Source organism: Pelophylax lessonae (genome assembly GCF_965119305.1).
Source record: "Pelophylax lessonae genome assembly, chromosome: 11".
Lineage (NCBI taxonomy): Eukaryota > Metazoa > Chordata > Amphibia > Anura > Ranidae > Pelophylax > Pelophylax lessonae.
The window spans coordinates 161,293,007-161,437,185 of NC_138778.1; the positions used below are offsets into that span (position 1 = coordinate 161,293,007).

Genomic DNA, 144,179 nt, shown 5'->3' on the forward strand with positions numbered 1-144,179 from the left:
TTTCCACAGATTCTCGATTGGATTCAGGTCTGGACTTTGACTTGGTCATTCTAACACCTGGATATGTTTATTTGTGAACCATTCCATTGTAGATTTTGCTTTATGTTTTGGATCATTGTCTTGTTGGAAGACAAATCTCCGTCCCAGTCTCAGGTCTTTTGCAGACTCCATCAGGTTTTCTTCCAGAATGGTCCTGTATTTGGCTCCATCCATCTTCCCATCAATTTTAACCATCTTCCCTGTCCCTGCTGAAGAAAAGCAGGCCCAAACCATGATGCTGCCACCACCATGTTTGACAATGGGGATGGTGTGTTCAGGGTGATGAGCTGTGTTGCTTTTTGTAATGTTCTGGTATCTCTGGTACCCTTATTCCACTTTCCAATTCAGTGTATGCGTCCCACCATTCTCTTCTGGTAGGTGCACATACACCTTTAAGACCGATGCTGTCATCACTGAGCGCCGCAGAGCGGCTATTTCAACCGCCGGCGTTCTCACTCACATGTTAGTTCAACCGTCATGGTTGGATCGTCCCTGCCTGAAGTCAGCATACCAGATGTTACTCGCTCCTGTATCTCGCTACCTGAACTTGTTCCATATCTGATCCTGTGTCTCGCCACCCGATCACTCCCGGCATGCTGCTTTCACCCTTCACTCTTCAACCTGCCTTGAAGCTCATATGCTTACAAGCGTACCTCGCTGTCGGAACCTCGCTACTGATCCCTGTATCCCGCTACCGGATCACTCGCTCATACCGAACCTCTCTACTACTGCTTGCTATTAGTGATAAGTACCCCGCAGGGGAATCCTCCATAACCTTCCTACTAAGCTTACACTATCTAGCTCTGCATATTAAGGACTGTTACTATCATCTGCACTATTATTTAGATTGCTAGCTCTTGAGCCTTCTAACATCTATCCTTGCACTGGGTTAGTCTCTCCTGTATGTCATCTGCTATCCTACCACCTACTACCATACATGATTGCTAACCTATCTGCATCCTACCTGTTACCATCTATACTCTCATGAACATTTCTCTCAAGTGCTGTTCACCTATTGTCACTGTTGATACCTGTCTCTTCAGCTCATCACCACTATACTGCTATATACATCTATCACTCCAGGAACATCTTATTGAGTGTGTATATTTGTATGCTGAATCAGACAGACCACAGTGATGAGTCTTGGGAGTTGGAATTGGTATTTCAACGTATCTCTACATGACTGCTGAGTGGAGTTTTTCTGCAGCTGCAAATCCATCTTGTTTCAGAAAACGCAGGAGCTTTACACTTTTACGCCAAACATAAAGTTTTGCATTGTTGCCAAAAAGTTTGATTTTGGTTTCATCTGACCAGAGCACCTTCTTCCACATGTTTGGTGCGTCTCCCAGGTGGCTTGTGGCAAAATTTAAACAACACTTATTATGGATATCTTTAAGAAATGGCTTTCTTCTTGCCACTCTTCCATAAAGGCCAGATTTGTGCAGTATACGACTGATTGTTGTCCTATGGACAGAGTCTCCCACCTCAGCTGTAGATCTCTGTAGCTCATCCAGAGTGATCATGGGCCTCTGGGCTGCATCTCTGATCAGTCTTCTCCTTGTATGAGCTGAAAGTTTAGAGGGACAGGCAGGTCTTCGTAGATTTGCAGTGGTCTGATACTCCTTCCATTTCAATATTATTGCTTGCACAGTGCTCCTTGGGATGTTTAAAGCTTGGGAAATCTTTTTGTATCCAAATCCAGCTTTAAACTTCTCCACAACAGTATCTCGGACCTGTTTGGTGTGTTCCTTGTTCTTCATGATGCTCTCTGCGCTTTAAACGGACCTCTGAGACTATCACAGTGCAGGTGCATTTATACGGAGACTTGATTACACACAAGTGGATTCTATTTATCATCATTAGTCATTTAGGTCAACATTGGATCATTCAGAGATCCTCACTGAACTTCTGGAGAGAGTTTGCTGCACTGAAAGTAAAGGGGCTGAATAATTTTGCACGCCCAATTTTTCAGTTCTTTATTTGTTAACCGGTTGCCGACTGCCCACAGTATATTTACTGCTGCAGTCAGCCCCGGCCAGGCAGAGTGACGTAGATCTACGTCACTCGCCTGTCATCCGCTTTAGAGCCAATAGCGGGCGAGCGCGCGCCCGCTGAGGCGCGCGCCCGCCTCGTCTCGTTCACGGAGGAGTGCGGGAGTGCGACCGGCGGACCCGATGTCCGCCGGTCACACTACGATCGTCGGTAGAACGGGAGAATGGCAGAGCGGCTTATGTAAACAAGCCACCTGTCATTCTCCCTGTGTAAAAATGCAGATCAGACGGTTCTACTAAGTAGAACCGTTGATCTCTGTTTTTACACTAGGAGACCTGTCCCATCACAGTTAGAAGCACGCCCCTAGGACACACTTAACCCCTCCCTGTCCAATAAAGTTAACCCCTTCCCTGCCAGTGTCATTCTTGCAGTAACAGTGCATATATATAGCACTGATTACTGCAGTAATGTCACTGGTACCCCCAAAAGTGTCAAAAATGTCAGTCAAGGGTCAGATCTGTCCGCCGCAATGTCGCAGTACCGCAAAAAAAATAGCAGATCGCCGCCATTACTCGTTAAAAAAAAAAACACCAAAAATGACAAAAATCTTTCCCTTTGTTAGTAAACGCGATAACTTTTGCGCAAACCAATCAAAATACGCTTTTTGCGATTTTTTTTACCAAACATATGTAGCATAAAACAAATTGGCCGAAAATGTTAAAAAATTTTGATTTTTACTTTTTTTTGGGGGGGAATTTCATATAAAAAAAAGTGAAAAATATTGTTATTTTTGCAAAATTTACGCTCTTTTTTTGTTTATAGCGCATGATCAAAAAATCGCACAGGTGATCAAATACCACCAAAAGAAAGCTCTGTTTGTGGGAAAAAAGGACGTGAAATTCGTTTAGGTACAGCGTGGCATGACTGCGCAATTGTCCATTAAAGTCACGCAGTAAAAAATCGCAAAAAAAACCCTGGTCAGGAAGGGGGTAAAATCTTCCGGGGCTTAAGTGGTTAACAAAGTTTGAAATATCCAATAAATTTTGTTCCACTTCATGATTGTGTCCCACTTGTTGTGGATTCTTCACAAAAAATTACAGTTTTATATCTTTATGTTTGAAGCCTGAAATGTGGCAAAAGGTCGCAAAGTTCAAGGGGGCTGAATACTTTCACAAGGCACTGTATATGGTGGACCTGTCCTAAAGTCCGTAGGTTATGGATTAGGGTATACACTTTGGTCAATACGGTTCTCCATGCAAACATACGGAGAGACCCACCGGAGGCACTTTTACATAAACTTATCGCAGACGCTACCCGTCGGGAGGGCACTCTAATCACTCATATTTTTATGACGACGAAGCAAACTATAGCATGGCCATGGAAGACAACACTTCTTAGATTTAAAGAGGTTAAGAACCGGGTTCATGGTACGCCTATTAATGAAATATTGATGGCGATCCTTAAGGACATGTATGACAAGTTCCAACAGACTTGGCAGCCCTGGATAGACCATTTCCCGCCTTCTCAAAGGACCTCCTGGTTTTTAGAACTGTAAGAGTTCCATGTGGTAAAGCTCAAAAACCCCTGGAGTACCTGTTTTTTTCCCTTCCCTCTCTAGCTTTTTCTCTCTCCTCCTCTATTTTCCTTGCCGACTGCCCTTCCATGCTTCCCACCCTCATCGTTGAGCTCCTGTAGGCTCCTGATGAACAGTATAAGCCATGGCCATCTATATTATTTTCCCACTTCTTTTTTTGGGCCAGGCCTCCCAATTATATTTTGCATTTGTGCCTCAACATCAGTGGTTCAGACATCAGTGGTTCAGACATCAGTGGTTCAGACTGCATGATATTGCCTGGATGTTCTTTTGCCATTTTCCATGAACAAATGACCCATATGTCTTAGACCAGGGATCCTCAAACTACGGCCCTCCAGCTGTTGTGGAACTACACATTCCATGAGGCATTGTAAAACTCTGACATTCACAGACACGACGAGGCATGATGGGAATTGTAATTCCTTAACAACTGGGGGGGTCATAGTTTGAACATCCCCTGTCTTAGACGCTCAACTTATTCTCACAAATTGATGTCTCGTATGTCCTGTCTTATCCATGTTCTCTTACAGTATTAGATTGTTGCCACTCTCATTTTGCTTTTGAGGATCAATACCTGTACAACGTGTACTGATGTTTTATGTGTACACTTCGATTCTGTACTGCCTTATTTCTCATGTTATACTGAAAAACTTTAATAAAATCTCAGTAAAAAATGACAAGGTTGTCACCTCCAACATAACCACAAGTCCAGGCCACTCATACAGTACTACCTAGGGCTAATATTTAAATGTCCCATATTAGAGAGATGTTAAACTTTTCACAAAAATAAAAAGGTGAATATTCTCCAACTTGCTTGGTCATCATTGTAGTTTTATCCTGTTTTTATTTGTATGCATTATTTATGGAGCCATGACATGAGTTTAGTCATTGCTCATAGTCATTATGAATTTTTATGCAGATTTTTATACATCGCATCTTAATTTATTTCATAGAGAAAGTGTTTCTGGCATTTTCTATTTTTTGCAACTTTTTTTTATTTTAATAATTTTGTACCGCTAGACTAGAGGTTATCATTAGGTGAATTTAAAGTGGATGTATTATAAACCCCATTCATGAAATTTGACCTGGGCACATATATCTGTAGTGTTTACTCATCTGTTTCCAAAGCCCTAAGTCCTGTGTCTTTTTGCTGCTTAATTCCATTGTTATCAGCATGATAACAATCCTTTGTTATCAGCAAGGTATGTAGGGAGATTTGTTTCATGTCTGTGTATCATCTGAGGCTGTTCACTTTACTAGGTATAGGAGAGGGTTTACATCCACTTTAACATGTCCAGATTGTTATGTTTAATTTGCTATATTCTTCCTTGAGTATCTTATAAAGTTACATTGTACATGTACAACATTGTATTGTACAATGTATCTTTAGGCTAGGTTCATGCTGCTGCAATCAGACTTTGAGCCAACTTTCAGAGCCGGTTCACACTGAGGCGACACGACTTCGGGGGCGACCTGTGAAGTCGCGTGCACCGCTGTGAACCGCGACTTCTACGCGACTTGCAGGGACTTCACATAATGGAAGTCTATGCAAGTCGCTCCGAGGTCGATCCAAAGTAGTACAGGACCCTTTTTCTAAGTCGGAGCGACTTTTGTCGCTCCAATTAGAACGGGTCCTGTACTACTAAATGGACCGCGACCGACCGCGACTTGTCAGGCTGACAAGTCGCCTGACAAGTCGCGGCAGTGTGAATGGGCTCTCAGTGTGATATGTAGAGCAGCTTGGATGAAACTTGGATGTGTTTTGTATATTCTCTGGGGCCGAAATTGGGCTGGAATTACACCAAAGTAGTTCAGGAACCTTTTCCAAAATTCTGCGTTGCATTAATGTAAATGGGCACCATTGAAAACAATGTGATTTCCATTACCATGAAATTCTGGAATCTGAAATCAAACTAGTGTAAACTGAGTAGAGAACTATCAGTTACGAGACTGCACTGACCAGTGAGCGGACCTTCACCCTAAATTAACTATAATTTTTCCATGTCTCCTCCACCCTTTCTCCACTTTTTGGAGCCAAACAAAAGGGGTCTAAAGTTCCTCTTTAACACCCTTAAGTGTGCTTTATATGCTCATTAGCCATTACACAAGTGATTCATAGTTTAGTGCCATGTACTTGGGACCAGAGGCAATTATGTGTGGCCCAAGTCATAAGGGGAAAGCAAAAAAATTGGAGCTTTATGAAAAAAAACATAAGATGATTGGGTGGCATTTTTCCAAAATTCCCTGAACATGCTTGCTGAGTGGCCACAGGCTCCCAAGGGGGCTCCTCTGGGCCAGTATGGATCTGTTTGTGGGTCTTGGTGTTTTATTTGGAAGAACATTTATGCTATATTAGTCTGTCTCTACCCTCCTGAAGAAGCTAGAGGGTGAAACATGTCAAGAAAAGCTACTCCCCTTTTCAACAAGCAAGCTGATGTGATTGAATTTATGATCTACTTATTGAACTTGAGATAATAGAGAAATTGCCCTATAGAGATAGAATTATATATCTTTGTAGTGCTACCCCCGTAGGAGGCGCTTAAATATTACCTGGATAGTCCTTACTTCTTCATTGGTAGCTAGGTAAATCAAGTGATTTTCTTTCCTGCAACGAAAGGAAATTGCTCTATCTATGGCTGGCTTAAAATACATTTCTTAAATCTGTTGCTGATTTTTCAGCTCAATTCCAGTCCTGGGGACAACCTTTTTACCAGACAGAAAGAACCTCTCCTAATAAAACCTCAGATGGCACTCTTCCCAAAGCACATGTTCCTGTGAAAGTGTCGGTATGTCTAAGTGAGGGCTGAAGTGACCACCGGCTGTAACTGTGAGCAATCAGAATGAGGAATGTCACCAGCACACCAGGGGCCCCCAAAAAATGGGTCCAAAGCTTCATTCAGCGATCATATCGTACCAGCAAACAGCAACGTTTCGGAGCCTAGCAGGACCCCTTCATCAGGCATGTGACGTCATCCTGCGAGGGGTCCTGCGAGGCTCCGAAATGTTGCTGTTTGCTGTAATGATGTGATCACTGAATAAAGCTTTGGACCCATTTTTTATAGACCCATAGTGTGCTGGTGACATTCCTCGTTCAGATGGCAGTAAAACCCTGGAGGGGTACTAGTCCTTCCCTACACTATCCAAATCTAAAAAAAAGTTTTGGCGCCTGATACACATTAATGATTGTTTTTAATTTGTTGCATCTTATATTTTATATTGCAAGTTAGGGACAGATTTTTAGCTATTATTTATTGTATAATAAATTAGAACTTCGGCACCTGTCAACCTCTTTGTGTATTAACTTGTAGCAAATGGGGTTGCTTGACATCAGTGATTGCTGAGGGTGCAGCAGATGCTTGCTTAGCAATCATTGATGTCTCCTGGTCTACTTACTTTCATGGCCAGGGATTCCATCTTATATTAGACTTCCATCATACACTTCTCAGAGTCTAAGAAGCCTCTCGCGTCCACCAGTGCTGGGACTTTTTCTACTCCCAATGGCCACAGTCAGGCCCCCCCTAAATTCTAAAGGATAGTAAACTGGCACTTTGTTTAGAAAGTTTGAAGACCCTGTGGTTTAGAGCAAAGAAAGAGGGACGGTGAATGGCAGTACACAAGCAGTATGTAAGGAAGGACAGATTCATGTCATTGTAAGAAATCCAGTACGGGCTTATGTGCATGCACAAAATTTAGTGTGTACGTGCATGAGCCTATACTGCAGTAATGGTGCCAAGTGGCGCCATGTGGTTTCCAGCTTGCTTTGATTTACCTGAGCCTGATCTGGTTATTTTCCCTTATTGTGAATGACCTGGCTTGCCTTCCAACCTCTCCCTGGACTTTTGAGTCTTCGTTGTGACCTTGGCCTGTCTTCTGGACTTTGTTTACTGCCTTCTGCCTGATACATTTGCTGGCTGTTGTTTCCTGGACTCTGTCGGTACTTCTTGATTTGGTACTACACTGCTCAGCTGTTCCTGACTTCAGATTGTGCCCCGAATCTGCCTCTGTCTCCTGATAGAATACCCTGCTGCCTGATCATGTCAGCTCTGAGCAAGGGCCTCAACCTATCTCATGTACCACAGTGTTCCTGTGCTTGGTTTCTACTTGTGATCCTAAGTTCTTGGCTCTATGCATGTGGCATCAGCACAGATCCAGTGCAGTCTGCATGTCCAGTAATCTCTCAAACTCTGTCAGGAGTGTTTGGCAGGAGATGCAAGAGGAGACCCCTCTTCTACTTGATCTATACCAGGTATGTGATGCAGTTCCAGAGTTCAGGAAAATAATACCAAGTAAGCAAGATTTTCTAACTTGTTTAACCACTTTACCACCGGAGGATTTTGCTGTCTTCCGTCCAGGCCACTTTTTGCGATTCGGCGCTGTGCGAATTCAACTGACAATTGCGCGGTCGTGCGACGCCGTACCCAAACGAAATTTACGTCCTTTTTTTCCCACAAACAGAGCTTTCTTTTGGTGGTATTTGATCACCTGTGCGATTTTTACTTTTTGAGCTATAAACAAAAAAAGAGCGTTTATTTTGAAAAAATAACAATATTTTTAACATTTTTTTATATGAAATTCCCCCCAAAAAAAATGTAAAAACCAATTTTTTTAAAAATTTTTGGCCAATTTGTTTTCTGCTACCTATGTTTGGTAAAAAAAATCACAATTAGCGTATTTTGATTGGTTTGCGCAAAAGTTATTGCGTTTACTAACAAAGGGAAAGATTTCTGTCATTTTTGGTGTTTTTTTTTTTAACGCGTAATTGCGGCAATCTGCGATTTTTTTGTGGGACTGCGACATTGCGGCGGACAGATCGGACCCTTGACTGACATTTTTGACACTTTTGGGGGTACCAGTGACATTACTGCAGTAATCAGTGCTATATATATGCACTGTTACTGTAAAAATGACACCGGCAGGGAAGGGGTTAATTTTATTGGAGAGGGAGGGGTTAATGTATGCCTGGTGCTTACTGACGTGTAGGGGGGGAGGGGCCTGAGTGAGTCATGGACAGATCGGATGTCCAGCTATGCTGAACAGTCCGATCTGTCACTCCCTGTCACTATGGAGATCCGCCCGCTGTGTTTACACACAGCGGGCGGATCTCCACACTAGATCCCCGGCGATCGGGGCAGAGCAGCGGCGATCGCCGCTGCTCCTCCCCTGGCCCGACTCCCGCTGTGAATGAAAACAGCGGGAGCGAGCCTCCGGCGGCGCGCAAGCGCCGCCCAGAAGGGGGAGTGTCTGACGACGTTAATACTACGTTGTCAGACGATAACGAACCACTTTGCCGCAGTACTATTACCGTACTCGGTCGGCAAGTGGTTAATTATTTTCTTTTTTTGGAAACACATGTCCAGGGTTTAAATGCTTTACCACACAGGCCAATGGTTTTCAACTTACAAAGTATATGTGGCTTCAACTAGGACTCCTGAAACTACCAAATGGCTGAAAATATCATTCAGTGTCTTTAACACACTTGTTCAGATGTTCAGAGATCGTGGACATGCTTCAAGTATGGTTGTAAAAATGAGCAATGCTGCAGGAGATAGTGATTTAACAACTTTACCACCGGAGGATTGGTACACTGTTACTGTAATCATAGGCGTGCGCAGCCTATTGCATTAGGGTGTGCACCCCAAAGCTCAAACACACATGCGTGTGTATATATATATATATATATACACACACACACACACACACACACATAAACACTTGTCAAAAGTATTGGGACACTAAAAGGTTTTTGCACTTAAGTTAAATTGTATGGCAAATATCTGTAGAGGGGTTCCACCATCACTGCTAAGTTTTGAAAAAGATGTATGCCTTATTTTCCTTTTGATGTGTATTACAGGTGAAATTACATGTGAGGCACTGATATGGACTGATAGGCAGCACTAATAGGCGCTTGTTCTCAGCACTGACTGGCACTGATGAGGCTGCACTGATGGGTACTGATAGGTGGCACTGATAGGCAGCACTTATTGGCAGCACTGATGGGCACTAATAGGCATCACTGATAGGCGGCATTGGTGGGCACTGATTGGTGGCACTGATAGGCACTGTTAGATGTGTCTGATGGGCACTGATGAGGCGGCACTGGTGGGCACTGATAGGTGGCACTGATGAGGCGGCACTGCTGGGCACTGATAGGCACTATTAGGTGACACTGATGGGCACTGATGAAGTGGCACTGGTGGGCACTGATAGGTGGCACTGGTGGGCACTGATAGGTGGCACTACTGGGCACTGATAGGTGGCACTACTGGACACCACTTATGGACACTAACAGGGGAGAGGGGGAGTTTCACATTCAGCAGACAGTGAGACTTGCAAGAGCTGCTCAGTGTGTGTGCAGTGGCGTACCTAGAGAATTTGGCACCCGGGGCGGATCCTATATCTGGCACCCCCCCCCAACTTTAAAATGTAAGCACCCACAAAAATTTGTAATGTTTTCAGGAATATTTATTGCACAAAATTCACAGCCCCCCCCCCCCCCCAAATCACAGTGCCCCTTGCAGTCTGCCCCCTGTCTCTCTAATCACAGTTCCCCCTTTTGCACTCTCTGCCTCCCCTGCACAGTCCTACCTTCAGCATAAATAGATAGCTAATATTATTAGCAATGTGTTTACAGGAGATGGTCAGAGACTACAGACATGATAAAGGAGATGGTCAGAGACTGCAAACGTGATACAGGAGATGGTTAGAGACTACAGACATGATAAAGGAGATGGTCAGAGACTGCAGACAGGATACAGTAGATGGTCAGAGACTGCAGACATGATACAGTAGATGGTCAGAGACTGCAGACGTGATACAGGAGATGGTCAGAGACTACAGACATGATACAGGAGATGGTCAGAGACTGCAAACATGATACATGAGATGGTCAGAGACTGTAGACATGGTACAGGAGATGGTCAGAGACTGCAGATGTGATACAGGAGATGGTCAGAGACTGTAGACATGATACAGGAGATGGTCAGAGACTGTAGACATGGTACAGGAGATGGTCAGAGACTGCAGACGTGATACAGGAGATGGTCAGAGACTGAGGACATGATAGAAGATAGAAGAGCACTAGGGGGGCCGGAGAGCACAGGGCAAGCAGAGAGCACTGGAGGAGCTGAAGGGCACGGTGGGGGGGGGGGGGGGCTGGAGAGAATAAAGAGGGGATTTGGAAAGCATTGTAGGGGGGTTGGAAGGCGCGGGGGGGGAGCACTGGGGGGGGGGGCGAGCCCGGAAAACAAGGAGGGTGGAGAGCACTGGGAGGGACAGCGAGCACTTGGGGGGCGGGCAGGGAAAACCAGGGGGGTGGAGAGCACTTGGGGGGCGGCAGGGAAAACCAGGGGGGTGGAGAGCACTTGGGGGGCGGCAGGGAAAACCAGGGGGGTGGAGAGCACTGGGTGGGGGACAGGGAGCACTTAGGGGGCGGGCAAGGAAAACCAGGGGGGTGGAGAGCACTGGGGGGGACAGGGAGCACTTGGGGGGAGGGAGATGAAAAGCACTGTGGGGGGCTGAAGAGCATGGGGGGTGCTAAAGAACAGGGGGGTCTAGTGCCTTTGGGGGGGCTAAGAGCAGAGGGGGGGATTACGAGCACCGGGGGGCTAGCAAAAGAAGTTGTATAGGAGGGGGATGGGGCAGCTGCATATAGATGAATTGATCTTTCCCTATTCTTCCTGCAGGAGGGAGAGGAGGAGAATCAGTTATTCAGCAGCTGCAGAAAGAATAGGGAAAGATGAATCCCTCTATATGCAGCTTCCCCATCCCTCTACTACCCAGCACACACACTTGAGCAATGGGAACGCACTCACCTTCTTCCCGCCGAGGCTCCGCCCCCTTCTTCCCGCCGAGGCTCCGCCCCTCCCCGCGAGGCTCCGCCCCCTTCTTCCCATCCCGGCTCCGCCCCCCGCTAGCAGCACAGACTGAAGGAGCTGCCACTGCAGCTGCCTTCACCCTGCGATGTGGGATCTCAGAGAACGCCGGCTGACACCCCACATTGGTACCCCACTGTGTGTATGACACTGTCATGTAATGTAGCTGCTTTCAGGGAGAAAGCCCAGCTGTAAAAAAAAGCGGTGATGTCGGGGGTGGGCGGGATCAAGCAGCTGTCAAACACCAGCCAATGATTGGGCTGCTTAAGAAAGGGGCGGAGCCACATAAATGAAGCGGCCGCCCAGACCCCATCCTATTGGCTGGTGTTTGATAGCTGTTCGGTCCCGCCCACCCCCGACATCACCCCTGAGTTTTGACAGCTCGTCTTTCTCCCTGCAAGCATTAACATTACCTAACAGTGTCACACACACACTGAGCGGCTCTGACAAGCCTCACTATCTGCTGGAGCCAACAGCACAGCCGCCTCTCCACCAAGTATCTCACTACCCTCAGTGGCAGAGATGGAGAAGCCGGCCCAACACTAACAGACACAGGGTGATTAGGGTGTGCCCAGGCACACCCGGCACACCCCGTGCACACGCCTATGACTGTAATAATGACACTGGCAGGGAAGGCGTTAACTTTATTAGTGATCAAGGGGTTAAATGTATGCCTCATGCTTACTGAAGTGTGTGGGGGGAGGGGATTGTGTGACACAGACATAGATCGCAGGTTCAGCTATGCTGAATCCTGTAATCTGTCACTGTCTGTCACATAGGAGATCCGCCCGCTTTGTTTACACAAGTGGGCGGATTTCCTCACTCGATCCCCGATGATTGGGGAGGTGTGGCGGTGATCACCGCCTCTCCTCCCCTGGCCTGACTCCCGCTGTGTCTGATTACAGCGGGAGCGAGCCTCCGGCGGCGTGCGTGCGCCGCCAAGAGGGAGCGTTGTCCAGCGACGTAGGTCTACTTCACTGGACAATAACGAGCCACTTTGCCGCAGTATCAGCTCAGTGAGTGGTCGGCAAATGGTTAAGAAATAGAAAGGACAGAGGCCACTGAGAGGCATAGTGGGAATCCGCCAACGCAAATGTTATAACAGCTTGGGAATCGGTGGGGGACCCCTTGCAGGGCCGATGTTTCTTTGAGGTTTCTGTATCAGTACCTTACCCATGGGCCTTCCTTTAGCCTGAATTATGGTGGTCCCCTTAGTTGAACATTGGCATGTTTTTTATTTTGAAATTGATTCAGCCATCTCCCCCCTTTTTTGCCCTCATTTTGTCATGAAATTAAATGTGATTCTCAGGAGACGTAACTTGATGAGTGTTAGGTGATCAAATGGGCTGTAATTATCTGAATTCAGCAGATCTACTATGAAGGCTCCTTTTTGCATCTATATATAGGCAAAGCTTACACATCTGAAACTTTATGGATCCTGGGTTTTTTGACCTTGTGTGGCATGATATGTCTGGGATAATGTCTCCGGCTGACGTCATTGTAGGGTAGCATTTCTATGTTAGAACCTTTGCTCCTGAAGAAGCGAAATACGTGAAACACGTTGATCCTTATGTGAAATAGGGGTGGGGCCCTCTACTATTGTTGACTTATAGTCTGTTATTCAATAGGCTTAGTATACTTTATGTGTACCACACTCTTCAACCTGGTCCACCACCCACAGTAATTTATGGTGTATAATGCTTCTATGTTTTTTTAACCTGACTGGTTTTAATCCCTTTTTCTGTGCTCTAATAAAGTTTTGTATTTTATTTTACTTGGTGTGGTTGTGTCTACAAAGTCCATGAACTGCAGTTCAACTTTCTTGACTGTACATGCAGAAGATAGTAAACAATTCAAGACATAGAGCATGAGGCTACTACAGACCACTGCTATTACACCACAAATCAGTCCCCCCACTTAAGACTGCTGGAGTCCAAGGACTGTGAACAAGTACCATAGGGCAGCATGTTGGACACCAGGGCCATAGACATTGGACTGTTGCTCATCCAGCTAAAAATTTCAGATCTTGAGATTATTATCAAGTATTTAGGGTTACCTTTCCTTATGGAACCATACCTCATTAAACAAAAATTGGAAAGGAAGCCATACCCCAACCTATTTGAGGAGAGGTACACATTTCACGTGGCTGGAATTGTCCCTGTGTTCACCTCATTATATAATAAAATAAAATCCTTGCTCATAGTTTTTTATAATTTAATGAATACAACAACAAGTTTGTGGTAAAAAATAACAAATTCACAAAACTTAAATGAAAGCAATGTAACTACAAAAATTAATAGCCTATATTGTATTAACAGGTAATGCAGAAATAAAGCAATCATTATTAATGTGTTAACCACGGCAGAACTTACAGGCTTAGCTAACAAGTTTCCTGCTCTGCAGTTTCCCTTATCTGGCTACAAACTTGAGCTAGCTATGGGAAATGCCAAGCTGTTTCAGAGCAGCATGATATAATTAGTCCATCATGTCAGGTTCAGTAGATTTCTTTACATATTTCAATGCCGGTAACATTTGAAGCAAAAAAGGTTGCTTTTTAGCTCAGATGATCTCAGTGTATGAGAAGCAGTTATGCTAACAAAGCATTAAAGTGAACCATGCTTTTGCCGATAAAGGACAAAGGAAAATTTTAGATAATCCCCTCCCTAGCATCATATACATATATCTTTCCCTGCTCTGTTCAGCCACTGGGAATGTCACTTCCAGATTTGGATGAACATGTGATTCACTCTCTCTTTCCCATGTGACAGTGCTGTATGCCTTGTGATTGGCCAAGGACTGTCACGTGGGGTTAGGAAAGTACATAGATCTGTGTAAGCTGCATCAAGTCAGTTTGGAGCTTACATACGGCTTTCTTCGCCTGGTTCTAGCAAATGGAATTGAACTTGAAACTTGAGTATGTACATTTGGGGATGGGGGGGGGGGGGTTAAATGACTGTTTTCATTTGCTCTGCATGGTCAAATGCATGGGTCACCTTAACTTTACACAAAGGAGGGTTAATGTTATGGTCATAGATATGCTTGAGGTCATTGTAGCCGTGCTTGGATCTTGATGAAGGGGACATACCCCGAAAGCTTGTCCTGAAAAATTGTATGTTAGTGCAAATAAAAAAAGTATCACGAACAGTACTCAATTGTCTCGGTCATAGATATGGCAAGTGTGAGGAAGACCATAGGGTAGGAGAACTAACAGTACAAGAGATATTGTATCCCTTTAGCCTGCTTCTAGGTTGATTCTCTTAAAGGAGATTCAGGTGAAGCCTTAAAGTGGAATTAGGTCTAAAACCAAAAATTAAATGTATTGCAGTTTAACGATCCTTAAATGTGGTGGTTGAATGAAGTTTTCCTATGTTGTGGCCTCCTTGACGGGCAGCGCATGGGAGAAAGAGCAAACGAGGATTTAACGACTTGCCGACCAGTCATGTTGACTGTACTGCGGCAAAGTGGCTCGATTCCGTCGAGTAGTACTACGTTGCTGGACTCCTCCCCTTCTGGGCGGCGCTCGCGCGCCGCCGGAGGCTCGTTCCTGCTGTGTTTAGTCACAGCGGGAGTCGGGCCAGGGGAGGAGCAGCGGCTATCGCCGCCGCTCTTCCCCGATCGTCGGGGAATCGAGTCTGGAGATCCGCCCGCTTGTGTAAACAAAGCGGGCGGATCTCCTAAGTGACAAACAGAGACAGATTGCAGGATTCAGCATAGCTGAACATGCGATCTATCCCTGTGTCACTTAGTCACCTCCCCCCACACACGTTAGTAAGCACCAGGCATACATTAACCCCTCCCTCTCCAATAAAGTTAACCCCTTCCCTGCCAGTGTCATTATTACAGTAACAGTGCATATATATAGCACTGATTACTGCAGTAATGTCACTGGTATCCCCAAAAGTGTAAAAAATGTCAGTCAAGGGTACGATCTGTCCGCCGCAATGCCGCAGTCCCACAAAAAAAAAAAACGCAGATCGCCGCCATTACTCGTTAAAAAAAACCCACCAAAAATGACAGAAATCTTTCCCTTAGTTAGTAAACGCAATAACTTTTGCGCAAACCAAATACGCTTATTGTGATTTTTTTTTTGCCAAACATAGGTAGCAGAAAACAAATTGACCAAGAATTAAAAAAAAAATTTGATTTTTACATTTTGGGGGGGGGGGGGGGGGAATTTCATATAAAAAAATGTGAAAAATATTGTTATTTTTTCAAAATTTACGCTCTTTTTTTGTTTATAGCGCAAAAAGTAAAAATCGCACAGGTGATCAAATACCACCAAAAGAAAGCTCGGTTTGTGGGACGTAAATTTCGTTTGGGTACGGCGTCGCACGACTGCGCAATTGTCAGTTAATATCGCACAGTGCCGAATCGCAAAAAGTGGCCCAGACGTAAGACAGCAAAATCCTCCGGTGGTAAAGTGGTTAAGGCTAAAGGGGCTCAGGACCAATTGGTGAGCTAGTGGACACACTTAGCCCGTGTTATTGGGAGAAATAGTGACATTAGGTAAGCACATTCCTGGGATTAAGGGTTTGGGAATTTGAGGACTTTGTTTAATTATGCTTACTATAGTTTCTTTTAATTTCCAAATTTAAAGCTATGGCATCTGGGGGATGGAGACTACTTCTTATATTCACCCTGGGGAATGGAGAGGTGATGATTGTCTACCTAGGAATAATTCTCACCTCTGGATAAAGGTTTTTGCTTGACAGCAATGCATTCTCCTTCTTTGGAAAGGCTATTTTTGAGGTTAAATGTATGTATGTTTTTGTGGATTTTTGTTCTTAATGAGGTATTGATGGTCATGTACAGCATATCCAGTATACTGGGAGCCATCTTGGGGGGGGACTGGGAATCCATCATTCTTTTCTGTCTTTTGTTCCCTTTATCTTTCTCCCTCTTACGGTATACCTTTGAGGGCTATGTCCTGTTTGCACACTGGTCTAGAACCAACCTAAAATGGAACTTTACAAATAACAAATTGATAACATAAATATGTTCTTTTGCAAGGGACATATATTCCACATTAATAATTATGCTAACAAAATTAGTGTGTGCTGTAAATTGCCTCCAGCATTTTTCTTTTTCTTCCTGCTGGAGGCTGACGTTTTTCTGAAGCTCAGAGCCCCTGAACAGCAGTCAATTTTTAGGCTGTCAGCAGATTGGCCTCTAGTGGCTCTGATTTTCTGCACAGTGCCAAAAAATAGAGCGAAACTGAACATGTGCAGAGCAGGGTGAGACAGTGTATTGCTGAATTTTAAACAGTAAAGGCACTTATTTTTAATGTTTTACATTGCTATAGCTGCAAAAAGGACCAGCATGAAGTGAATCTATTGGGACATAATTTTCTGACTAAATTAATAGCTGGATTAAGTATATATTGACTGAGTTACAATTATATTTTGACATAAGGATATAGCATGTATATTTATTCAAGTGTAATATTTTGTATAAAGATTGTGATAAAAAAAAAACCCTTTTCTATATACACATTGTAGAAATTCAATACCTCTGATTTACTCCTGATGAGGTTGTTGCAAGTTGAAACACGTTGAGATTAGAAGCACAAGAACCATCCCATCTTGTAGTGTTTGTAGACAGATGAACAGTCTACCAGATGTTATTTTGTGATAACTGATGTGACGTGAGCCTAGGGGGTACTGTTTCTATAGAACCTTTTTAACTATACTAACTATTCATTACATTTTCATGCTGATTATTTTTGTACAATAAAAAAAAATATTTCTTGATATGTGAGCTGTATCATTGGAAAATTCCTGTTCTAAAAATAAATACAAAATAGACCCCGTAATCTTCCCTCTCTCTAATTATTACACATTTAGTTTTATACTGTGCCTGTTACGTATAGGTGTAAGGATATAAAGTAACATGCTTTCAACAACTTTTTCACCTATTTATTCTAAAATAGCTGAATGTGACCAGAGTGGCCACGTATAAAACCACATCAAAAGTTCCTAACTAGCTTTTACCTATAAAATCAGAAATTTAAACTGAAGGTGCAGATACTGCTGATTACCTGTTAGGAATTCACTTTGCTCTACAACACTTTGATATCGTTTTACATGCAACAGATTTACGCTAAGTAGTAACATACACCTATCATATGGCTAAACTGAGTGATTTTCTGTCTTGTAAGTAACTGTTATCAGTTTTTTTAGCACCCAGGAAAATAGTTTTTCCTTTCATTTAAGAAATAACACATGGATTGTGCAGGCTTCTGGTACTCTGTGCTCACCACATATCATAATAAGGAAAGGCTATTTCAATGCACAGAACAGCTAATGGTTGGCTACAACTGAAGGAGTCATTTTCCTGAAGCCAGCGCCCTGAAATCGGTGACGCCAAGCCTTCTGCGTTCGTGTGACTTCTCCATTCTTTGCAGTTCCTGTTACGTACGGGTGTCCCCCTTTGGCTGGATCCATGCCAGAAGGACTTGTCGGACCTGGAAGAAAGTTAGAAATAATAAATTTGAGATAGAAGAAACGTATTTGTATATAATACTAGATTATACAATGGTAGTGACTATGACTACATGGCCCCATCTTGTGTACGTGGTACAGTTTTGTTCACCAATTCTCAGAAAGGATGTGACTGAATTGGGGAGAGTCCAGAAAAGGGCAGCAAAGCTAATAAAGGGGCTGGAGGACCTGAGTTTTAAAGCAGAGCTCCACCCAAAAGGGAAAGCTCCGCTTGTTAGCACTCCCCCCCCCCCCTTCACTGACACATTTGGTACTTTTGGGGGGGTTGACAGGTACCCGCTCCAACTTCTGGGTAAGATCGCTGCAGCGATCTCTGAGAAAGTTTGGCCCCTCTTCCTTCCCCCCGCTGCCTTCTTGGACACACATAGGTCTCAGAAGACGGTGGGACCATTCACAAAGTGCAGTGCGACTCGCACACGCGCACTAGGAAACTGGCTGTGAAGCCTGTTTCCCTTACTTAAAATGCCGGCACCTGCAACCAAAGCTGAATGATGAATCGGCTGGGGTGCCGACATAGCTGGATCCCTGGACAGGTAAGTGTCCTTATATTAAAAGTCAGCAGCTACAGTATTTGAAGCTGCTGATTTTTATCTATTTTTTACCCAGACTGGAGCTCCTCTTAAGGAATGACTACAAACATTAAACGTATTTTCCCTGGAGAAGAGATGCTTAGGAGGGGATATGATAGCGATATAGAGATCCTTGAATGGTGACTCTAACATTGGGAGGAAACTATTTAACCTAAGGTCTCTAAAGAAACCATACAATGAAATTGACCGAGAAGCTGTTCAGTCTTAAGCTGCGTAAGAGATTCTTTACTGTTAGAGCAGTAGGGATAAGGAACTCCCTCAACAGTGGGTGGTGTCATCGGAGAATGTAGATAAATTCCAAAAACTTTGGGACGTGTTTCTTAGAGAATACATTGTACAAGGATATGAAAAATGGTAGTGACGTAAACATACACACACATACGCATGTTCAACTGGATGGGTGGGGTGTCTTAATTCAACCTTACCAACTATGTATGTGTCCATAAATATTGAAGGGCTGAACTATCAGCGAGATCTGGACTAAACTAACAGTCAGAAAAAATAAAATATTGCAGATTACAAGTCCTTAAAGCAGAACCAAAGGCAACATTAAAAAACTTACGAGCAGGCAGGTTATTTATCACAAGAGATACATGCAATGTATCTTCTGCAATAATAAATCTACCTGCCCTCTCACCATCTCCTGTGGCACGTAAACTGTGCAGTTCAGTTTACAGGGTCGGCACAATCCCTGTGTGCGAGGTTGAATGAACTCCTCACATCATCCCATGCCAGCCAATCATGATGGCCAAAGATCGGCATATGGACGAAGCTGGAGAGAAAATGCTGGCGCTGGAGTGGGGCTCCTCGTGGACTTCGAACCGTTGGAGAGGAGGGGACTATAGTGCTTTTAGTTCCAATTTAACTGGTGACTACATGATCACAGGATTCATGACAGATCAGTGGATATTTTTTGCATATTAAACAGATATAACAAATAATTTTCAATGGTTTTTCAAGCAGACTAAAAGGGGGCAAATGGTAGAGGTTCATATACACTGCTTTAGAGTGGGACACCACCCAAAGCCTTTTTTTTTAAATCTTGGAAAGTGTTGGGCACACTTTAAAGTATGACTAAAGGAAAAACTTTTTTTTTAGTTTTGGATAGACTGCAGAGGGATTATAGTGCTTGTCAGTTGTATTCCTCTCTGTGCCCTCATTAAATAAATTTACCCTATTTGTCCATTGTCTATTTTACCATTTCTGAAAAGGGAAAGTAAAAGAAAATCTCACATTTTGGGTTGTCCCCAGAAAAATAATATAGGGGAAATCTTTCAATGGTGACCCTAGTTCTGGAGACTTTGGGGTCCCCATGTGGTTTCCCTTAATTTGCAGGGATTTCCTCTCACTTCCTGTTTGGCTATGAGGAAGTGAAGGGAAATATCTGCAAAAGGACACAAACGTCACAAACCAATCTGACAGGGGTTATAGCTCTCCCTTGCTCTATCCAAAATGGGAAAGTTTTGCCTATAGTTCCACTTTAAAGCTATTGGGTTTTAAAAGTACTCTGTGACTGGATTTTCTTCGCTTCCCGTTCTCCCGTTCTAGTGATGGTGGTAAGGAATGGAGGAATAGAGGAGAAGGCATCCTTTGGTTAGTTACAGGGAGAAGCTTTATGAGCCCTAATGGCAGATATGATTGAAACCAGGGGAGACTAGACTAGGAGGCAGTTTTTTCCCCAAGCCAGTACAAATAAAATAAGCTGGGTTGACCGCTGAGAGTGGAGATACTCTCCCATTCACACCCCAGTCAGAGAAGGACCTGCGTTCACTGATGGTCGTTGGGCATTATACAGCTATCTACAATCACGGACCCTGGCAAAGTAAAGTCTTCAGCATTGGTTCTGAGATGTTGGACAACTCAATGCAGACAGCTGCAATGGAAGTCAATGGGGGAAAATGCCAAACTGTGAAATTTGTTAAAGGTATTCTGACTGTACTCACCAGAGAGGATCAGTTAGGATATTTCTCCCATTAAAAGAGTAGATTGGGACATCATATTTGTGAGGAGCTAATCTGCTATCAAAAAAAGAGATCCAGTTCCGAAAAATGCGTTCACCCTGATAAAAAAGAAAACAAAACAGAAAAATAAAGTTTAAGATTGATTATTATTGTCAAGTTCAAATCTAGTATGTAAAAACAAAACAAAAAACACTTACCTTCAGATTCACTATAGGAAGACTTCTGTGTGTCCTTTTCACTATGGAGATCAGGGATTGGGTGGAGGAAGCAAGGATGGCTCTGAATGTCCCATAGAGGGACATCTCCTGCGCTTGGCGATGACACTGAAGGTCAGCACCACGAATTCCAATCATATCTCCAGACACAGGAACATTAAGTGCTACCAGGCGGAGCTGAAGTGTAAAATGTAAATAAGACATTATTTTAAAGGCAATATACAGCTTCCTACTTGCACCTTGTGTTTTTTACCTGCATACGATGTGTGTAGACTCATGGTGTCATTTGTTGGCCTGTACACATGGCCTATGGTATGGTAAATCTTTACATTTTGGTGTCAGAAGTTTACGTTAGTGTTCACATATAAGGTATGGCACTGCACAGGTTAATGCATGACCTATGTCTATAGCCTAAGAACTGACACTTCCTGTGAAGAAACCACATTTCTCACAATCCCTGGGTCTCTCAATCTAGCACCAGTGCAGGTGAGAGCTACACAGTAATTAGATATGACACAGACACAAATAGGCAGAGCAGTTACCTGAAATACCATTATGCTGGAAGCCATGTGTTTTCATCACACACACACACACACACATACAGTATATATATATATATATATATATATATATATATATATATATATATATATATATATATATATATATATATATATATATATATATATATATATATATATATATATATAATATCTTTGAACCTGTCAAAGGATTTGTAATTTTGTTTAGCCAGCTATGACATCCAAGCACCCCTGCCGGACAGCAGTATAGTTTATTCTCTACAGCTTGGTTGCCTCCCTGTACCCAGCCTGTTATTGGAGAATCAAAGAGAAAGACACACAACGTGCAGACAGGAGAGAGAACAAAGGTCCTCTTGCCTTATTTCAGTATATACAGTGCCTTGCGAAAGTATTCGGCCCCCTTGAACTTTGCAACCTTTTGCCACATTTCAGGCTTCAAACATAAAGATATAAAACTGTAATTTTTTGTAAAGAATCAACAACAAGTGGGACACAATCATGAAGTGGAACGAAATTTATTGGATATTTCAAACTTTTTTAACAAATAAAATACTGAAAAATTGGGCGTGCAAAATTATTCAGCCCCCTTAAGTTAATACTTTTGCTGCGAATATAGCTGTAAGTCGCTTGGGGTATGTCTATCAGTTTTGCACATCGAGAGACTGACATTTTTGCCCATTCCTCCTTGCAAAACAGCTCAAGCTCAGTGAGGTTGGATGGAGAGTGTTTGTGAACAGCAATTTTGAGTTCTTTCCACAGATTCTCGATTGGATTCAGGTCTGGGACTTTGACTTGGCCATTCTAACACCTGGATATGTTTATTTGTGAACCATTCCATTGTAGATTTTGCTTTATGTTTTGGATCATTGACTTGTTGGAAGACAAATCTCCGTCCCAGTCTCAGGCCTTTTGCAGACTCCATCAGGTTTTCTTCCAGAATGGTCCTGTATTTGGCTCCATCCATCTTCCCATCAATTTTAACCATCTTCCCTGTCCCTGCTGAAGAAAAGCAGGCCCAAACCATGATGCTGCCACCACCATGTTTGACAGTGGGGATGGTGTGTTCAGGGTGATGAGCTGTGTTGCTTTTACGCCAAACATAACGTTTTGCATTGTTGCCAAAAAGTTCGATTTTGGTTTCATCTGACTAGAGCACCTTCTTCCACATGTTTGGTGTGTCTCCCAGGTGGCTTGTGGCAAACTTTAAACAACACTTTTAATGGATATCTTTAAGAAATGGCTTTCTTCTTGCCACTCTTCCATAAAGGCCAGATTTGTGCAGTATACGACTGATTGTTGTCCTATGGACAGAGTCTCCCACCTCAGCTGTAGATCTCTGCAGTTCATCCAGAGTGATCATGGGCCTCTTGGCTGCATCTCTGATCAGTCTTCTCCTTGTATGAGCTGAAAGTTTAGAGGGACGGCCAGGTCTTCGTAGATTTGCAGTGGTCTGATACTCCTTCGATTTCAATATTATCGCTTGCACAGTGCTCCTTGGGATGTTTAAAGCTTGGGAAATCTTTTTGTATCCAAATCCGGCTTTAAACTTCTCCACAACAGTATCTCAGACCTGCCTGGTGTGTTCCTTGTTCTTCATGATGCTCTCTGCACTTTAAACGGACCTCTGAGACTATCACAGTGCAGGTGCATTTATATGGAGACTTGATTACACACAGGTGGATTCTATTTATCATCATTAGTCATTTAGGTCAACATTGGATCATTCAGAGATCCTCACTGAACTTCTGCAGAGAGTTTGCTGCACTGAAAGTAAAGAGGCTGAATAATTTTGCACGCCCAATTTTTCAGTTTTTTATTTGTTAAAAAAGTTTGAAATATCCAATAAATTTCGTTCCACTTCATGATTGTGTCCCACTTGTTGTTGATTCTTCACAAAAAATTACAGTTTTATATCTTTATGTATGAAGCCTGAAATGTGGCAAAAGGTCGCAAAGTTCAAGGGGGCCGAATACTTTAGCAAGGCACTGTAAACACATGCACAGGCAACAGAGCCTGATTGGTTACTTGTGCAGACTCTTGCTATAGCAGGGGGCTGCTGTAAAGAGTCACATATGTACACTAATTGCATTTAAAAAAATGCATAGAATAATTACCAATGAATACCAATGTTAAATGATGTTTTTAGAAAAAATCTGTCTGGATATCAACCTTATGATAAAAATAACTAAATAAATAAATACATAAATAAATAAATAAATAATGGAAAGGCTGCACAACACATAGCTCCATCTAGTGCCCGTAATGCTCTATTTTTCCTGAAATGTCTCAGTTAGGAAAATACTGCATTATGGCCACTAGACGGAACAAACAATCACTTCTATTAAGCAAAATATGATCAGAATTTGTGATGGCTGGGTAAATGCTTGTGATATTCATTCAGTTTTTTTTTAAATAAATAGAGCCTTATGTTTAAAATATACAATGAACCCAAAAAGAAGGTTCCAAATGTTCTAATTTATGATCATGTAAACCAATGGTTACTAGATGAATCATAATCAAGGTTTTCCACTATTTACAAGCAAGGCTTAAAAATGCAGTTTAAAGAGGTTGTAAACTCAATTTTTTTTTTTGTTTTCACCCTGAAAGAGAAACACATAATGAGCTTGTATGCATTGCATACTAGCTCATTATGCAATACTTACCTTAGAACGAGCCCCCGTCGTGCCGTCCGCTCACCGTGACCGTCGGCTCCCGCGCGCGTGCGCGGGAGTGACGTTACCGCGGCTCCAGACAATCAGATGGCCGCATTCCGCGATCCCGGAAGACGGGCGACATGTTCAGTCGCCCGTCTTCCGGGATCGCGGAATGCGGCCATCTGATTGTCTGGAGCCGCGGTGACGTCACTCCCGCGCACGCGCGCGGGAGCCGACGGTCACGGCACGGGACTCTGAAGGAACGGCACCAGCGGCCGTTCCTTCAGAGCGCATGCGCCAGTGACGTCACTGGCTGCATGTAAGGTAAATATCTCCTAAACGGTACATGTTTAGGAGATATTTACAGTACCTATAGGTAAGCCTTATCATAGGCTTATCTATAGGTACAAGTTACAGAGGAGGGTTTACTTCCTCTTTAATCTGCTTATATTTTCCTCCCCTTAGTCCTCTATCTCCCCTTATCAACATACTATTTACATTTAAAAAAATAATTTTTTCATTTTTATTACTTACCCTATTTTAGACCCAGTAACATCATCACTAGGTCACTAGGTGCAGATCATGGCTAGTTTGAGTAGCTGTCATAGCTTCTTGAAAACATTACAGCCCCCTGCCTCAGTACAGGCGGTCCCTCGGGTTACTAACACAATAGGGACTGTAGGTTTGTTCTTAAGTCGAATTTGTTTGTAAGTCAAAACAGTGCATTTTTAGGTGTAACTACAGCCTGCGCAGGGACGTGGGATGTTCCGGGCACTTCTGGGCGTGCAGTTGTGTTATCTGGGGCTCCTATGGCCATGCAGTACTGCAGTGTGGGATGTGTCCAGCGCTGCAAGATGGCTGCTCGGTGGTATCCGGGACCACTGTGGAGCACAATCGTCCGGCATTGACATTTGTTCTTAAGTAAGAATGGTTTATAATTTGGGTGTTCATAACTCCGGGACTGCCTGTATTCCTCTTAAGAGCCCTCAGCCCTGGCACATGCAATGGACTGGCTCCTGGGAGGGTCTATGCAGATATCAAAAAGTCTTGATGAGTTGGTGTTAATCTGGAGAAGTAAGAACTAAAAACAGCTTCCTTTTAATTCTAGCCCAATGAGTTACACAAACTTATGCTATCTTTTTTTTTTTAGCTGGCTGGACCTGGAGAGAGAAATCCCTGTGTAAAGCACTGGATATTTGAGCGAGGAAAGGTCAATATGTCTTGCTGGTGGTGCCAGCATTAAAGTAAACCTTTGCAAAAACTTTTAGGGAATTCTTAAGCTCTTGCTGCCCACATAACGTATATGTTGCGGCAACAAAGTTGGTGGGCATTATCACCCACACGGTGCACATACTACATGCATCTATGGAGGGCAAAGGTATCTATCATAGACAGCTCTCAGTCTATAGTCATGATCATGAGCCAGCAGGACAGACTCCACATCATGTGACCACTGTGACAGCCAATAAAGACCCATTTAAAGGGATGCCAGGGCTGGATAGGAAGGAGTTAATCTACAAAGGGTGGAACCTTATTACCATGCCTTTTAAGAAACTATTTACTATTTACTAAAGGCCCCGTACACACGATATGAAAATCGGAAGTAAAATTTCATCTGATGAACGATCTGTCAATTTTCAGATCGTTATTATGGTGATTTTGACAGAATGTATAATTTTCGTTTAATTTAGTGTAATTAGTACAGTTTTCGTCCTAAATAAATTGTAAGAGCAAGACTACGCATGCTCGGAAACTTAAGAATACATAAAAACAATTCAACACATGACATCACTTCTGAAGTTGAATTCTGTCGTACAAGAATTTTTGTATAATCTGCATCAAAAAACGGACGAAAATTTGTCTGATAATCTGATCGTGTGTACGAGGCTTTAGACTGGAGCAGCCAGAAACTGGATGGCAACCAATTAGCTTCCATCTTTTAGCCCCTGTTTACACCAGTGCAACTTGTCGCACCCTATTGTCGGCAATGGAACTGTTCAGATCGGTGCAATGACGATTGCAGTGCCTCACCGATTTGAAATAATTCCTCCACTAAGGGCTGTCCCAAGACATTGTGATGCCTGGGTCCAAGAATGAAATGCTAACCCCCCCCCCCCCCAAAAAAAAAAAAAAAATCACGCCCACCATAAAGCCATAAAGCCTCTACATTCATTATTTAATATACATATAAAATTAAAAATTGTTTTTTATATATACTGTTATCTTCTACCATAACTCACCACCAGACCAGTCTGCCAAACACCCACTGTCTGTCCTCAGTCCTCCTGTTACTACTGTGTCTGCTATGAGCACCACCCTAGAAGATCCAGCCTGCCCTGCGTGAGATGGAGTGCGCTGATGTTTGACATCATTGTGCACACCACAATCACGCGGGACCTTCCCAGGAGGAGACGCTCTACCTCCTCATACTCATCAGTTTGCACTAAAGGCGGCAGTATGAGATGGGGAAATGCCGCCTGTAACGCGCCGCAAACTGATGACACAAAAAACGACTGAAAAAAAAATCTTAGGCATCACTTTGCTGCCCCACTCAAAGTGCTGCCTGGGTCCAATGGACCCAGCAGGACCCATGGTAGGGCCAGCCCTACCTGCACTACTTTTGCCTTCTTGTACGACAGAATTCAACTTCAGAAGTGATGTCATGTGTTGAATTGTTTTTATGTATTCTTAAGTTTCCGAGCATGCGTAGTCTTGCTCTTACAATTTATTTAGGACCAAAACTGTACTAATGCTGTCTGTGCATGAAGTATGCATAGATGTCAGCCAAGTCGCACCTGAAGTCGCATTGACATGCGGCTTTGAAATTGTACGATTTCAAGTTAAGTCGCACGATTTCAAAGCCGCATTCAGTGTGAACCTAGACTCAATTTTAAACCTTAACTGAACAAGTTGAAGTTAGAAGCTGATTGGTTACTATGCACAGTTGCTACAAATGCTGTCTGCTCCAGTCTTGGTAAATCCCCCTTATGTGTATTGTAAAAAGCAAGCTTTTTCTTGATATAAGGCATAAGAAAAGTACAAATGCAGGTTGTCTTACCGAGGGGGTCCTTGGGGTGATGCTAGGTAACACTGGTACAATATCTAGTATTTCTTTATCATCTCCATCCTGACAACAAGAACAAGTTACAAAAAAATAGAAATATTTTAACAGATGCAATTAAACATACAAAATATCACATGACTTTATTAAAATTGCTAATGATAGGTTACAAAGATGGAGGGTAGGGAAGGTAAACACCTTTTTTTTCAGTTACAACGGTTATAGTATATTTTAATGGTTACTGTTAACAAAACTGTACTAAAAGTCTGAAGTCCTTTAGATATAGCCAAGCTAAATGTAGAACTGACTTGTATTTCAGTAACAGATGTATATACAGTGCATTGCGAAAGTACTCGTCCCCTTGAACTTTTCGACCTTTTGCCACATTTTAGGCTTTAAACATAAAGATATAAAACTGTCATTTTTTGTGAAGAACTAACAACAAGTGGGACACAATCATGAAGTGGAACGAAATTTATTGGATATTTCAAACTTTTTTAACAATTAAAAAACTGAAATATTGGGCGTGCAAAATTATTCAGCCCCCTTAAGTTAATACTTTGTAGCGCCACCTTTTGCTGCGAATACAGCTGTAAGTCGCTTGGGGTATGTCTCTATCAGTTTTGCACATCGAGAGACTGAAATTTTTGCCCATTTCTCCTTTCAAAACAGCTTGAGCTCAGTGAGGTTGGATGGAGAGCGTTTGTGAACAGCAATTTTCAGTTCTTTCCACAGATTCTCGATTGGATTCAGGTCTGCACTTTGACTTGGCCATTCTAACACCTGGATATGTTTATTTGTGAACCATTCCATTGTAGATTTTGCTTTATGTTTTGGATCATTGTCTTGTTGGAAGACAAATCTCCGTCCCAGTCTCAGGTCTTTTGCAGACTCCATCAGGTTTTCTTCCAGAATGGTCCTGTATTTGGCTCCATTCATCTTCCCATCAATTTTAACCATCTTCCCTGTCCCTGCTGAAGAAAAGCAGGCCCAAACCATGATGCTGCCACCACCATGTTTGACAGTGGGGATGGCGTGTTCAGGGTGATGAGCTGAGTTGCTTTTACGCCAAACATAACATTTTGCATTGTTGCCAAAAAATTTGATTTTGGTTTCATCTGACCAGAGCACCTTCTTCCACATGTTTGGTGTGTCTCCCAGGTGGCTTGTGGCAAACATTAAACGACAATTTTAATGGATATCTTTAAGAAATGGCTTTCTTCTTGCCACTCTTCCATAAAGGCCAGATTTGTGCAGTATACGACTGATTGTTGTCCTATGGACAGAGTCTCCCACCTCAGCTGTAGATCTCTGCAGTTCATCCAGAGTGATCATGGGCCTCTTGGCTGCATCTCTGATCAGTCTTCTCCTTGTATGAGCTGAAAGTTTCGAGGGACGGCCAGGTCTTCGTAGATTTGCAGTGGTCTGATACTCCTTCCATTTCAATATTATCGCTTGCACAGTGCTCCTTGGGATGTTTAAAGCTTGGGAAATCTTTTTGTATCCAAATCCGGCTTTAAACTTCTCCACAACAGTATCTCGGACCTGCCTGGTGTGTTCCTTGTTTTTCATAATGCTCTCTGCGCTTTAAACGGACCTTTGAGACTATCACAGTGCAGGTGCATTTATACGGAGACTTGATTACACACAGGTGGATTCTATTTATCATCATTAGTCATTTAGGTCAACATTGGATCATTCAGAGATCATCACTGAACTTCTGGAGAGAGTTTGCTGCACTGAAAGTAAAGGGGCTGAATAATTTTGCACGCCCATTTTTTCCGTTTTTTATTTGATAAAAAAGTTTGAAATATCCAATAAATTTCGTTCCACTTCATGATTGTGTCCCACTTGTTGTTGGTTCTTCACAAAAAATTACAGTTTTATATCTTTATGTTTGAGCCTGAAATGTGGCAAAAGGTCGAAAAGTTCAAGGGGGCCGAATACTTTCACAATGCACTGTATCTATGGGCTTAAAGGATAAAAAAATAAAATAATAAATGCACAGTTTTTTGCAGGTAAAAAAAATCTGCATCTACTATTTTTTTTTGAGGAGCCTGGAAAGCATTGCTCCAGCGATCAGCATATCGTGGATGCCATGAAGGAATCCTACAGACTGTCAGTGTGAGATGTCTAACCCGTACATGGTACGACTAGGCAGTTTAACATTGACAGGAAGAATCAATGAACTACCACAGCGTTCACCAGTGCCGTGGTAGTTCATCGAGGACTTCAAACCAACAACAACATAGGATGTCAGTACTGTGACAGGACAAGACGCTGTCACTGTGAAATTGGTAATTTGAAGGACACAGAATGTGCACATTGGCTCCCTGCAGGACTACAGAGTGTAGCTGTTGCAGCTTTCTCCAGGTTTTGGTATGCCTGAATGGGGCACTGTAGTTTGGAGATTCCACAGTGTCTTGGGTGGGATGGAATCTACAACCCTGTGTCCGGGTTTTGTGGAGGACCAGCAGGATGTGTGCTCAGATGCACACAGCCCTTATAATGAAGGTCTGAGAATAGCTCAGGGCTCCCAGTTGGAGACTTTTCCACCCAACAGATAGGAGGTCTGTGCATGGAGAGTCAGTAGAACTCCAATACTCTCCAGGAGTCAAAGAGGCTGTAGGTGACAGCCAGAGTATGTGTGTGTCTGCAAGAGGCAGTAAACGGCCTGAGGACTAAGGCAAGAGCAGAGCTGTGAACGCGAGAGTAAAGCAATCTGCACAGAAGCACCTATGGTCGGGGTGACCAGCATAAAGAACAGAAGTACTGCAACTAAAGCTGAGGGAAAGCTTAAGAGCCAGGTGGGCTAGTATTTTCTGTTTGTGCATTTACCGGAGATGTACCCCTGTGTGAGAAACCTTTATGTTTTAGACTTATTTGCTTTTAGTTAAAAATGGGCTACCAGGCCTTTAAAATATAGTTTGACTACCGTGAATCACTTGAAAATGCATCTATCACTAGAGCTAATCCCCCCCATGTTACAGTACTTATAGCTCATTAATTTACAGAACACTGTAAATAAATTGCACAGCTGTGTGGGCAGATCACCATATGGCTGCGCTCGTTTCAAAAAGTGACAGTTGGTACAGGGAACTTCTCCCCGTACTGCTGTCACACAGAGGCATCAGATCCCAGAGCGGCTGCAGGAATGTAAACATATTACATGTTGGGTCCTCTGATTCCTCCTGTATTAAATTGTAACTGTACTGTCTGTCCTCATGTTGTAAAGCACTGTGCAAATTGTTGGCGCTATATAGATTCTGTATAATAATAATGTTCCACCCTATAAATGGGTGTAACATGTTCCCGAAGGTGAACTTATCCTTTAAAGAGGTGACAGGTGCTCTTTACTTGTCTGCATGACTGATGGTGCTGGTACGGCTTTCCTATAAGTGTACATAAAGTATTGGTATGCCACTTCTTTAAGGATAAGTGTGGGTGCCTTTTTATAGTTGGCAGGTCTTTAGCATATTAGCATTTAGTTGACATAAAAGGTGACCTGCTGCTGAGTGGAGATGCTGCACACCCAATCTCAGGTCCTTAATGTGTGGGAAGGTATGTTCCTGACCTTCCTAGTAACTTTGAAGATGGGGTTGAGTCTTTAACCACTTGCCGACCGCCGCAAGTACATGTACTGTGGGGGTCAGCCCCTCACAGGCAAAGTGACATATCGGTACGTCACTAGCCTGTGAGGCTCTGGGGAGCGAGCACGCGCCGCCGGAGGCGCGCTCCCACTCCCGTGCGGTCAAGGACCCCCCCCACGCGTGTGAGCGGCGGACACGATGTCCGCCGCTCGCTCACGATCATCCGTGACAGCGGGAGAAAGGCAGGCGGCTAGTGTAAACAAGCCGCCTGTCATTCTCCCCTGTGTAGAAACAGTGATCATACGGTTCTACTATGTAGGACCGTTGATCATTGTTCCTACATCTCAAGCCACAGCCAATCACAGTTAGAATCACGCCTCTAGGGACACACACAGCCCCTCCCTCTCAAATAAAGTTAACCCCTTCACTACCAGTGTCATTTTACAGTAACAGTGCATATGTATAGCACTGATTACTGCAGTAATGTCACTGGTAACCCAAAAAGTGTCAAAAATGTCGATCTGTCTGCCCCAATGTCGCAGTACCGCAAAAAAAATCGCAGATCGCTGCCATTACGCGTTAAAAAAAAAACACCAAAAATGACAAAAATCTTTCCCTTTGATAGTAAACGCGATAACTTTTGCGCAAACCAATCAAAATACGCTTTTTGCGATTTTTTTTTACCAAACATATGTAGCATAAAACAAATTGGCCGAAAATGTTAAAAAATTTTGATTTTTACATTTTTTTGGGGGGAATTTCATATAAAAAATGTGAAAAATATTGTTATTTTTGCAAAATTTACGCTCTTTTTTTGTTTATAGCGCATGATCAAAAAATCGCACAGGGGATCAAATACCACCAAAAGAAAGCTCTGTTTGTGGGAAAAAAAGGACGTCAAATTCGTTTAGGTACAGCGTCGCACGACCGCGCAATTGTCCATTAAATTCACGGAGTGACGAATCGCAAAATACCCCCTGGTCAGGAAGGGGGTAAAATCTTCCGGGGCTTAAGTGGTTAAGTGTATTTCCACCTTTGCAGTCACATTTGGAGAAACCTTCACTAGTGTCCATTTATAATAAAAAAATAAAAAAAAACTTCATGTACATTTTTTTTTTCTGTGCAAATTTGGCAAAAAGGTAGTTTCCTTTAGGCTATTTTTTTTTCTTCTAAACAAATGTTCTTTTCCTGACGCCAGTGTAGCACTACTCCCTTGGGAGCTGCTGGTTACGGGTTCCCCTGGGTTACCATTAGCAACGACATGACAGTTCAAAATTTCCCAAGTGTTTTTGCTCAGTCAGGAAACAGTCCAGTAAGTTTGGTTTTTATGGTTTTATTTAGAACTTGGATAGGAGTGGGAATGAGTGGGATACTCCAACTTTATACACTATGCACAATAGGTTGGGACAACTTGCTGATTAACACTGAGTAAAGTTAGTTACGGCTAGGCCGCTGCTTCAGTTTGCCACAAGCTGTGACGCAGGACTGAATTAACTTTCTAAGGTAAACTGTATCCTGAGGTAAACTGTATCCTGAGGTAAACTGGACTGTACTGCAGAACAACTTCAGGGCCCTTCCTGGCAACCCCCTTTTGTTCCTAATCTTCAGGGTCAGCTAAACCGCACCCCCTTTACTGATACACTCCTTGCGTGAGCTAGCTCCTTCATCTCCTGACTTCTCTGGAGTGGTCCCCTCTCCTAGGCAGACCCTTAGGCAGATCTCCTGGTACTCACGATACTGTTTTTCCCAAAATGATTCTGCCAGCAGCTCCACTTGTCAGCTCTCTGGATCCTCTGCAGCTCAGCTCCACACCTGGTTCACTAGGCCAACCGCCTGAACCACCTTCCTCACACCTACAGAAGGAGAGCCAGCCGTCCACCTCCTCCTGGGACTTTGCTCCCGCCAAAAGACACCTTGTCACATGCTCCCCCGGATTTATAGCCAATCCCAGGATGCATTGCAACAATGCCCACCCACTGAGACAGCCATAAACCCTGGTGTGCTACTGGTTAGGTTTCCTTCACTGTCCAACAAGCTTCCTTATTGGATACCAGTGGGGACACTCCCTTAGACCCAGTAAATCACACCTGGAAACATGGGACAGGCTAAAATAACGGATCAGGCTCTCCTGATAAGCAGAAAAGAGCCACTAAATGCGTTTTCCTAGCACCGACCTAGGAGGGTGCTACACCAACATGGAAGCATAGATATGATATAGCTTTGTCCCTATATCCACCCACAGGACCTGTTTAACCACTTGCCGACCAGTCACGTTGACTGTACTGCGGCAAAGTGGCTCGTTCCCGTCCAGCGACGTAGACCTACGTCGCTGGACTCCTCCCCTTGTGGGCGGCGCGCGCACCCCCGGAGGCTCGCTCCCGCTGTTTTCAGTCACAGCGGGAGTCGGGCCAGGGGAGGAGCGGCGGTGATCACCGCCGCTCTTCCCCGATTATCGGGGAATCGATTCTGGAGATCCGCCCGCTTGTGTAAACAAAGCGGGCGGATCTCCTAAGTGACAGGCAAGGTCAGATTGCAGGGTTCAGCTTAGCTGAACCTGCGATCTGTCCCTGTGTCACTCAGTCACCTCCCCCCACACATGTCAGTAAGCACCAGGCATAAATTAACCCCTCCCTCTCCAATAAAATTAACCCCTTCCCTGCCAGTGTCATTTTTACAGTAATAGTGCATATGTATAGCACTGATTACTGTAGTAATGTCACTGGTACCCCCAAAAGTATCAAAAATGTCAGTCAAGGGTCCGATCTGTCCGTCGCAATGTTGCAGTCCCGCGAAAAAAAAAATCGCAGATCGCCGCCATTATTCGTTAAATAAAAAAACACCAAAAATTACAGAAATCATTCCCTTAGTTAGTAAACGCAATAACTTTTGCGCACACCAATCAAAATACTCTTATTGTGATTTTTTTACCAAACATAGGTAGCAGAAAACAAATTGGCCAAAAATTTTAAAAAATTTTGATTTTTACATTTTTTTGGGGGGAATTTCATATAAAAAAAATGTGAAAATATTGTTATTTTTTCAAAATTTACGCTCTTTTTTTGTTTATAGCACAAAAAGTAAAAATCACACAGGTGATCAAATACCACCAAAAGAAAGCTCTGTTTATCAGAAAAAAAGGACGTAAATTTCGTTTGGGTACGGCGTCGCACGACCGCGCAATTGTCAGTTAAAGTCGCACAGTGCCGAATCGCAAAAAGTGGCCTGGACGTAAGACAGCAAAATCCTCCGGTGGTAAAGTGGTTAAATGTATAAAAGTCTGACTGAGAGCAACCTCCCCCATTCTCCTTTGTCCTCAAGTTATACACCCACAAGACTGTGATGTTTCGATAAGTCTCTACCTGCTGACTGTGTCAGTATCCATCTGGGTTCAGCCTCTCCCAGGTGCAGTCCCACGTCTTGGGTTGCTAAATGCAACCACAAAGTGGGGAGCCCCTTCTGGTGGTCTTTTGGGGCTGAAGAGTTCTCTAACTAGAAACGACAGAACCTCATGTTGTGCACCTGAGATGGTGTTTGGCTGCTGGAGTCCATGATGCATGTGTCTCTCCTACAGGTACAGTCTCTCACAAAAATATTTTATTATAGCTTTTCATGTGACAACACTGAAGAAATTACACTTTGCTGCAATGTAAAGTAGTGAGTGTACAGCTTGTATAACAGTGTAATTTTCTGTCCCCTCAAAATAACTCAACACACAGCCATTAATGTCTAAACCGCAGGCAAAAAAAGTGAGTACACCCCTAAATGAAAGTCCAAATTGGGCCTAAAGTGTCAATATTTTGTGTGGCCACCATTTTTTTTCCAGCACTACCTTAACCCTCTTGGGCATGGAGTTCACCAGAGCTTCACAGGTTGCCACTGGAGTCCTCTTCCACTCCTCCATGACGACATCACAAAGCTGGTGGATGTTAGAGACCTTGCGCTTCTCTACCTTCCATTTAAAGGATGCCACACAGATGCTCAATAGGGTTTAGGTCTGGAGACATGCTTGGCCAGGCCATCACCTTTACCCTCAGCTTCTTTAGCAAGGCAGTGGTCGTCTTGGAGGCGTGTTTGGGGTGGTTATTATGTTGGAATTCTCCCCTGTGGCCCAGTCTCCAAAGGGAGGAGATCATGCTCTACTTCAGTATGTCACAATACATGTTGGTATTCATGGTTCTCCTAATGAACTGTAGCTCCCCAGTGCCGGCAGCACTCATGCAGCCCCAGACCATGACACTCCCACCACCATGCTTGACTGTAGGCAAGACACACTTGTCTTTGTACTCCTCACCTGGTTGCCGCCACACACGGTTAAAACCATCTGAACTAAATAAGTTTATCTTGGTCTCATCCGACCACAGGACATGGTTCCAGTAATCCATGCCCTTAAGCTGCTTGTCTTCAGCAAACTGTTTGTGGGTTAACTTGTGCATCATCTTTAGAAAAGGCTTCCTTCTGGGACGTCAACTATGCAGACTAATTTGATGCAGTGTGCGGCTATGGTCTGAGCACTGACAGGCTCCCAGTTTGGCACCATTCAGCGAGTGTGTGCAATTTTAAAGCGTGACATGTTAGGTATCTATTTATTCGACATAACATGTTTCACATTTTACAAAAAATGGGCTAACGTTCCTGTTTTGGTTTTTTAAATTCATAAAACCAAATAATTCTTTCAAAAAAAAAAACGAGTTTGAAATATTGCTGCGCAAATACCATTTGACTTAAAAAGTTGCAATGACCGCCATTTTATTCTAATAAAAAAAACATAATGTTAGGGGGCTCTGAGCAATTTTCTAGCAAAAAAAATGATTTTTACATGTAGGAGAGGAGTACCAGAATTGGCCCAGTATGGAAGTGGTTAAAGCAGAGTACCACCCAAAAGTGTAACTTCCGCTTTTTGTAGCTGCTGACTTTTATTAAATTTAAAAAGATTAGATTTTTATTAAATTTAAAAAGATTAGAACTCTGCTTTAAGGAGAAAAGTAAACCTTGCTAACATTTTATCCAATGCTTGTGAGCATGTTGTGTCTCACGCTGCAGCAACACATCATTACAATACGTGATTGTGCGTATTTTATTTTGCAAATCTTTGTACTCACCAATAGATCTTCTGGCACAGAAGGATCGTCCGCTGGAAAGGTGGGCTCAGACTCCTCCAGCTACAAGATAAGGGCAGTTAGTAAGGAAGAATTAATTACAAATCCCAAAGGTAATTAAGTGTACCGTAATCTAGCTGGCTGTCTGTGCCCTATTCATCTGCAAGATACCGTAAATGTATTCTCTTATAAATCTCCAAGGTATTGTAAGTAAGTATTACCGGTAGATGTATCATCTTTCAAGGCGCAGACTGTGCGGGAATGCTGTACTGGTATACCGTATGCACCGTAGCTTCAGCTACATACAGTATACCGCGCTGAGCCAATCACGGTGAGCGATGTATTCTATTATTGAATGCAAAGCCTGCTCGGATTGGCGGAGTCAGAGAGAGTAACATCATCCCGCCTCTCTGACTCCGCCAATCCAAGCAGGCTTTGCATTAAATAACAGAATACATCACTCACCGTGATTGGCTCAGTGCCGTATAATACGTAGCCGAAGCTACCGTACACTATGTCGCTACAGGATTCCCGCACAGCCAGTGCCTTGAGAAGATTATACATCTACCGGTAATACTTACTGACAATACCTTGGAGATTTATAAGAGAATACATTCACGGTGCTTACAGTACCTTGCAGATGAATAGGGCACAGACAGCCAGGGCTTTCATAGATTGCACTAACTTACTTAATTACCTTTGGGATTTTTATTCTCGGCGTATAAGACGATCCCCCCATTTTTGGGGGATTTTTTTGAAGTTCAAAAGTCGTCTTATAAGCCAGAAAATTTGTCAATCCGGACATACTAATTTCTTGAGGCCCTAAAATGCCTGGACATTACATATACCCCCCCCCCCCCCCAAATGACCCCTTTTCGGAAAGTAGATAGTTCTAGGTATTTAGTAAGAGGCATGGTGAGATTTTGAATTTGTAATTTTTTGTCACAAGTTTTTCTAAATTGAGGAAATTAAATAATTTGTTTTTGTTCACAACTTCCATTTTTACTGTCATCAGTATAGTACAGCATACTTTCATCTACCACAGTGACTCTGTACTACTCTGGGGGGTGATCAGAGATATTTTTTTTTATGGTCATTGCTTATACCATAGTAGTTAAAATGGAACTATAGGCAAAACTTTTATTTTTATTTTGGCTAGAGTAAGTTCTAACCTCTGTCAAAAATTTTTTTCACCATCTGTGTCCCATTGCAGAGATTTCACTTCCTGTCCCATAGCCAAACAGGAAGTGAGAGGAAATGCCCCCCCCCCCCCCAGGTCACCAGAACTAGTGTCCCCATTGGAAGATTTTCCATCTATTACTTTTCTGAGGACAACCCATAGTTTACCATTTTCATTAAAAGTAAAAGAAAATCGCAAACAGGACAAATAGAGACTGTGAATCTCCCAAATGGGGACACAGACAGCAATAAAAAACATGTTCTAATCCATCTCCACTCCATCCAAAACTAAACAAAAACTTTTACCTTTAGTTATATGGCTTTCCATTCATGACAGCTTGCTTACTGTTGACATGCAGTGATTGGCTACAGCTAATAACTTGGTACACTGTGCTGTGATTGGCCCAGGGTACTGTGTGATAGTTGTAGGCCAATCGCAGCATCACAACAGTAAGCAAGCTGTTCATGAATGAAAGCCATTCATGAGAGTTTGCTTACATAATATCATGTGATGGCTATGATTGGTCACCAAGCACTGTGATCCACTGTGTCCACTGGACAAAAAGGTCACAGATTCGCACCGCTGCGCTCCCCAAGGGGGCACGCTTGTGTGCATGTGCTGGGTGGCGTACCATTACATCGCCTAGCCTGTCTGTGCCGCCCTTCTGCAGTAAATGTACTGCGGTCGGACGGCAAGTGGTTAAAACAAACAGCTTTTGCAATCCTTAAATACAATAATGAATACATTTCCCTACTATCCTTGAAAAAGGAGATTCGCTAATATTTAGATAATTACCAGGCATCATTACAAATTATTGAGATGATTTGATGGTGAATAGAGTAGTTCTTAAGAGGTTTTAAAGAGGGCATCTATGTCAAACTGGAACAACTATCCCTAAATAGGGGTGGGTGCCTTCTGTGTGTGTGATAGCACTGGACTGATAGAAGTAAATGTTGGTTCTGATGGATCTACAGGAAATTGATTTTAAAAAGAAATCTGCACTAAATGTCTATGTATTCGCTATATTATGGCTGCTGCTGTTCATCACAAAGTGAAAAAATTATAAACTTAATTTGAAACCACAGCGGCTTTGCTGGCTACTTGCTTGTCCTAGAATGTTGGACTGTTTTTTGCACATTGAATGTATATGTTTGTTGCACCATATGCATTTTAATATTAGTTATTGAACAACTAGCACTTTGGTGGTTTTTAGGCACGTTGGGTGCATTGTTTAACTTTTGAGGTTTGACTATTGAGTTTGGGTTTGCGCTGTGGTTTCAAATTTAGTAAATTGATTTTTCCTTCCAAGAAGCAGATCCATAGTTAAAATATAGTATAGGTGGACTCTGTTCTGGTTCTAGGCTGCTACTTCTCTGATAGAGACAAAGAAAGCACCTGTCCCATGATCCAAAGAAAGCAGATTGTAAATTATTGGATGTGTACTGAGAAGTGCCAAGTATAAAAGTTCACTTGAAGAACTTTTTGAAACATTTAATGCTTAAAGCGGTAGTAAACTCATACAAAAAAAAAAAACCTGCACGATAAAGGCATAATGAGCTAGTATGCATCGCATAAGAGCCCCCTTCTACAGATTTCTACTGACGTTTTGATAACATCCAGTGTGCATGAGGCCTTCATCTCAGCTGGCTGTCTTTAGCGTCGTTAGGACAGAACACCTTTGTCTTTACCTCGATGGCATAAGACATAAACTGACCACGGTAGCATGGATCGGCTGCCATGCTACCGTGGTCAGTTTACTTGTAGGAGCGTCATAGGCAGGATCAACCAGGTAAATCGGAGCATCAGCAGCCAGAAAAACCATAGGAGACCTAAGAAATCACATTTAAATAACTTAAAGCGGAGTTCCACCCGAAATTTATACTTACCTCCATCTTCTCGCTCCCGGTCACCTGAAAAACAAATGGATAATCGCAATTTTTTTTTTTTTTCACTTACCTTTTAGAGAAAATATACTCACCTTACTTCCTTCTTCCTCCCCTCGGCGGCCACGGCGATTCGTCACTTCCTGGCTTTTGCAATGATTCCTGGGAGCTGAACGTCATCGCTCCCAGGAATCATTGCGCCTGCACCGACCCCGACGTCAGTTCCGGGCGCGCGCGTCATTCCCTTCTAAACAGCTTCTGGGCATGCCCAGAAGCTGTGGAGGGATGACGCGCGCGACCCGGAAGTGACGTCGGGGCCGGTGCAGTGCATCGTGGGACCGAAGAAGGAGGAAGAGGACCGAAGAGGACGCGGAAGAGGATCGCGCTGGCTTCAAGCTGCCCACACCCGAGATGGCAGCGCTGGAGAAGACAATTTCAAGGTAAGTATTTCTCCTGAAAGGTAAGTGCAACCCGGGACAGATCAGAGGCTAGCCATTGTGGAATGTGCTAGCCCTGACTGTCCCGGGGGTATTTTTATAAAAAAATGTATAACTAGGGTGGAACTCCGCTTTAATAAACATTGCAATGTTTTTTTTTAATTGAACCTTAACAAACACTTTCAGGTGACTTTGCTACCTATGTTAATATAAATGCTAAGATATGTTGCGGACACTAATTAGAAATGATGAAGTGGCTTGGATAAGCCATGATACATTACAGAACAAGTCCAGCTGAATGTGACTAATTACAACAAGATATATTATGACCTGGATAAATGAGAACCTTCACAAACATAAAGGGCAGAGCATTCTTGGGGGGGGGGGGGGGTGATTACTGCCTTTGATGCAGCTAGATACTGTAAGTCTGTATTCCAGAACTATGGTAAGCAGAGGTATCCTACATTACCTACCAAATGAAGCAAAAAGTTTTATAAAGTTTAATAAAAGCCAGAACACCGTAGGCCCAATATACTGTATTTTAAAGAAGTTTTAAAAATGTAAACAATTATTAAATTTTTTAAAAAGTTGCTTTTATTTTGCTTACCAAAAAGACATATGTGACATGCCCTTGCTGTAAAGACCAGCTTGTCTAGTATTTACTACATTAAAGTGGATGTAAACTCTCACATATACCTAGTGAAGTGAACAGGCTCAGATGATACACAGAGATGAAACAAATCTCCCTACATAAGTTTTATTGGTATATCTGCTGTCTTCAGCTTTCTACACTGTTTAGAAAGTAAACATTGTATTACAATTTTTTCTTCCTGTTCTAGCACTGGGTGTGGAGTCTTGGCATACACTGTGTGACCCCCCCCCCCCCTCCACATAGGCAGAGGAAAGAAGAAAAATGCAGAGCTGTGCTGTGAATAGACCAGCTTTCTGCTAATCTATCTCTATGCACCCATCCTGACACAAATTTCCAGTTATCATGCTGATAACAGAGAAACGGAGCAGCAGAAAGACACGGGACAAAGGGCTTTGGACAGCTGAAAAACACCTCCTAAAACCCACTAGTTCTGGGGGGTTTTTCCAGCCAGAAAATGCCCCTGCCAAAAACTGTTGATAACAGCCTGGACACATAGGATAACATGCTGGGGAGTTTACTGGCTACAGAAAAAAGCGTCTGGCGCCAAAAACAGCAGCTGTAAAAACATTGAGTGCATAGGCGTGCGCACAGGGTGTGCCAGGTGTGCCTGGGCACACCTTAACCACTTTACCACCGGAGGATTTTGCTGTCCTCCGTCCAGGCCACTTTTTGCGATTCGGCGCTGTGCGACTTTAACTGACAATTGCGCGGTCGTGCGACGCCGTACCCAAACGAAATTTACGTCCTTTTTTTCCCACAAACAGAGCTTTCTTTTGGTGGTATTTGATCACCTGTGCGATTTTTACTTTTTGCGCTATAAACAAAAAAAGAGCGTTTATTTTGAAAAAATAACAATATTTTTAACATTTTTTTATATGAAATTCCCCCCCAAAAAAATGTAAAAATCAAATATTTTTTAAATTTTTGGCCAATTTGTTTTCTGCTACCCATGTTTGGTAAAAAAAAAATCGCAATAAGCGTATTTTGATTGGTTTGCGCAAAAGTTATTGCGTTTACTAACTAAGGGAAAGATTTTTGTCATTTTTGGTGTTTTTTTTTAACGCGTAATGGCGGTGATCTGCGATTTTTTTTGCGGGACTGTGACATTGAGGCGGACAGATCGGACCCTTGACTGACATTTTTGACACTTTTGGGGGTACCAGTGACATTACTGCAGTAATCAGTGCTATATATATGCACTGTTACTGTAAAAATGACACTGGCAGTGAAGGGGTTAATTTTATTGGAGAGGGAGGGGTTAATGTATGCCTGGTGCTTACTGACGTGTGGGGGGGGGGTGACTTTGTGAGACAGGGACAGATCGGATGTCCAGCTATGCTGAACACTCCGATCTGTCAGTCCCTGTCACTTAGGAGATCCGCCCACTCTGTTTACACAGGCGGGCGGATCTCCTCACTCGATTCCCCGACGATCGGGGCAGAGCAGCGGCGATCGCCGCTGCTCCTCCCCTGGCCCGACTCCCGCTGTGAATGAAAACAGCGGGAGCGCGCCTCCGGCGGTGCGCGAGCGCCGCCTACAGGGGGAGGAGTCCAGCGACGTAGGTCTACGTCGCTGGACGGGATCGTGCCACTTTGCCGCAGTACGCTCAATGTGAGCGGTGGGCAAGTGGTTAATCACCCCTTGTGGTGCAGATTCCCCCTATTTAGAGCCCTGATATTTCACCAAAACTCCCTAACTGGGCTAACAAAAAAATAAAATTGTAAAAAAGAGTAAAAAATAACAATAAAACTACAAACACCGTTCTCTACCCTACTGACACCATCAGTATATACACAGGGATATGCGTTTGGGCTTTGGGGTGCACACCCTAATGCAATAGGCTGCGCACACCTATGATTGAGTGTGCATAAGTCCTTACAGTAAATCTGTCATGAGCGAAGTATGGGGCTGCCATTGCAGGTCTTCTTCTGAAAGTGCTAGATACTAAACTATGTTTGACATAAGTATGTTTCAGTCACAGTCCCGGAACAAGCAAGCTGTAAAGGAGTGTCGGAACTGCTTATACTTGTTCCAGGTCAGCAACTCTAAATAAAAGCCAGGAAACATTTCTCAAAGAAGAGAAATGGAAGGTTAGAAATCAGATGCAATTTTAGAACATAGAATTTTGAAAAAGAAAAAGACAAAATACGATTTGCAAATTAATTTCACCCTTCAGTGACTTGCGCCAGTTATGTATTATTACATGTTTAGCTTTATATGCTAAATATACTGTAAAAACCCACTTGTTTACTATATGCTATATAAACATGATTTTTGCGTAGACCTATTTATTGGATGGAAAAGAGAGCTGACATTTTCCATTTATTTATTTACAGAATGATTGAACCTACTATAATCTTACTCCATCCGACATCAGTCCTAAAGAAGGCAATGACGCCTTGCTTGACATAGACCAAGCTGCCCTCGACCACCTCGTCCCAGGCCTGATACATTTCATCTTTCGTCTCAAACACCCAACTCTGAACCTGTAACAAGAAAGGGCATCTGTGTCACAAACTTAAAAATAAAGGCAACCAATGCAGTGTTAAGAAAAAGGGTCAGTGGACCCATCTGTACTTTGGATATGGCAAAGGACTAGTCACCAGTATTGTTTTGTAGACTTCCTACAGCTGATCTTTTCCCCAATACTGACTTACTAAGCCTTGGTCTGTACTTTGGATCCCACAGGGGTGAGACAGTCATCTTGGTAGAAGCAGGGTTTTGCTTCCTAATGTCATAGATGCCCCCCTCCTTCCAAGTAAGTGATTTTTCCTAATTGGAATCAAAGAGTATAAGGGAAGGTGGAGGAAGCACAGATCTACAGAATGGATGAAGAAGAAGCAGAGTTGTTCCTTAGGTCCTTAGATGCAGGTCCTTAGGTACAGCTTTCTCTCCAGCAAGGAGTACTATATTGACATGATCAAATCTCACTCCTAATCTTATGAGATCAGACTAGAAGTCAGATGTACAGTGCGTTGCAGATATAGCCTGTTGTGATGATGGGTTGAGGGATGTAGGGTGCAATGCTGGCTTGCTTTTCCCTGTTCAATTTCTGATCCTAATGGGATCCCCTTTCCCGACAAAGAAAAAGTACTGCAGTCTAATGGGGGCTGATGCCACATAGGCACTTGATTTGAACAAAGCCAAAAAGCATTGCTGCATCAAAACAAAAGAGAAGTGTAAAGAAGACAGAAGGATTAATGACTCATAACCAAAAATTGAGCAGAGTAGTATACTACCTTCTGAGAATGATTCTTCTGAACTGAAGTAGAGCCTGGTGGACACAAAAAGAGTATTAATATGTGGGTATACACATACCCAGTGTAAAGACAGCAACATTACAAGCAAAGACACCTATCAACTGCAAAAAAATGCTCATTTCTGGAACCCCGGGAAAACTATTTGTGGGTATATACCTACTTCCACATCACCTGTCAAAGATAATTACATATTAAACTTTGTAGAACATTTAAAGCTGAACTCTGAGAATTGGACAAAATATACTCTTGCAGCGAAGTCCCTGTGCACTGCAAGGGTTAAATGCTTATTAGGTCTAAGAGGAGATGAAAATGCTTGATTACTTACCTTACACAATGCTTCAGCCAGCTCTGAAACTGTCCTCCTTTCCCTGGCACTCTGGGCTGAGGGAGGTACCTCAGTGTCATTACATATTGGCACGTACCTGGTCGGAGGCTGGAGTGCTGAGAGGGCTTCCTTTGTGGCAGAGTGCAGAGCACCCCTGAAGGTGATACAGGGGATGCAGTGCCCAAAGAAGCATGGGTTGCCAGCTGTTGTAGCCAGAAGAGCTAAAGGAGATGATCACCAGATAATGGCAGAAACAAGCAGGACAGGTGTCCCTCAGATGTCCCAGGCGTACTTGGCAGCAGGACGAGACAGGAAACAGGATCAGGAGCCAGGCCATGGGTCATGCACGGTTGATCAGTCAGGAGCAAAGGCAGGTAGCAGGAACAGGAACAAGCCAGGATCATACACCGGTAATCAGACAGCAAGGGAGTCAGTAGTACAAGCCAGGGGTCAGAGCCAGGGATGGAGATAAGACAGATCAGAGGCAAGCCGGGTTGATAACAGGGAATCCAAGATCAGAATCCACAGAAGCACAGGAACACAGGTGGGCTGACGATCCTCCAGCAATCTAGTGGGGAGAGCAGCAGTTCTTTATAGGCCAGTAGGCGGCAGAATCAAACAAGTCCTGCGTGCCACTGCACACATACGTGTGTCTATTTTCCGTGCGTGCACCAATGCGCACGGGAGTGCGCAGGATGCAGCCACGTCTAGTATTGCGAATATTGCATGTTCTCCTTCGGCTATTCTCCTGACATATACTGTCTGGGGCTATGAACACTATAATGTACGTGAAGGAGGCTGGAGTATAACCATGGCCCAGGTTGCCCTAAAGAGGACCCTGCCAGAGCGGGGAGTAAGGTAGGTTTTAAGCTGGCTTTACACTGTGCATGTTTTGGCAAATAATGAACCGGCCAAATTTGGTAAGTGAGTGGTCCTGTCACACCTCTCCCACCCAACATCTTTAAACTAAAAATCGAAGGAGCTGAGTGGAAAATTGGCAGCTGGCCTGCAGCCTTTCGACAGGGCTGGCTGTCAATGTATATTAGACACAGTTGGAGATTTATTCGTCTTTTTGGGTTCAGTCTTTAGGCTGAAAAAAATTTTTTTTGTATGGCCAGCTTTACTCCTGATTTTGGCATCTTTAGACTTAATGAACAGCCGGCCCAATAGACGGCCCCAATACAAGGGTAATTTTTGCCTAAATTCCCAGAAATCAGCTTTAACCATACTAAATTTTGCTAACTTGTAACCAGCTGCCTTTTGATGTTAGTATAAAGTTTTAGCTTTTCTGAGAATAATTCTGTTTCTGCATTCTCCTGGCTCCGAGGACACCCTGTGTGTTCTAACAAATGTACGCTTTAAAGACAGTTGTATATGCAGCTCAATAAAGAGCAGGTCTACAAGCACCACCAACTAGTAGTGGCCAGGACCATTCTGTCCACAATAAAGATGAACGCATACAAAGCCAATCTATGCTGCTGGAAATGTACATTTGTTTATGACTGTGTTTAGAATGCAATTTTCTTTGCTGAATAGTACTATTGTAGTACAATTGCTGTCTGGAAAAAAGCTATGGAGAAAAATTGCATCATACAATATAAAAAGATGAACCTAGAAAATCTGGAATGTCGGGGAACTCAACCCCAAATAGGGGAGTTAGCCCACATTATTCTTCTTGAATTTATGACTTTAAAGGCTGCGAGGTTGTAATAGACTGGGAGAGCACACAATATTTTAAATAACATCTTTATTCAAAATATCAAAAAAGATAAAAACAGTATATGTAAAAAAAGTTGTACAACCATAATTCAGGCTCATATGCTTAGATACATTCAGTGTAGATACAGTACTGATAGGTCCATTTGGACCTTGCCAGGACTGTGCCAGACAAGTCTGATCATTGGAGGAGAGTACACTGAGTTCCCAGCATAGCTAGAGAACTGATCACGTTGTGCTCCCCTGCTTAGTATGGTCAGCTTTTAATAGGGAAGCAGAAAGACTGGCAGGAACACCAGGAAGCAATTCCTTTCACACAAAGGAAGCAATACAAAGAGAACAGGATACTTTCTCATACAAGTACATGGTATAGCAGTCACATATCAGGAATATGAAGTGTTGGGGTAACAAACACTTTAATTGGTAGAGCATGGGGATTTTAAAGACAGAAATGTCTGCTCTATTGGGCTCCAGTGGCTATTTTGATGTAAGGAACATTTTTAGTAGGCATTGGCTTTTGCATCTAGTGAAATAAAAAAATGCAAAACTGGCTTTAGTGAGCCTTTACCTGTGTCTTTGTGTTCTCCTTCAGGAACCTGTTTTGAGGAAAAAGAGCAAAAGTTGGAATCCAAAGCTGCTACCTTTATGTACAGGTTATAAAATAAATGTCTATGCTAGGGTGTGAAAGGACAATTACTGTGCAGGCATAAATAGTCAACACAGTTCTTATTTGATCAAAGTCATTAAAGTTGAATCAGATTTTTTATTAACGGGATCGCATTAGGAAAGTGTTTCTGTTTCTGAGTTATGTGATGGTCTAATGTCTATGAAGCAATGTAGAACAACCCTGACGAAGGATCCTTGGGAGACAAATAATTGGGTAAATTAGAAAATCTTGCCCTATAACTACTGCTTCCCATATAAGTCAGGACTGAAACCAGGCACGTGCTCCTCTTCTCATCTGATCGGAAGGGTCCTATTCTTGCCCACAGAAAGCATGTTTGGAACTTCAGTTTAAGTCAGAAGCTAGGCCAAAAGACATTTCAAGACGTGAGTCTTGGAGTCTTGGAGTGAGCATACATAAAAATGAACATTTACATATGCTTATGTCTCCTATTTCTGTCTTAGTGAGCCATCATTCTGTAAATCCAGCTTCATATGTGATAAAAGCAGGATGTTTCTCCAGCTCAGAAAGACAATTTATTTTTTGTGATCATTTTGTTAAAATAGAATTTGTGATAAAAAGTACAGGGAGGGGAAAAAAGTATATGATCCCCTGCTAATTTTGTACATTTGCCCTCTGACAAGAAATGATCAGTCTATAATTTTAATGGGAGGTTTATTTTAACAGTGAGAGATAGAATAACAAATAAAAAAAAAAAAAAAGAAAATCCAGAAAAGCATTTAAAAAAGTTATAAATTGATTTGCATTTTAATGAGTGAAATACGTATTTGATCCCCTATCAATCAGCAAGATTTCTGGCCCTCATTCCCCCTTCTATACAGGTAATGAGATGAGATTAGGAGCACTCTCTTAAAGCTGTTGTATCCCCTGTGTAAACCCCCCCCCCCCCCAAAAAAAGCCTGCAGGACAATGGCATAATGTGCTAGTATGCATTGCATACTAGCACATTTTGAAATACTTACCTTACAACGAAGCCCCCACATGGTCGCCCAGACACCGCTGAGGGAGCTGACATGTTCCCTTGGCGACTCTTCCGGGTTTGGCGCTGTGAGAGGCCGGAGTCGCGATGACTTCATTCTCGCGCATGCGTGCGGGAGTTCACTTTCCGGCAAGGAGCTCTGAAGGTCCGGCAAGACACGCCGAGCCTTCAGAGCGTATGCGCCGCTGGTGTCAGCGGCTGCATGCAGGGTGAATATCTCCTAAACCGTGCAGGTTTAGGAGATATTAATTTTACCTACGGGTAAGCCTTATTATAGGCTTACCTGTATTTAAAAATTAAGAAGTGGAGTATACTGCCGCTTTAAAGGGAGTGCTCCTAATTTCAGCTTGTTGATGGTATAAAAGACACCTGTCCATAGAAGCAATCAATCAGATTCCAATCTCTCCACCATGGCCAAGACTAAAGAGCTGTCCAACGATGTCAGGGACAAGATTGTAGACCTATACAAGGATGGAATGGGCTACAAGACCATCGCCAAGCAGCTTGTTGAGAGGGTGACAACAGTTGGTGCAATTATTCACAAATGGAAGAAACACAAAACACCTGTCACTCTCAGTCAGTATGGGGCTCCATGAAAGATCTCACCTTGTGGAGTTTCAATGATCATGAGAACGGTGAGGAATCAGCCCATAACTACACGGGAGAATCTTGTCATTATTCTCAAGGCAGCTGGGACCATAGTCACCAAGAAAACAATTGGTAACACACTACGCCATAAGGACTGAAATCCTGCAGCACCCGCAAGGTCCCCCGCTCAGGAAAACACATGTACAAGTTTGCTAATGAACATCTGAATGATTCATAGGAGAACTGGGTGAAAGTGTTGTGGTCAGATTAGACCAAAATCAAGCTCTTCGGCATCAACTCAACTCGCCGTGTTTGGAGGAGGAGGAATGCTGCCTATGACCCCAAAAACACCACCTCCACCATCAAATATGGAGGTGGAAACATTACATTTTGCGGGTGTTTTTCTGCTAAGGGATAGGACAACTTCATCATATCAAAGGGATGATGGGGCCATGTACCGTCAAATCTTGGGTGAGGACCTCCTTCCCTCAGCAAGGGCATTGAAAATGGGTCGTGGATGGGTATTCCAGCATGACAATGACCCAAAACACACAGCCTAGGCAACAAAGGAATGGCTCAAGAAGAAGCGCATTAGGGTCATGGAGTGGCCTAGCCAGTCTCCAGACTTTAATCCCAAAATACAGTATGTAAGGGAGCTGAAGGTCTGAGTAACCAAATGTCAGCCTTGAAACCTTAATGATTTAGAGAGGATCCGCAAAGAGGAGTGGGACAAAATCCCTCCTGAGATGTGTGCAAACCTGGGGGCAAACTACAAGAAACGTCTGACTACTGTGATTGCCAACAAGGGTTTTGCCACCAAGTACGAAGTCATATTTTGCGAAGGTGTCAAATACTTATTTCACGCATTAAAATGCAAATCAATTTATAACTTTTTTGGAATGCGTTTTTCTGCATGTTTTTGTTGTTCTGTCTCTCACTGTTAAAATGTAAAGCCTATGATAACTTTTTCCAGCACGAAGCCTCATAAATAACCACATCCAGTTATGAAAGTGGTTATTTATTTTTGTTCATTCAAATAGATATTTCAGCAATGTCCTTTTCAAGCTGGTATTCATGCCATTTTAGCATTTTGCTAAAGTGTCTCCAATATGACAAATATTTGCTTTGTGATTTCTGCTTTGTTCAGTGCACAGTTCGATTTTTAATTTATTTTCACACACTCCTGACAAAGCTCCTTTAGGAGTGAAATATGTTGAGCTGGTTTTGACAATGCACCTTTTTGCTTTTTTTCTTTCCTTTTTTGGGGGGTACACATCGCTTTTGTAGGAGGGTGACCTAGCACTCCATTTGTTCCTCTAGTTAGTGGCTGAGCTAGTTCAAGATAGACTCACTTGCCTTTACCTCTTTTGGCTTTATACCCCTTTTTTTTGGGTGGGGGACTGTTGAAGGAGAGTAATCTGTGATTTTATTGACCATCCAAACAGTCTTTTAACCCCATTGTTTGCTTGCATTCCCCCTGCAGTATTGGAATATGTTATTGGGACTGGTTAAGCAGGGGTGGATTTGATGCGACTACCACCACAGTGAACAGGGAGCCCAAGCTGTGCAAGGCTGCAGAGGGGTCGCTATATTGATATTCATAGGATATAGCCAAGAGGTTCTTTCCTGTGGTGTCCAGTTTTTCTTATGTGGGAGAGATTTTTATTTGTCACAGTATAGAGACACCACATCTTTGATCTTGCCGAGTCTCTTCTTGTATAGTGACACATTTTTGGGTGGGAGAGATTCTCCCAGGTTTTTGAAGGTCCTTGGAGGTTTAAAGGTCCCTGTCTTAAAGTGGAGTTCCACCCTAATTTTAAACTTTAGTTATTCCAGCAGTGATAGGTATGGGTAATAAGAATTGGGCAATACAAATTTTTTTTTGGGTCCCTTACCTTATTTTTGAGTAAATTGGTAATACTTCCTCCTTCTGGGGGCGCGACCCCGGATGTCACTTCCGGCTTTGTATTGCGTCCTGGGAGATGTTTGTCATCAATCCCAGGAGGCAATGGGCATCGACGGCCGCTCCTCTCTATTGCCGATCGCAATCTACAGCGCATGCGTGAGATTGCCAGGTGCATTCTGGGTAGCCAGCTTGCACTGGAATCAGGAAGAAGGACACAGCAGCTTCCACAGCAGCTTCAGATGCCCACAATGGAGATGGCCGCGCTCTGCTAACTTTTTTAAAAGTAAGAATTTGTATACCATAAAATACTGTACTAGTTATAGATATGAAAATAGTGGTCATGTACATCGCTATGTATTATTATTAAAGGGGTATTGTTAATTAAAAAAGGTATTTTCGGCTGGAACTCCACTTCAAGAGTATTAAACACACACATACAACAGTCCAACCATTTATTAAAGTCCCAACAAACGTTTGCCCATTTGCCCTCCCTGTGGTATTGGTGTGGGTGTATGTGCATCCCCGTTTTTGTTTTAGTATATCTTGTATGGATGGACAGATCCTTAAATGTTATATTCAGAGCTCAAATCTGTGTCCTGTAAGGATCCCTTACGGCTTTAAATATCTAGCACAGAAAAAGTAGTTGGGGCAGTTTGTACCCAATTACTAAATATACCAAATATTTACTCTTTTAGGAACATTATAGATTTCAGATACAGTATCTTTGGCCTGACCCTCTTTGTTAAATGACATTGTATTATATATAGCTGTGTTAGCCTGTTACCCAGATTCTAACATGTCACCTATAGTTCAACCTTACCGTCTGCTTGCAGTGCGGGCGAGGGGGGACAGGGAACACTCTCTGCAGAGAAATAGAGCAATACAGATATTTTAAGTATCAATGTCCATTAAGATCTTTTAATGCACAACAGAATAATGCTTTGCATATGAGCAATCAAATTTGCACCTCAAATGGTCTTTATTGGAATAGCACTTACATTGAGGTATACGACTCCTGGAGGGCCAGGAAGACCAGGGGGTCCAGGGGGGCCAGGATTTCCAGGAAGACCCTGTTAGGAAAGTCAACAAACAAAGTGCTGGTTATTGACTTGTAGAGAAGAACAAAAATGCATCTTATATATATCCTAAAAAGTTCTACTACTGTCTAATGCTGGTCATAGATGTTTACATGCATTTAGAGTGTCTAACCAGATCCTGGACACACAAAATTCTATTTTCCTCTCATTCCAAATACATATTTGTTTATAAAAATTAACTCACCGAATAGACCAGAGATCCATACAACTCAGATTTATCATTCTAAAAAAAGGAAAAGGTTACACAATTATATATAGTACGTGAACAGTTGACTTAGGGAAATATTTAATGAGGAGCAAATGACGGGTTAGGCATATATATTTGCTGTTGGGTTGTTCCCTGTTGTTAAAAAAATCACATGTACATATGTGCCCATACCACCGGTATCCAAAGAAAGCAATGCCAAATATATTGATTTTGTTGGTGGATGACTTTTAAGGGAAGTGGTGCAGAGTATGGTGTTTAAACCGCTAGTTGAAAAACATTTTAAAACCACCACCAACCTAAACCTTTGTTACATTTTGGATAAAGTGTGGAGGGGATAAAACTTTTGTCAAATTTTTATTTCATCAGTTGAAAGGGGAAGTGATAGAACCTCGTCCAAGTTATTATTATCCTTTCCCAGTGACAACTGCTCCCCTCATTTCTGGTCTTTCACATGGACAGGAAGTGAGTAGATATCGCTCCAATGCGGACATAGAAAAGAAGGTGACAGTCTTTACTCCTCCAAAATAGCTGCAATTGGACTATATCCACCAGATGGAGCAACTTAATGACTTTCAACTCATTTATAAGGTTCCACATTGCAAAATAATACTACTCCCACTGAATCATGAACCATAAAAACATCATCAATCAGTCCTGAAAAGGGTACATGTTGGCTTCTCTTTGGGCTGGAACATTAAATGGATCTGCTTTACTTGTCTCCTGCCACTTTCTTCTGATATGCCGATTCCTTGACTTTAATCATGTCTGAGCTGATTAGTTGTAACAACAATTAAGAGGAGTTCTGACTTCACTCTTACTTTTGTAGCAGCATAGTTGGTCTGAGTCAGAGACTCCGACTGCATTGAAACCAGGGGATCAGCTAAAAACAAGGCAACTAATGAATTGATTTTATTTACTAAGGTCAATGTTTTCTCCTTTCAAAACCATATTTTGCTTTTCAATTAGCCTGGTAGTTCCTTTAATATTCCTTTAATATGTAACCAATGGTCCATTATCATATTATATTTAATGTTTATAACCAGAAATACTATAAGTGTGCTGGAGCATACTAACCTGGTATTTGGGAGAGAGGTTTGTACCCGTTGTGCTGGGAGGCCCAGGAGGACCTGGTGGACCTGGTGGTCCTGCAGGACCAGGAGGGCCTGAGATCACACTTTTTCCATTACAGACACCACAACCCTTTAAAAAAAAAATAAAAGCAAAATGGGTAAATAGTAATATAACAAGCATTTAATGCATCAGTGTCCAATATCTACTCCAAATTACATTCTTACTTAAGCCTCGTACACACACGTCGAAAATCGTCAGGGAATTTTCGTCCGACGAGCGATCTGCCGATTTTCGGCTTGTTAGTATGATGCTTCCGAAAACCGACTCCGACTTTTCGGCCGAAAAAAATCTGGTGTGCAGGCTATAAAAATCTTTTGTCTGCCGTCAAAACACGGCCGATTTTCGTCCAGTCAGTACAGATTTCGACAGGGAAAAATCTAATGAGCAAGTCTGGGCATGCTCAGTGAAGAAAGAACACAAAGAAAGCAAACCAACACATGACATCACTTCTGAAGTAGAATTTTGTCGGGCGAGAAAATTTGTGTGTAGTGTAGGCACATTCCAACCAACAAAACACCACTCTGGACAAAAGACGGACGATCGGTCGGCCGATAATCGTTGCGTGTGTACTAGGCTTTAGTCTAGCGATACATGCATAGATTTCTCTCGTTCAAGCCAAAGGGCTGAATGAGAGAAATTGAATAGATTCCTCTATCCCTGCCAGAGATCATTAATGGAGGAATCTCTGCTGATGGATATTCAAGCAGCCATGAAATCCATGTCTGATTGAATACCGGAACATTGACTGCAACAGTAACAGTTTAGTTGGCAATTTTTCAGCCTACTCCTTCAACTTCAAGAGAAGTTTGTCGAGCTGGGGTTTGCCAACCGGCTCAAATTTTCCCCAACTCAGTAGTTAATTGACAAACATTTGAGCCAGCCTAAATGCCAACTGAGATATAACCAGTTACAGAATTAGCCATATAGAGAATTTATTTTTTTATGGAGTATAAAACATCAGTTTTGAAATCATGACTGACTGACAATACAGAAAGAAAATTAAGAACACATCTTGCATTTAGGCAAACCTGTAGGCCAGTAAATGTTTCTAAATTGAACCTCAGGAACCTCCAGGTGTCTGCATGTAGGAGTTGACCCCTTTAGAAATCCTAAAATCTCCAGGCATTTTGCTGAAAAGAAACTCCAGCACACCTCTTCTGCCTTCCTGCACCCACTTTATGGTTGCTTACCAAGACTGCTTGTTATAATGATGGGCAAAAGGTACATGGATTGAGAAGAAGCTTGCTAAAGCCAGCACCAATAGCACCCATATTAGCATGGCAGAGTACTCCAGGTTTTGGGGAGTCCCAGGGCATTCTTCAAGATCATCATAATATGGTTAATATTGGTGTAACCAACTGTAGGTTCCTCCAACCTGTAATTGGTGGCAATTCAAACGTATTTATGAGCCAACAGGTAACTGTGGAAGCGACTGGTTGCATCAGACATAAAAAATATACAATCCTGCATACTGCCTTTTTGATTAATTGGATCCTTGTCTGTGGAAGTGGTACCAACTACCTCATCAATACAGCCAATATATTGTAGGTGTCTGGCTAGAGTGACTACTTGTGCTCAGTGAGTCATGATGGCCTGAGCTTAGCCATAGATTTGCAATGCAAAGAAGAGCAGTAAAGCAAAATCACTGTGTAAGCACAGCTAAATGGGAGCAGCAGCAGCTTTAAAGCAGGCCTATCAAGTGCATAATAGACACTAACCATAGTGGATTAAAAAGGAAAAGCAACGCTCACATCCTCCAATGTGGTTAAGCCCCATAGAAGTAAAAAGCTATATACAAACCTCTCCTGGATCTCCCTTTTCTCCCTGAAACAGAGATATATAAAAAGTGATGATCAGCATAGTAAATATATCATAATAGTTGCTGCCATGTATATTTTGCAGCCTCGCACTTGTATAATAATATGTAGAAGGCATGTCCAATCTAAATAATGTAATTTATTTATGATTCTGACTTGAGATGCTGCACATTTATGTGTATGTATGCAGGTATATACAAATTCTTTTATTTTCTATTTTATTTTCAATTTATTTTATAAGAATTATGCACTGAGTATACAAAACATTTTTAGTATATACTAGTTACCATGATGTCTAAAGGTGTGTGTACAAAACCCCCGTCCATTACTGGGCTTACATGCTGATGACATTGAGATAGACAGTTATATACTGTAACCCAGTCACAGGTAGTGATAAAAGAGGCTGCAGCAAGACATTTACATCTACTGAGTGAAGTAAGCCAAATAAATTTGGGCTCCTTCACTAGGGCAGCTGAGGGGGGGGGGGGGGCAGCTGGGGGGTTAAAAACCGGACTCTGATTGGGTCCTGTTCTGTGGCGGTCTGGCCTACCGAATGTGTCATGTCATTTAAAGCGGTTGTAAACCCTTACATATACCCAGGGAAGTGACTTGCCTCATGTGATACACAGGGATTAAACAAATCCTCCTGTATAAGTTGTACCTGTTTATCTGCAGTATTCTCTTCTTTACATCCATTAACAGTGATGAATTAAACGCTTTTCTAAGAGTTAAAAAAGGAGGCGGAGATCTGAAGTTATACTCTGCAGAGCTGAGTGAGGAGATCTCTGAGAGCGGATTGGAGAGAAGGTACATTCCCTCCTTTCCACACAGCACACAGAAACAAAGCTGAGCCTGTCAATTTGCTGGAGGTCCCTCCCCATCACCATTTTTCTCTTGGTGTCAGGAAAATGTATTTTGATTCATGCTGATAGCAGAGGGACAAGGCAGCAGACAGAAATGACACTTAGTGCTCTTAATTGAGACAAGTACACACTATAGAGGGACATGCTTTGTTCATATTTCAAGTCTGAGTTTTACAACCACTTTCATTTTTGCTGTAGCCCCAAAGTAAATGGCATCGTGGTGCAAATGCCCTGCAGCCATGTGCCATGCACCCAGTGCTGTGGATAGGCATTTTGAGGGTTAAAGCAGACAATGAGAAAGCATCATAATGCCTCCTCTGCCATCTGTCTAATGCCCCTGAAAAGTGATCCACCATGGATTACTTTTCAGATAGACGTTGGTATAGCAGCACATGCAAACAAAAGGTCAAAAGAACAAGGTCTGTCACATTATGTGTAGCTCTGTTGCCTGTGTGCTTCAACAACCCCCATTACTTGGAAGGTGTAAAACCCCACCACATAATCTATTCTTGTTTCTGCCAAGTTCTTCTTACACTTTGACCATAAACAGAAAAAAAGCATTTATCCTGTTACACTCCGGTGACTCCCACTAATCTTGGGTGCCAATGTCAGGAGAGCCCATCCTGGCTCAGAGCAAACACATGGAAAAAAGAAAGATAAGACACTGCCCTTCTGGACATGTAGCCCAAGCGTAGAAGGTGAAAGTGGCTTCAGCCTCTATGACTAAGCCCTTTGGGCAGGCCGAAACATGTCGGAAGAGTGGCCAAGGAGGTGCCAGGCTGAAGCCATTTTCTCCTTGTATACTTGAGCTGCTTGCTTAGAAGTACGGTGTTTTATCTTTATTCTTTCTAATTATATTTTTATGATTCCTGAGTCTATATTGAAACAAATCGTCAGCTAAAGCCACAATTTAAGATTCTGTATTAATTGTATTACAACCCCATTAACTAAGACATAACAAAATGAGGTTTTACCTTTGGTCCTGCAGGGCCAGGGACCACTACATGTTCTGCAGGAGATGCAGGAGTAACATCCCCCTGTAAAGATATTGAGAATAAATAATGTTTAATTATATTGAGCAAGCCAGAATTCTCAGTGATTTATTAAAAAGCATACTTGAAGTGAATATTTAATAACATAACTTTCTTGGCATGACAGTGCTTGATGAACAGAGGTGATCTTCACTTCACTTTTAGTAAATCAGGTGCAATGGTGGAAATACTGTATTTGATGCTTATCTGTTAATGCCTGACACATAAGCAATTATGCTGCCATTGCATGTACAGTACTGGTGAAGAGACCTGATACTAGAAGAGAGAATTCCAATCATATTAGGTATATCCTCCTTTGTTGGGTAATGGGTTTGTACCTTTCTGAAGACAGTTGGACCTTTAAAAATATGTAAACAAATGCTTTGTACCATGTTTTAAAATATTTGTCTATAAGTTTTTTTTTAAAACAAATAAATTAATATTACAGTGTGTATCCATGACTTCTACGCTTTTTAAAAAAATGATTTATTATGATGTATGTATGTATGTGTGTATATATATATATATATATATATATATATATATATATGTATATAAATATATTAAAAGTACAGTAAAACTGTAGGAAAGGGCACTGGGGGGGCAAACTAATGTGAATTTATTTTGTTTTGCAATGTATCAGTGTGTTTGGTGTGTTTTACTGTTTAAATTTGCCGCCGGTTCCACCCTCCTGCGAGCGTCACGTCGCAGGAGACAGAAGCCGGGGCACAGAGCATCGGGAGGAAGATCAGCCGCCGCACACCGCCGGGATACATCGCTGGATCCCGTGGACAAGGTGAGTACCCTCTCTTACAGGATCCAGCGATCTTCCTAGTGGTACCCCGAGTGTGGCTCGGGGTTACCGCTTTTGGCACTGAAATTTAACCCCGAGCCACATTCGGGAATACCGCTAGGAAGGTTAAAAAAAAAATAATAAAAATATAAAAACTGCATAACATATAAAGTGTATATTTTTTACTGAATAAAATAAAGAGTGTATGTATATAGTACTCACCTTGCAGCATGTGAGGTCCACCCGCCCTGGTAGCCCTGGTAGTCCTGGATGACCTTGTTCCCCCTTTTCACCAGGTAGTCCTCTGATTCCTGAAAGACCAACTTCCCCCATGTCCCCCTTTTCTCCCTGTGGAATAAATGTAAAAACATTTTATGATTATTAAACTAAACCTTTCTGGAGACCATGGACTATATTTAGTATTAGGTGGCCTATTGTTTTTGTTAAAAGAAGAAAATGTTTTTGTAAAAAGAAAGTCCTGAACCTGCATGGTCTTCACTAAAACAGCAATATAAAACATTCCATTAAGTGCCAGTTCACACTGATCCGACTTGTCAACAAGTAGCTTCCAATGCTGTGCAATAGAACCGTTCTAATCAGAGCGACTCAAGTTGCTCCGACTTAGAAAAAGGTTCCTGCACTATTTTGTGTAAAGTCGGAGCGACTTGCATTGACTTCCATTATGGGAAGTCGTTGCAAGTTGCACCGAAGTCGTGGTGCACAGGCGACTTCATTAGTCGCCCGAAGTCAGGGCGACTTCGAGTCGGATCAGTGTGAACCGACACTAAAACCAAAGGTTTAATTTGCTTTAACAACATGCAAGTGATAAGTCCACTAAACGATATTTTAGTCTTGGGTAGTCACTAGTCCCCTGTAGGTTGATTTACTCTCTAGTTTCATATAACCCTCAAAATCGGTTGAAAAACTTTATCTGCCAATGTTTCCATCTCCATCTGTTTGTTATGACCCCAATGCCTTGACTATCCACCAGACCTTCGGAAGATTTAACCCCCTTCATGACCAGGCCATTTTTATTTTTTTTTGCTATATGGCACTGCGTTATTTTAACTGGCAACTTTGCGGTCAAGCAATGCTGAACAATTTGTAATTTTTCCCACAAATAGAGCTTTCTTTTGGTGTCATTTGATCACCTCTGGGTTTTTTTTTAATTTTATTTACACTAGAAACAAAAACAAAAAAAACAATATTTTTTAGGCTTCTTTCACACGGTCCGCCTCCGCAGGCGGATTCGTGTTGCTCAGCGGGGATCAATCCGCGATCCCCGCTGAGCCGGGCGGATGACAGCTCCGTCTCTGCTTGCAGAGCGGAGAGGGAGGTGTCTCAGCACCCGCTGCCCTCTATGGGGGATCGGAGGAGAGCGGACCGCTTGTCCGCTCTCATCAGATCCGCTCCGCTCTGATTACTGAACGGATGGAAAAATAGGGTTTCCATCCGTCCAGATTTCAGCACAGGATCAGATGCGGATGGCAGCGGGTGTCAGCGGAGGTGACCTCCGCTGACACCCGCTGCCCCATAGAGCTGCATGGAGGATCCGATCAGATCCGCCTAAAAAACTGACAGGCGGATCTGATCGGACCGCCCGTGTGAAAGAGCCCTTACTTTCTACAATAAAACATATCCAATAAATTAAAAAAATAAAAACGAATTTCTTCATAAATTTTAGGCTAATATGCATGCTGCTACAGGTTTTTGGTAAAGAAAATCCCAATAAGTGTATATTGATTGGGTTGTGCAAAAGTTAAAGAGTCTACAAACTATGGGATATAGCAAGTGGCTATACAACTTAGTAAAGTTTTGAAGCTCTGGTTGCCTAAATTATGACTCAAAAGCAAAAACCATTATCTATATAACATTTATCACAAACTTGTTTTGTTTAAAATAAAACTAATCATTAGACCATACCCTCAGACCAGGTAGCCCTGGCATTCCAGGAGATCCTTCTTCTCCCCTATGTCCTGGCAATCCTTGAGGCCCCTCCACACCGGGTATACCTTGCTGGCCTGCAGTTCCAGGATTGCCTTCTGGCCCTTGTAACCCCTGGGATCCTTGGGAGCCCTGTGGTCCTGGTGGTCCCTGGGGCCCTTCTGGTCCTCTTATGCCTTCTGAACCTGGTGGGCCTTCAAAACCTGGTGGTCCTGCTGGACCTGGAAATCCTCTTGGACCTGGTATCCCCTCAGGTCCCTGGTCTCCTCTAGGCCCTTGAGATCCTGGAGTCCCTGGATGACCTGGGGGACCTGGAAGTCCTGGAGGGCCAGGTGGACCCTGTATGCCTTCCGGTCCTTGTGGTCCTGGGTATCCGTTGGGACCTGGAGGTCCAGGTGGTCCCTCAGGTCCTGGAGGGCCACTAAGTAACTGAACCTAAAAAAAAAGGAACAAAAAAATAACATATTATAATTAAATCATTTGCTGCACATTGATATGTCTTATGGCACAGAGTTATTTGGTTAGTATATTGTACTGTATATAATTTTCTGTATTACAAATCTGTCACTCCCTACAATACCCCCAGTGAAGAAGCCCTAAACGGAAAATCTAATTCATGTCCCAATACATGCACTTTTTTTTTTTTTTGCTCTTAAAACTCGCCTATTCTTAATAAAACTCCTGACCAAAAAAGAAACAAGATTGACCATGGCAGCTCAGTATCACAGAGGTAATATAGTCTTCAGTGCAGGAGTCTTACATTTTTAGTTCTAACCTAATTTTTATCAGTTTGCTCCACCATGGTGCACAACATTACCAAGAGCGATGCTCAGTCCCCAGTTGCTAATCTAAATAAACCATTAGTATAAGTTACAAGCCACCATTAGTTTTTCTCAGTATTTATCTTGAAGTAGCCATACAAAAATACAAAGTGTTTCAATTATAGGCACACAAACAAGGAAGGAGCAAAAGTACCACTGATGCATGTTTTTAAAATGACCCAGCTGAACTGGCTAACGTTCGAACCATGTAGGGGGAGGCTGATTGTACCTGAGTTGATTGATCGATCAACATGGGTACAACCAGCATGTTGGATTTTTCATGCGGTTAATGCCAGTGGCTCTCCTGGCAGGGGTGGCTCCCCATGCCACCCCCCACCAGGAGCACACAATAGCTCTGCGGAAAGGAATTCTCCAATCAACACTGGAAAGTGAATTATGAATTTATTTATAAACCTTTTTATTGAGAATTAGGGAAAAATATTAAAAGAACAAAATAACAAAAAAGAATAGTAACAATACACAGTGGAAAAAACCCTTGCAAGGGAGCTTGAAATAACGGTACAAATATCAGGAAGTAGTAATAGTAAGGGTTACACCCATAAAACATGAAAGTGGGGCTCACAATAATTTCACTATGATTAGACAGGCCTGACAAAAGGTGCGTAGGAGAAAATTTTACAATAATAAGAGGGGGACGTCCCCATGGCAGTAAGGATCTGGTAATATACCCAAATTCAATATCTGACTTTAATCCATAGTCATCACCGATGCAGTAGAGGGATCAGCAAACAATTTAGACCATACTCTTTCGTATTTCTTTGGGCAACTTCTGTTAATGTAACTATCTTTTTATAGTGGTAAAAAATTATTCACCATTCATTTCCAGATTAAAAGAGATGGGGGGGGGGGGGAGCTTTTTCCATTGCAAAGCTATGGCCTTTCGAGCGTAGACAATGAGAAGAGTAACCAAGGTACGTTCAGCCACTGTAGGTATGGGATTTTCTACTAAGCCAAGTCTGGAAAGTGAGTTTTTACGTGCCATGATCACTTTAACTTTCTTCATTTTAAATAACTGAGTGAATATCTAAAAGTATTTTCTGTTAATATCAATATTTAAATATTTTACTTAATTACCTTATTTTCTTCATCCAAACCATTTATCATGCTTGTGGTTCCAGGAAGCCCTGGAATTCCTTGTGGACCAGGTGGCCCTTGTGGACCTGATGGGCCAGGGAGACCCACTGGTCCTCTCTCCCCAATGCGTCCTGGGCTACCCGGAAGTCCTGGGAAACCATCATCTCCTTTTTCCCCCTAGTAAACAAATAGGCATAAATAATTTAGTACCTGTCATATCACACATAAGGAGGTACAGTGGACCTTACGATGTCTCTAACTGGGAGTTCAAAACAGTCTTGGCATACAAAGCCAACAGGCCCACAATAATTGCCAAACATTTTCAAGTAAAATTTTATTAGAATTAATATAAGAAAATGTTGAAGGGCAAGCTCAGCAACCCATGGTTTTATGAAAAACTCTGTGTTTTAGAAACAAGGCCGAACAGGGCATAGAAGCGGTTGTTGCACAGCGTTGCACTTAAGGTACCAATAGACATGAGATGGCCAGGTTAGGCGATGTTCTTATGTCGGTGAGTGGCCGCTAAGCCTGACAATTAATTGATAACTGAGTGGAAGAACAATCTACGTAGAATAAAATACGTGTCAATGCAACACAACAAACACAGGGTGCCAATTTCTATAACAGTAGCAAATGGGTTGAATTTCAATAACAGCACACAATTCACCAGGCATTATGTGGAAAAAATTATGTTCCAAAAGAGGAGGAACACAGGATTCTTGTGTTCATCACTGACAAAACAGCAGACTGCTGTGTTTACATAGGCAGACCGCCGTTCTGTCTCCATGGGGAGCGATTGCAGGTGCCTGGCGGACATCGCATTCGCCAGACCCGCTGACTGGCTCCCCCTCTAGCCAATCGTCACATGCGCGCCCACTATCTGCTACATCAAACAATGTACAGGTGCATCGTTTTGCGTAACAGAGCCGACCTGCCGCAGTATAACTATGGCAACTGGACGGCAAGTGGTTAAGGAAAGTTTTTGCCCACACGAATATGATAGAAAATTATTCTCCTGCTAATATAATTTGCAGCAATAATGTGTCCAAACAACTTGGACCCTGTGGACATACTTGTGCTAAAATGCCAGTGCACAAAGTAAACTGAATGCTGGCCCTTGATGCAGCTGTTCAAGGCAATTCTCAGGAGCTTTCATATTACTTGCAAAAATAAGCAAAATAATCTATATTTCAACAGAACGTAAAGCGTATCTAAATCCAAATACTAAATTTGAATATGTTGTAGCTTACCAGCTCTTAGATTTGGTGCCTGCATTCAATTTCTTTCTTCAGGCAAAGAACATTTTCAGCAAATACAGAAAATACCTGTTAATCTTTCCCGAAATGTAATGTCTATGGCACTTCCTGTAAACTTAAAGTTCAGAATTCCTAAACAAAATTATACTCACCTAGGTGAATGCAACATCCGTCTGATGCTGCACCGACTCCAGACCGAGAACTGAGCGATCAAAATCTACTTATCAATCAGCTCTCGGTCTTCAGGCTGCAGAGAGCTGGTGACTGTCAGTCACCCTATCTCTAGTCTGCCCCTCCAGCACCTCCTAGAGCACTGGGCTGTGCAGGGAGTGGGAGCGGCTGGCCGGGGCTCTCACCAGGAGAGGCATCTAGGTGGATCTTTCCCAAGCTTGGACCGGCTCTCTGACGTCAGTTGACAGCGGGCTTCAAGCAAAATGAGCTGCACTCTTGTGATCCATAGGAGAAATACAGCCAAAAAAGCTTTGTCTATACTTCTTTAACCACTTCAATACCAGACACTTTTACCCCCTTCCTGCCCAGGCCAATTTTCAGCTTTTAGAGCTGTCTGACTTAGAATGACAATTGTGCTGTCATGCAACACTGTACCCCTATGACGTTTTTTTTTTTTTTTTCACATAAATCAAGCTTTTTTCCAGTGATATTTAATTACCGCTTGTTTTTTTTAAAAAAAAGACTGAAATTTAAAAAAACAAAAAAAATGCGTTTTTCTTAGTTTCTGTTAAAAATAATTGCAAATAAATAATCTTTCTTCATGAATTTAGGCCAAAATGTATACTGCTACATTTCTTTGGTGAAAATAACCCAAATCAGTGTATATTATTTACTTTGCAGGAAAGTTATAGAGTGACACAAACTATGGTGTATATATATATATATGTATATATTTATGAAAATTGATCGATCCTGATGTACTGACGGCCTATCTCATTTCTTGAGGCCTTAAAATGCCAGGACAATACAAATATCCTCCAAATGACCCCTTTTTGGAAAGTAGACAGTCCAAGGTTTTTATTAAGAAGCATGGCGAGTTTTTGAAGTTGTAATTTATTGTCACATTTTTTTTTTTAAATTAAGAAATTAAAACAGTTGTTTTTTTTCCCCACAATTTTTTACATATTATCACCAGGGCAGTACAGAATCATTATACAACTGGTGTGGTGGTGATCAGGGACACTGACTGGTGACAGTATATAAAAATAAAAGAAAAAAGTTGTATTTTTTTTTCAATCTTTTTTTTAGTTTTTAAACGTTTTTTTATTTTCTTTACAGTTTTTTTTTTTTTTTCCATACAGTGACCAGAACCACAGTAACATTGTACTACTCTGGGGAGGTGATCAGGATTTTTCATCGCCACTATAGATGAAGTGGAGATAAAAGCATAGAAATGAAGAGACAGGAAGTTGTTTGTAAGATAACCAGGTGAAAATAAAGGGAAAAGAAAACAACTGTAGCTATTATAAGGACTGGTAAACTGCAATATGTAAAGTTTTTGTTTTGGGGATTAAATACACTTTAATATTAATTTTTTTTTTTTAGAATACTTTTAATGTCAAATGAATCTAATAACCTGAGTCTAATCCAGCCATTCTCAACCAGGATTCCAAAGGTACAGTATCTAAGGCTACGTTCACATGTAGGCGTTTTGGGGGAGATTTTCTGCTCTAGGATCAGCTCTCAAAACGCCCAACAAGACAAATCCTATTCATTTCAATGGCCCCTGTTCACATCTGAGCGTTTTGACGCCGTGAGCAAAACGCCCATCGCTCAAAACAGGCGTTTTCCATTGGTCTCTAGTCAATCTAAAAATGCCTGCACAAAAAACACCTGTAAAACGCCTGCAAAAACGCCCATAAAAAAGCCTGAAAAAATGCCCCTAAACGCCTGTAATAGCAACGCCAAGATGTGAACGTAGTCTAAGGGTTCCTTGATCTGTGGCTAACTGGTTTCCCATGTGATAGTGCCTGCATTGTTCCAGGCCTAACACCACTTGGCAGAGCCAGAGACTCGACTGTAAGGGGAACATTCTTCCTACTGACCATGACCAATGTAAGGGTCCTTTCTCACTGACCATCAATGTAAGGAGCATTCTTCAAACTGACCACCAATGTAAAGGCCATTTTCCCAATGACCACCAATGTAAGGGGCATCCGTTCCACTGACCACCAGGGTAAGGATCATTCTTCCAACTGACCAACAACGTAAGGGGCCTTTTCCCACCAACCACCAATATAAGGAGAATTCTTCCAACTGACTAACAATGTAAGGAGCATTTTTGCCACCAACCACCAATATAAGGAACATTCTTTCAACTGACCACCGATGTAAGGGGAATTTTTCCATTGACCCCCAATAAATTAATCTTAGGAGTGGTCCCTTTAGATCTGAAAATTACTGTAATGGTTCCTTTGGGATAAAAAGATTGAGAAAGATTGGTCTAATATAACCTGTGTTGGAAAATGGGTAAAACTCGCCAATGGAGAAACTAAATTGCCTCCATTTCCCACCTAAATACCAATTCAAACACCGTAATGATGCAATGAGTTAGCTCCAAAATGCTCAAGGTGGATGAACACATGGAAAATTTGTAAGCAATTTTTTATGCATTCATTTCGTGGGCAGAGAAAAATAGGCATATGATGTCACATGAGCGTTAAACGCCTAATAAAGCAGGTTGAAATGGAAAATAAGCGTGTGAAAACAAGCCAAAATAAACATGCAATCTCATTTCTCTCTTTAGTAAATTAGGCTATATGTTACTTTTTGGTATCCTTCCTGTTACTGACCTTTGGTCCTGGTGGTCCTGGTAATACAGGGCAGGTGCACTGTGAAATATTGCTCTGGAAAAAAATGTACATATGAATAATTGTGTGAAATGCATGTTTATTCCTAGACCATACTTAGAAATAATCAGTTTCAGGTCTCAACCCTAAAATGTACAGTATGTTTTAGTAGCCTCCCAGGCAACGTATAGTTCTCTTTATGCTTTGCAGTATTCTCTGCTGTAAGGCCAACTTGGTCAAGTATTGCTTAGGTATTAATACATAATATTGTTACTAATGAATAACGTCATTTGAATATGCTTTTATTACAGACAACCAATTTATGTCATGGCCAAGTGTATGTAAAAACCAAGTGAGCTGTCTGGAATGATTCGGTTTGTACAAAAATGCTTGTATAGAAGTCCTGAAACAAAGCAATTCACTGTACCCAAGAGATGGACTCCTAGATCACAATGACTTAGGCTTCATGCACACTGGTAGCTCCTGACCGCGGCCGCGGGAAAATGCAAACCTGCGGCAAAAACGCAAACCAAGTCTTTGCAGTGATTTTGCCGCATTTTGCGTTTTCCCCTGCGTTCAAGGAAGGGAGGTTTAACCTCACCTAAACAAAGTAGCTCCTAAACTCTGCTAAAAGTCTATGGGTACATGGACACATAGGCTTTTATGGAGTTGAGTTTAGGAGCTTTGGCAAAAAAAAACGTCAAAAGCCTTAAATTGGTTGTAAAGGTCAGCCTATCAGTTTTTCAGGTGGACCAGATCGGATGCTCCATTCACCCCTATGGAGCAGCGGATGTCAGTGGTGATATCTCCGCTGACACCCGCTGCTATCCGATCCAATATGGTCCGTGAAATCCAGACAGATGGAAACCCTATTTTCCATCCGTCTAGAGGATCGGATCGGATAGGATCAGTTGAAAACTAACAGGAGGTCCGTTTTCATCCGATCTCCCATAGAGGAGAGCGGGGATCTGACAGCTCTGTCTCTAAAAAGTAAGCAGAGACGGACCTGTAATCTGCCTGCTTAGCAGGGATCGACGGAGCAAAACAGAGTCCGCCGGGCGGAAAGCCTGTGTGAAAGGACTCTTTATCAACATTGCTAAGCGCTGGGAGATAACTATAAACATGTTTTACAATGTATCATTTTGTTCTTTTAGATCAAAGGAATGAACTTCCATCTGTACATAAAGGCAGTTTAACCACCTAAAGACCAGGCATTTTTCTGACACTTGTTGCCTACAAATTAAAATCAGTATTTTTTGCTTGAAAATTACTTAGGACCCCGAAACATTATATATATTTTTTTAACAGAGACCCTAGAGAATAAAATGGCCCCCCTTCACACTGTGAAGTTGCAATATTTTATGTCAAACTGTAGTGGCACAATGGTCTTTCAATCGGAAACATTTTTTTGGAAAAAAATACACTTTAATGGATTTTTTTTTAAAAACTAAACAGTAAAGCTAGCCCAATTGTTTTGCATAAGACAATGTTACGTCGAGAATCGTGATCTTTTTTCTAAACAAAAAAATTGTGATTCTCATTTTATCCAGAATTGTGCAGCTTGTATCAATCCAGAGCACTAAGTCTAATTTCTCTCCGCTGCCTCCTTTCTCTGCTATCTACATGAGTCCCTTCTGACAAGTTTTCCTGACACCAAGAGGTAAAAAAGTGACAAGGGAGGGATCTCCAGCATATTGCCTGTGGTTGTCAGCCTCAGCTCTGTTTCTATGTGCAGTGTGAAGGGGTTGTGTCCCTTCCCTCCAATCCGTCCCCTGTTTTCTGAAAGCTCAAACAAGCTTAATAAACACTTCATACTTTGAATGGCTGTAGATAAGAGAAGGCTGCAGATAAAAAGATACAACATATGTAGGAGGATTTGTTTCATCTCTGGGTATCACCTGAAGCTAGTCACTTCACTGAGAATATGTACTCCACTTTAGCACATAACAAATATCTTGGCAATGGTAAGACCCATTTGCGGTAGCTCACAGAACAAAAAAAAGTTTTATATGATGCATTACCTTTTCGGAACTTGTCTGAGCCTCAACTGTTCCAAGCATGCCCTCAATTATTTCAAATAATTTGCCATCTGCATGTTTTGTGCTTGGTAGAGATCCTGGAGGGAAAGGCAGTCAAAGGAGTAAACTAACAAATTAAAAAAAAAACCATAACATATAAATCAAAATGAAATAAAGAAGAGCAAACAAAAAACTATAGTTTGAAACTATAAAAAGTGATACTAAGCAATATCCTGATTTTCCAAAAAATAAAAATCCACTACTTAAAGGCCCAATAATCTATAGCTCATGAAATTCTTTCTTATGGGTTTTTTTTAATGTCTTCTTGTAGAATCCCCTGTGAGCAATCAAACATCTCCTTTACCCCCCTTGCTTCCATTTGTTAAAAAGAGCAGTGCACATTTGTCACATTTGGTGGTCATGCGCACAGGGCTGGCCCAAGAGATTGTGCTGCCTGGGTCAGAGAATGAAATGCTGCCCCCCCCCCCCAAAAAAAAAAAAATTCACGCCCTCCAAGAGGCCCCCACATTCTATAGGACTATGAAAGCAGTCAGAGGGGTGTGAGTGTGTACGGAGTGACAGCAAGAGCAGGACAGAGCAGTAGACACTGGGCAGATGAGCGCACCAGGCTTTCTACAGTCTATAGTGCCACAGTGCCCTGCAGGGCTGTGAGCATGGTACAGGAGAATGCAGTGCTGCGGGCATGGTACAGGAGAATGCAGGGCTGCGGGAATGGTACAGGAGAATGTAGGGCTGCGGGCATGGTACAGGAGAATGTAGGGCTGCGGACATGGTACAGGAGAATGTAGGGCTGCGGGCATGGTACAGAAGAATGCAGGGCTGCGGACATGGTACAGGAGAATGTAGGGATGCGGGCATGGTACAGGAGAATGCAGTGCTGCGGGCATAATACAGAAGAATGCAGCGCTGTAGGCATAGTACAGGAGAAAACAGGGCTGCGGACATGGTAGAGGAGAATGCAGGGCTGCGGACATGGTAGAGGAGAATGCAGGGCTGCGGGCATGGTACAGGAGAATGCGGGGCTGCGGGCATGGTGCAGGAGAATGCGGGGCTGCGGGCATGGTGCAAGAGAATGCAGTGCTGCGGGCATGGTAGAGGAGAATGCGGGTCTGCGGGCATACTACAGGAGATGCAGTGCTGTGGGCATGTAACATGCCCGCAGCACTGCATCTGCTGTAGTAAGCCTGCAGCCACGCATAATGGCAGGTAGTGTGGCTGTGTGTGGAGCAGTCTCACTTACCTGTTCCTAAAAGGCGCCTTAGGATTTAAAAATGGTGCCGCCCGGCGCCAAAAAAAAGGTCCACGGCCGGCCTGACATGCACAATGTGCATGAGCCGCCACCGCTCGGTAAAGTCCGTACATGTTTGGCTATTCCCGGAAATAGCCGAACGTTTACGGGTTTTCCCGAGCGGCAGCGGCGCATACGCAGTGTGCATGTCAGGCCCGCCGCGGACCTTTTTTTTTCTTTTTAGCAATAGCCGAAGAAGAGAAGAGGCGCCCCTCTCTAAGTGCCGCCTGGGTCCCATGGTCCCACCGGGACCCATGGTAGGGCCGGCCCTGCATGCACACTACAAATCCCAACCTCTAACAGAAAGTTGGATCATAGAAGCAAAAAAAAAAGAAAAAAAGAAAAAGGAATTTAGAGATAAGGAAGAGGCTGAGAACTATAGAAGGGACTTTAAGTTGCAAACATAAACTTGAATAGAGCTCTTTCTGTTAAATATGTTGCAGTTTACCAGTCTCTAAATGTGATGGCTGCATAAGCTTTTATTTTTCAGGCAAAGAAAATTTTTAGCAAATACACAAAAGACAGATCGTTACAGAAATTCTGTGTCCTTGTAACTTCCTATTGGCAGAATTAAAAACAAAAATTTCTGCGTTCTGTAAATTACTAATTCCCCTCCACCATGTAAGAAAGAAGATAAAGGAGAACCCATTTGTAGTTCCTATCTGGAGAACAGTCTGGGTGACACTCATCATTTTTCCCCGTAGATACAATGGAGGAGTGATCATAGCCACCCAAGGACAGAAAGCGTGTTGTTCACAAGATTACAATTACAAAAAAAAGAAAAAAAGAAAAAATCATAATTCACAAAACTATGAAATGCATTAAAAAAAGAACCCCCCCAAAAAAAAAAAAAAACAAACGAATGCAACCACCTCATCTAAGGACTTTTAAGCTTCAATATGTTACATCTTCGTTTTTAGGTTTAGATATGCTTTATAGGCTGCTTTAAAGCAGGTGTTAATAGATTGCAGTCATTGGCGCCACTAGGGGGGGCCAGAGGGGGCCATGCCCCCCCCAACATTATGCTGTTCCCCCCCCCATATGCCCACCCAACAGAATCCCACCTCCTGCTCTTGGCTGGCGGGTCGGTAAGCCCAGTTTGCCGAATCCCGACCCGCCATCCTCAAGCGTTATTGTGGCGAATGGAGCCGACACTAGAGGAAGCGGAGCCAATGCTTCCTGTATAGTTCCGGCTCCTGTCACAAGCGAAGTGATACCAAATGCACTCCACCTGTGAGAGGAGCGATACAGGAAGCATTGGCTCTGCCATCTACTAAAGCCGCATGCTTCCTCCAGCACCGCTCCTGTCACACTCCGTTGGTGTCTCAGAGGAGTCAGCGGTCCCACCAGCAGTACCCATCAGCAGTAACAGCCAGCAGTACCCACCAGCAATACCAGCCAGCAGTACCCATCAGCAATAATGGCCAGCAGTACCCACCAGCAGGACCCGCCAGCACTAGCCAACAACAGTACCCGCCAGCAGTACCCACCAGCAGTACCGGCTACCAGTACCCACCAGCAGTACCAGCCCTGGAGGACAACCAGCAGCAGCCACCGGTTATACTAGCCTGGGAGACAGCAGCAGCCAACGATACCTGCAGGAATCCTGGGGAAGAAGCGAAGATTGAGGTAATTTGAAGAGCAGGTAAACCGCAGTGTATCAGTGTGAAAGCAGCTTTAGGCCCCTTTCACAAGATCGGTCTGACCGGGTCCACCTGTCTGTTTCTCAGGTGGACCCAATCGGACCCTCCATTCACCTCAATAGAGCGGCAGATGTAACAGGACTTGTGTCAGTTTACACTTGCCTATCTCCAATCCACTTAAAAAAACAAAAAAACAGAAGAGGATCCGTCCCCTTCTGTCTGGGCGAATCTGATCAGAGGGCCCATGGAGTAGAGTGGGCTGTATCCATGTTTGACCTGTCATCTGCCCGCTCCATTCATTGTGGCCCGCAACCAGTTACCAAGTCGCTAAAGTTGCCCTCGCTCCTCAAAAGGTTGGCCTCTCCCAGATAGAGAGGTGCGCTGTAGCAGCCTTCCCCCTTCATTTTGCCACGGTGAGTGGCGGAGGGAAGAAGTCCTGGATGGAGAGGTGCACTCTACTGTAGGGCATCAGGAGACCCGCTGGGAAATCATAAAGATCTCCCACGAAGTTGATAAAAGTGTTAAGACCGCTGCCACTGGCACGGCTGGCCTTAACATTTTATTTACTGTGGTTGGCAGGTCTCACTATTCTTCCCTACCTCCTCCGTGCTGAGAGCATGGCACCAATACTAGGCATTAATACTGTGTAAACTGGCACCAATACTAGGAGCTATTACTGCATAAACTGGCACCAATACTAGGGGCTATTACTGCGTAAAACTGGCACCAATACTAGGCTTTATTACTGTGTGAACTGGCATCAATACTAGGCTTTATTACTGTGTAAACTAGCACCAATACTAGAGGTTATTACTGTGTAAACTGGCACCAATACTAGGAGGTTATTACTGTGTAAACTGGCACCAATACTAGGGGTTATTACTGCGTAAACTGACACCAATACTAGGGGTTATTACTGCATAAACTGGCACCATTACTAGGATTTTATTACTTCGTCAACTGGCACCAATACTGGGGGCTATAACTGCATAAACTAACACCAATACTAGGAGTTATTACTGCGTAAACTGGCACCAATACTAGGAGTTATTACTGTGTAAGCTGGCACCAATACCAGGAGCTATTACTGCGTAAACTGGCAGCAATTCTAAGGGTTATAACTGTGTAAACTGGCACCATTACTAGGGGTTATTATTGCATAAACTGGCACCAATACTAGCGTTTTTACTGCGTAAACTGGCACTAATACTAGGGGTTATTACTACGTAAACTGGCACCAATACTAGGGGTTATTACTGTGTAAAATGGCACCAATACTAGGGGCTATTACTGCATAAACTGGTACCAATACTAGGCTTTATTACTGCGTGAACTGGCATCAATACTAGGCTTTATTACTGCGTGAACTGGCATCAATACTAGGCTTTATTACTGCATAAACTAGCATCAATACAAGGCTTTATTACTGCGTAAACTGGCACCAATACTAGCGGTTATTACTGCGTAAACTGGCACCAGTACTAGGGGCTATTTCGGCATAAACTGGCACCAAAACTAGGAGCTATTACTGCATAAACTGGCACCAATACTAGGGGTTATTACTATGTAAACTGGCACCAATACTAGGGGCTATTACTGCGTAAACTGGCACCAATACTAGGGGCTTTTACTGCGTTAACTGATTGCTGAAATTGCTTTAAACTTTAAAAAAAAGCTTTTAAGAGTTTTCCTCTTTCTCGAGTCTGAAGCAATACCTGAGGAAGAAAGGAAAACTCTTGAAACCTTGTCTTTTAAGTGTTAGGTTAGTACAATAAAAAGGTATCATTGCATTCTGCATTACCATCGTATTTTGTTACCTTATTTATATATACTTATTTCGTTTTTTTCAGTGGTATGATGTAGTGGTGAAAATTGAGTACCCCTCCCGTTTTGACTGTGGTATCTTATGTGACCCCCCCCCCCCCCTATATTGTTCCTAGAGTCGCCACTGTTTGCAGTAAGCTACAAAGGCATTGTTAAAATATTATATTTTTTAGTCTTAGGCCCTTTCTCCTTCGAGCCAGGACTGTTTTTGCTCAGCAGGGTACACGTCCGCTGATCCACTGCTGAGCTGCGTGGAGCGGGTGAATGACAGGTTAGTGTCCGTTCTGCATAAGTTAGTGGACACAGCCCACTCTTCTCTATGGGCAGCCGGATGTAAACAGACCTGCTGTCAATTTACACCAGCCAAAAGAAAATGGACCCCCTTTGTTTTTTTTGTTTTTTGCCAAATTGGACCCAGAGGTAGCCGGGTGTAATCAGACACAAGTCCGTTTACCTCCAGCACTCCATACAGGAGAAGGGAGGGTCCGATCGGGTCAGGCTGAAAAACGGACAGCTGGACCCGATCAGATCTATTGTGTACACTTTTGGAATATTTTGTAAAAGTTTACAAGTGGAAACATATCAGACTCACCAAGATCCCCTCTGTTTGTTTTCCTGTGAGTGGTGAAATCTTCCTTAACACCTCTATGGAGATCATCTGAAGTCTTGGAGGATGATGATGACGAAGATGACAATGCTGTTGTAGCTTCTTTTGTTTCAATCTATATTTAATGAAGAACAATAACTAGTTACCATTAAGGACCAAGTTTGGGTTTGAGTATGTGCACAGATTCCCCCCCAAAGAATTTTTTTTAAGCCATAATGCACGGCAGAGCCTTTAAACTATGGCCAGCAGGCAAAGAATGGCCAATAAGGAGCCTATTAAATAAGAGCAGAGCAGCCATACTGTCATGGTGTTGCAAGTCATTGTAGGAAATGTATAGAGAAAGTTGACGAACTGAATAGGATTAGGATTAGTTAGGTAATTGTACCTTAATTCTGATTGCTAGCTTCTTGGACAATAAACCTCTTTGTTGATTTATCTTGTTCTTCTTCTTAAAGCCTTTTGCACACAGGACATTTAAAAAAAGGCAGCGCTGCTGCCAGGCAAAAGCAGCTGTAAAAACTTGCTTTTAGTCAAGTTTTTGACTAGCATTTATAGGCGTTTATGCACTTTTTCGGCGTTGGCGGTTTTGGGCATTTTTAAAGTAAAAACACTCCCTATAAAGTAAAAACATCTAAAAATGCCAGAAGTGGCTAAGCCCGGCTAGAAGCTTGTTACGTGTTTAGCACCGTTTTTTGGCGTTTTGCATTTTTACAGCTCAACAGCCTCTGCTCCTGGGCTGTCGATTTCTACTGCCCCTAAACGCTTAGGTCGTAAACACCTCTGAAAGTTTGTGTGCATGGACAGTTAGACACATAGGTTAACATGGGGGGGCATTAAAAAGGCAGTAAAAAAATGTTAGACGCCCCTAACTGCAGCTGTAAAAAATGTCCTGTGTGCATGAGCCCTAAGTGTTTTGTCTTTAATTTTATTTTGTAATAGATTTGAGGTCAGCTGCTGATTTGAGCTTCTTATTCAGTACATACTAAACTACTAAACATTTTTTTTGCAAGGCTTCTCCTCCCCCCCCCAAAGTATAGGCTTTGGTTTCAGGAGTGGTTTTTGAGGATTTCATTTATTTTTGTGGGTGTATTGCTTACAATTTTCTGTTGATATAGCCTTTATTTTAGGTAAAACTGTTTTTTTTTTTTCAAGGCTTATTATTTTTTATTTTAGGGGTATATTGATTTTTATTGTCTGTTGTATTTTTTTTTTTTGGGTTAAGCTAATTTTTTTTGCTTCTGCTGCCAACATTGGGGAGCTACAGTCCATTGAGGGAACCATGAATGCCAACATGTACAGTAACATACTGAAGAAGTTTATAATTCCCTCCCTTTGGAGACTGGGCCGCAGGACAGTATTCTAACAGGATAACGACCCCAAACACATCTCCAAGACGAGCACTGCCTTGCTAAAGAAGCTAAGGGTAAAGGTGATGGACTGGCCAAGCATGTTTTCAGACCTAATCCCTATTGGGCATCTGTGGGGCACCCTCAAATGGAAGGTGGAGGAGAGCAAGGTCTCTAACATCCACCAGCTCTGTGATGTCGTCATGGAGGAGTGGAAGAGGACTCCAGTGGCAACCTGTGAAGCTCTGGTGAACTCCATGCACAGGAAGGTTAAGGGAGTTCTGGAAAAAAATGGTGTCCACACAAAATATTGACTCTTTGGGCCCAATTTGGACCATTTTACTTAGAGGTGTACTCACTTTTGTTGCCAGTGGTTTAGACATTAATGACTGTGTGTTGAGTTAATTTGAGGGGACAGCAAATTTACACTGTTATACAAGCTGTACACTCACTACTTTACATTGTAGCAAAGTGTCATTTCTTCAGTGTTGTCACATGATATAATAAAATATTTACAAAAAGGTCAGGGGTGTACTCACTTTTGTTAGATACTGTACATTGCAGTGTGATATTAGCAGCTGACAGTAGAGGGCGGCATATCCCTTAAAGTTTACAAAATGAATGTAAAACGTCAGCTTTAGATTTAGTAAGACTGAGGAAGGGTTCCTCTTACTATAATTTTAGCCCCAGTGACAATCGTCAACAGATCAAAAAATAGGGGTGAAATTGGCTCAATATCTCTGGGGAGGGGGGCACTGGCAGGGATAAAGACTTAAAGAAGAACTATAGGCAAAAAAAATGTTTTTCTTAGGTTCTGTGATAAAATTTTGTAAATAGGTAATTTTTCTCCTATATGCGATGCGTACTGATGTGCTGCACTGATGGGCACTGAAAGGTAGCACTGGTGGGCACTGATGGGGCTTCACTGAAAATGCCCCGATTATCAGTGTAGATGTCCCCTGTGTGCTGTCAGCATGAGGAGAGGAATGCCGATAACTGGAAAATCCTGTTTACACTGATCAGCTGCGATTGGACACAACTGGTCACATCCTAAAGAGCCGCTGTGATTGACACTTTACCCCGATCACAGACCACTGCCGATGCACGCCGTAGGGGGCGCGTGGGAAGCGTGATCACGGGAGGACATCATATGAAACCCTCCTGGCAATGTGCTACTGTGCTGTAGCCGCCATTATAGCGCGGTCAAGAAAGGGGTTAAAGCCCACCCTTTTGCCACAGCACATACTGTATGTGTTAGGCGGCTGTAAAAGTGATTAGGATTAAAGTGACAGAAAGCTGGAGTTCCACTTTAATTCTGAGACTGAATGAAAGTAGAATGATTGTGTTACCATAACTTTAGAAAAAAGGAGTGGGCTCCGAGTCTGGCTTATCTGAAGACTTTGCTCTTTGTTTATATCTGGCAATTATTTCTCAGATTAGTGTCACCACAGAAGTATGTGACACTTGGGCTTGGTCTAGGAACATGCAGGTGGCTTCACAATAATAATATGCCTTTTGTTCTCTAGTGTCAATAACCCCAACAAAAACAAGTAAGGTTTCCATGGTGATGAAAAGAATATATATTTTTTGTCTCATATATATATATGTATATTCAATGGGACTAACTAATTCTGAGAGAAATATGACCTTAAGGTTAAAAAAAGAAAAAAAGATTCTTAATTCTAATTTTTTTTTTCAAACTCACATGTAGGGCTTGTTCACACCATAATTGCATAAAAAATTATGGGAAAATTGCACAGATGTGCAGAGATATCTGTAAACCTCAGTTTTCATGCACATTGACATCAGTTTTCATGCGCATCTGTTATGCACAGATCGACATTACATCCTGTATCATCACTTCCTCTTACCTGCTACCCTTCTGTTGCCATTCTGTCCCCACCATTACTGTCCACCATTCCGTCCCCACCATCACTGTCTGCCATTCTGTCCCCACCATTACTGTCCACCATTCTGTCCCCACCATCACTGTCTGTCATTCTGTCCCCACCATCAATGTCCACCATTCTGTCCCCACCATCACTGTCTGTCATTCTGTCCCCACCATCACTGTCTGCCATTTTTTCCTCCTCATGACTGTCCGCCATTCTTTCCTCCTCATCACTGTCTGCCATTCTGTCCCCCTCATCACTGTCTGCCATTCTGTCCCCCTCCTCACTGTCTGCAATTCTGCCCCCCTCATCACTGTCTGCAAGTCTGTCCCTCTCATCACTGTCCACCATTCTGGCCCCACCATCACTGTCCACTATTAATTCCCCACCATCACTGTCTGCCATTCTGTCCCCCGCATCACTGTCCTCTATTCTGTCCTCCATATCACTGTCCCACATTCTGCCCCCCTCATCACTGTCCACCATTCTGTTTCCACCATCAATGTCTGCTATTCTTTCCTCCTCGTCATTGTCCGCCATTCTGTCCTTCTCATCACTGTCTCCCATTCTTTCCTCCTCTTAACTGTCTCCCATTCTGTCCCCCTCATCACTGTCTGCCATTCTTTCCTGCTCGTCACTGTCCGCCATTCTTTCCTCCTTGTCACTGTCTGCCATTCTTTCCTCCTAATCACTGTCCGCCATTCTGTCCCCCTCATCACTAGCCGCCATTCTGTCCCCCTCATCACTAGCCGCCATTCTGTCCCCCTCATCACTGTCCGCCATTCTTTCCTCCTCATCACTGTCCGCCATTCTTTCCTCCTCATCACTGTCCGCCATTCTGTCCCCCTCATCACTGTCCGCCATTCTTTCCTGCTCGTCACTGTCCGCCATTCTTTCCTCCTTGTCACTGTCCGCCATTCTTTCCTCCTAATCACTGTCCGCCATTCTGTCCCCCTCATCACTAGCCGCCATTCTGTCCCCCTCATCACTAGCCGCCATTCTGTCCCCCTCATCACTGTCCGCCATTCTTTCCTCCTCATCACTGTCCGCCATTCTGTCCCCCTCATCACTGTCTGCTATTCTGTCTCCCTCATCAATGTCCGCCGTTCTGTCTTACCAATCAATGTCCACCATTCTGTCCCCCTCATCACTGTCTGCTATTCTGTCCCCCTCATCACTGTCTGCTATTCTGTCCTAACCATCAACTTGGTTTGCGCAAGTTATCGCGTCTACAAACTAGGGAAAAGTTTTATGTCGTCTTTATTTTTTATTTTTGTTTACTAGTAATGGTGGGAATCTGCGATTTTTAGCGGGACTGCGACGTTGCGGCGGACAGATCGGACCCCTGACATTTGACATTTTTGGGGGAGACCAGTGACATTACTACAGTTATCAGTGCTAAAAAAAATGCACTGTTACTGTAATAATGACACTGGCAGGGAAGGGAGAACCCAGGGGCGATCAAAGGGTTAGATGTGAGCTTAGGGGGTGTTTTCTAACTCTGGGAGGGGGACTTGTGGAATCAACACAGAAACCTGTGATCCTAAATAGGAGACGCAACAGCAGACCGTCATTCACTCTCCATGGGGAGCAAACCCGGTGCCCGGCGGCAATCGCGGGCGCTGGCCCTGTGGATCGGCTTCCCCGCTGCCTAATGGGGGTGCGCCCCCAGGAGCGCTCTCGTGAACCGACGTACCCATACGTCAGTTCGCACAATCGAGCCAGCCTGCCTCAGTATATCTGCGGCGGGTGGTCGGCAACTGGTTAAAAGTCAGCCGCTACAGTATTTGTAGCTATTGATTTTTCATTTTTCATTACTGACCAGAGCTCCTCTTTAACACATCAGTTTTTGTTTTACTGAGTCCTCCGTAACACAGTACATTATCTATTGATCCCGCCAGTAGATGCGTTATTATTTTTAAGCAATATAAAGTATACTGGTGCCCAGACTATGGACAGTAATAAACCATTTACTTGCTCCTAACAAGCAGTAAAAGATCTGTAGCAGAGAGCTCATTTACTCACCATGCTCAGATGTAGGATCACGCCCTTTAACTCCTTTTGCTATACTTCCTTGGGTTCCTGGACATGCCCAGAGAAGATACATTTCTCAGCCTCCCTCTCTCAGCAGCTCAGAGAGGCCACACCTGATGAGGCAGAGGTAGTTGGGCAAGTGACCTGTAGCCAGACCAGAGTCCCTCCATGGTCAGCTTCAGCATGCGGGCATTGAGGGCAGGGCATAATAGCGTGCAGCTTCTTCAGAAGACCCAGCTACTGTGAGGAGAGCTTCCCCAATTGCTAACATAGTTCTCCAGTTCTACTGTGAGTGTTTTATCTAGGAGGATAATTAAAGTAGCCGTGTTGTATTAATGAAGTAAGATACTGGCTTACAGAGACTATGCCAGCCTTCTTCAACAAGGGTGCCTCTGGGGTTCTTTAAGGGTGCCTTGGCAAAATGCCCCAAATTGTCACCAAGCTAGCGGATTGATCAAGCCTGTCTTTTTAAAGTCACCGTTTCTCTCCTTCATCAAGCTACTGTGGCCCCAGTGCTGACGGAGGGGGGCAAACAAGGACATCCTCAGGTACCCAATGTCTGCTTTATCATCCTAAAACATCATCAGTTGTTAGAACTCTGGTGGCTGACCCATGTGGTGCCCAAGGTTGTACAGATGTACAATATACATAGGTTGTGCATCTTTACAACCTTGGGCACTACATTGGTCAGCCGCCAGAGTTCTAACAACTGATGATGTTTTAGGTTTATAAAGCAGACACTGGGCACCTGAGGAAGTCCTTGTTTGCCCCACCTCTGCCCCTCACCCATCAGCACTGGGGCCACAGTAGCTGAATGAGGTAGAGAAACGGAAGAAGAGAAACACTGGAATACTAGTCAGTACCAGTGTGCAAAGGTATGCTTTGCTTTGTAAGAATAAATCACCTTTAACATTGGGTGTCCTACGTGTGTGGATGTTGCTGCAATATGTAAAATTATTAGTTTATTGATTTACATTTTTTGAATGGGTTGCCTTGAGATTGTGCAGAATTTTAAAGGTTGTCCTGACTGGAAAAAGGTTGAGAAACACTGGACTATGCTATACAGCTACATGTCACCAGATCAGATGAAAACATCTCATATCGGTGGGTTTCTTCAAGAGAAACTATAAGGCTAGGCTCACACATGTCTGGATGTGGCTTGCAGTCAGTTTTTAAAAGGAGTCTGGTACAGTTTTTTTCCCAGTTCAGGTGCGATTTAGGTGCGAATATTTACTTGAACTCACACTTGAACCAGACCTAAAATTGCACAGGATTCTTTTTAAAAATGGACAGCACCTGCTCTGAACATGTGTAAACTGGCTCCAAACTGGCAAGCAGGTCTGGTTCACATTTTATGCAAAACGGATGCGGCTCAAAACGTATCCGATTCGCATATATGTGAACCAAGCCTGATAGTTTTGCATTTGCATGTTTTTAAGTTTACACATTTTGTACCTGGTGTATACATATATATATATATATTTTTTTTTTTGTTTCGTAGAGATTAGGTGCAGGAACTTCCTCAGTCTGAGTCTCCCTCCGTCTCTTCCCCCTACCCACCTCTGAGCACTGTCTCTTGGCTCCACCCCTTACCCACCTCCCATTACCGCCCCTTTTAGAGAATACAGAACCAAGTATCATTTTGTGCTACTAAGTAATTTTTATGGAATTTGATAGACCCCACAGTAAAACTCCCCAGCAACAATAGACCCCACACCAGCAAACAATAAATCCCTAAATCCCCAAAACAACAATGAACCCCTTCACAACACAATACCACTCCAGCAACAATAGACCTTCAGCAGCAACAATAGACCTTCAGCAGCAACAACAGATCTCCCAGCTGCCAACATCAATAGACCCTCCAGCAGCCAACAATGATAGACCTCTCGCTCAACAGTACATCCTTGCCAGAAATATAGGACCACTTCAACAACAATAGGCCTACACAGCAACAGACCCCACACAAAAACAAATCCCCACCAGCAATAATAGCTCCCCCAGCAGCCGGCATCAATAGACCCTCCAGCACACCCCAGCACTTCTTGCCATAAAATACATTCAGTGCAGGAGGTGCTGCAACTGCATTCCCCCACGATTCAGCTAAAAAAATGCCCTGTGTATATACTGTATATATATATATATAATTTAGATATACAAATCAGAAGCATCTCAAAAAATTTGAATATCATGAAAAAGGTAATTTATTTTAGTAATTCAATTAAAAAAGTAGAACTCGTATATTTTATATAAATGCGTTACACTGAGTGATATATTTCAAGCATTTCTTTCTTTTCATTTTGATGATTATGGCTTACAGCTAGTGAAAACCCAAAATTCTGTATCTCCGAAAATTAGAATATTACATAAGACCAATAAAAAAAAAGGGATTTTTAACACAGAAGTGTTGGCTTCTTTAAAAGTGTTTCCATGTACAGTATAGTATGCACTCAATACTTGGTCGGGGCTTTTTTTGCATGAATTACACTGTGGACCAACACCAGCAAATGACATGGCTCCCCAAATCATCACTGACTGTGGAAAATTTTGCATTTCATTTGGAAATTGAGGTCCCAGAGTCTGGAGGAAGAGTGGAGACCAACAGAATCCAAGTTGCATGAGGTCCAGTGTGAAGTTTCCACCGTCAGTGAGGATTTGGGGAGCCATGTTATCTGCTGGTGTTGGTCCACTGTGTTTTATCAAGTCTAAAGTCAGCGCAGCCTCTACCAGGATATTCTAGAGCACTTCATGCTTCCCTCTGCTGACCAGCTTTATGGAGATGCTGATTTCATTTTCCAGCAGGACTTGGCACTGCCCACACTGCCAAAAATACCAATACTTGGTTTAATGATCATGGTATCACTGTGCTTGATTGGCTAGCAAATTCACCTGACCTAAACCTCATAGAGAATCTGTGGGATATTGTCAAGAGTAGAGAAGAGCTCAGGCATGAGTTCGTACGTGCCCGATCCCGCCAGGAAGCTGACACTGCACTCCACTAGTCACAGGCAGTGAGACATTTCCCAATCTGTGCGGCTGTGGATCGGGAAATGTCTTACTGCATGTGATTAGCGGAGTGCAGTGTCAGCTTCCTGGCGGGATCCACGTGTGAACTCGAACGCGCCCGAGCTCATACCTGGTCAAGAGGAAGATGAGAGACACCAGACCCAACAATGTAGATGAGCTGAAGGCCACCATCAAAGCAACCTAGGCTTCCATTCCATAACACCTCAGCAGTGCCCCAGGCTGATCCCCTCCAAGCCATGCCGCATTGATGCTTTAATTAATGCAAAAGGAGCCCCGACCAAGTATTGAGTGCATACTATACTGTACATGGACATACTTTTTAGTAAGCCAACATTTCTGCAATAAAAACCCTTTTTGTTTTATTGGTCTTATGTAATATTCAAATTTTCTGAGATACTGAATTTTGGGTTTTCACTAGCTGTAGGCCATAATCCTCAAAATTAAAAGAAAGAAATGCTTGAAATAAATTACTCTGTGTGTAACGTTTCTATATAAAATATATATGTTTCACTTTTTGAATTGAATTACTGGAAAAAAAAATTAAGGTTTTGATGATATTCTAATTTTATGAGACAGACCTGTACACATTTGACCCCTTCATGACCCCCTCCCACTACTAAAGCCCCATACACACACGCAGATCGTCGTCATACAAACGTCGGCGGACGAAAGATCTGCCGATTGTATGCGTGTTAGTATGGTGCCTCCGACAGCTGTCTGCACACAATCCGCGGACAAGAGTCTTTCTTGCAAACATGAAAATTTTTGTCTGCGGACACCAGAACGGACGATTGTTCGCCTGTCAGTACAGAAATCAGCCGACAGACCGCAGATTTGCAAGACTGGGCATGCTCAGAAAATAAAAAACACAGGGAAAGTTAACCATTACATGACATCACTTCTGCAGTCAGCTGAAGTCTGCAGACAAAATTCTTGTGCTGTCCTTGTGCTGTCTTTGCACTTTTCAACAGACACCGACATCCCGGGGAGAAAAGACGAACATTTGTATGACGACGATCTGCGTGTGTGTATGGGGCTTAATTCACACATTCCCAGTACCAGGAGGGCATTCATTAAAGTCTTGTCAGTTTCAGCTGCAGCAGGCTTTACGGATCGTTTAGACCCTCCTCAGCCACCTGCACAGTCCAGCTGGAAAACCTGCCGGGTCAATCAGTAACCCCTCTGATAGGTGCCAGATCATGTGATGAAAGTAGCGTTTGGGCCTACACTTTCCTGCAGTATGGTACAGTTTAGCAGCTTCCACTGTGAGGAGAGAGGAAGAGCTCTGTGATAGGCAGTGGTATTAATCATCTGTAAATTACAGCTATCACACTCAGAGCACAGTGATGGAAAATGCCTAATATCTTGAAAAGAAAAATATACACACTTGCCTATCACATAGTTGCCAACATTTAAAAAAAATTTCCAGGGACACTTTGCAGCACAGCTATCAATTACCACACCCACTTCCCTGAAGCTCCGCCCACTCTGCATAATTAATCTCGCCTACTTATCAGATTATAGAGTCTACTCCAATATAGAGAGAATTACAGGAAATTAAAAAGGGAATTTCAAACTTAAGGCCACAGTGGCAGAGTTGGAATAATTCTCCCATTCAGCTGCACTACTTCTGCGTAACATTTACGGGCAACCCGATTAACAGGCGCTTCCAGGGACAATATAAATTACCTGGGACAGGCTCCTATTTGCAGGGACTGTCCCAGGAAAAAGGGGACAGTTGGCAAGTATGCTATCATCCATTGAGGGAACCACTATACCTTCAAAACTTCTAAATGTATGACTAATAGCAGTATAAGAGCACAAAAATTAAACTTTTTTAAAATATTTGATGTGTATCTAAACCCAAAACCAAAAATTGTAATACTGTATATTGCAGCTTACTAGTTCTTGGCGTGGTGGCTGTATGTGTTTTTTTTTTTTTTTTTTTCAAGCTTCTTTTGCTTTGTTTTCAACTGGTAATCTGTCAAATAACTCACTTCCTGTCCCTGGGTGACTACATCACTCCTCCACTGTATCTATGGAGGGAGCCATGGTTGTCACCCTGGACCGCTTTCTTAATATGCATGCCAAACATGTCTGTATCTCTTTGTTCCCATTACATGGGGGAAAGGCAATTGGTAATTTACAGAAGAATTCTTTACACAAAAACTCACAGAAAGTGACAAAGACATTGCATTTCTCTCAAGATCAACAGGTATATGTTGAAAATGTATAAATTGAAAAAGTCCCGTGCTAAGGATAAAGGGAAAGATAATGCCCCATACACACGTGCAGATTATCTGCAGACTTTTGTCTGCAGACTTACCTTTTCTATGTAGTGCAAGGGCCTGCCGGATTGCATACAAATTGAAAATGTTTAGGTTTGACCTCATATTATATGGTTTTGGTAAGTCTGCAGACAAAAGTCTGCAGATAATCTGCATGTGTGTATGGGGCATAAGGCTGCAGTCTCCCTCAGATACAGCCAAAGGCTATATCAAAGACTAATGGGCCATACAGACTATAAGATTTTCTGAAGACTTTTTCCTTTAAGCCTCGTACACACGCACCGATTGTTGGCCGACCGATCGGCGACTTTTGTCCAGTGTTGTTGTGTTGGTTGAAATGTGCTCTAGAGTGCACACAAATTTTTTCGGCCAACAACAACCAACTTCAGAAGTGATGTCATGTGCTGGTTTACTTTCCGTGTGTTTTTTCTTCTCTGAGCATGCCCAGTCTTGCTCATCTGATGTTTGTCTGCCGAAATCTGTACTGACTGACGGAAAATCGGCCGTTCTGTTGACGGCCAACAAAAATTTTATAGCATTCACACCAGATTTTGTTCGGCCGAAAAGTCGCAGTCGGTTGTCGGAAGCATCATACTAACAAACCGACAATCGGCTGATCGGACGTTGGCCGAAAATTTACGGCCAACAATCGGTGCATTTGTGCGAGGCTTTAGAATTACCAAAACCATATAATATAAGGTCAAACCTAAACACTTTCAATTTGTATGCAATCTGGCAGGCCCTTGCACTACATAGAAAAGGTAAATCTGAAGGAAAAAGTCTTCAGAAAATCTTATAGTGTGTATGGCCCTTATGATAAAAAAAAGGGGGTAAAGGAATTGGCGCTTCCAGAAATAGGGTATATGAATAATGTATATAATGGTAAAATAGATGTGATGGTAAAGGACAAGTGTGTGAACAAAATAATTGGGGTGATAAAAAAATGTCCAGTTATGAACAACTACCACATAGAAGTAAATCGAATAAAAATAAATACATACACACAAATAATCTCCAATCACTTATGTGTAAATATATAAAGTATGTAAGGTATTTACACGTATATAGCCATATACATAAATAAGGATATAAATATTAATTATAAATCCAACACACATGTGGTAATCCGATAAAAAAAAAAAAAGAAGCAAAGTGACTTAGTGACGCGATCTAGGCTCATAAAAGATCGGCTTTGTGACATAAAGTGCAATCAAAATAAATATTGCAACAAAATACTTTATGAGCAGTATAATAAATATAAATTCATAAAAGGTGTAACAAATACTGTGCCAAACAAAGGGGGGGAAAGGCGGCCTGTATTATAAAGTGACTAGTGCAAGGTGCAGCCCCAATAATGGTAAATCAAACAGAATGCAAGAAATTAAACGTAAGGTGAGTACTGATATATATATATATATATATATATATATATATATATATATAAAAAAAAAAGTGTCATGTGCATATATTCCAATAATTAGCATATAATCACTAGGAGTGTGGGTAATATATTGCACAGTGTAATATATCCAAAAGGTCTTGTATAATTCAAGAAATGGAGTTCATAAATGGGGGTGTTAGATCTTAATGCGGCACTCCCAGCAATCTTCGGTGTGATTAACGTGACAAATGGGTGTCCAAAGTGACTCTGATACAGGTTGTACCCACCAGAGTGCCTAACCCCACACAGGGGTTAATCTACTGTACAGTGGAGATGGCTGGTCCTGTGGATCCTGGATAATGGTCCTGTGTTCCTATCACCGGTACCCAGGGGGAGGGGGGATGGTAATCCTCAGCTATTGGTATATTACCAGGATATGCTCCAACAACAGTATAAGAGGAATAAACAAGGGGGAGACACATAGCGTGATACTGTATCGGATACGTTTATTTGAATGAACAAAGTAGGGTACTCACATAAGGACGAAGGTATACAGCATTGATAAAAGGAACGGTCAGCAATCAGTCAGCTCAGCAGAACTCCGGAACGCCGCGCGCTCCACGGGGGAGTCAGAACGGGAAGTGACGTAACTACGCTGTACGCATTTCGTCATCGATGTCTTCAGCAGCGTGGAACCACATGTGTGTTTGATTTATAATTAATATTTATTTCCTCATTTATGTATATGGCTATATACGTGTAAATACCTTACATACTTTATATATACTTACACATAAGTGATTGGAGATTATTTGTGTGTATATATTTATTTTTATTCAATTTACTTCTATGTGGTAGTTGTTCATAACTGGACATTTTTTATCACCCCAATTATTTAGTTCACACACTTGTCCTTTACCATCACATCTATTTTACCATTATATACATTATTCATATATCCTATTTCTGGCAGCGCCAATTCCCTTACCCTCTTTTTGTGATCTATATGTTAAAAATGTGCTTAGTTTAGAAAAAAAGAAAGAAAATGAATGCAACCACCACATCTTAACACTGTAAGCTGCTTGCATTTTTGTTCTTGGGTTTAATTGTCCATTAGGAACACCATTTGCAGTTCTTAACATTGGGTTACCTCCATTTCCACATGGTCTGCCTCTTTGGATTTAGATGCTAGTGGATGGGTTGTCTTTTTATGAGTGGTAGGTTGTGTTGTCCTCTCTATTATCTCCATTTCTTGTGGTTGAATGATTTTAGTTGTCACTGGTTGGGTTGTCTTTTTATGAGTAGTAGGTTGAGTTGTCTTCTCTCTGATCTCCATTTCTTGGGGTTGAATGGAAGAAGGAATGTGATGATCTTTTTCTTGCCACACATCTTCTACATCCTCCTCCTTCTCCTCCTCCTCTGGAAAATCTAAAATATCATCTGCTGTGTCTGGAAGGTCTGCAGGAACCCTCTTAGCATGCGTTGTTTCTGCCTTGGCTAAAGACAGGTCTCTGGGCTGTGAATGCTCAGTTGGGCCTCTTGTCTGTTTAACATCTTTAGCTAACTCGGTAGGATGAGTTGATCCTGGTCCATGAGAAGGTACTCCTTGTTCGAGGTCAATATCATCCAAGTCATTTTCAACAATGTCTTCATCTAGAAGGGTACAGTGTAAGATGTTATGGTGTACAATGTAACGTTCATCTGCATAATCATATTTTATATAATCAGACTGTATACCATTTTCAGAGTTTGGAATAGAAGGAACACTTTAGACGACAAAGGTAGGGGAAAATACATAATAATAATATCTGTATTTGCATTCGAAGCTAAAATGCAATTGGTGATTAAGCAGAAAGATAGAAATTTAGATAGCTCAGACTTCCATAAGGCCCCTTTCACACTTGTGCGACTTGTCCTGCGATTTGGGACTGCAGAGTCGCATGATAAGTCATACTCCATGATTTCCAATGAGTACCATTCATATCTGTTTTACTTTAAGTCACAACAACTTCAAAGGTTGTCCCTGCACTACTTTGGGACGATTTTAATGCGTTTTGAGGTCCAAAGACATAGGCATTGCTTCAAGTCCAGTCAAAATCGCGTGACTTTTAGGTCGCATAAGTGTGAAAGGGGCCTAAGTATAATCCCCGTGACCCTCTGAGGTGCTCTCTGGAATTAAGTGGAAGTGGATTGCGTAAAGTAGTTCTAAAGCCTTGTTTTTTTTTTTTTTAACCATTTGAGCGCCAGAAGATTTTACCCCCTTCGTAACCAGGCCATTTTTCGCTATTCAGCACTGCCCTACTTTTTTTTTTTTTATTAATTCTGTTTATTAAGTTTAGTACAAGAAAAACAAGGCCTTAGGGGGGCATACCCTGGCCAACAGACAAGAAACATAAAAAGAAAAACAGAAAAACACCCGTCCTAAACCTCCCAAAACCGAACTGCTCAGTACCCTTCAGAAACTGATATCATGAAAAACTTAATACAAGCCCAAGTCAAAAACACTGATCTCCGTTCTCTCTCCCCATGGTCCACCCCCGTGAGCTCAGGCTGTGTCGGACTCCGAGGTCCGCTCCTCTACCGTAGATCTGGAAGCAACCCAGACCTGCCAAACTTTTTCATATTTCTTAGGGTAGTTCCTGGAGATATATGTCGCCTTGTACAGTGGAACCACCGCATTAAGCACTGCCCTACTTTAACTGGTAATTGTGCTGTCATGCAAAGCTGTACCCAAACAAAATTTGTATTATTTTTTTTCATACAAAGAGAGCTTTCTTTTGATGGTATAAATGAAAAAAGACTGAAAATTGTGAAACTAAAACAATATTTCTTACTTTATGCTATAAAACATATAATAAAATAAAAAAAAAATCTAATTTCTTCATAAATTTTGGCCAAAATGTATTCTGTTACATGTATTTGATAAGAAAAAAAAATCCCAATAAGTGTATACTGATTAGTTTGCGTGAAAGTTATAGTGCCTACAAACTATGGCATAAATACTGACATTTTTATTTTTTAACTTTTTTTTTTATAATACTAATAGCGGAGCTCAGCAACTGATAATGGGACTGCGATAGTGCGGCAGGAAATTTGACACTAACTGACGCTGGGGGGAATGGACTAACTGCCCCTGACATCACCAGTGACACTAACACAGTGATCAGTGATAATACGATACCCTGTCACTGTACTAATGACACTGGCTGGTAAGAGGTTAACATCTAGCGCGATCAAGGGGTTAAATGTGTGTCCCTAACTATGTGTAATGTTTGTTGCTTTTTATTAATGTTCTCTCTGTTTGTTATTCCTGCTCTGCAGGGATAAGAAACTTGACAGATCACTCTCTCTGTACAGAGCTCTGTGTTGTTTACCAACACAGAGCTCTGAGCTGTGATGATCAGCAGGTCCCAGCCATGAATCATTTGCTGGGACTGGCTGACAGGCTTCCGCTGTGTACCACCACAGTTGGAGTCGGGCAGGGGGACGCACATGCGCCCTCCCTAAACCCAGAAGTGGGCATCGACGTATGGGTACATCTCTTTGAATACCACGGTCGCCCATCCGCTCTGGCCCCTCCCCCTTGCTGAATGAGGAAAAGAAAATTGGTCCTAATTAGCTCCACTTTCATAAGATACAAATTGTTAGTATTTTTTTTTTTTACTTTTGTGCAGTTGTTGCACCACAGTCTAAATGTGGAGGAAGTTAGAACTACCTGACTTTTGGTACATAAGTTGCTGTTAGAATCAAAACTGTTGCAGAATTCCATTCAGTGTTTCTTGCTTCTGTGCTTGATTATTTATGGAAAGTTCAGTGGTCAGGCTCAGTTTGTACTCCCAATGATGCAAGCCATCCCAGACCACAGGTGTCCCATGAACAGCTCCTGGGCATGGTACACTTAGGCTCGGTTCACACTATTGCGATGCGGGAAGGCTGCGAATTCGCAGCCTGTTCCCGCATCGCACACGCACCCCCGGCAGTTCACACTGCCATATGCGATCCGCTGGGGGTGTCAATGTAATCTTAACGACACCCCCAGTTTGATCGCATATCGCAGTGCGATCGTGCAGTTTGCACAGGATCGGATCGCACAAGTGTGAACCGCTGTGCGATCCGATCCTGATGCGGCAGCAAAAATGCCTCCTGTGCGTCTTTGCTGCGGGTGCGGTGCGAATTTAGCCATACAAACTGTATGGCTAAACTCGCACTGCACAGCTGATCGCATGTCATGTCGGAGCAGTGCGCTCCGACATGACATGCGAACCCGGCACACGCAGAAGTGTGAACCGGGTCTGAAACTATATGTAAACCCTCACCTTGTAAAACAACCCACTCAGTTTAAAAATAGAAATGAAATGTAAAACATTTGTGTATAAATGCAAAAAACATTAATAAATCCCTCCTCCCTTTTTTCTTAATAAGTGATCACATTCACTCTGTTCTCAGCTGCATAGAGAGGTGAGGGAGGAGAAACGGCAGCACACTGGTCTTCCCAGTGAATGGCTGTGCAGGAAGGGCGTGTCAGGGCAAATATGATCATTGGAGGAGAGCAGGCTGAGTTCTCAGCTGTGCTCTCATGCTTAGCGGGGTCAATTAATAGGAAAGCAGGGAGACTGGCAGGAAAACCAGGGATTTCACACAAAGGAAGCAATACTAACAGAACATGATACTTTCTTTGATACAAATACATTCTACAGCAGGCACATATCAGAAGTATGAAATGTTGGGTTGTCATATCCTTTAACCACTTGCCGACCGCCGCACGACTATCTACGTGGGCGGTCAGCCCCTCACAGGCAAAGTGACGTAGGGCTACGTCACTAGCTTGTGAGGGTCTAGGGAGCGAGCGCGCGCCGCCGGAGGCGCACTCCTGCTCCCGCGTGGTCACGGACCCCCCCGCGCGTGTGACCGGCGGACCCGATCGCCGCCGGCCACTCTGCGATCGGCGGGGGAGAGGGAGAAAGTCAGGCAGCTTGTGTAAACAAGCTGCCTGTCATTCTCCTCTCTGTATGAGAGATGATCACATGGATCTACTATGTAGATCCGTTGATCACTCTGCATACAGTTGAAGCCACAGCCAATCACAGTTAGAATCACGCCCCTAGGGACACACACAGCCCCTCCCTCTCAAATAAAGTTAACCCCTTCACTACCAGTGTATTTTTACAGTAACAGTGCATATATATAGCACTGATTACTGTAGAAATGTCACTGGTAACCCCAAAAGTGTCAAAAATGTCAGTCAAGGGTCCGATCTGTCCGCCGCAATGTCGCAGTACCGCAAAAAAAATCGCAGATCGCCGCCATTACGCGTTAAAAAAAAAACAACAAAAATGACAAAAATCTTTCCCTTTGTTAGTAAACGCAATAACTTTTGCGCAAACCAATCAAAATATGCTTTTTGCGATTTTTTTTACCAAACATAGGTAGCATAAAACAAATTGGCCGAAAATATTAAAAAATTTTGATTTTTACATTTTTTTTTGGGGAATTTCATATAAAAAAAAGGGAAAAATATTGCTATTTTTGCAAAATTTACGCTCTTTTTTTGTTTATAGCGCGTGATCAAAAAATCGCACAGGTGATCAAATACCGCCAAAAGAAAGCTCTGTTTGTGGGAAAAAAGGACGCCAAATTAGTTTCGGTACAGCGTCGCACGACCGCGCAATTGTCCGTTAAAGTCACGCAGTGCCGAATCGCAAAATACCCTCTGGTCGTTTAGCAGCCAAATCCTCCGGGGCTTAAGTGGTTAACTGTTCCGGGGGCATGGTTTGGGGCACTCACACTACACAAACAAATGATTAATTGGACAATATGGTTGAAATGATTAATTGGACAATATAGTTGTGACGTAACACTTGGGACCCCGCTTGGGTGATTTTGCCAAACAGTGTCTCCTGCCCTCAAAACCTTTCCAGTAGGCAAAGGGCTACCCCAAGCATCGTACACAGACAAGATGTTGAGGTAAAACCAAAGAACAGAAATACAGCTCTTTATACACTTCAAAAGCAGGTCAATCACCACATGAACAATAAAACCAAATATTTACCCAAAACATCACACAAAGGTTAGATAATGAGGTAGAATTGACATCAGACTAATCCCATCATGTAGGAACCTCTAAAAGTTAGCCAAATTAGTCAACAGACAGAAACAATAGGTGACTCAATTAACAGTGGAAATGCACACATAGGAGGCACACAATTGGACAAAGAAACTAATGGGCCATACAAACTATAAGATTTTCTGAAGACTTTTTCCTTTAGATTTACCAAAACCATATAATATGAGGTCAAACCTAAACACTTTCAATTTGTATGCAATCTGGCAGGCCTTGCACTACATAGAAAAGGTAAATCTGAAGGAAAAAGTCTTCAGAATATATTATAGCGTGTATGGCCCTTTAGTGGTAAAGTCAAAAGGTTTTGTTTTATCTTAATGCATTCTGTACAGTAAGATAAAAAGCCTTCTGTTTCCAGCAGCCCCCTCAGCCCCCCTAAGAGCCGGTTCACACTGAGGCGACAATACTCCTTACTACTTCGGGGGCGACTTGTGCATTACCATGCACCACGACTTCGGAGCGACTTGCAGGGACTTCACATAATGGAAGTCTATGCAAGTCGCTCCGAGGTTGCCCCGAAATAGTACAGGACGCTTTTTCTAAGTCGGAACGACTTGTGTCGCTCCTATTAGAACGGGTCCTGTAGCGGTCAATGGACCGCGAGGGAGCGCGACTTGTCAGGATGACAAGTCGTCTGACAAGTCGCGCTAATGTTAACCGGGTCTTATACTTACCTGAAATGTATCTAGATCCCGCGATGTTCCAGGAGCATCTCGGCTGCCTGGGACTTCCCTCCTCATTGGCTGAGACAGCAGAGCGGCGCCATTGGCTCCCGCTGCTGTCAATCAAAGTCATTCAGCCAATGAGGAGAAAAAGGGGGCAGAGCCAAACAGGGACCCAAGAAGAGGAGGGTCTGGGCTGCTTTATGCAAAACCAACTGTGTAGAGCAGGTAAGTATAACATGTTTGTTATTTTTAACTAAAAAGAAACAAGACTTCAGTATCACTTTAACACATAACATCTTAAACAGATTCCCAGAGTCTGTGGAATTTACTAAAACTGGAGAGTGAAAAAATCTGGTGCATAGTAGCCAATCAGCTTCTAATTTCAGCTTGTTCAATTAAGCTTTGACATAAAAAACCTTGAAAGCTGATTGGTTTCTATGAGGAGCTGTACCAGATTTTGCACTTTCCAGTTTTAGTAAATCAACCCCTGTATGTTTTGGAGAGACATGGACTTGAATCCAAAGCAAGACCACTCCAAGGGTCCCCGAGGCACAGGCCTCCCAAAGAGTAGTGCTCCCTTAAAAGCCAGGGCCCATAGTCAGTAGGCAAGAGACCACCCTTAAGTCGCCCTCAAAAGCACCTGTCCTGTTTGGGTCTGTCACAATTGTCTACTCAATTGGGGGCAAGTGGTTGCCACCATCACTGTGTATTCGCAATTTCATATTGAACAATCCTCTAATGGGGCTTTAGGTTCTATTCACACCTATGCGTGTTGCTTTTGAGTGTTTCTGCAGTGCTTTTTGCACACCGATTTTACCGTGTTTTTTCCCAGATTGTGGTTTTATGCTTTTTCGTCTTTTTTAAACTTGTTAAAAAATGAAATTGTGGCAAAACTGCTGTAAAAACGCACTACATGCTTTTTTGCAGCTTCTTTATTGAAGTCTATTGAACCAAAAACGCAAAAAAAGCATTGTTTTGCATTTAACAAAGTCCCTGACCCTTTAAAAAAACGCAGAAGTACAAAAATGCCTTAATGGGAATGTGTTCCATAGGAACCCATTTCAAAAAAAAAAATATCCTGCATTTCTGCAAAGACATGAAAAAAGCATTGTTGTGAATGGAGCCTTCAGGGTAACCAAACCACAAATGATAATGCAAAAAATTTGTATACCACTTTTACAGCCTTTTTTACAATCTATTAAAAACCACTGTCCAAGGCCTTAATATATTTGACATCTTTTGTTTACATAGGGTGTTATACATCTATCAGGTGGTACTCCCATGACCTCTCTGTTTGGAAAAGTAGTGACAATGCAACTTGTCTGCATAGTTGCTTTAATTTTGGGTAACAGGCCTCAGGCTGAGAATATATGTGCGAGTAAGCTTCAGTCCAGGAGAAGATGACCCAAAGATGATACCAATGTTTTGGTCATCAGATATCGGTATTGGCCGATACTTTCGGACATTTAAATGTTTTTTTTTATTTGTCACAGGTACTGTTTTGGAGGGATCTGGGGGTCTAAAAGACCCCAAACCCCTCCTCTGCACTTAAAAGCATTCAAAACAGCCAAGTTTGGTTGTTGTGAATGCTGTCATTTTTTTAATCTGACGCCTAATGCCTGGAAGTGATGTCATGACATCACTTCCAGGTTTTTACATGAAGACCCGATCAGAGCCGAATGCGGCTTTGATCGGGTCTTCGCTTTGGCGTCCATGGAGGTAGGATGCCCGGGTCTCCCGGTGGGACGGGAGACCCGGGTGAGCGGCGGAAGGCGGTAGGAGGGGGGGGGGAACGTCCCTTCCCGCACCTTGTAATGACAGCCGAGCGGCTTCTCAGCCGCATCAGTTGTCATTACAGGACAGCCGACCGTCGGCTTTGGACACCGGTACCGGGGTGATGCCTCTAGCTGCAGGCATCACACCGGTACAAGCTCTTTCCCGAAATATCGGCAATATCGGTAACCTCAGGGGCCGATTCCGATATATCGGGGAAAGTGCACATCGGCCCTCGATATATAGGCTTTGCCGATAATCGGTCGATCCTAATAGAAACCAATCGGCTTCCAGGTTTTATTGTGCGACTGACAGACTGCTCTGCGACTGACAGACTGCTCTGCGACTGACAGACCGCTCTGCGACTGACAGACTGCTCTGCGACTGACCGATGGTGCTCTGCGACTGACCGACTGGTGAGTATATTTGCGACTGGTGAGTATATTTGCGACTGGGGAGTATATTTGCAACTGGTGAGTATCTGCGACTGGGGAGTATCTGCGACTGGTGAGTATCTGCGACTGGGGAGTATCTGCGACTGGTGAGTATCTGCGACTGGTGAGTATCTTTGCGACTGGTGAGTATCTTGCGACTGGTGAGTATCTTTGCGACTGGTGAGTATCTTTGCGACTGGTGAGTATCTTGCGGGAGAGATTCTTTGCGACTGGTGAGTATCTTTGCGACTGGTGAGTATCCTTGCGTCTGTGCTATCTTTGCGACTGGTGAGTATCTTTGCGTCTGTGCTATCTTTGCGACTGGTGAGTATCTTTGCGTCTGTGCTATCTTTGCGACTGGTGAGTATCTTTGCGTCTGTGCTATCTTTGCGACTGGTGAGTATCTTTGCGTCTGTGCTATCTTTGCGACTGGTAAGTATCTTAGCGACTGGTTAGTTTATTAGAGACTGGTGAGTACCCCAGGTTTAGTACCAGGGAAGTTAGAGGTAGGATAGGTAAGGAAGAGCAGGTCGTTAACATTATCCCCATAGAGTAGTGGGTAATAATGTCCGACAGGATTGGGGGTGCCACTCAGTGCACTTCTTGCGGCATGTATGCGTTCCTTGATGATCCAATCGAGGACGAATACTGCTGTGCGAGATGTGAGCAACTGGTTGCTCTGGAAGCCCACATCGTGGATCTAAAGAACACAGTGACAAGACTGCGTGGCATCTACAACCTGGAAAGGAGCTTGGACTTTACCCATCAGGCGCTGGCAGGGGTCAGCATAGAGGAGGGAGGAATGGAGGAGACGCAAGCAGCAGAGGTACGCAGCTGGGTGACTGTTAGGAATGTTAGGGGGAGGAGTGTCAGGGAGGCCAGTCCTGAGTTGATAGACCCCAACATGTTTGCCGAGTTGCAGGTTGAGGGGGATATCAACTCAGGGGTGGCAGTGCTGGAGCATGCGCCCTCCCCCAGCTGCCAGGGGGGGGTCGGCTCCAGGAAGAAGGGGGGCCGTAACTCAGGAAAGGTTAGAAAGGTTGTGGTAGTGGGGGACTCAATTATCAAGAGGACAGAGAGGGCAATCTGTAAAAAAGATCTCGTGAACCGAACAGTATGTTGTTTACCGGGCGCCCGCGTTCGGCATATCGCAGATCTGGCAGACAGATTGTTGTGCGGGGCTGGGGATGACCCAGCGGTCATGGTGCATGTGGGCACTAATGACAAAGTTAAAGGTAGGTGGAGGATCCTTAAGAACGATTTCAGGGACTTAGGTAATAGATTGAGGAAAAGGACCTCCAAGGTGGTTTTCTCTGAAATACTGCCTGTACCTCGAGCCACACAGGAGAGGCAGAAGGAGATTAGGGAACTTAACAAGTGGCTGAGGAACTGGTGTAGGAAGGAGGGGTTTGGGTTCCTGGAGAACTGGGCTGACTTCTCAGTCGGCTACCGGCTCTTTAGTAAGGATGGGCTGCACCTTAATGGGGGCGGTACAGCTCTTTTGGGGAGAAAGATGGGCACCAAGTTGGAGGAGCTTTTAAACTAGGAGACGGGGGGGAGGGCTCAGAAGTAGAGTCAGTTAGGAGGGAGCAAAGGACTGAAGGCAGTTGTAGGGTCAGCAGCGACAGTAGGTCCACAACGTCTATTGGTAGGTCTGTGCGGGAGAACCGCAGACCAAACAGGAATAAACATAACCAATCACGTTTAACTTCCGTAAAACTAAGAGGGGTATATGCTAATGCCAGGAGCCTAGCTAATAAAATGGATGAGTTGGAAATGTTAGTACATGAGGAGGACATAGACCTAGTGGGAATAACGGAGACTTGGTTCGACCCCTCACATGACTGGCTGGCAAATATCCAAGGGTATTCAGTGTACCGGAAGGACAGGGTAGGAAAAAGAGGGGGAGGGGTATGTCTCTACGTCAAGAATAATGTAAGGGTGATAGAGAGGAGTGACATTACGGAAGGGATGAGTATGGAGTTAGAATCCGTGTGGGTAGAACTCCATAGGGAAGGAGAAAAGGGAAAAGTAATTGTGGGGGTTTGCTATAGGCCACCTAAACAAGGGGAGGAGGTAGAGCTGGAATTTTTAGCACTTTTGGGTAAAGTGGCAAAGCTAGGATCAGTCATCATATTGGGGGACTTCAATTATCCCGACATTGACTGGGGAGAGGGGACTACACACTCACATAAGGGCCGTCAATTCACGGAAACCTTACAGGATAATTACATGTCACAGTTGGTGGATTCCCCTACCAGAGAAAACACAATCCTGGATCTATTGATCACTAATGACCCAGACCTAATCTCGGAGGTAGGAGTCCAGGACAACCTGGGCTCTAGCGATCACAGGATGATCACATTTAGCGTAAATAACAATATAGCAAGGCAAGTGGGGAACATAAGAACCCTTAACTTCAGAAGGGCAAACTTTCCAAAATTGTACTTGTTGATGGAAAGGGTAAACTAGGACCAAACCCTGGGATCACTGACCACAGAGGAAAAATGGGAATGCTTTAGGAACATATTAAGCAAAGGCATCTTGCAGTGCATTCCTATGGGAAATAAATTTAGAAGGGACAAAGCCAAACCTGGCTGGCTAAACCGGAGCGTTAAAAAACTTATTAGGGGAAAAAAACTGGCCTTCAGGAAATATAAATCAGAGGGCACAGTATTGGCTTTCGACCAATACAAGGAGGCAAATAGGAAGTGTAAACACAAAATCAAGATGGCTAAAATAGACTTTGAGAGACAAATAGCGGAGGATAGCAAAAAAAAACCCAAAGAAATTCTTTAAGTATATCAACAGCAAAAAAACTAGGGCAGAGCATATTGCACACATAATTAACAATGATGGGAGGATGGTTACAGAGGACACTGAAAAAGCAACCGTACTGAATGCTTTTTTCTCATCAGTCTTTACACAGGAATCGGAGGGGTACACTGACCATGACTGTATAGTTAGTAGTAATACACAGGACTTGCCACTATGGCTAACAGAGGGGGAAATCAGGGAAAGGCTGGATAAACTCAACACAAACAAATCACCAGGCCCGGATGGCGTACATCCGAGAGTACTCAAGGAACTCAGTAAGGTTATATCCAGACCACTGTTCCTGATCTTTGCGGACAGTATTAGGACAGGAGATGTACCAGGGGAGTGGAGGAAAGCTAACGTGATTCCGATATTCAAAAAGGGTCAGAGGCATATACCGGGAAACTATAGGCCTGTCAGTCTGACATCAGTAGTATGTAAACTTCTGGAGGGGATGATAAGGGACTATATCGTAGAGTTTGCTAAGAACAACAGCATCATCAGTAGTAACCAGCACGGGTTTACAAATGGGCATTCTTGTCAAACCAATCTCTTAACATTCTACGAGGAGGTGAGCTGTGAGCTAGATAGGGGCAGACCAGTGGATGTGGTGTACCTAGATTTTGCTAAGGCGTTTGATACAGTTCCCCATAAGCGCTTAATTTATAAAATAAGGTCTGCAGGTATCGACAGCAGGGTTTGCTCTTGGATACGGAACTGGCTAAAAGGGCGTATCCAAAGGGTGGTAATAAACAGCAAATACTCAGACTGGTCTGAGGTAGTAAGCGGGGTCCCCCAAGGCTCAGTCCTAGGACCAACCTTGTTCAATTTATTCATAAACAGCATTGAGGACGGGATCAGTAGTTCAATATCAGTTTTTGCAGATGACACAAAATTAGGCAGGACAATAACAGCACAGCATGAAGCAGATATCGTACAGAATGACCTGGACAAAATAACGGAGTGGGCAAAGACATGGCAAATGAGGTTTAACGTGGAGAAATGTAAGGTTTTACACTTGGGGACTAGAAACATAAAAGCACAATACACGTTAGGAGGGGAACCCTTGGGAGAATCAAAAATGGAGAAGGATCTGGGAGTCTTGGTTGATGATAGACTAGGCAACAGCATGCAATGTCAAGCGGCAGCTGCCAAGGCTAGCAGAATATTAGCATGCATAAAGAAAGGGATGTATTCCAGAGATAAAACTATAATCCTTCCACTTTATAAAACTCTGGTCCGACCTCATCTGGAGTATTCGGTCCAGTTCTAGTCACCAATCCTCAGAAGGGATGTGTTGGAGCTGGAGAGAGTCCAGAGAAGGGCAACTAAACTAATTAGGGGATTGGAGGACCTTGATTATGAGGAGCGTCTGCAATCGCTTGATTTATTCTCCCTGGAGAAGAGACGCCTGAGGGGGGACATGATAGCAATTTTTAAATATCTAAATGGGGATCTAGGCTTAGAAAAAAAGCTGTTCAGTCGAAGGGATTGCATGAGAACTCGGGGGCATACAATGCGATTAGAGGAGAAGCGTTTTAACCTCAGGGTTCTTTACTGTTAGGGCTACAAGATTGTGGAATTCTCTACCACATGAGGTGGTTTCTGCGGGTAGTATGGTGGCTTTCAAAAGACTCTTAGACGTACATCTCAAGGATCAGAACATTCAGGGGTATGCAAGATGATTACAGCCACACACATCTACACAGGTTGAACTGGATGGACTTTTGTCTTTATTCAACCTCACCAACTATGTAACTATGTAACTATGAAGTCTCGTTTTAAAAAAAAAAATAAATAAATACCAAACATGTTATAATTACCTGCTCTGTGCAGTTGGTTTTGCACAGAGCAGCCCAGATCCTCCTCTTCTCAGGTCCCTCGTTCCTGCTCCTGGCCCCTCCCTTCAGTCGAGTGCCCCCAAAGTAAGCAACTTGCTATGGGGGCACCCGAGCCAAGCTGCAGCTCCGTGTGTCCATTCAGACACGGAGCTGACATTTGGCCCCGCCCCCTCTCGCCTGATTTGCTGACTGAGTTTGGTGCCGCTGCTGTGTCCCAGCCAATTAGGAGGGAGCGTCCCGGACGGACGAGGGACATCGCTGGACAGAGAGGGGGCTCAGGTAGGTATTAGGGGTGCTGGGGAGGCTGCTACACCCAGAAGGCTTTTTATCTCAATGCATAGGCTGCATGACAATAAAAAACCTTTTGCCTTTACAACTCCTTTAACCACTTCTGGACCGGAAGATTTTCCCCCTTAATGACCCGGTCATTTTTTTTCGATTTGGCCTGCGCTACTTTAACAAACAGTTGCGGGTTTGTGCGACGCTGTATCCAAATAAAATTGATGTCCTTTTTCCCCACAAATAGAGCTTTCTTTTGGTGGTATTTGATCACCTGTGCGATTTTTGTTTTTTGCGCTATAATCAAAAAAACAATATTTTTCACTTTCTACTATATAACATTCCCAATTAAAAAAAATGTAAAAATCTATTTTTTTTTCATTATTTTAGGCCAATTTGTATTCTGCTACATATCCCAATAAGCATGTTTTGATTAGTTTGCGCAAAAGTTATCACGTCTACAAACTAGGGGAAGATTTATGTAATTTTTATTTATTTTTTTACCAATAATGGCGGCGATCAGCGATTTTTAGCGGGATTGCGACATTGCGGCATTCAGATTGGACCCCTAACTGACATTTTTTGGGGGACCAGTGACATTACTACAGTAATCAATGCTAAAAATATGCACTGTTACTATAATAATGACACTGGCAGGGAAAGGCTTAACCCAGGAGCGATCAAAAGGTTAAATGTATGCCTAGGGGGTGTTTTCTACCTGTGGGGGGGGTGAGCTTGTGGAATCAACACAGAGACCTGTGATCCTAAATAGGAGGAACACAGGAGCTATTGATTCCTGAGAGAACAACATTCTATTGTGTTTACAACAGCAGACCGCCCTTCTCTCTCGAAGGGGAGCGATCGCGGGTGCCCGGCGGGAATCGCGGCCACAGGCCCCGTGAATTGGCTTCCCCGCTGGCGAATAGGGGTGCGCGCATGCCCCCAGTAACGCTCCCGCAGATCGCCATACAGGTACCGCGATTCAGGCAGCCGAGTCAGCCTGCCGTAATATATATGCGGCGGGCGGTTGGCAAGTAGTTAATTGGACAAGCTGAAGTTTGAAGCTGATTGGCTACCATGCACAGCTGCACCAGATTCTGCGTGCTCCAGTTTTAGTAAATCTACCCCAATATGTTGAAGTTGCTCTTAAATATCAGATGGGTAATTTTCCTATGCAAATAGAATCAGGGCAAGTCCAGGGTCCACATGGCGCCAATAGCCAAGGAACAGAGGTAGGGTGGTTGGTATAAATCTTGTGTGAGAATTAGGCCCTCTTCATATTACTCCTATGTCCTATTTTGCACCTTAATGTGCATTTTGTTAATGTAGAACTCCCAACTTGCATTTTTAATTCCCTCACCCTCCTGCTTTAAATAAAAGTGTCCGAGATGTACTTACCTTCTTAATGCTCCAGCTTTATCCACATTTTCCTCCTCTGTCCAGTGTTGCTGGTCCTCTTCGGGTAGAATGACTCTGGAGTCATTTTGCCCATTTCCTGTGAGTCCAACCTGTTGTTCATCCAGGGTGGGCTCACAGTTTAACAAGAACAACACTGAGTGGTGCTCACATTTCATTATATGAGCACTGATCCATCCAGGAAGACTTCAATCCCCTGTTGCTGCTGACAAAGAGGAAGCTCCTGGACCACCCAGAAGACTACAGGAAAAATTATGTAGAACAGTATGAGCTTCAGGGGATGGAGGTGGGTCTTGTGGCAAAAGTTTTAAGACAGACTGTTTTATTTACTGCCAACACACCCAAGGGTGTAGGAACCCACACAAATCTGGGGGGGACAGCATTTTTACTCGCCAGGTATATGCTTTTTCAGTAAACTGCGAGAGAGAGAGTGTGTGTGTGTGTGTGTGCAATACAATTAATTCATCAAATGTGTTTATTATATCCCACATAACCCACATAGCATTAATAAAAATTAACCCACATAGCATTAATAAAAATTAACCCACATAGCATTAATAAAAATTAACCCACATAGCATTAATAAAAATGAACCCACCTGGCATTAATAAAAATTAACCCCCAAATTAATCCCATGGCATTAATAAAAATTAGTGCTGGTGCTGCTGCTTGGCTTGCTGGCTGGGCTGGCATATGCTTCCTCACTGCACGGTCCCGGTCCCCGACACACAGTGGACAGACTGCTAGGTAGTCAGTCAGTACTGTCCATGTGACGCCACTCCCGCATGCGCTTTAGGCCTGGCCGCCTAGGCTGGGTGCTTGGTGCGCCCCGCGCACTCTCCCTATGCTGGTGAGACGTCTTGCATGATGCCACTCCGCTGTGCACGCCCCCCTCCACCCGCCTGCCAGCTTGTGTTTGTAGGACAGAACAGGACCCCCCAGGGCAAGACAGGACCCCCCAAAGACAGGAAAGGACCCCTCAGGATAAGACAGGACCCCCCAAAGGAACAGGACCCCCCAAGGACAGGACAGGACCCCCCAAGGAACAGGAAAGGACCCCCAATGATTGCAGAGTGCCAGCCACAGCATTGCCCCTAATGATTGCAGAGTGCCAGCCACAGCATTGCCCCTAATGATTGCAGAGTGCCAGCCACAGCATTGCCCCCAATGATTGCAGAGTGCCAGCCACACATTGCCCCCAATGATTGCAGAGTGCCAGCCACACATTGCCCCCAATTGCAGAGTGCCAGCCACACATTGCCCCCAATGATTGCAGAGTGCCAGCCACACATTGCCCCCAATGATTGCAGAGTGCCAGAACACAGCATTGCCCCCAATGATTGCAGAGTGCCAGCCACACATTGCCCCCAATTGCAGAGTGCCAGCCACACATTGCCCCCAATGATTGCAGAGTGCCAGCCACAGCATTGCCCCCAATGATTGCAGAGTGCCAGCCACACATTGCCCCCAATGATTGCAGAGTGCCAGCCACACATTGCCCCCAATGATTGCAGAGTGCCAGCCACACATTGCCCCCAATGATTGCAGAGTTCCAGCCACACATTGCCCCCAATGATTGCAGAGTGCCAGCCACACATTGCCCCCAATGATCGCAGAGTGCCAGAACACAGCATTGCCCCCAATGATTGCAGAGTGCCAGAACACAGCATTGCCCCCAATGATTGCAGAGTGCCAGCCACACATTGCCCCCAATGATTGCAGAGTGCCAGCCACACATTGCCCCCAATGATTGCAGAGTGCCAGCCACACATTGCCCTCAATGATTGCAGAGTGCCAGCCACACATTGCCCCCAATGATTGCAGAGTGCCAGCCACACATTGCCCCCAATGATTGCAGAGTGCCAGCCACACATTGCCCTCAATGATTGCAGAGTGCCAGCCACATATTGCCCCCAATGATTGCAGAGTGCCAGCCACACATTGCCCCCAATGATTGCAGAGTGCCAGCCACACATTGCCCCCAATGATTGCAGAGTGCCAGCCACACATTGCCCTCAATGATTGCAGAGTGCCAGCCACACATTGCCCCCAATGATTGCAGAGTGCCAGCCACACATTGCCCCCAATGATTGCAGAGTGCCAGCCACACATTGCCCCCAATGATTGCAGAGTGCCAGCCACACATTGCCCTCAATGATTGCAAAGTGCCAGCCACACATTGCCCCCAATGATTGCAGAGTGCCAGCCACACATTGCCCCCAATGATTGCAGAGTGCCAGCCACACATTGCCCCCAATGATTGCAGAGTGCCAGCCACACATTGCCCCCAATGATTGCAGAGTGCCAGCCACACATTGCCCCCAATTGCAGAGTGCCAGCCACACATTGCCCCCAATGATTGCAGAGTGCCAGCCACACATTGCCCCCAATGATTGCAGAGTGCCAGCGATCCCCCCGCACTTACCTCTCTCGCAGCTTCTCTTCAGTCCCCGGCTCCATGCGTCTCCGAGTCTTCAGTCCTCCCGCGGCGCCTCCTCCTCGTCCAATGGCACGGTGTTTGCCTTTCGGCCAATCAGGAAGCGGGAGGACCCGCTCCCTGATTGGCCGGGAGGAGGATCCGTGTGACAATAGCGAATTCTCATTCGCTATTGTCACAGAATGGGCGGGTCGGGCGCACTGCTGCTTCCTGGCCGCCACGTCTGCGGCTGCGCGGTCCGAGCGCGGTACATTCAATTGTACTGCGCTCGGACGCGCCACGGCTAAACTGGGGGGTATTTCAGCATACCCGTCCCCCCGCATTATTTCCTGGGGGGGATGTGTCCCCCCCGTCCCCCCCGGTTCCTACGCCCATGAACACACCACAAGATATAAAAAATGCCAGCACACCAAAATGCATAGATGTGAATTCATCCAAACTCCATGTTTACTTTCACTTTGAATGGTTCCCTTGAGCAAAACTGGCCCAAACAAACCATTTCATTTACTGATTGATGCAGCTGCTGGCAGTGCTGTATAAACTGTAGCCCCCTCCTAGGTAGGTGCTAGGAAAAATAATCTACAGTATTTGCTCCTTCTGCTTATCAGGGGAGCCTGATCTGTTAGTTTGCCTGTCACATGTTTCTAGCTGTGATTCTCTGGGTCTGAGGGAGTGTCCCCACTGTATCCAATAAGGGAGCATGTTGGACAGTGGAGGAAACATAGCCAGTGACACAACCTGTTTAATGGCAGTCCCAGTGGGAGGGCATTTCTGCAATGCATCCTGGGATTGACAATAAATATGGAGGGGACATGTGACAGGGTGTCTTTGGCAGGATTTCAAAAAAATAACAATATCTCTCCTGCGCTCGAGTGGTATGCGGGAAGGTGAATCCTCTAGGCGGTTTTATGACACAAATGATGTGATCTTGCTGCCCCCCTCAGGACCAAGGGTATCCAAAAGGCACTACAAGAAAACAACAAGAGAAGGGCGCACCAACCTTGTGCATTACCACTTAAAAGTTTATTAAAGTCAAAGAAGGGTAGCGTACAATATACTCACAAACATAGGATATGAACAAGCATATAGGAAATGGCCACCGCTCGCTTCCAGGACACTTCTCTACTGCTGGATAGCGTGATGGCGTCCTCAAAACCTGATGTGGCTTACGCGTTTCAAGGGAGGACCCTCTTCCTCAGGGCCAAAATCGCCACAGGAGGCAGAGTCCCAGGAGGAGGTGGATGGCTGTCTCCTTCTCCTGCAGTGTGTGAGGAAGGTGGTCGGCCTAGTGAACCAGGTGTGGAGCTGAGCTGCAGAGGATCCAGAGTGCTGACGGTGGAGCTGCTGGCAGAGTCTCTTGAGAAAAACAGTGTCCGTGAGTACTGAGGGACCTGCCAAAGGGTCTGACCCAGGAAGGGGGACCACTCCAGAGAAGTCAGGGGGATCAAGGAGCTAGCTCACACAGGAAGTGTAACAGTAAAGGGGGTGCGGTGTAGTTGACCCTGAAGAATAGGAACAAAGGGGGTGCCAGGAAGGGCCCTGAAGATTGTTCTGCAGTACAGTACAGTTTACCTCAGACAGTTAATTTCTTACTTCGTCCAACCATGCCCCGGACGACGTCACGTATGACGAAACCCGTCGGCGGTACCTGACGCTCAACTACCACACCCCCTAGACGCCTGGCTCACTACACGCGGGACGCCGCGGATTTTAAAGAATTCATTGATGCGATTGTATCACCTTCTCAATGTAAGTGCAATATGTAATAAATCTTTTTGGCTGTAACATACGGGATTACGCTATGGATCTTTTTGTCTCTTCCCCTAACTTTTGATGTTTACATGCCTGGATTTGTTATATATAAGCCTTGGTGGAGATAGATTCCTTGCTGAGGGTTTGAAGTTAAGGAGCCTACTGACACAATATCTTAAGCGTGTGTGGCCTGACCATTAACCTGGGGGCCGCTGCAGCTTCTGGTAAGCAGCCTATTCAAATATTTGTCACGGGTGTATTCCTACTGTACATCTCCTTGGGACCCAAGCCTCTCTATCATTGCCCACTCTGGGACCTGTGTATTCAAGTTTGGACTTTCTTATGGACTGTTTTTGTTCACTTTTTATGCACACTCGATGATTATTAATTTATTCGTCACATGGTTTATATTGTAATATATTATGCCAGTGTTGCACCATTTCCATTTTGTGTACCAATTAATTTTCTGCACAATCTTTGAATATTCATTTTTTAATAATGTTCATAATTTTTCACGATAGCGCTGCACTATTTTGTTTTCCATGATTTTTGATTTATATAGATCAAGTGTACCAGCTGCTTTACATTATCATCATTTTTTACCACTTACTTAGTGCAGGATCTTCCTGGTTTTTTTTCAAATATCTATAAATGCTGATGTGTTTCCATGCAATATGCATGTTATATTGCAGAGTTGTGAATTGATCTTTATGGCTCCTGGCAGTAACAAGCAAATACACTATATTACCAAAAGTATTGGGTCACCTGCCTTTACACGCACATGAAATTTATTGGCATCCCAGTCCGTAGGATTCAATATTGAGTTGGTCCACCCTTTGCAGATATAACAGCTTCAACTCTCTTCTGGTAAGGCTGTCCATAAGGTCTAGGAGTATGACTATGGGAATGTTTGACCATTCTTTAAGAAGCACATTTGTGAGGTCAGGCAGTGATAATTCATCCCAAAGGTGTTCTATCAGGTTGAGGTCAAGATTCTGTGCAGGCCAGTCAAGTTCTTCCACCCCAAACTCACTCATCCATCTCTTTATGGACCTTGCTTTGTGTTCCCGCTACACAATTTCGACATGCGATTTGCATACTTTTCTGTGTGTCGAATAGGGCAGCCTATTTACAGTACTTGAATGGGCTGCCCCACTCATGTTTGTCGCCCAAAGAGAAGCTCCTCCATCTCCATTTTGGGTGACGAACTTCACACAATTTTTATTTTTGTGCAGGGAAGTCAAGTTCCTCCACCCCAAACCCGCTTGTCCATGTCTTTATGGACCTTGCTTTCTGTACTGATCCAAATCATTTATTGGAGGGGGGGATTATGGTGTGGGGTTATTTTTCAGGGGTTGGGCTTGGCCTCTTAGTCCCAGTGAAGGGAACTTTTAAAGTGTCAGCATACCAAGACAATTTCATGCTCCCAACTTTGTGGTAATGTTTGGGGATGGCCCCTTCCTGTTCCAACATGACTGTGCACCAGAAGAGCAGAGACTGCAAGCTAGACCTTCTTGTCCACATCAGTGCATGACCTCACAAATGCGCTTCTGGAAGAATAGTCAAACATTCCCATAGACACACTCCTAAACCTTGTTGACAGCCTTCCCAGAAGAGTTGAAGCTGTTATAGCTGCAAAGGGTGGGCCAACTCAAAATTAAACCCTACAGACTAAGACTGGGATGCCATTAAAGTTAATGTGTATGTAAAGGCATGTGTCTCAACACTGTTGATAATATAGTGTATGTCACGCACAGATGTGGATCAAATGGCATCTCTGTTTACTTATTGATTGCAGATAAAGAAAAAAGGATCGGCTTTCCCCAGAAACTGACAAATTGGATTGTGGGAGATGTAGTTTGGTGTGGACAGCAGATTGTTACATGGATGGCAGAAGGGACTATACTCCCAGGGAGCCACGGGAGAGTAAAAGATCATGGGAAGAGCCGATATACCTCTCTGCGGGGCCGAGCGCACGCTCTCTTGCTTCCGGGACTCGCGGAGGACAGATCAGTCTGAGAGGTGCTAGAGGGCACAGTTGGTGATGGAGCTTGAGTGTGCGGCCTAGGGAGAGCGGAGCTTATCCTCAGCAGTGCAGATGCTGGTAGTCACAGGGAGGTGACAGATCCAGCTGAGCTGAGTACAGAGTGGGTGAAGCTGACCTGACTGACCTGAACAGCGAGAGCTGAACATCCCCAGTGATGTAGCATCGTGAGGAGACATTCTGCTTGGGTGACTGGATAGTCACATGTGGACACATGTGCTGTATGCAAAAGTGCCTATTGACATTTAGAATCGCAATAAATCTGCATCCACCACACTACACTGACTGCAGATAGGATTTCACCACTACATTTGGATTACAAATATCACACTGAAAAGTGATTAAAGAGCTCCAACTGCCGGTGAAGATTCTGCAAGGCCTTGCTAGAGCAGGAACTTCATTGCTCACAATCCTTAAAGGGGACCCACTGAAATAGTGTTAGTACTGATTTTAGAAGAAGTTAAGCAGTGTTATTGGTTAATACATCTAGCAATAGCTCTGACAGTTAAAGCTGGTAGTTCTTTCAGTCACTCTTATTCATTGAATATAACACTATGTTGATTAAGCATTTATTTTTTCAGTGTCTGTCTTTTGAGCTCCCTTGTAATAAGTGGGGTTTTAATGAATTGATACTGCAATATTTGTTATTACAGAACCCTATCTGTTCTTGTTAAGTTTATTGATTTACCTATTCGTCTCAGTAAACAATCAGACTTGTATCTCTATTGTGTCAGTGTATTTTTGGAGATTACCTCTGAAATGTCTGAACCTAAAGTGCCAAGCGGGTTGGATAATTCTCAGGGTCAGGTGAGTGCAGAGGAACTTCCACTAACCAGCAGCCCTCAAGGGGGTGCTACATTTAAATACACCACAGTATCTGCTTTGCACAGTAGTGGTAAGTTAATACTGTTCAGACTGCTCAGGGTGCCATTATCTTCTGCTCTGTTTCTTCTTAGAAGGTGAAAGTATCTGTCAGTGGAGGAACATGGAAGGCAGGTTCTGTAAAGCCAGCCCAACACAACCATCTACCTCTGCCAACTGCCATACATACCTTCTCACATCAAACAGAGGCCTACTGTATATAAGCACTGCATCAGCCTGGTGGAGTAACCTACTACTTCTAGGCAGAAAAGTGAATAGGCAGTATCTCCTATTTTTCAGTAGAAGATATAACTTTTGAAAGCTTATGAAGATATAAAACTCTGTCCTTTAGAACTTCAAGAAAGTGATACATCTAGACCTAGCTGGCCAAAAAGTCAACTCTGCATCTTGACCCATCCAGCTGCATTTTCAATAAAGTATAATACAAATGAAAGTCCATCAGGAGGCCCTTGGTAATAGCCATTTTTCTTGGGTGGACTCAAGTACAAATATATAAGAACCCAGGAGGTAATTCAACCTCCATGCATCTACCCAAGAATGAAGTACCAACAACATGAGTGGTCTAATTGAAAAAACTTACACAAATAACATGTTTAAGCTTCAGGCAACCACTAAGAAATTAGCTTTCAGCAGCTTAGAGTGGGTAGACCAATGAAACACCTAATTTCTTGTGTTAATTCCAACAACAAATATTAGTACAATGTTAAGATATAATCCCAATGATGACAATTTTACACAATCCTGTGGAATATTGACCATTATCACACTGTGTAATTCCTTCTCACTACCTGTAGCCTCAGTAGTTTGAGATTTAGCTGTTGTTGTCTCCTTTTTAACGTTTCCTCCAAATACCAGCCATTGTGCTTGCCCAGGTTGGATAAAGCCTTCCAGTATGAAAAAAAGTAATAGTAAAGTCCTACAGCCCATGCCTGCCATTGCAGGTGAGGTATGTATTCGTCTCAGCAGCTACACACAGTTCTGTCTTATATCATGTAAAAGACTTGCTTCCCGACTGTAGTTGGTACAATATAACTCCATTGGTGACCTTTGGCGCCTGGGCTCTTATCTTTTATGAGTACTAGTACACGCCCTGAGCTCACCCTTCATCAGCCCAGTACAGGGGATGAAGGTAAAGCCTTTCTTTTAAGTAGTTTAAACTGTATACATTTCTATATATAACTATAGGCTGTGAATGTTACTGGGTGGGGGCAATATGACCAAGCCTTTCTTAAAGAAAAACTTTAATCAAAACAAAAATCATCAGTACACGAACGTAATATCATAGTGTAGCAGGATTTCCAGGCATTGAGCCTGCTGGGGGTCTGCCATGGTCACCGCCGGTAACACCAACAGCACATTTAAGCTAATTGCCCAAGTGTGAGATCTGAGACAATGAACAGTCCGGCATTTTTGGTTTGTTTTGTTTATTTTATATGGTGATGGGAGAAGGGAATGAGTGGGATACTCCTCTGGCTCAACTAGGTACAAATTGGGACACTTTCAGAAAAAAATGCCTTTCAGCACTGACTTGATGCTGACTTGCTGAACTGTATTGAAAACTGACTTCTGACACTCTGGTTAGCTCAAAAGTCCTTGACTGTATTGAAGACTAACTTATGACGCTCTCAGAGCGTCGCTCTGGTTAGCTCAGAATTCTTTGACACTGCTCCCTCCAGTCCTTTCTGACTGAGGTAGCCTCTTGTAATGCTGCTGCAACTCTTAACAGTGCACACACTGCACTGTACACTCTGCACTTCAGGGCCCAACCACTGACACCCCCTTTCACTCTCCAGGGTAAACACTGGTACCCCCTTTCACTCTTCAGGGTCAATACTGGCACCCCCTTTACTCCCGTACCGGCTAGCTAGCTCCTGGATTCCTCTGACCTTCTCCGGAGTGGCCCCCCTCTCACTAGGCAGACCCCCAGGGGCAGTTTGCAGTACTCATGACTGGGAATGCTTTCCTGAAACTCATCCCCTCTCAGCTCCGCTGGTTCTCGGCACACCGGATCCTCTCTGCAGCTCAGCCCTGTATCCCCTCAGGCAAGCCGCCTGGGATACCCGATCCTTCCTGTCAGGAGGAGAGACAGCCGTACCCTCCCTCCTGGGACTCCGCTTCCTGCCAAAGATGCTGCATCATGTGCTCCCCTCAAACTTATACCCATTCCCAGAATGCTGTGCGGCAGAATCTGCCTTTCTGGGTTAGATACAAACCTGGGTGTGCCATTGGCTGGGTTTCCTCTACTGCCCAATGAGAGCGCTCATTGAGCACAGTGGGGAGACTCCCCAGTCTTAACAGCCACACCTGGGAACCATGACTACCTAACTGAAAACATGGCCCTGCTGTTAAGCAGACAAGGCCTACTACACTTTACCTAGCACCTACCTTGGAGGGTGCTACATTCACCCCACACCAAACTGAGTCATGTCCCCATTGACTCTGAGGCAGCCACCTCCTATCAAAAACTTCAACCACAAACTCAGGAGTATCCCACAAACCTGGAAAAGGGAAGGAATAAATGTACAAATAAATAATGTGGAAAAATATAGCTATACATTACTCTGCTGTACAAATATACAAACAATTTAGGTGCATGAAGATGATGCACCCCGCCCCCAAACAAACTTGCTTGGTGGTGATTTTAAGCAAACACAATTTACACTCCCTCGCTGACTATCTCTATGATGAGCCCACCTATAGAGAAATGGAAGAAAAAGTTAGTCAACTGCATACATTAAGAAAATACAAGACTAACTGACTGAACAGTTGAGTGAGAAGACCCTCTTATCCAGAGTGACCTTCTCCCTCCCTTCCCTGACTACCTCTGCTAACCAGTATCTTGACTTGCCGGGTTCACTCCTTTCCTCCTGGTGGAAAATCTGTGCCCTGACACTGGCTATCTATGCAGCGTCCTTTCTGTGAAGTGAGACACAGCGCCTCCTGGCTGCCCTATTAGAACACTTCTTGTCAGGAAACAGGGCAAGCCACTAAACTCGGATGACCCACAGTCCTGCTGAGTCAGGGAAGGAGAAACGGGGGTTTCTCAGGGCACCCCTCACCAAATCTTCTGGATGCACTATCAACTTGCGACAGTCACTCGTTTCAACTCCTTGCTCGAACTCTGGAAGTCTCTCACACAGTATTTGTAATCCACATATGGATCTGTAATGTTCTGGTAGCTCTGGTACCCTTATTCCACTTTCCATTCCGTGTATGCGTCCCACCATTCTCTTCTGGTGGGTGCACATACACCTTTAAGACCGATGCTGTCATCACTGAGCGCCGCAGAGCGGCTATTTCAACCGCCGGCGTTCTCACTCACGTTCGTTCAACCTGCCTTGCATCTATGCTTACAAGCGTGTCTCGCTGTGGAAACCTCGCTACAGATCCCTGTATCTCGCTACCAGGATCACTTCCTCAGACCCGAACCTCGCTACTGATCCCTGTATCTCGCTACTGGATCACTTCCTCATCACCGGACCCTTCTACTACTATACTATAGTGATAAGTACCCCGCAGGGGAAACCTCCATAACTTACACTACTACTATTGCATTAAGGACTGTTACTACCTATCCATACTATCCTATCATCTGCACTGTTACATAGATTGCTAGCTCTTGAGACTACTACCATCTATCATCTGCACTGCTGCATAGATTGCTAGCTCTTCTGTCTACTACCATCTATCATCTGCACTGCTGCATAGATTGCTAGCTCTCCTGTCTACTACTATCTATCCTTGCACTGGGTTAGTCTATCCTGTATTTGTCATCTGCTGTCCTCACCACCTGTTAGCATACTCGATACTAACCTATCTGCATTCCTAAATACCATCTTGAACTCTCCTGTACAAACCTATCAAGTGCTTACCATCCTTGTCACTGTTCACACCTGTCCCTTCAGCACATCACCTTCATACTATCATATACATCCTATCACTCCAGGAACATCTCATTGAGTGTGTATATATCTGTATGTTGAAGCTGACAGGCCCACGGTGATGAGTCCTGGAGAGTTGGATCTGGTATTCAACACATCTCTACATGACTACTGAGTGGAGATTTTGCAGCTGTAAATCCAGCCTATAACAAAAACGCAGGAGCGTTACAGGATCCTGGCCCGATGGCCAAGGGATCTAGCATAGTAAAGTATTCTCTCCAAAGACCCTGGCCCGATGGCCCAAGGGGTCTATAATGAACTTAAACATTAAACATTCAACCGGAACTGGTGAAATTCAGCATTATATCTTTGCTTTATGCACAGTTTCTTTGGTCAATTGTGATGGCTAGCCTAGCCATAAAAGCACAGTTGGAAAATTTGTAGAAGAGTCCACTTTTTTTTTTCCCCTCCTTTTGCTGGTTTTCTTCAAATGTAATAGAACGGATGAGGGGCCCGGACATAAGCTCCTTGCTCATCCTTCACTCTTACAGACCAGGCCTGACCTGATCCATCTGGGCGGCGGACCTCCACCCTGTCTATGTAGATTGAACGCCCATATTTCCACTGGGCTTTAACAGCAGTGAACCTTTCTTTTAACTCTGGTCCTGGCGAGTCTCTGCATGGTTTAGGGATAAAGAGGAAATCCCATATGACCTCATTGCACCAAAAGTCTCTGTATTTTTAAACTAGCAGCATAACCTCTCTTGGAGCATAGGGGTAGTCGTACCCATATTCCAGCGCCACCTTGCGCTGCATCCACCTTTGCAGTCTGAGAAGGGTTTTTCTGTTGCCCCTCCCAGGTGGAGAAAATGGAGTGACTACACGCTGAATCATGTTCTTCTCATATGCTGCATTCTGGTCCCGAGCCCGGGCAATGTTACCAGGAGGGGTTAAGTCAGGGATCCTTTTAACGTATGTCTCACAGTACCCCAGCGTTTGAGCTAATTCCCCCCTTTCCATAGCCTCCTTGGCCTCCTTGTCAAAAGTCACTGCAACTTCAGGACCTGGGGAGCTACTCCCAGCTTCTGACCCCCAGTCCCACTCTGTTTAATCAGCGGACCCCCAATCATCGATCCCTTCCTCTATGGACCCGTATCTGCACTGAAAGGATGGGGATCCTACGAGCACAATTCCTGCTTCTTCCTCCCCGCTAGTACTAGTGGACGAGGCTCGAATGGCCACAAACCTTGTGGGCTTCAAAATTGTAATAGGAGCAGACCCTGCTGCTGCTGTGGTAGTAGATGCATCTTGCGGCCACCCTCCGGCCGCTTGTGCTGGCATGCATCCTCTTCCCAGAGAGCCTTGTGACCGATGCCCCCTTACAGAAAATGCTGACCCTTTCAGCTGGAATGGCCTCCAGCTTCATCATTAAGCGTAACATGCCCCTCCTGCCTCCGTGGAGGAACTTAGACTCTGTCCTGGTCATCTCCTGAGTGAGTCCTGACTCCCAAGTAACAGACAACTTCTTGGGCCTATCCAAGTTCTCCAAATAAAATACAAAATTATATGTGCCAGTCCTATATATAATTTGTGTGTGTAAATCCTCAAAATTGTATCAACTTTAACCACAATGCCATAAAACTCATGTAGTTTCTGTGCAAAAAAGCAATAAATAATTAATTCATATACATAAAGTGCCAATTAGAAAAAAAAATAGCACTTTATTTGGCAATTTAATTAATATATGAATTACTTTATTTGGCACTTTATGTATATGAATTAATTTGTTTATTTATTGCTTTTTTTTGCACATTACGAAACTACACAAGTTTTATGGTATTGTGGTTAAAGTTGATACAATTTTGAGGATTTACACACACAAATTATATATAGGACTGGCATATATAATAATTTTAAACATACAGCTACAGTATTCAGAGATTATTTATTTGTTATCAGTAGGCACTGAGCACTTTTTATATGGTTCATATAAGGGAGCAGCGCTGATACATATTATTTATCATAGACAAGGGATTACCTTTTTTATCAGCAGCAGCCTACATTTGAAGTATAATATTCACTTTGCTTTTTTTACATTGTGGAAACACAATATATATTCCTGAGCGCGGATTCATTTGTATTTCTAAGTCCACTTTTGATGAGAAAAAACAAAAACATTCCCCTCTGCGTGATCTATGTACATTGCAGAGATTTTTAACAAACGTTGTTGCAGATTCCAACCGTTTGTTATTGTGAAGAAATAGTTTTTTGTCTGTGTCCATATGCTAAGTGAATCTGTAGGGTATGAATATGATGCGCATAAACTCTTCTACGTGGAAAAAAAAAACCACTTAGAAGTCAAACGCAAAAGCAGTGCTGAAATAGTCCATAATATATCCCTTGGGAATATATAAGAGTGAGTCCACAGTCTATGAGTCCCAGGGATAGGATGGCCTTACACCACGGAGTGAAATAAAAAAACTGTATGCCTTCACCACACCACGTGACCCCTCCCTAGGCAATGCTCACTCCCCCGAAAATAGTATATCTTGTGCCTTTCAATCTGACCGAAATATCTCCCGAAATCCACAGATCCCCCTTCAATGGTATGCGGCAGAAGTTCCACCCAATCTTACTCAGCTCACACCACTCAGGCAGGACATGCAGGAAGTGCATATAAAACAAAAGGGCTCATAGGGTAGTACGTATACACAAGTTTATTAGGCAACACCGTACCCCTCTCATAACACTTACAATAGTACAGATTAAAAGCACAGTAAAATGAAAGATTCCACGACACACCAGAACACTCATTAAGCCGCTGGAGTCTCACCGTTTTCCGGAGTGGCCCGAAGCCGCTCGTAGCAGCCGCTTGGCGTCCGGTTGTCAGGGTAACCGCATTCACCATGTTGATGTACATTTGAGAGGCAAAACTTCTTTAGTTTCCAGCAGCAACGGAAGGAGTTTTGAAATTAAGGATTTTATTTCATGCAACTCCACACATGTATATTGTTTGGAATGCCCTTGTGGCCTAATTTATATTGGCACAAAAAGGACATTGGCAAAAAGAGTCTCTGAGAATATAGCCAATATTATCAAAGGCTATAAGGACCACAGTGTGTCGTTGCACTTTAAACATAAACATAACAGAGATCCCTCTGGCCTAAAATTCTGGGGTGTGGAAAAATTAGATCCAGTGTGGCGGGGTTCCAACATGGTTAGAGAGCTCTCCAAACGTGAAACGTATTGGATTTATTTGACTAATTCCTTGCATCCTAATGGTCTCAATATCTAGCTGGATGTTAATTGCTATATTAGCAATTTTTGATCAGCGATGTTGAGACATTCCCACCACACATGACCTTACCACTTTTTCAGGGTGACGGTTATTTTTTTTCTTGCGCCTTGTCTAACCGCTTGCCGATTGCCTAACGACGATTTACGTCGGCAGTCAGCCCCTCACAGGCAAAGCGGTGTAGGTCTACGTCGCTAGCCTGTGAGGCTCTGGGGAGCGAGCGCGCGCCGCCGGATGCGCGCTCCCACTTGGTCACGGACCCCCCACTCGCGATCGTCCGTTACACCGGGAGAAAGGCAGGCGGCTAATGTAAACAAAGCTGCCTGTCATTCTCCCCTGTGTAAGAATAGTGATCATACGGTTCTGCTATGTAGGACCGTTGATCACTGTTCTTAAACACACAGCCACAACCAATCACAGTTAGAAGCACGCCCCTAGGGACACACTTAACCCCTCCCTCTCAAAAAAGTTAACCCGTTCACTGCCAGTGTCATTTTTACAGTAACAGTGCATATGTATAGCACTGATTACTGTAGTAATGTCACTGGTAACCCCAAAAGTGTCAAAAATGTCAGTCAAGGGTCCGATCTGTCCGCCGCAATGTCGCAGTCCCGCAAAAAAAAATCGCATATCGCGGCTATTACGTGTTAAAAAAAAAAATTACAAAAATCTTTCCCTTAGTTAGTAAACGCAATAACTTTTGCGCAAACCAATCAAAATACGCTTTTTGCGATTTTTTTTTTTTTTTTACCAAACATATGTAGCATAAAACAAATAGGCCTAAAATGTTAAAAAATTTTGATTTTTACATTTTTTTGGGGGGAATTTCATATAAAATATATTTTTTGTTTATAGCGCATGATCAAAAAATCGCACAGGCGATCAAATACCACCAAAAGAAAGCTCTGTTTGTGGGAAAAAAGGGACGTTAAATTCGTTTAGGTACAGCGTTGCATGACTGAAATTGTCTGTTAAAGTAACGCAGTGCCGAATCGCAAAATAGGCCCTGGTCAGGAAGGGGGTAAAATCTTCCGGGGCTTAAGTGGTTAATGTCTTATTTTTTAAATATTTTAATTTTTATCTCAATTTTTAATATCATATTATCAATTTATAAATCATGAATATATTGCCATATTTAATGGTTTTCATGATTTCAATGGGCTACAGTCCACTTTCTTCTATTCCCAGGTGGCATGTTTCATTGCAATTTCGGTATGTTCCAAGGTCGTATTGTGTTCACAGGGTAAATATGTATTGACGGGTCACCGTTATCTGTGTGCTGGGTATATAGTGTTTTTTTTCCCCAATGCACGCATACCCTGTTTCTTTATAGCATTTTAACTGGGATGTAACATATCATTACATATGACTATATATAGCATCTGATATGTGCAACAGACATTTGTTTATTGTGAGTGTTAATGGGCTGTAATCCGCTAACATTTAGGCATTATTCATTTTTTATAAATCAGTTATTGATTTGTGCATATGCATGTATTGTACTGTTTACTGTTTACTCCTGCTGCATTGGATATGATGTGACTATTTGTATAAAGGGTTGGTGAAATCCTCGTGCTGTCTCTTTAATTATTATCAAAATAATAACAACTTTAATGCCGCAGGTACTAAAATTGGTAACCTACACAATTCAGATAAATATGGTTGGGGGGAGTACCGCGCTTTAAAGTGCTTAATATAACATAAATCAAATAAAATACATATGTGAAAAAGTGCCTTAGTGCTTCTTAAATATAATATTCATAAATAATATATCTCAATGTGCATAATAAATACAATCTAATATAAATCTTACAATAAATATGATAGGTGGTAAATCTGTTAAACTAAAATGGATCTCAGTTAAACCATCTATATAAATACAATATATAGTGAGAAAAATATAAATATAGTTATAAGTCCGTGACCTTTTTAAAATAAAATAAAATTATGTGCTCCAAATAGGTGATTACAAATATAAAGTGCTGAAGTGTCCTTTAAATAAATATATAAATATATAGTGATAAAACGAATCTTCTTATCCAAATATGGCATGCAGGTGCTTTTTCGTGCGGTGCCCACTAGGTGTCCTATGCGCTCACCTCAATGCTCTTTTTAAGAGAGCCTTAAGTTATATGCCTCAGTATGCTGTGCCTTTCTCCTTATTGGCATATATGTACCATTCTGAATCCTCTATTATATTTCCCTTATACAGACAGCTCTACTCCAGGGGGTATATGCGGTCCTTTTTATCTCCAAGAAATCAAATTGGGCCAAACATGGTGAAGTACGTCCCATAAATTTTATTAAAAAAGATAAGAGTAACACTCACATTTCATTGCGTCTTGTTTCTCACATAACAAACATTCCTTTGCCGATACGTCACTTCCGGTTTGGCTATCCTACGCGTTACGCTGCGTACCAACTTCCAAGATCCCTGGAAGAAGCTGCATTGGTACGCAGCGTAACGCGTAGGATAGCCAAACCGGAAGTGACGTATCGGCAAAGGAATGTTTGTTATGTGAGAAACAAGACGCAATGAAATGTGAGTGTTACTCTTATCTTTTTTAATAAAATTTAAACCCCTACCGAGGAAGTCAAAGGAGCATTACGCTCGACGTAACGCGTATAGGGGGACGGAGCGTGCGTGGCCGACGCAGAGTCTCTCTCTGGTAACAGATCGCTGACATCGCTTATACAGCAGGCACGGCTGAGTGCCCAACAAATGTGAGTTGATCTGCCTTTCTCTAATAAAGCACACCCTTATTAGTAAGCAGAGAGCACTAGATTTCTTCATCTGTTTTTTATATGTCCCGGGATCCCTCGAGGTGCAATACAGTGTGGCTCTTTCCTGGAAGTCTGATCCATGATACATGTGATTGCTGGCCCATTTGGGTCCTTCAGGAAGGTGAGAGGCTAATTCACCTGGTGGAGGGATTCACTAATTGGTGTTTACAACTTGTTTTCATCACTGGATTTTCTTCAATTGGATACGGGGACACTCTTCATATCACTTTATTGGAAGCACACACATTGCTATGTGCCTTATGAACTGGATATGATTTATTGTATTTAAAGTCATCACTTTTTTATTATATTTCTGGCGCATCACATTTTGGTAGGATTTATAGTTTATTGTGATTTGTGAAACACGATTGGTGTATGCTGCCGGATACCACTTATATACTTTCACACACCTGATTTATGCACAGTGAATTGAGGTTGAGTTATTTTATCACATATATTGGGTTTGCGCTGATAGTTTTTTTGTATTTCATTAGATAAAGGGAAGTGATTGTACCGCGTGCCCACGCACTCTGTAGAAGTCTGTTGATGACGAAATGCGTCCGAGCGTGGTGCACGCGGTTACCCTGACAACCGGAGATCGAGCGGCTGCTACGAGCTAATAGCGGCTTCGGGCCACTCCGGCAAATGGTGAGACTCCATGTGTTCTGGTGTGTCGTGGAATCTTTCAATTTACTGTGCTTTTAATCTGTTCTATTGTAAGTGTAATGAGAGGGGTACGGGGTTGTCTAATAAACTTGTGTATACGTACTACCCTATGAGCCCTTTTGTTTTATATGCACTTCCTGCATTTCCTGCCTGAGTGGTGTGAGCTGAGTAAGATTGGGTGGAACTTCTGCCGCATACCATTGAAGGGGGATCTGTGGATTTCGGGAGATATCCGGTCAGATTGAAAGGCACAAGATATACTATTTTCGGGGGAGTGAGCATTGCCTAGGGTGGGGTCACGTGGTGTGGTGAAGGCATACAGGTTTTTTACTTCACTCCATGGTGTAAGGCCATCCTATCCTTGGGACTCTGTTCATAGACTGTGGACTCACTCTTATATATTCCCAAGGGATATATTATGGACTATTTCAGCGCTGCTTGTGCGTTTGACTTCTATGTGTTTTTTTCTCCACGTAGCGGAGTTTATGCGCATCATATTCAGATCTATTGTGTTATAAGGCAGCAGCTACATTATTTATGACATATGCAATTGTTGTAAATTTTGATTTGTGTATATATGTTACTTTCCTAAAACGTTGGGTGATTGAGATTTATTTGTTGAGATACTATAAGGTCTCAGTCTCTGGTTGAATCTGTAGGGTAGTGGGTTTTATACCTCTCAATCAGCTGCTTCAGCCGCAGGGCTCTAATGATGAAAGTGCCAGGATCTGCATCTCTTTAGACATGATTTCCCTTTGGGAGTATCTCACCAAAAATGAATTTGTTGCAGGGGATGCTCGAAATATGATTTGTATCTTAGTGCAGACTTCTGCGAAAATCAGTGAGCCAATCACACAAACAGGAAATGACATTATCTGTGTACAGAACACCTCCAGGCAGCCAAATTGCATTGCATTTTACAGAAAATTACAGAGCTGCAGATTGAAAAGGAAAGGTCATTTTTAATAACATTCAATTACAACATAACTTGTGTCACAATTGTATACGTCGGGGGGGGGGGGGGGGGGGGACAGAGCAAGCCATCGATCCCCATCTACCAGTTGAACACAGGCAGCCGACAAGTAGACTGGGCACACGGTCCTGCATTACCGGTCCCAATCCCTCTCAGCCTCTGCCCCCCGCCCCCCAATGCAGAGTAGAGACATATCACAGTACTGGGTGGAGGGTGGAAGCTTCGGGAGTTAACTGTTGTCATAAACCAGCAGGTGATTGGTTGCTAGGAAGATGGGTGGTCCTAGCAACCATTCACAGGCTTGTTCATGTGAAAAGGTAACTCTGGCAGCTCCCATCTCCTATCCAGTACAGTGACACCTCAATGCTCAATGGTTTGCTGCACAGTATACACCAGTGTAAGGTAGAGAGTGTTAACTACACTGTGTGTAGGGAGGGACTACGGTAGAGGGGGGGGGTGAAGGAGACAGATAAAACTGGTTTGGGGGGCACAGGACACTACAGGGAGGGTGATGTGAAGGGGGGCAGAGGGCACAGGACACTACAGTGGGGGTGATGGGGGGGACAGAGGCAACAATGGTGGAGGGTGGGGGGTGAAGGAGACAGATAAAACTGGTTTGGGGGGGCACAGGACACTACAGTGGGGGTGATGGGGGGGGCGTAGGAAACCACGGCGGAGGGGGGGTGAAGGAGACAGATAAAACTGGTTTGGGGGGCACAGGACACTACAGGGAGGGTTGATGTAAAGGGTAGCAGAGGGCACAGGACACTACAGTGGGGGGGGGGGGGGGAATGTGATGTTAAGGCAACAGAGGGGAAGAGGACACTACAGTTTGGGGGTGATGTAAAGGGGGACAGAGGACACTGCTTTAAGGGGGGCACAGGACACTATATGGGGGGTTGTAAAGGGGGGCTGTGGGCTAATACAGTGGGGGTGATGTAAAGGGGGGCACAAGACACTACAATGGCGGAAAGGGAGCACAGGACACTAGATCGGGGGTATAAAAGGGGGCTGGGGGACACTACATTGGAGGTGATGTGAAAGGGACAGAGGACATTGTTATGGGGACACAGGACATTACAATGGTGGAGGGTGATGTGAAGGGGGCAGAAGACACTGCTATGAGGAGGGGGGTAAGCAGAGGACACTACAGCAGGGGGGTTATGTGAAGGGGGCGCAAGGCACTGGTATGTGGAGGAAAAAGACACTACTATATGGGGACTGGGGCAAAAGACACTACTGTGGAGGGAAAGATGTAAGGCGGGCAGAGGACACTACAGTGGATGAGGGAGGGGTGCACAGGACACTACAATGTGTTTTTTTTTTTTTTGGGGGCTTGATAGTTTTCTTTTTTTTTTTCATAGAGATTTTCTCCCCCGCCCCTCCCTTACCTGTGGATGGGGAATCTTTGATTTCCTCAATGTTGTCCAGGTAGATCTCAATCTCTGAAAGGTTGCCTACCCCTGGTATATGCTATAATATAAAGTGGAGTTCCCCTTTGCATGTTTTTTTTTAATCAAAGAACTAATTTACTAAGTACCACTGGCGGCTCATTTTATTGTATTAAAAACAATAACACAATGACAGGTCCTCTTGAATCCCCACCCACCTCTGTATTTCTCTTTTTAGGGAATATGTTACTTTGCCTTAATGGACAAAATGTTCTGTTTCCATTAAAAAACATTTAAATGTTAAATAAATGAGTGAACTGCTAATTCTACAAGCCTGCAGAGTGACCTGATTGTATGCAGTGTTATATTCCATGTTAACCAAGCAGATTTCAGTTTATAAAAGTCGTTTCCTCCCAGTTGAATTGGATTACACCACTCTGCCCTGCCTTCAAAGAAAAATTCCCAACTTCTTTCTAAAGACACTGATAATACTAGAACTCATGGCAGCCGTGTCTGGGTATTGAGCAGTGTGTGTTTCGCCCTAGGCAGTCACGCCACAATCTGATTGCACAATCTGCATTAGAGTTCCCAATAACTATATAGTAGTGCAACAGCCCGTCTTACTGGCTGCAGACTGAGTACATTTTTTTTAGCTAGCCCGTCATGCTACACAGTTTTTGGCAGATATACAAGTGACAGCACATAGACCGTGACTTACAAGTGACAGATCTACAGTGACTTTGCACAATCAGATTGTAATGTGTATGGCCACCTTTGTTTTTCTATTGCTAGGGCAAGTTAAAAAAAAAAGAAATGAAAATAAGAGCTGCACTCTTATTCAACTTTATTGTTAAATTACCAATTAGACCATCACATAGCAGGGACACAGCAGCAAATTTACGTGTTTCGCACTAGACAAGTGCTTAGTCTAGCATGAAACGCGTAAATTTGCTGCTGGTTCCCTGTTATGTGATGGTCTTATCTGTAATCTAATAATGAAAGTAAGAGTGCAACTATTCGGTTAGAGATTTTATTACTTTGATATGCAGCAGATGAACTGAGCTGGCACCTTTACGGAGCAACAGAGCTTTGAGTAGTGTCGGTGTTGCTCTTCAAATACACTTCAAATACGCAACCAAAATTGTTATTTTAACACTTAAAATAATACAACCAATATTTACTCAAAAAATATCTCATTTTAATTAAAAAACAAAAAGGAATTAAATATATAAACAAAATGTCTAAAACAATTGAAACATATTTTGTACATGTGAAAAGAAAATAACCCAATTTCTGTCTCCTCAATAAGACGTTCTCCTATTGAATTCATCAGTTCATTTCTACATTTTGTTAGCTACAATCTGTTTTAGCTTCTGTAACCAGTCCTTTAAACATTTTTTTACTTGACGGTCACAAACCCTTTCCCTCGATGGTCCTTCATGGTGGAGACAACCACCTTGCACAGTTCCTCCACTCTTTGGCTTGTGAAGAGCAAGCTGACAGTTATTTTCAAGATAGTTTATCGGCTCCTTAGACGGAAAAAGGAGATATAGCAAAGATAGTCATTAATTTAGTCCTCTCAAAGTATTTGTGGTGTATACTTTATCGGCTCCTTAGACGGAAAAAGGAGATATTGCACGAATAGACATGAATTTAGTCCTCTCAAAATGTCCTGTTCTTCTGAAACTGCTTCACCAAGTTGGTAAGGACCTCCAGCCCCTCCACTAGTCCTTCTCCATTGGCGGCACAGCACCCTTGGACGTGCCACTGGTGTGCTTTTAGTTTTGCCAGTCCCAGTTCTTCTGCCAGCTCCATGGGTTTCCTGGCACCTGGGAGATCTTGCTTGTTGGCCATCACCAAGAACGGCACACCTCTCATTTCATCATGCTCCAGAATAGCCCTGAGCTCTTCCCTGGCTTCCAGAAACCTCTCTGGGTCGGCACTGTCCACCACAAACACCAAGCCATCGGTGTTGACATAGTAATGTTTCCACAGGGTTCGAATCTTGTCCTGACCGCCAACATCCCAGACAGTAAATGTCACATTTCGGATGGGCTCCACCGTCTCAACGTTGAATCCGATGGTAGGGATTGTACAGACCGTCTCATTCAGCTTCAGCTTGTAGAGGACTGTGGTCTTTCCAGCAGCATCCAGACCCAGCATCAGGATCCGAGCCTTGGTGCCAGAGAAGCCCATAAGAGTTTGGTAAAGGCTGCTGAGGAGGGCACCCATGCTTGCAGATGTGGATCTTCCTTGTTTGTTCTGGAATCTGCTTGCTCTGATCTCTGTAGCTCTGCATACTCTTACTAATCCCCATCGCTGTTTATATACGCAAGATCCCTTCACTGGCCAAACCCAGATTGCCTAGCAACCTGAGACGCAGGACAGGAATTTCCTGATCGCTCTGTAGTTCTGTGCTGTGTTGGAGGATTCCTCGATAACATGTTGTGACAATGAGGAAGTGACAGTAGCACGGGAAGTGACCTTGTTGGTACAGCATTCAGAACAGAAACAACTTTATTGCAAATAATCACTTCAAGTAAAACAGACACATACCTCATTAGAATGACATAAAACAACATGGGATATTTGATTGCTACGGCCAATGTGCTTGCAGAAACAAAAACAAAAAAAAAAGACACACATTATACACTTGTTTAGGTAAAATGGAGTTTAATAGTTTTATGAATAAAAATCAATTTAGGAGCGTTTCACAACCTAAAGTGTAACATATTTTTTTTCCATTTCTCGTACATTGCTGAAAACTTTTTACATTAAAATCATCATATTTGCAACTTACCCTTCTACTTTGTAAAGTAATGTTTGCTCCACAGCAGGGATCTTCAAACTTTCCAGTACAAGGGCCACATCACAAATGTTACAAATATTCAGGGGCCAAAAAAAAAATCCCCATCAGAGTTCCCCCTTACATCAGGGTCCCCATCAGACCCCCCCTTAAATTACAGCCCCTATCAGAGCCCCTCTAACATCAGGGTCCTCCTTACATCAGGGTCCACATCTCTCCTTAAATTGCAGCCCCTGTCAGAGCCCCTCTAACATCAGGGTCCCCCTCACAGTCCCCCTTACATCAGAGTACCTGTCAGATCCCCCCTTACATCATGATCTCCTTTAGAGTTCCCCCTACACCAAAGTCTCCATCAGCGTCTCTCTAACATCCAAGTCCCTATCAGAGCCCCCATTACATTAAAGAGGTTGTAAACCCACATTTTTTTTCACCCTGAAAGAGAAACACATAATGAGCTAGTATGCATCGCATACTAGCTCATTATGAAATACTTACCTTAGAACGAGCCCCCGCCGTGCCGCCCGCTTACCTCTATGATGGGCGACATGTCCAGTCGCCCGTCTTCCGGGATCGCGGCATCCGGCCATCTGATTGGCCGGAGCCGCGGTGACGTCACTCCCGCGCACGGGAGCCGACGGTCACGGCACGGGGCTCTGAAGGAATGGCACGAGCGGCAGTTCCTTCAGAGCGCATGCGCCAGTGACGTCACTGGATGCATGTAAGGTAAATATCTCCTAAACGGTACATGTTTAGGAGATATTTACAGTACCTATAGGTAAGCCTTATCATAGGCTTACCTATAGGTACAACTTGCAGAGGAGGGTTTACTTCCTCTTTAAGGTATCTATCACAGTACCCCTTACATCAGAGTCCTGCTTACATCAGGGTCCTAATTAGACACCTTCTTAAATTAGATCCCACCCTCCTTACATCAGGGTCCCAATCCGATTCCCCCTTACATCAAAGTCCCTTTCAGAGCTCCCAGTATATCAAGGTCTCCATCAGAGTCCCCCTTAAATTATAGCCCACTCCTTACATCAGGGTTGCCCTCAGACCCCCCCACCTCAAAGTCTCCATGAGATTCTCCATCAGATTCTCCCTTTACATTAGGGTCCCAATTAGAGTCCTTCTTTCATCAGGGTCACCATCAGAGTCACTCTTACATAAGGATTCCTATCAAAGCCCCCATTACATCATGGTCCCCATCAGAGTCCCCCTTACATCAGGGTCTCCCTCAGACTCGTACTTACACCAGAGTACCCATCAGAGTCCCCCTTACTTCCGTGTCCCTGTTAGAATCCCCCTTAAATTAGAGCCCCCCTTACATCAATGTCTCCATCAGAATCCCTTGACATTAAAGTCCCTATCAGAGTCCCCTTTACACCAGAATCCGTATCAGAATCTTCTTACATCGGGGTCACTTTGAAAGCCCCCCTTACACCAGGATCTCCATCAGAGTCCCCATCAGAATCTACCATTACATGTGGGGGTTGAAGGAAGACCACAGGCAGCCTCTGCTGACCTTAATGCTCAATCTGTGCACATTAAGGACACCCATTTATCCTAGCTGAAGGCTGGACAAAATATTACAGCGGAATGCATGTGGTGATCCTGCCATAAAGGTGCTTGTTCAGATGCTTCGTGTTATAAGGTTGCAGCGCTCTGATCTGTCTACTAATTATGTAGAGTTGTCATTCTGTCACTCTGGCTTTTAATAGAGAGTACAAATGGTATTTTTATCATACATTAGGCAGGCACGGTCCACTGTTGTCATCAGGAAACCTGTGCTGAGAAATGCAATTTACTGGAATAGACAGGAAGTGGCTACAAAATGATAACAAAGTATTTTTTTTATAAAAAACCTGATAATTGTTAATGGTACACGGTGAAATCAGTTAGCGTTTAAATCATTTTAACTGGTTTGATTCTTTCACTAGGGAGCCAGTAATGTGTGCCAAGTAACACAATACAGGAACTTCCAGTCTGCTCTGTCACTTTGCTCTGTGCTGGAGGATTGTGTGACCTTTACTCTCTACAGCGCAGGAAGTGACCTCATAAAAGAGACAATAACTTCCAATTCAGGCATAATAACACTTGCTGGAGAAAATCTTCCAACACATCCCGAAGTGACAGAACAGGCAGGAAATTCCTTTATGACAGATATAAAGGATATTACAGAAAGGGAGTGTCTATAGACGGCACCCAGTACACCTACTGTACTTTATAAACGTATCTTTGATAATAAAATAATAAAAATGAAATAAAAAATAAAAAAATGACATACTGTGTGTATATGTGTGTGTGTGTGTACAGTGTATATATATATATATACAGTGGGTACGGAAAGTATTCAGACCCCCTTAAATTTTTCACTCTTTGTTATATTGCAGCCATTTGCTAAAATCATTTAAGTTCATTCTTCTTCCTCATGAATGTACACATAGCACCCCATACTGACAGAAAAACACAGAATTGTTGACATTGTTGCAGATTTATTAAAAAAGAAAAACTGAAATATCACATGGTCCTAAGTATTCAGACCCTTTGCTGTGACACTCATATATTTAACTCAGGTGCTTTCCATTTCTTCTGATCATCCTTGAGATGGTTCTACACCTTCATTTGAGTCCAGCTGTGTTTGATTATACTGATTGGACTTGATTAGGAAAGCCACACACCTGTCTATATAAGACCTTCCAGATCACAATGCATGTCAGAGCAAATGAGAATCATGAGGTCAAAGGAACTGCCTGAACAGCTCAGAGACAGAATTGTGGCAAGGCACAGATCTGGCCAAGGTTACAAAAAGATTCCTGCTGCACTTAAGGTTCCTAAGAGCACAGTGGCCTCCATAATCCTCAAATGGAAGACGTTTGGGATGACCAGAACCCTTCCTAGAGCTGGCCGTCCGGCCAAACTGAGCTATCGGGGGAGAAGAGCCTTGGTGAGAGAGGTAAAGAAGAACCCAAAGATCACTGTGGCTGAGCTCCAGAGATGCAGTCAGGAGATGGGAGAAAGTTGTAGAAAGTCAACCATCACTGCAGCCCTCCACCAGTCGGGGCTTTATGGCAGAGTGGCCCGACGGAAGCCTCTCCTCAGTGTAAGACACATGAAAGCCCGCATGGAGTTTGCTAAAAAACACCTGAAGGACTCCAAAATGGTGAGAAATAAGATTCTCTGGTCTGATGAGACCAAAATAGAACTTTTTGTCCTTAATTCTAAGCGGTATGTGTGGAGAAAACCAGGCACTGCTCATCACCTGTCCAATACAGTCCCAACAGTGAAGCATGGTGGTGGCAGCATCATGCTGTGGGGGTGTTTTTCAGCTGCAGGGACAGGACGACTGGTTGCAATCGAGGGAAAGATGAATGCGGCCAAGTACAGGGATATCCTGGACAAAAACCTTCTTCAGAGTGCTCTGGACCTCAGACTGGGCCGAAGGTTTACCTTCCAACAAGACAATGACCCTAAGCACACAGCTAAAATAACAAAGGAGTGGCTTCACAACAACTCCGTGACTGTTCTTGAATGGCCCAGCCAGAGCCCTGACTTAAACCCAATTGAGCATCTCTGGAGAGACCTAAAAATGGCTGTCCACCAACGTTTACCATCCAACCTGACAGAACTGGAGAGGATCTGCAGGGAGGAATGGCAGAGGATCCCCAAATCCAGGTGTGAAAGACTTGTTGCATCTTTCCCAAAAAGACTCCTGGCTGTATTAGATCAAAAGGGGGCTTCTACTAAATACTGAGCAAAGGGTCTGAATACTTAGGACCGTGTGATATTTCAGTTTTTCTTTTTTAATAAATCTGCAACAATGTCAACAATTCTGTGTTTTTCTGTCAGTATGGGGTGCTATGTGTACATTCATGAGGAAGAAGAACGAACTTAAATGATTTTAGCAAATGGCTGCAATATAACAAAGAGTGAAAAATTTAAGGGGGTCTGAATACTTTCCGTACCCACTGTATATATATATATTGAACAAAATCTAAAAGCAAAACTCTTGTTTTTTTCCCCCATTTTTCATGAGCTGAACTCAAAGATCTAAGACTTTTTTTATGTACACAAAAGGCCGATTTCTCTCAAATATTGTTCACAAATCTGTCTAAATCTGTGTTAGTGAGCACTTCTCCTTTGCCGAGTTAATCCATCCACCTCACAGGTGTAGCATATCAAGAAGCTGATTAGACAGCATGATTATTGCACAGGTGTGCCTTAACTGCAGGGCCGGACTGGGGATAAAAACCAGCCCTGGAAATAATTTCATACCAGCCCCATAGCATTATTATACCGGCCCAACAGCATAACGTCATTTACGCCAAGAAAATTCCCGTTAAAAGTGGTGAAGGTGGAGCAATCCAGGGGGATGCCAGGAACTCTGGGAATGTGTGTGTGTGTGGGGGGGTAATGATATAAGGGGAGCCTTTATATTAATGCCCTCTTACATTATTGTATTCCCCTTCCCCCCTTACATCACTGACCCTCTTCCTTCAGACTTGCCTGATGGCGCTGTCCCTGACCTCCTCTCAACTTTTGCGCAAACCAATCAATATACGCCTATTGGGACTTGTTGTCCTCCACTAGTTGGGGGGAGGGTAACATATCCTCAGTTCTGAAGGGTTCATGCTGGGACTTGCAGTTCTTCGCTTTAGGGAGGGTCACATCCCCTAAAAGTGACAGAGTACAAGTCCCAACATGAACCCCTCAGAGGTGAGGATGTGACACCCCCCCAGCCAAACTAGTGGAGGACAACAAGTCCCAACATGAGCCCCTGAGATTTAAGAATGTGATCCCCCCAAAAGTGCAGGACTACAAGTTCTAGCATGAACCCCTGCGATCTAAGGATGTGACCCCTTATATCTGACAGGTTCATGCTGTGACCTGTCATTTTTCACTGGTTGGGGGGCCACCTCTTCAGCTCTGAGGGGTTCATGCAGGGACATTGGGACCTGTAGTCCTTCACTAGTTGGGGGGGGGGGGCAGGGTGTGATACATCCTCAGCTCTGAGGGGTTCATGCTGGGACCTGTAGTCCTTCACTTTTGGGGTATAACATCCGCAAAGGTGAGGGACTACAAGTCCCAGCAAAAATTTCTGAGATCCATCCTTGTGACCTCCTCCTCCTCCCATCCCTTTGCAGGTGTCATCTGCTTCCACCTCAGCCTGCCCAGCAAACATAATAAAGAGACTTCTGCTCACTTCCAGTGCTTCTTCTTTCCAACCCACATCTGCAGGAGCTTCAAATCAGTTTTTTTTATTTACCTGGTTACAAGGGACAGCAGACTCCCACCGCCTCGATACAGTACAGCCCCACCATCTTCTGGCTGCCCACATCTTCTTTTCAAATGTGGCGGGCTGCAGAAGGGGGGGGGCGGCTAACATTAGATCTCTAATGCTGATTGGCTGAGAGGTGGGGGGGCGGAGCAATTGTTGCAGCCGCAGAGACTCGGATCACATCGTCTCGGGCGGCTGGCTCTCGAGCATCTCCAGAACTGCGCATGTGCAGTTTCGAGCCAAGCTGGTCAAAGGACTGTTTGTATGTGTTCAGTTCACGGCTCCTGGGTGCAGGTCAGAAGAAGACTTTGACGCCCCTCCCCTCTGTGTCATCTCACGGCGCACCCGCTCTTCTTTGTACCCGGCCACCGTGACCCACCCAGGATCGGTCCTGGGCAGGCACCGCAGCAGCTGCCCAGCCCCAAAGCGGCCCCAGGGAAGGCAGCCTACTGGGAAATTTCCCGGTATCCCGGTAGGCAAGTCCGGCCCTGCTTAACTGGCTTAATAAAGGCCACTCTAAAATGTGCAGTTTTACTGTATTGGGGGGGGGGGGTGGGGGTCCAGGGGGTCTGGAAAACCAGTCAGTATCTGGTGTGACCACCATATGCCCATTCTTCCTTGCAAAAAAGCTTGAGCTCTGTCAGATTGAATGGAGAGCATCTGTGAACAGCAATTCTCAAGCCTTGCCACAGATTTCCAATTGGATTTAGGTCTGGAATTTGACTGGGCCATTCTAACACATGAATATGCTTTGGTCTAAACCATTCTATTGTAGCTCTGGCTGTATGCTTAGGGTCGTTGTTCTGCTTGAAGGTGAACCTCCACCCCAGTCTCAAGTCTTGCAGACTCTAACAGGCTTTCTTCTAAGATTGCCCTGTATCCATCCATCTTCCCATCAACCCTGACCAGCTTCCCTGACCCTGCTGAACAAAAGCATCCCCACAACATGATGCTGCCACCACCATGTTTCACAGTGGGGATGGTGTGTTAGTTTTCCGCCAACACACATAGCACCTTCTTCCACATGTTTGCTGTGTCCCCCACATGGCTTCTCACAAACTGCAAATGGGACTTCTTATGACTTTCTTTCAACAATGGCTTTCTTCTTGCCACTCTTTCATAAAGACCAGATTTGTGGAGAGAACGACTAATAGTTGTCATGTGGACAGATTCTCCCACCTGAGCTGTGGATCTCTGCAGCTCCTCCAAAATGACCATGACCTCTTGGCTTCTTCTCTGAATAATGCTCTCCTTCCCTGGCCTATCAGTTTAGGTGGACGGTCATGTCTTGGTAGGTTTGCATTTGTGCCATGCTCTTTCCGTTTTCAGATGATGGATTGAACAGTGCTCTGTGAGATGTTTAAAGCTTTAACCCTGCTTTAAACTTCTCCACAACTTCATCCCTGACCTGTCTGGTGTGCTCCTTGGCCTTCATGATGCTGTTTGTTCACTAAAGTTCTTTAACAAAGCTCTGAGGGCTTCACAGAACAGCTGTATTTTTTCTGAGATTAAGTTGCACACAGGTGGACTCTACTAATTAGGTGACTTCTGAAGGCAATTGGTTACACTAGATTTTAGGTTAGCTCCATTCACACATGGGTGTTTTTCAGCTCCAAAAACGCCCAACAAGTAATACCCCATTAATTTAAATAGCCCCTGTTCACATCTGAGCGTTTTAACGCCTGAAGCAAAACGCCTGTAGCTGAAAAAAGTACATGAGCTTCTTTTTGGGCTGATTACCAGCGTTTTTGATAGATGTCAATGCCTGCCTCCAAAAACGCCTGAAAATCGCGGTAAAAATCGCGGTAAAAAAATGTGCGAAAATGCTACGCTCAAGTGTGAATGCAGCCTTAGGGGTATCAGAGTAAGGGGGCTGAATAAAAATGCCCATCACACTTTTCAGATATTTGTAAAATAATTTGAAAACCATTTATCATTTTCCTTCCACGTCACAATTATGTGCCACTTTGTGTTGGTCTATCACATAAAATCCCAATAAAATACATTTCCTTTTTTGGTTGTAACATGAAAAAATGTCAAAAAATTCAAGGGGTTTGAATACTTCTTCATGACACTGTATTTTAAATTTAAGGGCAACTGCAGCCAATTTGTCTTGAAGTTTTAAACAGAGTGGGAAGGGTTAGATCCCTTGTCAGGTGTTTGTTATCACTTCATGCCCTAGTGGCGTTTCCTTCCACCAGTGCTGGGCACCAGGGAATTTCCTCTGCCAGAGCTTAATGTTTACCTAAACCCAACTCATTAGATGTGGAGGTTGCATTTGTTTTCTTTTATCAATTTTTCTCACCTAGTAATCCTTGAAATGCACTTCCAATCCTAGGGTGACAATATTAACTCATTTGAACTGTATTGAGGAGCAGTGTTGTCACCCAAGGACAGGAAGTACTTTAGAACTTTGAAACACCTCCCTTTCTCCTCGACTCCATAGCGAGGGGGGCGTTTAATCAGTACAGTTTTGCGCCCGAAAATAATCGTAAGAGCAAGATAGGCATGCTCAGCAAAGAAAGAACACATAAAAAACAATTCAACACATGACATCACTTCTGAAGTAGAATTCTGTCGTACGGGAAAATTCGTATGAAAAACAGAAAATTTATATCAAATACTTACCGTAATTTTCCTTTCCTGATGGACTCCATGGCAGCATACGTATCGGGTTTGGCCCCGCCTCCAAACCTACCCATAGGACATCACTCCCATAAATCTTTGCACCTGTTCAGCACACGTGTTCTGTAACTATCCTCCTCAGAATCCGGGAGGGGACTCCTGCTGCCATGGAGTCCATCAGGAAAGGAAAATTACGGTAAGTATTTGATATAAATTTTCCGTTTTCCTGACAGACTCCATGGCAGCATACGTATCGGGAAATAACTCGCCGTACACAAAAGGGTGGGCAGGTGCTGAACAAAAGTTTAATTTTACTCTGTCAAACAGACAGGACTTGTAAACCAAAGTTAACAGAAGAAAGAGCCGCCGGCTCAACACAATAGTGAGACAAAAAAGTATTTATAGAGGACCAGGACGCTGCTCTACAAATCACTTCAGGGGAGACGTGACTGGACACTGCCCAGGACGTAGAGACACTCCGAGTTGAATGAGCCGTAATCGCCACTGAAGGGGTCAAGCCCTTAGCCCTATAAGCCCATTGGATAGTTTGGATGATCCAAGAAGAGATGGACCTTGAAGAAGCCCGAAGACCCTTGTTCTTTCCACTGAAAGTGACAAACAAATGATCTGACTGTCGAAAGGAGACCGTAGCTTCCAGATACTGCTTGAGGCAATTTCCAACATCCAGCGGATGGACAGAAGAATCTTCTTCTTGCCTAAAGATAGGCAGAACTATTTCCGTGTTTTCATGAAAAACTGAAGTAACCTTTGGTCTAGCCTCCAGCATAGGGATTAATACTACCCTGTCTGGAAAGAAGGTTAGAAAGGGCTCCTGTACCCCTAAAGCTCCGATTTCAGAGACTCTCTTCGCCGATGTAATGGCTACCAGGAACACGGTCATCAATGTCAACTCCTTGACAACAATCGTTGTGATAGAAAGTCCAGAACTAAGGGGAGATCCCATTTGGGAAACCTTGGCTTCTTCTGGGGCCTGAGTCTCATTGCCCCTTTGAAGAATTGTCGGACTAGCGTATGGGTAGCCCAAGAAATGCCGGTAAAGGCTGAAATAGCCGACACCTGAACTCTCAGAGAACTCACTGATAGAGGAAGATCTAGACCAGACTGTAGAAAGTTTAGCACATCCTGAATCCTGATGGATGAATGAGGGTTGAACCTAGTGGCCAGATGAGAGGAAAATCTTGACCAAATTCTCTCATACACCTTATTAGTTGAACTCCCTTCTGGCACTCAAAAGTGTAGAGATGGCCCCTTCAGAGCACCCTAAGGCTTGTAGCCTTCCCCTCTCAACAGCCAAACCTTCAGATGCAGCCGGGCTGGACAAGGTTGCAATATGGTGCCTTGAGATAGTAGATCTTGCATGAGAGGCAGCGGAATCGTTTCCTGAACGCTGAGAAGTGTTAGCAGAGGGAACCAAGGCCCGTTGGGCCAGAATGGAATCACCGCCACTATTTCCGCTGCTTCCGACCTGAGTCTCCGGAGAAACTGAAGGATTATGGGAACTGGGGGAAAGACATATGCCCTGTTGAACCTCCAACAATCCGTGAGGGTGTCCAACCCCAGAGCCTGAGGATCCCTGAACCTCGCACAGTATTTTTTCAACCTGCGGTTGCAAGGAGAGACAAACATGTTCTACCCCTGGGGAGAACCCCAGGCTCAGGATCCACTCGAAGACCTCCTCGTGGAGAGACCACTCGTTGTTGTCCTACTGCACACGAGATGGAAAGTCGGCTTGGACACCTTTGACTCCCGGAACATACACTGCTGACAGGTCAGACAAGTTCTTTTGAGCCCAGACCATAATTGGCTCTACCTTTCGCAACAAGGACCAACTGCGTGTCCCTCCTTGCTTCCTTATGTATGCGACTGCTGAGGTGTTGTCCAGTCTTAGCATCACTGGAAGACCTTTTGTCAAGTGAGGGAACGCTTTCAGAGCTTGAAGGGCCGCCAGTAGCTCCAGAATGTTGGACATTATCCCCTGGGAGGGGAATTTCCATTTGCCCTGAGACACTTCCGAGAGGCAATGAGCCCCCCAACCTGTGCTGCTGGCATCCGATGTTATCACAACCCATGAGGTCTGTACAAGAGAATGGCAGTACAGAAGATGCTCCCGCTGCAGCCACCATGGAAGACTTGCTCTCATGGCTGGGGTCAGGAAGATGGTATGATCCAAATGCCAGGTGTCCCATTGACGAAGGAAGCCTTTTTGGAAAGGCCTCATTCTCCATAGGGCCCACTTTACCATGGGAGCTACAGCCACCACGGTCCCGATTATTCTCAAGCACTGACGCGCTTGGAGGTGAGGTGATGCGAGGGCACTGAGAATCCTGTCCCTGACCACCGTGATTTTCTCCTCCGGGAAGGGACACTGTCGCTGTTAGTGTATTGAACAAGGCCCCGAGGTAGACGAGAGACTGGGTGGGAATTAGATGTCTTTTCTCTAGATTTAGCAGCCACCCAAACATCTGAAGGGTGGACACCACCTGGTCCAGGTGCTTCAACAGCCGTGATTTGTCTTGGGACAAGAAGAGCAGATCGTCCAAGTAATGATGTAAGCGAATGCCCTTTGTTCTCAATAGAGCTACCACAGCCAGCAAAACTTTCGAGAAGGTTCGTGGAGAAGTGGAGAGCCCGAAGGGGAGGCAAGTGAACTGAAGGTGTAATTAATTGACGGAAAACCGGAGGTATTTCTGGAAATCTTCTGCAACAGGGACATGGAAATAGGCGTCCTTTAAGTCTATAGACACCATCCAGTCCGCAGGTTGGACCGCCTGTTGAATAGAAAGAAGAGTTTCCATCTTGAACCTTCCTTTCTGATGAATTGATTTAGAAAGGTCAGATCGATGACTGGCCTCCATGTTCCGTTTTTCTTGCGAACCAAGAAAAGAGGGGAGTAGATTCCCTGGCTGCACTCTGGTTCTGGTATGGAGACGACAGCCCCTTCAGAAACTAGTGACTCTATGTAGGAAAATAGTGCCTGGCGCTTCTCTCCTGAGGGTGGCAGGGAGGTAGGAAGAAACCTTGATCTTGGGAGTTTCTCTGAAAATCCACTTGTGCCCGTACGTGACTGTCCTGACAGTCCAGGAGTCTCGGACTGAGGCCGCCCAGACATGCCGGAAGTGTAGCAACCGAGCCCCCACCCGACATGTCTGAGCGGGCCCAATCTCAAAAAGACTTGGTCTTATCACGTTCACCGGAGGGGATACTCTTAGAAGGTTTCTGCGAGGAGGTTTGTCATGCTCTCCAGTTGCGACAAAATTCTCTGCCAGGCCTATAGGTACGTGCTTCCCTGGCACGGTCAGGAACATACCTTCTGGGTTGTCCTTTCCTTGTATTGAGAGGGCGTCGAGCCTGAGGGAGAAACCCAGACCTGCTGCCCGTGGCCCTGGTTTTCGCCTCATCCAGCTTATTCCCAAAGAGGGAGGAGCCTCCAAAAGGAATACGGCTTTAGACTTGTTTGGAAGCTGGGTCAGCCATCCAAGGGCGGAGCCACAAAGCCCTCTTGGCCGTTACTGAGGACAGCATAACCCTGGCCAATAGACGTATAAGGTCAATAGATGCCTCCCCCAGAAAAGACAAAGCCACCTTAAGTTCCTGAATCGGGGAACTTCTGGCAGCCTCCTCAGAAAGGCTCCGAAAGGACTCATCCACTAAGTCAGACCACAACTCCATTGCTTTGGATAATGAGGCTAAGGCCAGTGCCGGCTTGCAGGCCATTCCCACAGTCAGGTAGATTCTTAAGATCAGAATCCATCCTCCTATCCAAAGGATCTTTAAATGAGGCTGTGTCCTCTAGTGGGAGGGTCACGTTTGACCAGCCTCATGACTGCGGCGTCCACCAAGGGAGGAGATTCTAGATGTTTTACATCTTCTTCCTTGAAAGGATATAACCGGGACATTTTGGAAAGCATGGAATTCTTCCTTTCCACTTTATTCCATTCTTCAGTAATGATATCCCCTAATTCACCCAGAAAAGGGAAGTTGAGTCGTTCTTTGCAGAGCTGCTTAAAGAATCTCTTCTGTTTTTGGCGGAGAAAACAGCAGAGTCTTCCCAATTCAGGGTCTCTCTTACCGCTCTGACTAAGGAGGGGATGAGAGCATACTCAAATCCCAAGCAGGGATCTTCAATCTCTGAATCACTCTCTGACAGGAAAGTTGACAGGTGACTAGGTTGAGAGGTTTCAGGATCTTCCCTAGGCTGTCTTCCAAGGGGAGGGCTTGGAGGAGTCACTTCTGGGCTCTGCGCCCGACCTACTCCCACGTCTGCCAGGGAATCCTTGACGACCCTCTTGACTAGGGCCTCCAATCGCTGGTCTGGATTGTCCCTCTCTCCCGCAGCTTGAGAGAAGCATTTGTCACACATTGACTTGCTTTCAGGGACACGTGCACCACTACCCCAATAGCCCACTCTATTTTGGCGTCGCGAGGGGCCCGCTGAGGCAGATGATTTCCCACGATGATGGGAGCCTGACTGTGACCTCCGAGCAGATCTCGAGGAGGAGTGCCGGTGGTGAGAACTTGAGCGATGCTCACTCTTGCGTGAGGAATGTCGTTCCAACCTAGGAGGGCTGTAAAACAAAGGAACAAAGCAAGACAAACAGGGAGCCAGGACATAAATGATGCCCTAATCCCCCCTCTCTACACACCCCAACCCCCAAGCCCCACATACCTATTAAGGGCGGGCTGAGGGTGAGGAGGCTTCCATCTGGCGCTGACCTGCAGGGATGAGTCAGACAACGGGATCAGAGAGGAAGAAAGAGGAAAGGGGGAATAACTCCCAAAAACCTGGGGCCGGTACTCACCAGGAAGACCGTATGGGCAAATGCAGAGCAGCAGCGGATGCCGCAGGTAGACACACAGAGAAACCGACAGCAAAATACAGACTTCCAGCAACAGAGTGTATGATCTACACACTCTGCTGACACCTGAAGGGTTTTCAATATGGCACCCGCTGACATCATCAAGCAGCGCCGAAAAACCCTACTGCACATGCTCCACATCATCACTGAGCATGTGCGAGAACCAAGCCTCGTTCTGAGGCGCCCGCACATGCTCAGTAGCCCTAACCACCAGGAAATAACAGGAAATAAGGAAAGAACATACAAAACCAGCTGAAATAAAAACTTAAGCTGCCATGGAGTTAAACAAATATGACAGGCAAGGAGCACTCACGACCACCACGAACCGCTAGCCACCAGGGATGGATGAGCATACAGCACACACCGGACTTCATGATTCTTTCAGGGTACCGGCCACCCGCAGCAGCTGGGCTTTTTGGCCAAGGTGCACGTCAGAAGAATCTTCGCCCCTGCTCCATACCCCGCAACAGCTGGGGCTTATTGGAGAACTCAATACCCGAATGGTAGAGACATCCATCTCCTGGGATCCATCTTCAGGTAGGATACAGGTAATCCATTAGGAGGACAAAAAAAGAACACGTGTGCTGAACAGGTGCAAAGATTTATGGGAGTGATGTCCTATGGGTAGGTTTGGAGGCGGGGCCAAACCCGATACGTATGCTGCCATGGAGTCTGTCAGGAAATAACCTCTTCACTTTCCACATCAGACTAACATGCCACAAAAAACGGACGACAGATCGTTTGCTAATCTGATCGTGTGTACGAGTCTTTAGTGTCAGAATGTCCGCCGCATTACTGCAGTCGCTGTTCGCCACCATTACTAGTAAAAATAAATAAATAAATAGTTTGTAGACGCTCTAACTTTTGTGCAAACCAATCAATATACCCTTTTTGGGATTTGCTTTTACCAAAAATATGTAGCAGAATACATATTGGCCTACATTTATGAAGAAGTTTGATTCTTATTGGATATATTTATAGCAGAAATTTATAAAAAAAAAATATTTTTTTTCAAAAACATTTTTTTGTTTATACCCTAAAATATAAAAACCGCAGAGGTGATCAAATACCACAAAAGCAAGCTCTATTTGTGGGGAAGAAAAGGACATACATTTTATTTGGGTACAGCGACACATGACCGTTGTCAGTTAAAGTAACGCAGTGCCGTATCGTTAAAAAATGGCCTGGTCATGAAGGGGGTAAATCTTCCGGAGGTCAAGTGGTTAATTGAACAAGATGAAGTTAGAAGCTGCACCAGATTTTGCATTCTCCAGTTTTAGGCCCCTTTAACACTTGTGCGACTTGTCCTGCGAATTGGGACTGCAAAGTCGCATGACAAGTCGTGGTCCATGATTTCCAATGAGTACCATTCATATCTGAGCGACTTAAAGTCACAACGACTTCAAAGTAGTCCCTGCACTGCTTTGGTCTGTTTTTAATGCATTTTGAGGTCCATAGACCTAGCCATTGCTTCAAGTCCAGTCAAAATCGCATATAAAAAATCACAGTAAAATCACGCAACTTTTAGGTCGCACAAGTGGAAAAGGGCCTTATAAAATCAACCCCAAAGTGACCTGCGTGCTGGTTGCCCTCAGTACCTGTAATCCCTCAACTGCCCATCCCCCACAAGAAAAGTTTTTTTACAAAAGCAACCAAAAAAGGAGAGCAGCTTTTGGTGGGCAGCTCACTTTTAATCATATCCCCGGCTTTGGAGTCAACTGATTACTGACTAATGTCCATTCTTCTGTCGAAAGGAAAAGTAGCAGTAAAAAAAAAGCAATTATGGGCTTGACCAATCATTTTATGCACATTAATTCTTCATGGTGCATGTTACTAGGGGTGTGGTGGCAGTGTGTTCTTTGCCTATATACTTTGTGCTAAAAAGTGTTAATTTTTTAATTTTAGAAAGTTGGGAGTACAAGAAAGTTAATTACATTAAGTATTAATAAAGAGCTTTAATCACAGACTCAACATGCTTTATTAGTATTGTTTGAAAGAATTTTCCTTACTTTAAAAATGTATACAGTATCTCACAAAAGTGAGTACACCCCTCACATTTTTGTAAATATTTTATTCTATCTTTTCATGTGAAAACACGGAAGAAATGACACTTTGCTACAATGTAAAGTAGTGAGTGTACAGCTGGTATAAGGGCTCTTTCACACGGCCGCTCCGGTGTTTGGCTCCGCTGCGGTCCTTTTTTTTTTTTTTTTCCACGGAGCGGATGACATTTCTGTCATCCGCTCCGTATGCCCGCATATCATCCCATCCGTTTGCGGATGATATGCGGACATAATGTAAGTCTATGGGGGTTTGCGGATGTCAGCGGATGACACCGCTGACATCCGATTTTCCTTCTTTTCCGTTTTTTGAACGGAACAAAAATAGGGTTTTGTTCAGTTCCAAAAAACGGAACAGAACTGACAGGAAGAAAATCGGATGTCAGCGGATGGTATTCCGCTGACATCCACAATGCCATAGACTTACATTATGTCTGCAAATCATCCCCAAAAAAATAGGATGATTTGCGGACATACGGAGCGCCCGTGTGAAAGGGCCCTAACAGTGTACATTTTCTGTCCCCTCAAAATAACTCAACACACAGCAATTAATGTCTAAACCGATGGCAACAAAAGTGAGTACACCCCTAAGTGAAAATGTCTAAATTGGGCCCAAAATGTCAATATTTTTTGTGGCCACCATTATTTTCCAGCACTGCCTTAAAGCGGAGTTCCGGGCACAGAAAGCATTTTTCACTGAACATACCCCCGGGACAGTCAGGGCTAGTACATTGCACAATGGATAGCCTCTGATCTGTCCCGGTTCGCACTTACCTGCAAGAAGAAATACTCACTTATAAAAATTTTTCCACAGCGTTTCCATCTCTCTTGTGGGCAGCTGAAGCCGGCGCGATCCTCTTCCGCGTCTTCTTCCGCGTCCTCTTCTCCCAGAATGCGCCTGCACCGGCCCCTCTCGTCACTTCCGGCGCGGCGCCGCATTCCTCCACAGCTTCTGGGCATGCCCAGAAGCTGTTTAGCAGGGGAATGCGGCGTCGCCCCGGAAGTGACGAGCGGGGCCGGTGCCGTTGCATTGATTCCTGGGAGCGATGACGTTCAGCTCCCAGGAATCATCGCGAAGGAGGAAGTGACGGAGGAGCCGCGGCACAGAGGGAGGAAGTACATTGAGGTGAGTATTTTCGATCTTCAATTACAAGGTGAGTTTTTTTTAAAAAAAAAACCTAACTATCCAATTCCTTTTCAGGTGAAGGTGAAGAAGCGTGAGTTCCGGGCACAAAATCGATATTTTTGTTTTGTGCCCGGAACTCCGCTTTAACCCTCTTGGGCATGGAGTTCACCAGACCTTCACAGGTTTCCACTGGAGTCCTTTTCCACTCCTCCATGACGACATAACAGAGCAGGTGGATGTTAGAGACCTTGCGCTCCTCCTCCTCCCATTTGAGGATGCCCCACAGATGTTCATGTAGCAATATTTCCAGGCATTGAGCCTGATATAATTCTGCCAATGTTACCGGTAACACTTCCAACACATTTGAGTTGAAAACCCAAGTGTGAGAGCTGAGACAATGACCATTCTGGCATCTTTGGTTTGTTTTGTTTATTTTGTAATGGGGATGGGAGAAAGGGTCCTTTCACACGGAGCGGACCGTATTTTGATCCACTCCGGCACTTTTTTTTTTTTTTACGGACACGGGTGACACTTGTGTCATCCGGTCCGTATGTCCGCATATCATCCCATACGTTTGCGGATGATATACGGACATAATGTATGTCTATGGGATTGCGGATGTCAGCGGATGACACCCTCTCTCCTGGGACTCTGCTTCTCCCAAAGACGCTGCATCATGCGTCCCCCTCAAACTTATACCCACTCCCAGAATCCTCTGCAGCAGAATCTGCCTACTGGGGTAGATACAGGCCTGAATAACCACTGATTGGGTTTCCTCCACTGCCCAATGAGAATCCTCTCATGGAACTAGTGGGGAGTCTCCTCTCTCAGTAGCCACACCTGGGAGACATGATAGCCCAGCTGAAAATCATGGCCCTGCTGTTAGGCAGCCAAGGCCCACCATGCTTTTACCTAGCACCTACCTTGTAGGGTGCTACACTCAATAGGGTTTAGGTCTGGAGACATGCTTGGCCAGTCCATCACCTTTACCCTCAGCTTCTTTAGCAAGGCAGTGGTCATCTTGGAGGTGTGTTTGGGGTCGTTATCATGTTGGAATACTGCCCTGTGGCCCAGTCTCCAAAGGGAGGGGATCATGCTCCGCTTCAGTATGTCACAGTACATGTTGGAATCCATGGTTCCCTCAATGAACTGTAGCTCCCCAGTGCTGGCAGCACTCATGCAGCCCCAGACCATGACACTCCCACCACCATGCTTGACTGTAGGCAAGACACACTTGTCTTTGTACTCCTCACCTGGTTGCCGCCACACACGCTTGTCACCATCTGAACCAAATAAGTTTATCTTGGTCTCATCAGACAACAGGACATGGTTCCAGTAATCCATGTCTTTAGTCTGATTGTCTTCAGCAAACTGTTTGCGGGCTTTCATGTGCATCATCCTTAGAAGAGGCTTCCTTCTTGGATGACAGTCATGCAGACTGATTTGATGCAGCGTGTGGCGTATGGTCATAGCACTGACAGGCTGATCCCCCACCCCTTCAACCTCTGCAGCAATGCTAGCAGCAATCATACATCACCTTCACTCAACATCTTTGGTTGACCATGGTGAGGCCTGTTCCGAGTGGAACCTGTCCTGTTAAACCGCTGTATGGTCTTACAGCTGCACAGTTTCAGGGCCTTGGCAATCTTCCCATAGCTTAGGCCATCTTTATGTAGAGCAACAATTCTTTTTTTTCAGATCCTCAGAGAGTTCTTTGCCACGAGGTGCCATGTTGAACTTCCATTGACCAGTATGAGAGAGTGAGAGCAATAACACCAAATTATCACACCTGCTTCCCATTTACACCTGAAACCATGTAACACTAACGAGTCACGTGACACTGGGGAGGGAGCATGGCTAATTGGGCCCAATTTGGACATTTTCACTTAGAGGTGTACTCACTTTTGTTGCTAGCAGTTTAGACATTAATGACAGAAGGATTTAAACCCGTTTGAAGCGATATTGCAACACAAATCTCCTCCAACTCAATGTGTATCTCAGTTCTATAAAGCCCTTATAAACCTTCGCTCATCAACATCATCATATCCAGACTTCCTTGATAAATGGCAATTGGACCTTCACCTTCCACTGAGGGATCTTCAGAAAGATAAGATTTTATCATTAGCATGTACTTCCTCAATTTCATCAAAAATGTCTGAAGTTAACTATAAGCTATTTATCAGATGGCACTACACCCCTATTAAGCTGTAAAGGATGTTCCCCTCCAGGTCCCCGTTATGTTGGAGGAACTGTGGGAACAATGCCTCTCATGCTCATATTTGGTGGGAGTGCCCGCTGATCTGCCCATTTTGGTCTCAAGTTGTTGACTGAATTAATCAGATAATTAACCTCTCTATCTGGCAGGATCCCTGGATAATATTATTTCATTGTACTACAGAATCATCCCATTCCTATAAGAGGTTGGTTACCCCACATCTTTTGAATGCTGCAAAAGCTTTGGTTCCGGGTATGTGGGTAAACCAGAGATTCCAACAATGAAACAGTGGATGCAACGAGTGGACGATATCTGTCATTTGGAAGACCTCACGTATATTTCTAGAGGAAATATCACCAAACAGTCTGTTATCTGGGCTGGGTGGTTCCACTTTAAAACTACCTGTGCTTATAAAGCGATTGTGACAACCTAATTAGACTATGTTGTGCGAGGTGTTCCATTTGGCTTGATACCCTGACCATTCTATTGATTATCTGAGCTATTGAATATATTTTTCGTTTCATGGGCCATTTATAGGCCATTATATTGCCCACCACCTATTGCCAGCAAGTCTTTCCATTCCTCCCTACTTTTTTTTTTTTCTCTTTTCTCTTTTCCTTTTTCTCTTTTTACTTAAATGGATTGCTAGATGACATACCAGGACCTTGTACTTTGGTATTTGAAACATTACTAACTACGTTCAGAATTTAGTAGTGCATAAGTTCATTATTACGTTATATTTATTTCCGATTTAACATGACACAGTTTCATTTTGTATGTTTATGTTTTTTTTTTTCTTTTTGAAAATAAAAATATATATATAAAAAAAAAAGACATTAATGACTGTGTGAGAATTAAGTGTTAAAACCTGAAGCTGAATGGGAATGCAAAAATAATTGTGAAGTTTTAAATAAATAATTTAAATTAATTGATATATATGGATTGCAGCTGCTGTTCACTAAGTAAAAAACTCAGACACAAATGACTAGCAATAAAAACAGTGCTAATAATCATAAAATATATTAAATAATGTGCATAAATTAATATAGATTATTGTGTACAATGGATAAATAAGAATATAGATGTAGCACCCTCCTAGATAGGTGCTACGAAAAAAGCATTTGTTTGCTCTTCTGCTTATCAGGGAGCAGGATTGCTAGTTCTGCCTGTTACATGTGTCCAGGTGTGAGTCATTTGGTCTGAGGGAGTGTCCCCACTGTATCCAATAGGGGAGCCTGTTGGACAGTGGAGGAAACCCAACCAGTGACACACAGGCTTTTGTGGCAGTCCCAGTGGGAGGGCACAACTGCAGTGCATCCTGGGATAGACCATAAAAGCCAAGGGCACATGTGACAGGGCGTCTTTGGTGGGAAGCAGAGTCCCAGGAGGAGGGTGACGGCTGTCTCTCCTCCTGTCAGAAAGGAAGTGGCCACAGGCAGTCGGCCCAGTGAGCCAGGTGTGGAGCTGAGCCTGAGAGGTCCTGATAAACTGACAGTGGAGCTGAAGGCAGAGCTACCTGGGAAAAACAGTGTCCGTGAGTACCAGGGGGCTTGCCAGGGGTCTGCCCAGGAAGGGGACCACTCCAGTGAGGTCAGTGGACAGAAGGTCAGCGCACACAGTCAGTGAGAAAAGGGGGTGCCAAGTTAGATCCTGAAGAGTAATCTACCAAATAGTTCGCTTTTCAATACTTCACTTCAGTGGCAGGGTGAAGCAGTGGCCTTGCCGCAATTAACACAAATAGAAGTCCTCAAGATTGTGCCTAGGTTGTCAAGTTGGAGTATTCCACTCATCCCTTCTCCCATCCAAGTTCTAATAAAATCCCAAAAAAACAAATCCCCTGGACTGTTTGCTGACTAAGCCAAGGACTTAAAGTGCTAGGAAATTACAAGTTGTTGTTATGGGTAACCCAGGGGAATCCGTTTTAAGCAGCTTCCATGGGGGCAGTGCTAAATATACATAAATTAATTGATGAAAAAGGTGCAAAAATGAATCCATAAATTGTGCAATGACTCTAAAAAGTGCAATTGGTGCTATAAAACTATTGCACCCAAAAAAAAAATTGTCTATTGATGACGCCCTGGAAGGTGGGGCGAAACGCGTTGCTGTATTTCCGGTAACGCCACAACCATTGATGTCACGTCCTGGTATTCGTGCTAGTCATCGTTCTGGGAAGAGCTGTACTCCGGTTCTGCAAGCCGGTTCTTTATATGCACTTCTTTTCATTTCTTCAGTGTTGTCACATGAAAATATATAATAAGAAATATTTACAAAAATGTGAGGGGTGTACAAACTTTTGTGAGATACTGTACAAAGCCTCAGTCCAATCACAGTTGATCACATGTAAACAAGGAAATGCCAGTTATCGGAGCTCTTTGCCTCACACTGACAGAGGGTGACTAGATGAGAGCCAATCAGCGGGATCTCATCATAGTAGAGACCTGTACAGATAATCCGTGCCATGATTATCAGTGCAGCCCCAACAGTGCTCATCAGTGAGGCAAATCTGTGCTCATCTGTGATGCAATTCAGTGCCCATCAGTGCCACCCATCATTGCCCATAAGTGCAGCCCATTAGCGCCGCCTATCTGTGCCGCCCATAAGTTCAGCCTATTAGTGCTGCATATTAGTGCCTCCTCATTAGTGCCCATTAGTGCCGCCTCATCAGTGCAGCATCATCAGCGCACATCAGTGAAGGAGTAAAATTACTTATTTACAACATTTTTTGACAAAAACTAAGAAAACCTATTTTTCTTCAACATTTTTGGTCTTTTTTTTTTTTTTTTTTTAGCAAAGAATAAAAAACCCAGTGGTGATTAATTACCACCAAAAGAAAGCTCTATTTGTGTGAAAAAAATGATAAAAACTTTATTTGGGTACAGCATTGCATAACCGCGCAATTGTCATTCAAAGTGTGACAGCGCTGAAAGCTGAAAATTGGCCTGGGCAGGAAGGGGGTAAAAGTGCACTGTATTGAAGCGGTTAAAGAACAAATTTACTAAGTGTAGCAATATTTCCAGGCATTGGGCCTGACGTGGGTCTGCCATTGTTACCGGAAACACTTCCAACACATTTAAGTTGAAAACCCAAGTGTGAGATTAGAGACAATGACCATTCCGGCATCTTTGGTTTGTTTTGTTTATTTTATAATGGGGATGGGAGAAGGGAATGAGTGGGAAACTCCTCTGGCTCAACTAGGTTCAACTGGGACACTTTGTAGAAAAATGCCTGTTAGCGCTGTCCTGACGCCAGCTGAATGCCGACCAACGCTTCCTGGCGCTTTAAATACTGTTCTGCTGAATGAACGTGCTAAAACTTCGATTTTAACTTCTTGGTTAACTCAGACGATCCAGGACTGTAATGATCCTTGACTCTTGACTCAGTCTAGCTCAAAAGTCCTGTGTATGACTCCCTCCAGCCCTTCACTGACTGAGGTAGCTCCTTGTAACTGCTTGTACTGCTGCAACTCTCAACACTGCCCAAATAACTCTTCAGGGCCCAACCGCTGGCGTCCCCTCTACACTTCCAGGGTCCTTTCACTAGGCAACCCCCTTTACACTTCAGGGTCCTTTCACTAGGCAACCCCCTTTATACTTGCAGGCTCTAGGATCCCTGGGACCTTCACCGGAGTGGTCCCCTCTACACTAGGCAGACCCCAGGGGCAATTCACAGTACTCACGACCTTGGAAGGCTTTCCTGGAACTGAACCCCTCTTTCTCCACTGGTCCTCAGCACTTCTGATCCTCTCTGCAGCTCAGCTCTCCCTTCTGGACTCTCAGGCAGCCACCAAAGACACCCGATCCTTCTGACAGGAGGAGAGACAGCCGTACTCTGCTTCCTGCCAAAGACACTGCGTCATGCGTTCCCCTCAAACTTATACCCACTCCCAGAATCCTCTGCGGCAGAATGGGCCACCAATTGGACTTCCTCCACTTCCCAATGAGAATCCTCTCACAGAGCCAGTGGGGAGACTCCCCTCTCAGTAACCACACCTGGGAGACATGACAGTCCAGCTGAAATCATGGCCCTGCTGTTAGGCAGCCAAGGCCCATTATACTTTTACCTAGCACCTACCTGTAGGTTGCTACATAAGTACCACTGATTGCTCATTTTATTGTATCGAAAACAATAGGCACAATGACAGGTCCTCTTGAATCCCCACCCACCTCTATATTTCTCTTTTTAGGGAATATGTCACTTTACCT

The 144,179-nt window shown here is 43.7% G+C and overlaps 2 protein-coding genes across 2 annotated transcripts; both read right to left on the minus strand.

Moving 5' to 3' along the window:
* Positions 1-17,286: 17,286 nt before the first annotated feature.
* Positions 17,287-86,164, minus strand: LOC309567455 (uncharacterized protein; the record flags this gene model as incomplete). The annotated part of the gene is made up of 22 exons (XM_082272844.1): positions 17,287-17,959; positions 20,530-20,645; positions 20,745-20,939; positions 27,017-27,085; positions 35,709-35,768; positions 42,209-42,343; positions 43,097-43,131; positions 45,727-45,754; positions 50,137-50,178; positions 50,315-50,386; positions 50,598-50,636; positions 51,696-51,821; positions 53,553-53,576; positions 55,407-55,469; positions 56,479-56,604; positions 58,180-58,635; positions 60,117-60,293; positions 64,177-64,230; positions 66,195-66,289; positions 71,560-71,689; positions 84,693-85,308; positions 86,124-86,164. 22 exons carry the CDS (start codon positions 86,162-86,164, stop codon positions 17,749-17,751), a joined length of 2,910 nt encoding a protein of 969 aa, XP_082128970.1. The 3' UTR covers positions 17,287-17,748.
* A 34,442-nt stretch (positions 86,165-120,606) lies between these two features.
* Positions 120,607-121,434, minus strand: LOC309567236 (uncharacterized protein). The gene has a single exon (XM_082272618.1). The coding sequence runs from the start codon at positions 121,223-121,225 to the stop codon at positions 120,656-120,658; it is 570 nt and encodes a 189-aa protein (XP_082128744.1). The 5' UTR covers positions 121,226-121,434; the 3' UTR covers positions 120,607-120,655.
* Between the last annotated feature and the right edge of the window lie 22,745 nt (positions 121,435-144,179).

Excerpts from the sequence above, each read along its gene's own strand:
- LOC309567236 (XM_082272618.1), bottom strand. The coding sequence starts at position 121,225 with ATGGGTGCCCTCCTCAGCAGCCTTTACCAAACTCTTATGGGCTTCTCT.